Below are 120771 nucleotides of genomic sequence, written 5' to 3'. Positions count from 1 at the left end.
CCCCATGGATTTCAGTAGGCCTCCTCCAAGCATGGTTAGCTCTGAAGGCACCCTTCTTTATGGGATACTTCAGAACCTGAAAGAATCGGGCAGCCCTTTTGCTTCAGTAGAGCTTCGTCTGTGTGCCAGAACAGCACAGAGATTAGTCTCACAGCTGTGGCCTTTCCCTCATGGTATTTATTAGCAAACATTACAAATCCACTTCCCAAATTTTGAGATGCACGCTGTTGGTTGTATGGCACAAGGACAGACCTGTGATTCTTCTCGTAAAACGATGGTCTACATCTGCAAATATTAATACAGAGAGGGTAAGACTTCTATAGTGGGCAGTTTCTTGGCAGACATAATGCTGACATCACAAATAAAGGAAATGCAGATGTAAGTTTTTTATTATATGCTGTTCTTTTTGTTCCCTCTTCAGTTATATTTGTAGTGCCTGGCTTTGTGTTTCTGAGGGGATGAAATCTGCATCAGGTTTGCACAGGTCAGTACATTGCGGTACATTCTTCAAAGTCTGCTGAGGGCTAGAAAGATTTAAAACCTGTACAGTAAACATTTCAGTTTTTATGGCTTGCTCTGGGATTGCATGGAGAATATTTATAACCATTTCCTTTGTGGTTGTCTGGCAAACAATTTCAGAGAAGGCAAATTTTCATTCAGTAGATATATATGTTTTATGTTCTCTGTCCAGGGAACTTGGCAGAGCCATTCAGATGGAAGCAATAAGCCCTACCAGTCGTGTCCTGGACGAGCATGCGAAAAGGAAAAAAGCAGTGAGTTCAAATAACCTTGCTTTTCTGATCATCTAATGCAGGATTCTTCAGTTGGGTGTTGGACTAGAACTCCCATCATCCTCAGGTAGCATGGCTGGGATAGGAGTTTGGAGAAGGGTGATTAAATGCAATATTTTGATAGCATTTGTGCATACTTTGGATCATACAGCAAATTTGACTCTTGAAGATTTTCCCTCTTTCTCAAGGGAAAAAAAATCTGCATTTGAGCCCCATATGCTCTCCAACTCTGAACAGTTTGAAAAGGTAAAAGCATATGAACAAAAGATGCTCTTTGCTACAGCCAGCCCTAGATAGCAGAACATCCTTGAAAACACAGGTATGATCCTCAGTGTGAGGGATACTCAAGAGCTGTGCTCGGTCATCACTTATGCCTGGGAATATAGAAGAATATAATTTCTGCTCACAGAGCATGTGAATGTGTCCTGTTCATAATCTTGAGCAGGATGGAACACCTTTTTTGTAATGTTGCAGATTCTTAAAATTATGATTGCAATATTTTTAAAATATATTTTTTCATACTTTAGTTACTGCGGAAAGAGGGCACACTTTGACAAAGCATGCACAGAAATGCACACTTCTCCCATTCAAGCAAGCCAACCCCCGCTCCCCACAAAAAAAACCTCAGGTGGAAAACAAAAATGAGCTGAGCTATGCTTTGAAGTAATTGCCAGAAAATGTAGGGGACTTGAAAATCACTCGTTCTCTCATGCCAGCTTATGTTTTCATCACATGAGATGCTTTCAAATTGCTTTCAGTTCTGGGCCTATTGCTTAGATTCAAGAAGGCCCTCTGTCAGGGACTTCCAAAGGAAAGTGTTTCACCTGTGCCACATCTGCTCAGGATATATGACCCTTACTAAAAAAAAAAAAAAAGGTAGTTGACTGGCTTCTGCTTTGAATTTTTTGTCAGTGAGATGGTCTTCTTGTTAGGAGGTTGGAGGTACATCCAACCCCAGAGAGCTGGGAATCCCACCAAAGCGGATTGTTTAGCAGTGCAGAGAACTGCAGAGGGAGGAAAGTGGAAAACTCCCATCATGCTAGTTGACTTCAAGCAAGCATCCATGGTTGGATTTAATCCAGTGTGTTTTTGGGGTAAACCTGCACTGATAGAAACACAACTGCCTAACATGTTATGGGGCAAAGAGTCTGAGGAAATCTGTGCTGCCCTGGAATTTTTTCATTATGGGTTATGGAATAAAGGACATGTGTTTAAAAGAAAAATGACAGCTTTCAATGAAACAACACATCTTCAATGCATTCCAGTATAATTTCAAAAGTGCCTTTCCTGTGAAAGACTGCTTTATTTTATTTTATTTTATTTTATTTTATTTTATTTATTTCTATATTTCCCATACACTCAAAACAACTTTCTGGGCAGTTCATAGAGACAAAATTTTGCTCTGTTGAAGTCAAGGGTGGCTTGCTGTTGATTCCATAGGAGCATGATTGTCACAGGAATCTATGAGGATCAGGCTTTGAAAGTGAACTAGGCTCTTATGAATTTGATGGTCTTGCATTTTTTTTAATCCCACTACATTTTTGGGAAACTTATATTTAAATCTTTAGATCCTGCCTTTCCTTGAAAATTCCAGCACTGCTAAGTTAATGTAGGCTGTCTACATAGAAACAATATGATTCATGTAGTACTGATCAGAGGTTTCTGTGACTACAGAACAAAACCTGACAATGGAATTATTTGCTTTACAAATGTGGTCGTGTTTCTCTTCCATAAGCTAGACAATGCTGTTGAGAAGGCAGCCGAAGCGGTTATCAGCAACTGGCGTCAACAGATAAAGGCAAGTTGCTATTCTTTGTTATCACAAAACTGCACAGACATCATCCACTCCAGCCTTCCCCTAGTATCTGGTACCCATTAGGTGTGTTGAGTTACAATTGCCTTCAGCCATGGCCATGCCATCATCTCCACTGTAGCCCAAAACATCTGGAGGATGCCGGATTGAGGAACACTGACCTTTTGAAAGTAAATTCTGCAAAGCCCCATTGATGGCATTTATAAGCAAGCCAGAAGTGCTTAACTAGAACTAGAAATGTCCCTTGATTTTGCAGAAAAGGTACTGGCTGGACTGTAATGCTATTTGTGTATGTATGGAGAGCCAGTGAGCAAGGCTGGGACTCAGGCAACCTGGGTTCTGGTCTCCACTCTGCCATGAACTCTCATCCCAACCTACTTCATAGGGCTGTTGTTGGGAGGAGAATACTGAGAGAAGAATTAAATGAGCCACTTTGGGTTCACTGAAAGCCAAAAGGGAGGTGGGGTGTGTGTGATAATATAAAATAAAATAAAATAAAATAAATGAAGTGAAGTGAAGTGAAGTAAAATAACTAAATAAAATGGATATAGAGAGCTATTGAGTTTAAATACAAATCTGGCTTTTACCCTCATATGGTAGGAAGAGGCAGTTCTATACCTCTTCATATCAAAGGAATAGGATGTTATACATTGTGGAAGGCAGGCACTTGTGTAGCCAACATCATCCAAAATTTGGGTGAGTGTCTTGGAAGCATTTGTGTCAGTCTATAGCAGCCTTCTTGAAACTTCCTCTCAGATGCGTTAGATGAGAACTCCCAGCATCCCCAACTGTTGACCATGCTGGTTGGAACTGATGGGAGTGGAAATCTGAAACATGTGGTGCACAGCAGGCTGGGGGAGGGCCGATCTACAGGCTGGAGCACGGGCAGCTGCCTTTACCAGGACCGCCTGTGCAGCACCTGCCACACACCCGTCAGCATTTCCTGCACAGGCGTTCCAGATTTCCAGGCAAGGAACTTTCCCAGCCCTACCTGGGACTTCTGTCCATTTTCCTATTGGGCTAACAAGGCTATTTACATTTGCTTTCTGGCACAAGGCTGCTCCCTAAGGTCCTGTAAACTGAAAAGGTATTAGCTTTTACCTGGTATTTAGCTGGCATGGGGATCTATGCATTTCATTTCCAACTTAGCTGGTCCCTGAGGTTATTCTGCAATTACTATTTAGGGATTTTAATATATTAAGCAGTAAAAATATTTTAGTAAATAAATACCATTACAACAATACAAATCTATAGAAATGGGGTTTTTCATAATTATTGACTGCACAAGCTCAGCCTTTGCTGAGTTTCTGTAACTTCTTTACTCTGTCTGAATGTCCGTGGAACTCCTTATTGAGATGTTTGTAGAATTTGTAAGCACAAGGGTTACTGCATGTATTCAAGAGTGACTAATAATTTGGGATGCACAGTAATATTTTTTAAAATCCTACACTTTATGTAGCATGCACTTCACTCATTATTCAGAAATACTGAGTTATTTCCCACTCTCAGTGCAGTGACTGTCAAAATCATCCTGACCTTCTTCATTAACAAAAGATGAGCTTGGACAGGGAAAATAATCAAGACATCAACTAATAAATTGTCTGAGAGATCACACCTGTAGCTCACCATGAGAATATTGCCTGCTTCCCCCACAAAAACACATTCCTGTTGATTTCTCTATGTTTGATGATAGGCGAAGAAGAAATTAAAGGAGCTTACTAAAGATCATGAAGCCCTTTTCCGTGAGACAGAAAGCTCCCAACTCTTGACTTCCCCCAAGACCAAAAAGAAGGTAAGTATTCAGATAGGTGTGTGCCTTGAGAGGAGTAAGGTTTGACCCAGAGTGAGCAACATGGGACGCATGGGTGAGCACTAGTGGGCCCTTGGAAATGTTCCTGGCAGCCACTAAGGTGTCCATCCCCTCCCAATTTTAATCTCTTTAGAAACCTTCACAGGCATTCTTATCAAGTTGGGCTCACCTTCAGCCAAAGCAAGAGCCTCCAATGGCAGCTGCAGCCATGTGCTGCTTGGGTGTGCATGCATGGAGACCCAAGGTGTGAGTTGGCTGGCAGAGTGGGAGGGGAGAGAGGAAATGCATTTGCCCTCTGTGGAGCAGGCTTTTGTTGGAGCCACTTTGTGTGCTGGAGCTCAGAATCTGCCTCTGCCTTCTGCTCAGGCTTTTGGGCAAGTCACTTGTCCTTGGTAAGTAGCCACACCAACCATGGCAGCCACCTTGTCGTGACACTCAGAAGAGTTTCTCAAATGGACAGGTGTGCCCAGAGGCACAAAGACGTTGGCCCTCACCTTCTTGTGGACAGGATGTGGAAGAGTCTTTGGCTCCCCAGGCCAGGAATTCCAGCACCCCTAGGCCAGCAGCATTAAGATCTGGGGTGAATACAATCCTCTGCAGTGAGGGTGGGGAACCTTTTTGTAACCGTCATGGGCAACTGCTCCTGGGATGTAGCCTGTCAGGGCTAGATGCTAGGGGCATGTGGCTCTGAAGCCAAGAACTTTAGGAACAGCCCTGACTTCTGCCCCCACCACTATCCCCCCCCGCCCCCGCCAGTGGGCTGCTGGGTTAAGCACAGATGGCTCTTGTCAGAAAAGCTCTTGAAGTTGGACTGAGGGCCGCATGCAGACTGAGGGCCCCAGATTGCTTTAGAAGAGCACCAAATGAAGCACGGAGGAGAAGTCTGTCCATGTCTCCTGACCATGATAACTATGTCCAGCCTTCAGGCTGAGAGGCAGTGGCTCCACTGTGTACCTTCTGCTGAGAGTGAGGCCTGGTTAAGGCCTGTACTGGTTGTGGGCTTCTCTGGGACATCTGTTTGCTCACTGTGGGGAAGCGGGTTGCTGGACTGGGAGGATCTTTAGTCTTATCCAGAAAGGTTCTCCTTGCGTTAATCCCGTGACCTCTGACCTGATACCCAGGAGTACTGGTGCCCGTGCCCCCACAGATACCTTCCTTGGTGCCTGCTAGAGCCTCCTGCCCCTCCCTATTTTTTATTTTAAAAGGTGGGCGGATGGGCAACAGGGAAATAAAGCCACCTGCCTTCTTCATTTCCCTTTCCCAGAATGCTTCTGGGTCCAGAACCTGTAAAATGAGTGTTTTGTGACTGACTACACCCATGGCAGCCATTTTGTGAATGGCCAATCCCTCATGGAACAGCCATTTTGTGATAGCACCTATTGCATTTTTTCAAATTCTTAATGGTCTCACAGACCAAATCAACACAGTAAAGGACCACTGTGTTGATCTCATAAAATGAGAGGCATCAAACTGCTAAGTATTTGGGAGTGGTGGGGAGAGTCCTTCAGCCTTGTACAGCATGCAGTGGTGATCTTCCTCTTCCACACACAACATTGTGTCTGTTGCCATGGCACCAATTGTCAGCTATCCAGAGGTTGACCTGCCCTCTCTAACCGGCTATAGGAGGACAAACTCTCTAGTGAAGTTAGTTACCTCCCCTGGGGAAAGAAAACAACAAACAAACACCCAGTCCTGAATTTATGTGTGTATTTTAGTTGCTCAGAAACCTGGAAAAATCTGCAACAAAACTGGCAAAGGATGATGAAGATTATTATAAGAAGAATTTAGCTGCCCGTGAAACAAGGTTAAAATGGGAAACCACTTTAGAAAACTGCCACCAGGCAAGTCCTTTGGGGTTCTTTTCTTATGATGCAGCAGGATGTGGCCTTATAGAACTTTCTCCAGCATATAAACAGGCCACATTCTGCTTTTCTCTCCATGTTTTATTTGATTTTCAATTCAAGGATGATGAGGTACCTCCTGATTTACAACTCTGTGCTCAAGATGAAAACTCAAGGCCTGAAAAAGCGCTCCAAAATAATAAAAATACCCCACTATTTTGTTTAAAGTATGAACATTCGAGGGAAGGGCCATGGCTTAGTATGGAAGCACATGCTATTCACTGGGGGCCAGTGGTGGGGCATCTGCCTTTGCCCCTTCTCACCACCAATACAGTTCTCTGTGCCAGGGCAGGAGGCGTGTGACCAAGCAGCCTGCCATGGTGGGAAGGAGGGGCAGGTCTCAAGGGCTCATGTCTGCAGGCCACTGGTGGCCTGTGAGCCCTCGGCAGTGCCCAACTCTGCCTACTTAGACACAGACCCTGAGTTCAGCTAGAAGATGGTAAAACTAGTGCCACTGCTGGTTTGAGTAGAAAAACCCCTCCTGAAGCCAACTCAACTTCCCCTGTTTATTCTGCATGGACACAGAGGACAAGTCACCCTTCCCACAACATGTGCCAGAAGTCTTACACACTCATTTCATAATGGAGTCTCTTCTCGTGACACCATCGAGGCCCTTCTCCCAGCCTTGAAATAGCACTGTAGTCCTAGTCAGGAGCTCTCTGGGCTTTCAGACCTTGCCAAACAGGCAGTGGAGGCTTTTGTGGTTCTGGCTCTTTGCAAGGGAGCCACGCAGGCCCACGTGGCTCAAGAACGGACACGGCCACCTCTTCTCCAACATTTGCATCTCAATGCATCAGCATTTGCATTTGCAGGAGTCTCAGTGGTAGGCTCAGGGCCTGTTGCAACCACTGGATTCTTCTGGGAAGCTCCATGGAGAGGGATAAGAATGGTGGAGGAGGGCTAAGAAATTCTCTTTCCCTGATCTGCCCAGCTGATCACCCACCAGGGATGATGGCTATGCCCCCACTTTTCCTCTGCAGAGTTGGCTTTAGCACTCTTCCAGATAGCCTTTGTCACTCTGTTGATCATCTTCCCCACCTCAAGGACCACTACATGATGGGTTTTGTCACACTTTCTAAAACCATCCTGTGTGCCTCCTACTCACTCATCCTTGTTACCTAATGCATCCTCACATCACTCTTCTCATTTGTACTTTGGTTCTCAAGGCATGCTTTACACTCAGTTCTAATTTATTTCATTTATTCACAAATTCACAAAACTCTACGATAAGTCCTTTTGTGCCTTATCACAACCCAATGTTTAAACTACAGCAAATGGGCACTTCCAAATCCTTCGCTGTGTCAAAAGGGCCAGTGTGAGAACTGTCACATTTATTTGTGCAGTGATCATCCATTAGAGGCAGCTATTCAGTGGATGCAGACATGATAATGGGCAATTTATTACTTTCCTTGCCTTCCATGCAGGAAGCCGAATTGGTGTGAAAGTTCCACAGAGGATGACAGCAGTGTTAATGTTCTCATGATTTCTTTAGATTTAATAGCTCGTTCTAGCCTCCAGAAGAGCCTTCCCTATCTGGTGTCATCCAGAATTTTTGAACTGTAACTCCCATCATGCTGGATGACAGGGACTGATGATGGTTGTAGTCCAAAGCTGGAAGGTACCAGGCTAGGGAAAGCTGTGCAGCATTCATTGTTCCTTGTCCTTTCCCAATACTTTCTCTGTGAAGGTTGTGTAATGAAAGATAAAATGCTGGTTTGAACTAATCTCTGCTGGTGGACATCTATTGCAATAAAAACAACAAAATCATCTTGCAATGCCTTAAAAACTGACAAAGGTAATTTGGCATAAACATTGATGGGTCATGAGTGTTTCTACACAAGGCATGAGACATTTATCATGCCTACCCACAGATGTTCATGGGTTCTCTAGTAACCCTCCAGCTTCACTTCTGGCTTTAAGCAGCATTTTCCAGGAATTATTTTAGGGAGGAGAAAATGCAGCATTTCATAGTGAAAATGCTTTTTTCACTTGTGTGTTTGTGCTATTGTGCCATTCCACAGTGCCACCTAGAGGCTGTGTGGAAGGAAAGGAAGCACTCCTGTACTGCTCTGGTCTGAATTGTGTGGCAAAACTAAAAGTAGATACGGCTGGTTTAGAGCTGGTCAACAGCCTTGGTCTATATCCACAAAACTTTTCATTGTTATAAAAATAAGTAAATTGGTTAAAAGTGCTTTTAAGAAGTACCAATAAATTGCCCATAAATTTCCTGCTCAATCATTTTTTTTGAGGCAGAAGTGTAATTAAATGTTGTTACGCATCACTACCTCCACTGAGAACAACTATATTTTTAATTACATGCTTAAATTTACTCCAAGCCTTTCAGCAATCTTCAGTTAAAAGGAACACCTACGTAAAAGAAATGAAGAGAACAATCCACCCAGGGTTAGACACGCCATTCTGATTGGTTTCAAGGGGAGAGAGATAATTGTGTGCTTAATGTGCCTGTCTCAGATGGTTTCAGTCCAGCCTTTTCAATTCATGGGACCTCTTGATTCCTGTGCCATGAGTGGGCTGCTTCCATTTATAGGTCTTTAACACTTCAAAGTGGAGGATAGAAACTGCACAGTGACCTTTTGAGATCAGCCAACACTCCATAAATAGCATTTGTGCACCTGGATGCTGTCCATACCCCAGCCCCCCAAAATCCTAAGTTGATCATCAGGGTGGATGACCTGTGCCTCCAGGACTCAGGGCCCACCGCTGCCCCCAGTCAGCCATTTCTGCAGCTCCCACTGTGTTACCTACCATTGCAGCCACCAAAATTGTGGCACATTTGCAAGAGACAAAGTGCATGGGAGCATGTGCCTTGTCTCCAGGTAGAATCAGGACCCTAGAAATATGAGTCCCCTTGGAAAGAAGGCCCCTGCTCCCCACATACCTTGTTTTCCTGGGAAATTGCTATCATGTTGGCCCCTACTACTGCCACTAGAAATTCAGCAGCAGCACAGATGGGGTGTGGTTTCCAGGGGGCAGTGTGCCCCCCTGAATTGGACATCCCCAATAACACATGATCCATTCTGAGGTCCATGTGGGAAATAATTAATGTGAAGAGATCTTTACTTCTTTGCATCAAGCATCCTTGATTATTTGGCTTTCGAAAGACAAATCAATAGTCTTCGTACCATAGAACAGAGGGACATTTTTCTTTGTAAGCTGAGAAATGCTTGTGGCTGAAGTGTAAACGGGGGGGGGGGGGGCCCATATTGCACTGACTGGAAAGGACTAAGGATGAGTTGTTTTGTCAACCCCAGAAAGCCTTATGAAATGACTCATGGGATAGGGGTGAACCTCCCCCAGAAACTAGTTCTAGAAATATTGGTTGGACATGGCAAGGAAGCAGATTTATGCTAAATTTGAGCACAAGGGGGATGAACCCTCTTTCCGAAATTCCAATGTGGGGGCCAAAGGCCAATGGTGGGTAGGGCTGAAAGCAAAGGGGATGTGGCCAACCTTCCAGAGCTTACCAATGATTTTTAGTGCATACTAATTGCTTTCTCTCACTTAAATAGGGTTTTCTAGAACTTGAAAAGGAAAGACTGCATCTTCTGTGCAACACGTTGAATTGTTACAACCGGCATCTCTCCAATTATGGACAGAGCCTAATTGCTGTAGGTGCATGTCTTTCAGTTCCCCTCAGACATGACTAGGAGCTCTTCCTGTATCTAATCTTGTGTATTCTTGCCCTAGTGCCACACGGAGATTCAAACTGCTGTTGCCAAAGCTGATGCTGATAAGGACGCACAGACACTGGTGGAAGAAATGTCCATGCCTGGCCCAGAGACCAAGCGGGAGTTCTTGCTAACAGATTATTATGTAAGCATGTTGTGAAAGACTCCGCCAGGATGAGTGGTAGTAGAGCCTGCATACTTCAGGAATTGCTGGAGGTGTCATACCTTAATGCATTCCATGGACACTTTCTGCGTGTCCCACCATCAAGAGAGGCTAAGTTGGAGGAAGCTGGGCCATCCTTCTCTCACATAGCGCCCTCTTGTGGAAGTTCAGTCAGGAATGTTGGGAGCTGTAAGACTTTCTTCTTTCTAAACAGATGAAGGATTGTGCCCTTAACTGTATTTTAAAGCTTTGAATTACTGTTAATGTTTTCCCATTTTTAAAAGTTTTTGCATTTTAAAAGGTTTTTAAATTGCTGCATTTTAACTGTATATGGCCCTATTTGAGCTGAAAGATGACCCAGATGTGTACATGAGAGAAACCATGCTATGCAGTGCAGAACTCTGAATGAAAGGCAGGTGATCTCAGCAAGGACAAAGTGCAGTGCTCCGTTTTTCCGCCCAAGGGTAAACCACAACTATCCGCTTATGCCAGGGGTCCTCAAACTTTTTGAATAGGGGCCGGTTGAAAGGTGCCAGGGATGGGCGTGGGCCACCAAGGCAGTGCAGGCAGGGGGCACGGGCCAGTCCAGGGGAGGGGGGCATGCGTGCACAGAGATCCTTTTCTCCCAGTGAGTCCAAAACAATCTCCTTGGGAGCAAGCCAGTGCCTTGGGGCCGGCTTGCTCCCAAGGAGATAATTTTGGATTCGCTCTGAGAAAAGGATCTTCTGGCAAGGTGCCAGCTTGCTCAAAAGGAGATCCTTTTCTCCAAGAGAGTCCAAAATGATCTCCTTGAGAGAAAGCTGGCACCTCGCGAGCAAACCAGCATGCGTGGTGAGCTATGGAGGGCCAGGTCCATGGGCATGGCGGGCCGGATCCAGCCCACAGGCCGTAGTTTGAGGACCCATGGCTTATGCAATAGATACAGCCTCAGTGGATTTATTCGTATCAGAATTAAATGCTCTCTGACTGGTTGACCCTTGCAATGAGAATCAAATTTGCTGCTTCCTGCATCCCTCTGTCCTGTTCTGTCCCTTTGACTTGATTGCTATGCAGGCCATGGGTAAAAGCCTTCCATGTGGAAGCATTCATGCACAAGATTCCCTTTGTACGCAGTTACCATGTGCACTGACCCATTTGGGTGCAACATTTGCTGTCGCTGGGCCAGGTGGGTTGGTGGTTGGCTGGCGGATGTTACATGTAAAGGGACCTGTACGCATGGCAAGTACAGTTAACTGTGAAGGTGCGCACACAGAACACTTATATGCCTAGGGCAGGAGTGTGCAACTGGTAGCCCTCTGAACGGGAGGAGGTTCCCATGATCCCTCACCACTGGCTATGCTATGCTGGCAAGGGCTGATGGGTGTTATAGTCCAAAATATATGGAGGGCCACAAGTTATTCCTCCCTGGCATAGAGCATTGCCTGTCTGGCTCACAACCCGTACAAATCAGGCCAGAGACTTATGAGAATGTGCTGACAGACAGAATCTTGAGATAAAAGAACCTTGAGAGTTGTCTTCTGTATTCATCGACAAATGCTATGAGATTACACAAGATTTGAGTGCTGTTGTTATTTCACGTTCTTTGCTTTTGTTCTCACTAGCTAGAAAAAATATTGCAATAAAGTTTAAATTCATATTGAAGAATGGAAGTTGAAGAGTAGTCTCAAAATGTAAAGCATTTTAATCAATAATTTGGCCACAGAGTAGATCCAAAAAAGAGCTTCCAGTATTTCAAATCCAGTGCACTATTTGCTCCACTAAGGATTGGTGAAAAAATACTGATTGCACATACGGAATTCCTAGATGACAAGCCTGTTTCTTACCATCCCTGGGCTATCTGGGATTGGGTACTGAGAGTCTTACTGATTTTGAATAAATGTCTTTCATGAATCTTTAGCCTCCTATTGTCAGACAAACTCTGTCCCTGTGAATCTGCATCTTCTAAAAGCTGTATTTGCATAACAAGCCTCTGCTAATAAAGCTTGGTGATTCTCTAAGGAAGTCTGAATATTGTTAACTGTAGTAACCCTAACCCTCATATCAAACTGTTTCATATTGATAATAGTAATTTAACATAATGCAATATCGGGTAAATAACTATGTTTGTGCTTTATTCTAGCTGCATGACTTAGGGTCTAGAGACTGAAATCAGCAAATGTAGGCCACAGAATAAATTTATGAGCCTAAAGGTGCAACCTTATGCATGGTTAGACTGAAAAATGACCCACAGCTCCCAGCTTGCCCCAGTCAGCCTGGCCAGTGGATCAGGAATGGGGCTGGGGCTGGTCAATGGGTGCCTGAGGATGATGGGAGTTGCAGCCTACCTCCAGAGGATATGCGTATGGGTAAAGCTGGCCTGACTAATATCAGGCTGTCCCGTTGATGCCAGTTCAGAGGCATCAAGGGAGCAAACAATCCCTGTAGGAACATGGACTGCTGCTGGACCACTTTATAGGAGAAGCCCTGATCGCTACTTCAGAGCAGCCCTCCCTGAAAAATAGCCATCAAGCCAGGGCCTTGGGGGCAATGTGCAGGTGACCTTATGGCCTGCGATCCCAACCACCTTCCCTGTGGATGGCAAAAACCCCATGCATCCACCTCTGCTGTCCGCACTAGCTCATTGCCTGGAAGGCTCCCCCTGCTTTTTGAATTCCTGCAGAAAACCTCAATGGGGCTTCAAGCGTCACCACTGGCTCTTTCCCTTTTGTGCTAAGGGCAGGACTTGATTTGTGGAGGGAGTGCCGGGGCCATCAGGACTTGAGTGTTCCTTGTCTCAGGCACACACTTTTAACAAAGCTCCTTTTCTGATGTGGGGCATTGTTTTCTTTTCCCAATAAATCACATGCCTGTTTCCATCCTATGCAAGGAGGAAGACTCCACAAGCCTGATTGAAAAGGAGAGGAGACAAGCTTCCATCAAGGCCAAAGTGCTCCGCCTGCAAAAGGACCTAGAGAAGGCACTGCAGGACAAAACAGGTGAGCTTGCATGACAGCAGTACTAAGACCAGCATCTTCTAGCCAGCCTTGCTGTCTGAAGAGTTGTAGTCTTTTTGGTCTCTATCCATGCAAAGGATCGTCCCTTAAGTGTTTTAAATAAGTGCTTCCAGATGATACAGAGTCTATAGATTGATGGTTTAACATGGTGTATGGCAGCTGCCCCTCACCTGATCCTCTCCAGGAATGCTGGACTACAACTCCTATGATGGGTGGGGATTGTAGGCACCAGGTTGAGGAAGGGTTGGAATGCAGTACATGAATGTTCGTATAAATAAATATCCTGGGATTTCTTTAAATGGGACAGTATCTCACTAGAGTTAATATCCAGAGATACTTAAAACTACACAAAGAATTAGTAAACATTGTATGTGAGAACCCCACTGTGCAGATTAAGCCGTATTTTTAAAATGCTTCTGCAATGGTTGTGTCTTATTTTTTTCTTTTTAAGCCTTGGAACAGATGCTTAAAGCTTATACAAAGACTCCTCAGTTCTCAGATGCAAAGAATCAGAATGATATCACTGCACAGCTTGAAGAGGTAAAGTTAATATTTGCACTACCTTTATGATGCCTATCTGATTTTGTTTTCTTTAGTTGAAATCCAATTTTAATTAAAATCAATGTAAATTGATATGCCCGGGTCTCCTATAGCCAGTAGCAGATTCACTGAGCAAGTTTGAAAACTTGCCAAATTAGTTCTGTTGGTTCTATTTGAATCTGGATTTCAGGCCCAGAGACAGAGAGAAAACAAGCATCTCAGCACTGGGAGCCTGCTTGTATGTTGCAGGCCTGCCCCTGAGATACACAGGTGAAATCATTGTGCAGCAAAATACTGCTTTACTCATGAGCATTTTTAAAAATTTGTATTACTAAAGACAACTCTGAAAGTGACCCTTCTGCAAGCCAATTACTTCAAGCTGGCCAGCGTGCTAGCAGAAGTTGAACAGAAGCCTAACCCGACACAACCCTGGAATGACTGCATTTCGAAATGGAAAGAAAAGGTAACATTAAAGGTTGTGATGCTGAAGTCTAATGAACCTGGAGTGATGATCCGATCATTCTTGCTGAGGCTGGGGAGGAAGCTCTGGCCTTGGAGGTGAAATCCAGTCTAAAATCGATCCAGTTGCTGAAAGACTTGCAGCTCTTAGGGGCAACCAGTCTCTCAAAGGGCACAGTAAACAGACAGACAAAATCATGCATGCTGGAGTTGCTGGGAGGTTTTGGTGCCAGTTTTCAGATTGTTTGCATCAGTTGTGGACAAATAACTACTCTCCTTGTTAGCTGCCCTTGATGAAAAGGATCTGCAAACTAGCTTCCCCTTTACAAATCATCCCAGGTGTCCTATTAGCAGATACCATTCTAGTACTGTAAGATAAAATGCAAAGCTTAGAAAGCAATGGTGAATTACCCAATATTTATCAACATAATATGTAAAGAATGTCTTTTGATGTTTTCAAAAGTCTTTGAGAATGGTTTCCTTTTCTCCAAAATGGATAGGACTGCGTGCATTATTCTGTGATAACCACTTGCCCAGTTAAAATGAAACACTTGAAGCGAACACTGAGTACCCAGGTGGCCAGTGAAGTAGGAAGCCACGCAAGCCACTTGCCAGGTAACAGTGCAATTCAATTCACAAATACTCCACGTCTTGGTCATCTTGTGTCTCCTTGAGTTTTTCTACACAAGCCTGTCTGTCACTGTATCTGCTTTCAGTTTTGTCACAGAAGTCAGATCCAAGCTCTACTCAAACAGCTTTTACTTTCCTGGTTGTCCAGTAGCTAACCTCTAAGTAGTCCTGTCACATAATAGTATTATCATCCTTACACAAGTGGGAGAAGAGTTCTTTTACTTTCAGACATAGTACAAATTTTCCCCATTCAAAGCGGGGGCGGGGGGAGTACTCAAAAAAACCAGAAGAGAAACTGGAGTAACGAACCTGTGAGTGAGGAATCATGAAGGGGCAGAATACCTTCTGACAAGGTCCCAGTAGAAAATGGAGTACCTAATTAACTGTTTTGAGTTGGTAAGAGGTCTCATAATTTAGGGCTGAGCGTGCTTGCTGACATCCCAGATCTGACCCTGTCCCTCTTTAATTCTCCCCTCCGTTAACCCTCCCTTCACTGCACGTGCACCAGTGCCCCAGCCAGGATGCTTAGTGGCTCTTCATTATAAGCATCACACCACGGTTCTTACTGCCTGATGTAAACAGTGTCACTTTTTTTGTACTTTACAGCAATAGTGAACCATCCAAAGTCAGCAGCTTCTTTGTCTGCAGCCAATGGGGATTCAGAGTATGGAGCCTGCAGAGCTTTGTATGATTACCACACAGAAAGGGAAGATGAGCTTCATTTGAGGAAAGGTAACTGTTCCCCTCCCTTAACATGTCTTGACAGAAGTACTGGCTTGAAATAGAGGGAGGGGTTAAAACCCAGTCTCCCTAGGATCTCATCACAATTAAAAGAAGTTTTAAAATGTGTAACCAAAAGAGCTAAGCTTTTTCCACCATGTTTTCTAGGGCATAGGGCCCATTGAATGCAATGGAACCTACATCATTAAGGTCAGGTGATGTGTTCTGCTCTCAGCTGAACTGACTTCCTCAAGCAGAGGGTGTAATCCAGGGATAAGGGTCATGCTTGGCTGGGAATTAGTGGGATTGTAGCCTAACAGATCCAACCAACACCAGGTTGGGTAAAGCAGGGTCAATGTTTTAAGTATTTCAGTTGGGCCAACCTCACGGCCGCTAAACATGTCTGCCCCATTAAGCTAAAAATGTTTGTTTCAGAATTCTTATGTTCTGCCCATTTACCTGAGAAGTACTTTAAGAATGTAAAAAATAAAACTTATCTCCAGTCCTAAGGCAGGACAGACTTGTGAATTAAGTTCCTAGAAGCTTCTAATTTACATAAGGTTTTGTACACAAATAACTGTGGATTTGGAAAAAACATTTCAAAAAATTAATTTGTGTGATTCTCAAAGGAATAGTGTTTAAAAACCAGCTGTTTGGAATCAGAAAAAAATAAAGCTGTAAATTGGAGAAGTGATATTGATGCAATCACAAGTTATGGCCTATAGCTGCATGCAAATCCTTTATAGCTGATTCTTCACTGGTTGGATCCAAATTTAGTCATACTTGGTTGACTACTGAAATCAGTGGCTTAAAGCTAGCCATAACATCAGCTTCGTTCATTTCTGCAGGTCTTCTCTTAAGTACAGCTAAGTTGGAATCCATTTTGTTTCCTTTGAACGAACCGGGCATTAACTAAAAGAAACTATGCAGAGGGTTTCTAAAATCTACTGCTAGAGACAGTGAACTGATATTGGTGGGGAAAAGGCTGCGAGAAGCCAGCCTTGTGCATGACAGTAGTGCATCTCCAAGGGCCGAACCAGCAGTGAACGTCTGTATTAAGCAAGAGCTTGCTTGTTCAGCTATGAAGCAGGTTTAGGGATTATGGGAGGGTGAGTGAAACACCACCGCTCGCTGCTGTATACTGAATTAAGCTAGTTACCCCCAGCCTGGCTCCAGGGCTGGCTCATCTGCTTTGGTGCTAAGCAGACACTGAACTACATACAAGAGCCCAAGATGCACTCAGAAGCAGTTGCTCTGCTTTAGTCTCCAGCAGGGGAGGGGTTCTTTTGGAGGCCTATCCAGGCAGAGATTTCTCTTCTTGGTCAGAGGTCTGTGTTAAACTCAGAGCTAGGCTGTTAAGGTGCTGGTGTGCCTGGTCAAGGAAGCTGGTGTAACATAGTGTATATTGCCCTCTAGGTGATGTGATTGTAATTCACCGTAAGGAAGAGGACGGATGGTGGTATGGCTCCATAAATGAGAAAAGGGGTATTTTTCCAGCTACATATGTGGAAGAATTCATTCCCCCCACTGCCAAAAGCCTCACTGTGGAAGACGAAACCTCTCTTTAAATTGAACAAGCAAGGTGATTGCAGCTGGAATGGAACAAGTCCAGTTTACAGTGTTGATTGCTTCATGTTGACTATACATTAACACATGTATCTCTGAATGTCTACTCCAGGGGTCTCAAACTCAACTTACCTGGGGGCTGCTGGAAGTAGAGTATGGGTGAGGCTGGGCCGCATCAAGTATTCCACCACCGTGGTGGTGTGGGCCACTCATCCCGCGGCCAGCCCGGGAGCCGCTGGCACTTTGAAGGCCGCAGGGCCCCTTCCCCGTGCCCCACCCGGCCCAACAATTGGCCCGCAGGCCGCAAGTTTGAGACCCCGGTCTACTCTTGCTATACTCCATCCTTAAAACCATACTGACCCTGCCAAGGCTGTATATATGGGGAACTTTGAAAGATTCCACACTTTTCATTTTTGGTGAATTATCACACTACCATGAACATTAAAAGTGAATATCATATCAAATTCTTTGAGACAGTTTTTATTAAGATAGTGACACCAATGCTTAGGCTGCAATCCGACGCAGATGTACCTGAGACATAGTGCCAGTGAACTCAATAGGGATTCCTTTTGATTAGACATTTAATGACTAGTGACCTAATCCACCATGCTGGATAGCACAAATCTTGGCATGTCCTAGGAGGGAAACTGACCTCTTGTTTTTCTTCTTAAAAGGCTTAGCTGAGAAGCAAAACTTACACTACCCATTGAGATACTGGGTTCAACCCAGCCAAATTCTATGTGCAGAAAACTTTAGGAGGAACACTAGGGTAAGAAACCAAGAAGTTTGCATTGCCAGAAGGAACAAGAGCTCAGATCTACCACTGAAACTTTTGCATAGCCTGATCTGACTCATTGGAAGGCAGGGGCGATTGTCAAAGATCGTGCAGCCTGTACCCGCCTACTTCCCCCAGTGCTGTTTCAAAAATCAGACACTTAAAAAACCTCCTAGCTTTTATTCTTCTATTCAGAAAGAAAAAGTAGCAAGAACTGGTATACAGACATTTTACATATATAGCAACACATCATTTAAAAGTCAAAGCAATGAAGGCCTTCCTGACGTTAGCGATAAATGCAGAAAAATTGTTGGTTTCTCTCACTTTTAGCTGCAATTCTTCTATACAGTCCAGGGGAGGAGAACAAGAGATCACTAAAAGAAGCAATGAGACAAGTCAGTTCTACTTTGAAAATAAACATATCCTAACATGGCAACATATATTTATACTTATTTTCAGGCATCCCCATCATAAAAGACTGGTGCAAAGTGTTCTGCATTAGTCACGGAAAACATTATCTTTAGCTTCCTATTTCCTGTGAATATGGCCCTGCCCCTTAAGAAGAGCTGCCACTTGCTTCTTGCAGATTCCAGGACAGCAGCCCTGCAGTTCCAGATATTCTGCAATTGGCACTGGCCCTTTGGGTGCCTGCTAAGATGCTGAAGTGGTTAATTCCAAGACTGCTTGGTCATGTTGTGTTGAAAGACCAGACTAGAATTTAGTTAATAACTAAATTTAGTTCCTTTCTTTAGTTATTAAAGGGACTTTTAATTATTAAAGGAAGGTTGCACAAGCAGCAGAGCGGTTTCTTCAAGCAGAAATAAGACTGGGAAAACAGAATAGGGTGAAAACCCGAAAGAAGCACCCTAGAAGTCAGTTTAAAACAGGTGTTGGAGCTATGTCAACACTTTTTAGCCAAAATCTCTGGCTGGCCATAACGGGTCCCCAGCATTTGAGGTACTGTGTGCCTGTGATTCTGCACACACTACCTCACACTAGTTAGTGGGTGTTTACACGGCACTATAATCATCCAGGGTCTCTCCTGTGCTTTCCAAGCATTTCCCAGGCCTTTTCTAAGGAGAGGAAAATATAGTATTTTCTGGAAATGGCACGATGAACTGCAACAAGATGTTTGTACTTTTGTGATTCCATTCTACAGCAGCAGCACCTTGTGATTGTGTGATGCACTGGTTCAACCTTTTTAGAGTTGGGGACTGGCAAAAATAGGAAAATTATTTTGGGGACCACTGAGGCAGAAATAAAAAGCATTATATACATAATATAGTATTCTGTTTATCAGTTTTTAAATATAGTACCAAAAAATGAAAATTCTCTAAAATAACCAGAAACTGAACAGTAAAAAATGCTAAGAATAAAATATTGAAATTAAATGTAATCAAATACACCTGAACTTTTTAGAGAGCAATATGTAATTCAAATAAGGCTACTGCAAAGGCTGTTGTTGCTTCTGTTCAAGAATACTTGATCAAAAATTTACAACAGCAAAATACAAAATCAATATAAATGCAATACTATGCTAAAGCAAATACAAATTCAAATGCAATATTAACAGCAGAGCAATACAAAATCAAACAAAGTTACTTATTCATAATGTTAAATATGAAATACAATGAACCCCACCCCTTTGAACCCCCATACACACCAGCACAGACTGGCTGAGAAAGCTCAGCACAATCCTGCCTCAGCATTTCCCTTCCCAGCAAAAAACGCAGCAAAAAAAGGGAAAGGCCTGGCCGGCAGGGCCCAGCCCAGAGGGCAGACTGGCCCGGAGCAGTTCTGGGCTGGTTCCCATTGGGCTGCCTCTGCCCTCCCCAGCCTCCTTGGCAGAGGAAGAGGTGGGGAATTGCTGTTTCTCGCAAGCGAGGTGCATCTGTCATGCGCACACACAACATCTGCTCTTCACAGAATGGCAAGAAACGCCGGCAGACCAGCAGTTGGAAACCACTGGTGTAATGAAGCATAGAGAGAGGCAGAGAAAGAATCCCTCCTCCCCCGGATGTGTAACACACACAGAAGAGTGCTTCTTAATCCTGCAAAGAATCCAGATGCAAATACTTGGGTCAAGCAGCAGGTTAAAAGCCTCATGGTGAGAAGCCCAGCTCTTGAGAGGCATTTTAACTTTCTGAAATGAAGAAAAGCATGCAAAAGCTGGGAAACAACGAAAGGGCGGTTAAAGAAAAGGTGGTGTGAGCATCAGCAGAAGCCTGGAAGGCCAGATCCATCTCTGAGCCTGGTTTAAAACCAGAAGGCAGCACAGTAGACAATGGCTGGTGAGACAGCGTTGACTCTGAACCAGTGCCTGGGCAGGGTAATAGACTGGATGAGGGTTAACAAACTGAAGCTTAACCCAGACAAGGCAGAGGCATTATTGGTAGGGGGAGCCTCAGCTGGAGTGGGCCAGGATTCGCCCCATCCTGGACAGGCTTGCAGGCTCTCGAAAAGACAGCGTGTGGACTCTGGGAGTGCTCCTGCATCCAGGGTTGCCCCTGGAGTACAATCTGGCCACAGGACGCATCTGTGACCAGGAGCATCATTTATCAACTCTGGCGGATGTATCAGCTGTGTCCCTATCTGGACAGGCAGGACCTAGCCATAGTAATCTATGCACTAGCAACCTTACATTTGGACTGCTGCAATGCACTTTACATGGGACTGCCCTTGAAAACAGTCTAAAAATTTCAGTTGATACAGAGCAGGGCAGTCCATCTGCTACCTGGGATGCGCTGATATAAACGTATAAGCCCTCTTCTTTATCAGCAGCACTGACTACCAACTGAAGTCCAGTCCTGCTTCAAGGTGCTCACATCGAAAGTCCGAGATGGCTATGGGGCTGGATATCCAAAGGAACGCCTCCTCTCACACACACCTACCCAGACCCTCTGATCATCCAGAGCTCCTTCTGTGAGCCACTGCTAAAGGAAGGCAGCTATGAGAAGGGTCTTCTCAGTTGTGGCGCCCCATCTATGGAACCAGACACTATTCAGTATTCACGTTTGGCACCAGGTCAAAACCTTTTTATTTTCCCGTCATTCTGATTGTTGAACAGATGATTTGATTTTATATTGGTTTTTATTCAGATTATGATAGAATGGTTGCAGTGGATCAATATTCTGTGTTGTGCATTATCATTTCATTTTTTGTTAATTGTGGTTATTATCTTTGAAATTATTATTATGGGTATTGTTGTTATTACTGTGTTTTATGCAGTAAACTTTTCTGAGAGTGTTTGCTATAGAATGGTCTGTAAAAACTTTAAATAAATAAATAAATAAATAAATATACAGATGACCAGGAAGTTTTGAACAAAGGGTCCAGGGAAATGCAGATTGTTAATCCAGTTAAAAACAATAACATGAAACACTGTTTATGCATACCTTCATATGCTCCCTCTTCATTTATGGAAAGGGTAAGTATATATGGCTTGTCAAAATCCTTCTGATCAATACCGTGGAATATAAATTGCAAATGATTTGCTAGATGCAAGAAATGAGAATATATTCAGACACTGGAATATGTCAGATAGAATCTATTTGTATGCTCTTCAGTTCACCACAGAGTTGTAGCCTTATATATACTGTATTTGTCTCAAGTCAATGAAATCACATGATATGGCAATCTCGCTTCCCTCTGTTGAGATATAGCACCAGTTGTTACATAATTTCTTGAATTATACTTCAGAGACAGTGGATTGTCTGCAACTATCTCGCCCAGGGGTTTCTGGCTGATTTCCCTCTGAAACCCCCTAAGGCTGGAGGACTACAGAACCTCACGGGAGGTGATGCAGCAGGCACAAGCCCTTCCACACACAGAGGCCTCCATCGGATCACAGACCTCTCATGAACAGGAAGACTTGTGGAAAGGCTCCGACCAGCGATTTATGCAACATGAGCCAGCAATCCCTCACGCAAAGTTCAGCTATCAGTTTTTAAAAACATTGAATCCTGAATAATCTGTGCCATGTTCTGTCCCTAAAGTTTTACATATTGAATGCCTGGCTTGAAAAATCCTCTTTTCCTCCTTATCCCTGCAAAGCAAGATCAGCACTTGTAACTCTGATAGTAACGATCAGTTAGAGGGTGCACCATTTCCCACCCTTTCCATAAGAGAACTGGAGCTGTTAGACAACAACTGGAGGGCATTTTCTCCTGCAGGAGCCTTTTGTGGTGGGCATTAGGCAAACCTGTATGGCAGCTTCTTTCCACTCAAACTTACTCTTGTGTTAGGACAATATTCAGCAAAAGGCTGACTCCTTCTTACTGGGAGGAACAGTGAATGCATCAGTGCTGCTATAGAAAGCTGACATTAGTCACTCTCTGAAATACAAGACATATGCACAGCAGTCTTACCACTGGTTTTGCGTATTTCTAACCCAAGTCGCTCTTTAAATAGCATTTCGGCCTTACGGAGCCTTCCCTCCATTTCTTCTGTCACTTTGTTTTTAGCTGAGATCAAAACAAAACAAAACCAAAAACATCAAGATTTCTCCCAAACCTTTAAAGCTAAGGATTTTTTAAAGTGTTGGGCAAATTTAACAAACCATCATTAAAAAACCCTATCTGCCACCATAAAGCTTTTGTTTCCTTGATGCGGCTTGTTTATTTAACTCACACTGACCACCTTCTTGATGTGAACCTGATTGTCCTAATGCAACGTTTAGTTTTTCATTAAAAATGTCAAATGACCTTGCTAGCATGAAGAAAATACTACATTCAGAGCACCTGATTGGCTGTGTCCCCATTCTATCTGATTCTCCAATAGAGAGATCAGTAGTGCCACATGAAGGCCTTGTCATCTCCTCCTTCATTTGCTAGAGCAAAGGAGGCCTAGCACTTCCCTGGCAGTGCCAGCAGATGGCATCACTCCTGGTCCAAATGGCTCCTGAACTTGCCAGCACATCACTGACTGCACCTGTTCAAGGCCTCTGCCCTGCTTCATAGGGACTCAAGAGTCCCCGTGACCTACGTCCTTGTGTAATTTACACTGTAGTAAACCTACCGTTTTGTACCCCTAGGACATCATCAAAATATGCCTATAATTTTTTTTTTAAAATACCCCCAAATTTCAGCCTCCTGTCCTTTACCTTTCTATAAACCTTTCTTTCTAAAAACATGCCTGGCATAACAAAATGCTCCCAAATTTACACAGGAATGGTTTTGTGGGGTACCTTTATTGCTCACACAAAGGAATAAAGGTACCTCCTTTTGAAAGCCAACAGTTTGAGCTAAAACCTCCAAAACCCAGAACTAAATGCCATTAAGAGACTTTTTTTTACACAAGTTTAAAATTTGAATGCCAAATTATTATTATGCATTGCAAACATTAATAAGATAGTATTGTATTTGCAGCTGTTCGTGTTATGCATAGCCTCAAGAAAGTTTAGGTCTTAAATTTTATGTACTTACTAAAAGCTATTGTAATGCGGACTGAAACCTCCTGGGGGAAACATTCAACCAGAACAAATGCATTTCATAGGCAGCATTTCCCTTGCCTGAGCCATTCTTTTCTGGGGTAACAAAATGCCCCCAGATGCAATTAATGTAAGGTTTCACTTAATGCAGGATTAACTATTGATACTGCTAGATCAGTATAGAATAGGCAGGCTGCTAATTCACACTTAGTAAATTTAGTATTGATTTCACTACATGAGAATTTCCATATAAGAAACTGGAAAGTATTCTTAACTTGCACAGCACAACCCTACATTTTTGGAATGCATTAACTGTTAGTGCAACTTACTTTCCTTTTTTCTGATTAACTCTTCCTTGAGCTCTTGGATGCTAACCATCAAGTCTTTCTCTTGCTTTTCTCCATCATGAATTCTATCAAGAACTTCTGATAATTTCTCCTGTTTTTCTTCAATGGATTTGTTCTTTTGACAGAGTTCTGCATGGAACAGGGAAAATTGGAGGCTGAATCCAGTGGTATTAGTCCAGTGAAGCAGAATCAGATACAGAGGGGAATTGCCCCTTTCCCCTGCACACCCTCAAAATCTGTTCTGAAGAAACCTCTCCAGAACTAATTTCCAGATGATGCAGAGGGCACTAGGACAAAGGAGAGAAAGAAAATCTTGCTGTGCTAATGGATTTTCACTAATGCAACAACTCTGGATGTTTACCCTTAATGCAAAAGTTATCTACAAATCTGGCTCTCTTCATAAGTGGCACATTCAGAATGTGTCCCTCTCACATGGAGAGAAAGCAATGTAGTGTAATGGCTAGGGTGCTGGACTGGGACCTGGAAAACCCAGGTTCTAGTCCCCATTCAGCTGTGAAGCAACCCAAGTGACCTTGAGCCAGTGGTTAAGAGCATGGGACTGGGACTCAGAGGATCTGGGTTCTAGTCCCTGCTCAGCCATGGAGCCAATGGGGTGACTTTGGGCCAGTCACAGACTCTCAGCCCAACCTACCCCACAGGGTTGTTGTTGTGGGGCTAAGATGGAGGAAGAGAATGATGTTAGCTGCCTTGAGTCCTTTGTAGGAAAAAGGCAGGATATAAATTGAAAAATAAACAAATAAATCTAGACTCAACACTGGATTTATGCTATTTCAACTTAATAGTCATGTTTCTGTTGGCCTCTACCATATGTGAACTGCTTTGAATTATTTGAATTCGATATAAATGATACATATTAAATGGTATCACTAGCACTGAAGATTCATGATTGCAAAAATAAAATACTATGCTTACATTTGTAAAATGATAAAAAAGATAGCCACTAAGTTACTTAGCGACATATCTTCTGGATATCTTATTTACATATTTGGAATCAACATAATGTTGGTGTCATCTTTGGGAGGAAACAGAGCTATGGCCCGCACAGTAGGGAGCGCAAGAGTTACAGTCAGATACACATTTGTTCCATTGCAAGATATTTGTTTAAAGCCCAGTGAAAGTGTGTCCAAACCACATCACAGTCTAGACTGAATATGTGTTTCTACTTTAAAGTGCCTAAGAGCCATGCTGGGTCAACCAAAGTGCCATCTAGTCCAGTGTTCTGTTCACACTGTGACCAACCAACTGCTTATGGAAAGCGTACCAGCAGCATAGGCACGCAAAACCACCTTCCCACCATGTTCTCCAGCAGGAGGTGCACACAGGCATGCTGATACTGGATGAGGCAGGTAGCCTTCTGGAATAGATTACACCATAGATGTGTATAAGGGGAGTACAATCTCGGTGGTTTTATTTTCAGTTTCTTTTCTAATTTTGCCCAACATGGTATTTGCTATCTGTGCAGTGCCTGCAGCCTCAATGCAATGACTCTTACAGTAAGCCCTGCCCTGCCCATCCCATAGAATTATAGCTAGAGATGACTGCTTCCCACTTGTTTTGTATATTCCATTAGGTTCCCATAATCTAGGTATTTTAAAGTCAGGCACTCCAGAACACCCCCCCCCCTTTGGCCCAGAGATGTCTAGTTTTGTGCAGAAACACATATCCCTCCCCAGATGTCTCTGCAAGTGCATCTTCTACTATGGCATTTGGCCTCTTTGACTATCATCTTTCACCCTATGCTCATGCCCTATTTCCTCTCCTTCTACCTTTGGGATATCAGAAACATTTTTATCTTCTTCTTCTAGGAATAAGTCAACTCGAACGAGTTGCTTCTGGGCTTCTGTTGGCCTCCCAGATGCTCGGCCACCTTTTCATGTTTATTGCCATCGGTCTTGTTCCATTTCAGTTCAAGAAGAACCTGTCCCTCTTGTGCAGGCCCAGCTTGCCCCAAGATGTCCCCCAAATGCCTAACAGATCTGAAACCCTCTTCCCTGCACCACTGTCTCATCCATACCTTGAGACTCTTCAGACTTGCCTGTCTGGCTGTGAAACAAGCAACCTTCTACCTAACAACCTAAGTTTGGGTTCCAGGATCTCACATCTACATTTCCTCTTGGCACTGGTACCAACAGGGACCACAACCACTGACTCCACCTCACCCCAAAGCTATCCAGAATGTGTGAGATATCCACAACTTTCATACTAGGTAGGCAATTTACAATGTGGTCCATATTCCCATCACAAATCCAGCTTTCTGTTTTGGCTTATTTTAAAGTATAAAATATAAATCCAACATGGAAGTTTGCATACTTAAAAACCTGTCAATTTGCACAGGCTTAAGAATGCCAGTAGATAATGGCCACTACTGAAAATAGGACACAAGAGCAGGAAAAGAAATGCAGGAGGAGGAATGACAGTGGTGATTTAAATAATCTCTTTGGAAAAAGAACTGCACCTGGGATGGTTTGGCTACCAAACAGAATTAATTTAACTCATAATTAAATCCTCTTCAGAAATTCTACCCAATCAAACCTTTGGATGAAATATTTATGCATTGTAAAGATCAAATGAAAGCTGCAGGGCTGCCTGTGCAGCATTTATCTATGTACTTAGACTTGAAAAGAAACCTAAAGCAAAACTGATCCAAATATTCCACTTTTAGTAGACTAACACCCCAAATAAAAAGTATATTTGAAGAATCCTGCTTTTCTGTATGCTTTGACATCACAAATTAGCTCATGTAAAAGAGTTTTAGGAAAAACAAGAATAGACTCATACTATACCATTTGTGTACTCGTGAATTTTTTTGATTATTTCATCTCCTTCTTTCAGTCTCTTCGACCATTTTTCTGTAATTAAAAAGAAAGTGATCTGCTGCCAACAACCTGGAAATATTTATGCTAGTTTATAACCACATGCAAAGCTGTCAAAAGATATGAAGATTGTTCTCATGAGTTATTCAAACAAGGCAAACCTCACAGAATTTTCTTGACAGCAAGGATGGACAATGTGCAGTCTCTGACTCCCATAATATTTCAGGATTGGCTATGCCAGCTAGGGCTGATGGGAACTGTTGGCCAAAACATTTGGAGGGCCCCAAGTTGCCCCTCCCTGCTTTATACCCAGATGTAGTTCCCTGTGCCCAACTCTGCCCACAAAGAACATGGGACTGAGTTGGGATCCAAAGAGCCTGTCTCCCAACCACCTCTCAGTCATAGCAAGGGGAATGTGGCACACTCCTTTTTCTAGGCTGCATTTTGTATAGAAAACTGTGTTCATTGGTGCAGTTGCCCTGTCTCCCTCTCTCCCAAGGACTGCGAGTGACATTGGCTCAGAAGTCAGAGCTACACAAGTACTTATCCCAGTGAACCTGATATAGGTCACGCATTCCTTAGAGAAGGGAAAGAACCATTCTGGTTGAGAGTCTGCAGTGGAGGAAAGGGCTGGCCCTCCTTTCCATCCCATTCCACAAGACAGCCTGGAACAGACTGCAACAGCAGGAAAGAGTCTGCTGGGGGAAGCAAAGGCTGCAGCCCCCAGGCTGTGCATCCCTAATGCAGTGGGACGTCCCAGATGGCAGCACAATGGCAATAAAAATCTGCAGACAAGTTTACCTGAAAGATTGCTTATGGACTCATACCACAAATCTCTTAGTCCCAGAGTCTGCTCAACAGGCTCATTGCAACAAGTGGCTTGGAACTTAGTCCAAAATTCCTTGATCTCTTTTTCAAGTATTGCCAGTTCATCATCATCTTTGGTCTGGGCCATTTTTCTGAAAAAAGATTAGGGTAGGATCCCACAGAAGTTTTGTGAGCTACATGAAAGTCATACAATGTAACTTAACTGTTTATTAACAAATCACACGTATCCAAGCCATTTAGACTTTACACACCAAACCCTACAGATGTAAGAGCTTTCTGCAGCATTTCCAGTGGTTGAATTCTTTTCCCACTTTAAAACATCATAAAACACACCTTCAGTCCGTGTCTGTATGTATGTGTGTTTGCATGTATTTCAAGAGAATCAGTGAAGGAAGCAAACAATGCCAAATGACCTAAGACAGAAGCAGACAGATGGACAGCTATCCTGATTGTCTACTTCCTTTTCCACATCTTTCTACAGGCGGTAGCAGGATACTTTCAAAATAACTTAAATTTTTTTTCTTCCGCTAAGTCTCCATTTCGCATAGACTATTCAGACTTTTAAAAATAATATTAATAGTTCTGGAAGCACGATGTCAGGCGATTTAGCAGGAATATCGCAAGCTTTTATAAAAGCGTACAGCCCTCATGATGAAAAGAACAGTAAAGCAGAAACGTCATTTTAGGAGTCACCCCGAGATATAAAGACGTTCGAGAAGAGGTGGGTCCTGCCCTCCGAAGCGGGCGAGATGCCGACCTCTGGGAGCCTGCCGAGGGAACCGAGTGGCTCCAGGAGAGCGCCGGACTTTTGCTCCCACTCCTGCCGTGGCGCCTCCAGCAGAACCACCCGCCGCGCGCCCCGGCCACGCGTCCCCGAAACTCACCCGCTCCGTCCCCATTTCCAAACTTCCACCCCTTTCGCGCCCTCGATCAACGGCCTCTCCCCCTTATTGGTCCCGCGCGCGAGAACCAGAGAGTGAACGGAGCTGGCGATTGGTGGGAGGAGGAGGGGGAAGGACCAGCGCTGAGATGCTCTTTCGTTATTGCACGAGAGAGGCGCTGGGTGTGACGGGAGTTGTAGTTCGATCTTTTCTTCTTTTTAAACTCAAGCTAGCCGCCTTTGTGTTGTGAGCAGAATGCGGAGGGGGCGAGAAAAGGCGGAAGATATGATGGGCTTCCCTGGGTCTCATAGGAAGAGCCTGGTGGGTCACAGCAAAGGGACCTCCTGCCACCTCCTGCTTCCCACAGTGACCGGCCAAATGTATCCGCTGTCCTTTTACTATGTTTTTTACGCTTTAGGGTGCAATCCTGTCCATATTTAGACAGAAAAAATGCTACAACCCTCAGCATTCCGCAGCTAGCATAAGGAGTGCTGGGATTTGTATCCAGCACATCTGGAAGTCAAAAGTTTGATTTAATGGGAAAGTGTCCTGCACTTTTTATTGACAGAACTGCCTCTATTATTTTTTTAAAACCGGAACATCATAATTCCAGAGCTGAAACTTTCTGCATCTTCAACCTGCATGTCTGAAGAAAATTTCGCCTGGTAAATTGAGGCCCCATTAGGCAGTCAATAATAGTAACAATACATAAGCATTCACAACGGGAAACTTGCCACCGCTTCTCTAAGCTCCGAGGTAAGGAGGCGCCACGGAGTGGTGATAGAGCCTGTGTTTAGCAGCCAGAAGGGCTCAGGGTTCGAGATCCAGGATCTTCAGGTAAAAAGATGTTCGGGTAGAAGCTGATAAGGTTTTTCTCCGTATCATCCCTTAGAGAGCCACTGCCTCTCAGATTGGAGCCCGCTGCCTGGGAATGCTGGGAGTTGTAGTCCATGGGCAACTGGTGGGAGAGGGCTGCACTAAGGGATGTCTATAGGGACTGTACAGCTGCTAGTTCTGGGTAGACGGGACACAAATATGGTTCAGACCATCATGTGAAGCTTTCTATTGGCCACTACTGCAAAGCAACCTAGTAGTACAGCATCGTGCAACACATAAAAGTCATAGCGAAGGGGCTAAATGAGAGGACTCTTGGGTCTTTTAAAAGCAGTAGTAACAGATACACACTGGGCACCAAATAGAATGATGCAAATCAAACTTCGTTTTTTATAATTCTTAAGATTGAGGCAAAAGTTAGTTGTTTCAAGAAGTGGCGGTATGTTTGGGAGTGATAGGAGTGAGAGGATGATTTGAAGCAAGGGAGTAGAAAGATGTAAAAAGGTAACAAAGAAAATTACTTAACCCAAAGGAGAGGAGGGGCTAAGATCAGATAGCACAAGGTGTGAGAAAAGGCAGGATGGCCAAACACTGACGCAATGATTTCCTGATTGTTTATTGACAAGCTGGGCAGAACAAAATGAGCCTATTGTAGCCCACCGGGGGCAGGGCTGGATTGGGAAGAAGGGCCGGTGTTGGGGCAGCATGGAGTAGGTGGGCAGAAAGAGTAAACTCCTGGTACTCCAGCCAATTAAGGGAAAGGAGGAGGGAGAAGTGGCCGGGAGCAGGGTTCAAAAGGGGGGTGTGAACATATGCTCAGGTGAACAGGAAAATGGGAAGGAAACCATTTTTTTCTGTTCCCCTTGTTGCAATAAAGTTTTAAAAAGAACTCTCTGCATGCTTGGAATATTTTTCTCTTCCTACAGAAAGGAAAGAGCGTTTTTAACAGGTGTGAACCCCAAGAAGGCTCATAGATAACAAATGGGCTATGTTTCTGAGCTTACCTTATTACACATATGTAATGGATCCTGTTTTATAACTGTATAATAAGTTGCATGTTGTAGGCTTATATAATACAATCATTTTCATAATTTTCCATGAAATGTTGAGCACAAATATAAAAGTTAAAGGGAAACAGGGATCCACTTCAGGTTGTGCATACTACTGTGTTTTACCCCTATCTTGCCAACGTATTAGCAGGCTAACTGTTGCTTTTTTAGGGAGGAAAAAACTGGAAACATCAGCTACTCACAGAATATTAAAATGTTAATAACAAGCAGGCGAACATTATTTTAGCTTCTGTTTCGTTTTATTTAGTATAAGCATAAGTGCTTTTCTGGTTTCAGAAACATCTTCGTAGTCACTAAGGCTCAGGGCTGAACCCATGATGAGCCAAGACAAGTCACCTGGCTCAGGTCCTGCACCAATCCAGAGAAACAGTGGATCATGCAGTCCCCCACTCCTCTGCTAATGATGTCCACCACCTGCCACTGCTGAGCCTCGCTGCCATCTACAGAACTGTCTGCCCCACCTTTGGGCCGCCTGCCTGCCTCCATCCAGGAAAAATGGCTGTAGCCTGGGTATGTGTTTCGGCAGGAGGCTGTATCACTAGCTTTTGCTTAGCACTGCTACCATTTTGCCAGGGTGCTGGAAACTGCAGTTATCACAGCAAACCTCCGTCTTGCCTAATTGCCCCAAAGCCTCTCTCCGTGCAAGGTTGAACCTGTAGGCCAGTGGTGAGGAATGTGTGGTTCTCCTGATGGTGTTGGCCTTCAGTTCCCATCAGCCCTTGCCAGCATAGCTAAGGGTAAAGGATCATGTGAGTTGTAGTCCAACATTTAGAAAGCCATACATTCTCCACCCTTGCTGTAGATAAATCCACAGAAACTAGGATTTAATGTAGGTTGTACCAAAAAGGCATCACTGGAGCGAAAGCACAGTGCACTAAATGGGTGTATGGGGGGCAAGATATAATATCTTGGGTTGGCCCCACTGATGTTGCAATCCTTAACCCACTGGGCCATCATTCCCAATGGCAACATAGTGGTAATTACTTCTGAATGGGCATGCTGCACCAAGTTCTAGGCCAGAATGAGATAGTAAGTGAGTCCTTGTGAATAAATAGCAGGCGTACTAATATTAGGCCATGCCTTCTGAAACTGGTTCTTCATTGTGGTCATAGGCTGCATATTTATTTCATGACACTTGCCTTGAGTTTAGGAAGACACACACATCTCCCTTGTACTTTTTAATTGCTATTTGTTGCTTCTTAATGAGTGCTGGATATGGTAAGAAGAACAGAAGTCCTTCATATGCCTGTTGAAAAAATGGTTCTTTGCAACATGCCTTGCTCTTTAGTGCAGTTCTCCTAAGGGTTGCTTTGCATGCTTACTTGGACTTTTGGATCCTATGTATTCTATTTTTACCTGTTGTCTAGCAAACTGCCAACATGTCTTGTTCTAGTTCTGTCTGTGCGGGTGCTGATTAGAGACCATTGGATGCACAATAATGGCTTCCTTGCTGCTCTATTATTCTCCCATTGATGAAAATATATTCACAGTACACAAAAGGGAGCCAACATTATCTGAAGTAGTTTTGCGAGCGATTCTCAGTTCTTTTATTAGGAGCACTGATCTCCAATTTAAAAGACCATCTGTTTTATGTGACAGTGACAGACTGTTGTTCCTTGTCTCCTGGAAGAAAGATTTTTTTAAAAGTTTTGAAAGTTGCACATGAAGTGGTGTCCGTAAAATTCTGCCTAAGTGGGAAAACCCTGGTAAGTATGTCACACAGGCTTTGCAGATAAATCCTCCACTGTCTGGCAAAGAGACCTATACAAGGAGATGCAGTTGAAAATGGTTGCTTTTATTAACAAGACCAACAGTAGAAGCAGGCAGTGGCCCCAGATCAGGAGCGACTCCAGGCCCATTAGGTGCTAAGTTCCAGTGCCGTGTGCATGGTGAGGGTGCAACTGCTTCAAGAGTGCAGAGCCTTGGGCTTGGGAATGAAATCTGACCCTCTGGAGGTCACCAGAAGGACCCACACCCTTCCCCCTAGTCGCCAAATATTTGGTGGTTTCCCAGCTTTTGTATGGTACAAGTACAACCCAGGTTCAGACCTCTTGGCCACATGGTAAGGGAGGGCTTATATCCAACCTCTGTTTGCAAACCAGTGTAAGTTTGTTTATTTTCCTGTTGGTTTGTCTAAACGAAGGCTAGGCAAACTTTTTGGTAGTGCAATAAATTGTCTTGGTTACTACCAAGTATGGTAATGCAATAAATTGTCTTGGTTGCTACCACAAAAAGGCTTCCCTGAGATGTCTGGCAAAGGACAAGTAACCTGCCCAAAAGACTGAGTTCAAGACGGGTCTGTGTTGAGCCTCAGCACATGAAGCAACTCCTTTTCAGAAACCAAACGCTTCATTTCTGAATCATAGCTGTCAGCTGTCAGTAAATAAATTTGATGTTTTAAACAAGTGGGAGAAGCAGGTCATCTGACTGAGCACCTAGAAAGGTATCCAGGAGCACACTGGTGCCTAGGGAAACCTGTTAACTATCCTTGGTCTAAAGCATTTTAACTGTGCACTTCAGCCAAACTGGCTCTCAAAGCAGCTAAAATGAAGTCAGTGAAAACAAGGCAGCCTCTGTCTTACCATCTTAAATGTGATATGAAAAAGATAAAATGTTACAGATCATTTATAATGACCAATTTGGATGAAAACAGTTCAACAAGACGAGGAGTCAAATGAAGCTGGTCTCCCAGTGGTGCTGATGGAGTGAGCCCTATTTCCCCACTCCTCTGCTGCAGCAGATGGAATGGCTGCTAATACAGGGCAAAGAGACAAGAAAGGAATGAAATGAAGTTGGTGTCTCAGTGGAGTTGCCAGAGAGAGCCCTGGGTTTCAGCTCTCCTAGTTGCGGTGAAGTTAGTATGGCAACCTGTAGAGGGAGAGCTTTTCCCTTTTGAGCTTTCTGTTAATATTCTATCTGCATAAGGCTAGTAACAAGAAAGCTAAGGCTCCCATCCTTTACCCACTCACCTGGGAGTAAGCCTTACTGAACTCAGTAAGGCTTTCTTCTGGTTGGACATGCATAGCATTGCACAAAGGCATTTTGACTAATAAGGCTTATATTGATGCTTCCATAAATTACTTTGTAAAGCAAGCATAAAGCTTTCATTAGCTGGATTCTAAAACGTGTGCAACATTGCTTTCATTTTATTTCAGAGTGTAAGCATTGATTACTGGTAGCAATCTAGGATTCTCTGAACTCTGTATGAATCCAGTAGACTGCAGAAGCTTTGTATTTTACAAAGTCCATCTTTCTGTTTAGACTGAAATTCATAATACCTGTGGATAAGAATAACATGACTTTTATGCAGTGCTTTTTTGTAAAAAAAAAAAAAAAAGTGCCAGAACTCACGTCACACACATAAACATAATGGTCGCCTGAAGTCTGAAGAGTCTCAAGGTATGGATGAGACAGTGGTGCAGGGAAGAGGGTTTCAGATCTGTTAGGCATTTGGGGGACATCTTGGGACAAGCTGGGCCTGCACAAGAGGGACAGGTTCTTCTTGAACTGAAATGGAACAAGACCGATGGCAGTAAACATGAAAAGGTGGCTGAGCATCTGGGAGGCCAACAGAAGCCCAGAAGCAACTCGTTCGAGTTGACTTATTCCTAGAAGAAGAAGATAAAAGTGTTTCTGATATCCCAAATATCTGATATCCATGTCCCCTGGATTTCAGTAATTGTGCTGCCTTGAAAGTCAAGTGCTGCAGTTTTTCTCCTATGTATTCTTATTAAAATGTGGTAATTTTGAACAAAACAAATGAACTGAATTTTGAATTTGTGATTATTTTTTATTGAGCATAGGCATAGCCTTCTTCATTTTTCTGGTGTGAATATTATTGACTTCTGAGAGGGAGAAAAAATCCACTGTCGGCTTATTATATCTGAAATGCATGTTATTGCTGCCTTGAACTAGAAAACACAATGTACCGAAGGTCTCCAGTTAATGCCGCTAGGGACATAGTTTGCTTTGCTAGTTTTTCCTTCTCTTCTTGCCTAGTGTTTAGTGTTTGCCTAGCAACGCCTGACCCCAGCCATCACATAATGTTTACTCTGATATTTAGGCATACAGTAATTGTGAACATCTTCTCTTTCTTGCTTTAGTTCAGTGGTTTTTTAAACTGAACGCTGGGGAATCCTGGGATGTGATGCATCAGGTACTTATCTGGACTTGTCAGTGAGGAGATCAGGGATGACAAGCAAGCTTGCCCAGTGCTGCCCGTCTAGACCTGGTGAGGAGCTGGGCAGACTCCAGGCTTGTGGGATGTGCTTTGCTTTTTCCTAGACCCCCTAGTCTAGGAGGGGCCACAGCTCAATAGTAGACCACTCGCTTGGCATGCAGAAGAGCCCAGATGTCTTATCAGCGTGTTCGCACAGGGTGACAGTGAGGTGTAATAGGCCCGACTGCCAACCTATGTGAAATGGATAGGAAATCTAGCACTCTGGGGTTCCCTAGAATTTCCAGCTGTACAACATTACACACGATATAGTGAAATTAGATGGAGACATATTTTTCTCCTTTGCCGTAATGCTAGATTATGAAATCATTTCCCTTTCTTGGAAAATAAGGCTCTTGATGCTGCTAGTCCTGATGGCTAGATGCTGCCTTCAATATCAGAAGCAGTATACCTCTGTGCCAGCTGCTGGGGAACATGAGCGGGATGGCGCTCTTGCACTCATGTCCTACTTGTGGATACCCCACAGGCAGCTGGTTGACCCCTGTGTGAACAGAATCGAGACAGATGCCTGCTCTTATCCAACCTGGCTTTTCTTACGTTCTTCATGGATGCTGTGACCTATGAATAGGCATATGGGGCCCCAAGTAGGGAAAGGGCAAAGAGAGGGGGTGAGAGGGAGATGTGCTAGAGAGTTGTGGAGAGAAGAGAGAGATGGGAATAGAGAGACTGAGTGGGCAAGAGCTGTGACTGACCAAATATGTGCAACTGGGTACACAGTGAGTGTGAATGACTTGCTCATATAAAATTGCTCCTTTTCCTCAGTGTTCTCACGTGCGTATGTGTACTCATGGTTCTGCAAACTGGGAGCAGAGTGGTGTAAGACTAACGCCTTGCTCATTCATGATCTATGACCTTGCTGGGGTTTCTGCCCTCCTGGTACTGTGCCATTACTGGATGCTAAAGTATTTGGAATCACTTGCCTCATTAGGACTGAAATAAGGAAGAGAGAAGCTGAGAGCAGTTGTTAGCATAGTTGAATTTCATAGGAATATTTTAATATCTGCTGGGAACTGGAGTAAGGTTCCTGTACAACTGCCTGCTTTCTCTTTCAAAGTGCTGATATCTGGTCATTATACAGCAGTGGTGGTGAACCTATGGCACATGTGCCACAGCGGGCATGTAGAGACCTTTCTGTTGGAACACGAGTCAAGTCGCCCCAGCATCACCCCATGATTTTGATGGCTGGAATGTGTTTAGAATTCGCAGAAATGAAGAGCAGTACAGAAAAAGCTACTCAAGGAAGGCTTTTTTGAACTCGCCCTCTTTTCAATGGAAATCTCACTCTCTCTTAGGGTTAGGGTTGAGCACCAGCATAGGGTTAGGGTTATTAAAGTGAGGTGTTCTGGCACGATTTTGATGGTTGGAAAGTGTTTAGAATGAGCAGAAATGATGAGCTGTGCAGAAAAAGCCACTCAAGGCTTTTCAAAATCACCCCCTTTTCAATGGAACTTTCACCATATATCAGGGTTAGGGTATGCACCAGGGTAGGGTGAGGGTTAGAAAAATGAGGTGTCCTGGCATAACTTTGATTGTTGGATTGTGTAAAGATGGGCAGAAATGTTGAGCTGTGCAGAAAACGCCACTCAAGGAAGGCTTTTAACAAATCACTCTTTTCAATGGAACTTTCTCCCTATATCAGGTTTAGGGTGTGCACCAGGGTAGGGTTAGGGTTAGAAAAACGTAGTGTCCTGACATGATTTTGATGGTTTGAATGCGTTTGGAATGGGCAGAAATGATGAGGTGTGCAGAAAAAGCTATTCAAGGAACGCTTTTTCAGACTCGTCCTCTTTTCAATGGAATGTTTGCCCTACATTAGGGTTAGGGGTGTGCACCAGGGTAGGGTTAGGGGTAGAAAAACGAGGTGTCCTGGCATCATTTTGTTGGGTGGAATGTGCTTAGAATGGGTCAAAATGATGAGCAGTGCAGAAAAAACTACTCAAGGCGGCTTTTTCGAAACTGCCCTCTTTTCAGTGTAACTTTTGCCCCATATTAGGGTTAGGGTTTGCGCCAGGGTAGGGTTAGGGTTAGAAAAATGCGGTGTCCTGGCATGAATTTGATGGTTGGAATGTGTTTAGAATGGGCAGAAATTATGAGCAATGCTGAAAAAGCTACTCAAGGAAGGTTTTTTCAAAATTGTCCCTTTTAACAGTCTTTTACAATTGCCCCTATAGTAGGGTTAGGGGAGTGCAGCAGGGTCGGGTTAGGGCAGTGTTGGTGAACCTACGGCAAGCCAACGCAGCAGCATGTGCTGCGGCATACCCGCAGATCCGTCTCTGCCGGCACACTAGCCAGGTCACTCCATCATCGTCCCATACAGCTGACAGCTGTATATATTTTAAAATGTTATTTTAATCTTTTTGTTGTAAGCCGCCCCGAGGCTTCGGCGAATGGGGCGGCATAAAAATGTTTTAATAAATAAATAAATAAATAAACAAATAAGAGCGCACATCAGGGCCATGTGCATGCTCGGAAAGGAGCAGGGGCACTGAGCGATGACATCATAAGCCACGACTCGTTGGCCGTGACTCATCCAAGCTTTCGCATGTCCAGTCAGTGCATTGCCAAGGATATATGCTTTTTGTTTGGTCTGGCTGCGAGTTGTTTTTTCTAAACTAAAACCCCAGTTTTCAGGTTTTATTTCAGTGTTGGCTCTTTGTGATAAATAAGTGTGTTTTGGGTTGCAGTTTGGGCACTTGGTCTCTAAAAGGTTCATCATCACTGCTCTAGGGATCAGTAGGATATAGCCTACTGACAGAGCAGTGGTATTGCAACAGTGATATAGATTTTTTTTATAATGGCACTTCAGGATTTAATAATTTATCCTATCCTACCTAGCCAAAGGAATTTATAAATAAGATTGCAGCATAATTCTCAAAACAGAAAGAAATAGCAAATCAGGATTTACCTTATGCAAGCCTACAAAAACCGATTGGGACCATCAGAGGGAACCAGTCAAAAGAAATAAATAGGCTACTTGGATAAAAATTATTGCTTGCTAATGTAAATGAATGCAAATCAGAGAGGAGGGATATGTAGAGCATACACTGGTTTAATTAGTTTTTAATTAGTTGTATTCATGCAGGAACAGATCTTGGGCATGATATGGGCAGAGCTAGGAATTGCTCAGAATGCAGCTGTGACCCAGATCCAGCGAAGAAAAAAGAAATAGATGCCACTTGCCCCACACCCTCCAAATTTTGCAGTTCCAAAGCATTGGTAAAAGTTAAGGAACAAACTTAAGCCATGTGTTCTGAGTATCAGACCAGTGCAGACCATGTACACACTTTTAGTTAGCCAAGCTAAGTGAAGCCTTTGGTATTCCATTTATTCCTCTGTGCAGCAACTCAGCTGCTGTGAGAGGCCACCAAGCTCCTCTGGTAAAAGAGTTGCTTGTCTGCCACTGGGCCAAGCTTAAGGTTAGTCATAGTTGTACAAAGCCCTAAACAACTTGGGAGTGCTGCTCGTACTGCCAGCTGCCCCCTTCAAAAGGCTGTCTGCTGCCTGGACTCATCCAGCAGTCACTTGAAGTGGCAGGTGCCCCTCCCTCTGGGCTCCCCTGTCCCTGGAATTAAGGGGTTTATGAGCTTGGGCACATGTTAGAAGCATTTCTTTTCATGCAGGCTTTTCGACCTGACCAAATATATTGATAGTTACGCTTTTAGAAATGTATATATTAACAGTTATATGCTACTATTTTAAATGTTATTTTACTGTTGTTTTTAATTATGTCTAATATTGTATATATACAGTATTTGGTATATTTCTGTTAAGCAGGATATAATATAATCTGTTAAACACTTACACCAATGTGAGATAGGAGTGCAGTGCTATGTACTCAGTCCCCCTTTGGTTCATATTTGTTTACTCTGCTTTTAACCACGTTTTAATCTATGATTGTTATCTTATTTCTTGCAGCTAGTGCACAGTACAGAACTGTAATAAACAAATCTATTTGGTATTATAATGATGTAAGTTCTGAATATTGCTTGTTTTTATATTTTGATCATTTTCGGCTGTGCTTCAGATCCAGTTTGCATAATCACAGGGTGGTTAATAAGCCATCATGGCTTGTGGACTATCTGGCATGTGCCAGTCGCAGAGATGGGGAATTGCCATGCTTGCCCTTGCCAGCACAGCTTCCCTTGTCACATGAACACAGGCAGGGCGCCTTGTCAACCACATGTGCTGTTCTGTGGTTCTGAAGTGGCTTGTTAACCACAGCAACAAGCTGCCTTTGCTGGGTTCCTGCCCTGTGGGAAGCCACACTGATGAGGAAACCTATGCAAAGCCCTTCCTCTAGCATGTGACCAGTATGCATGGCGGGACAAATTCCCCACCACAATTAGGTGCCTAGGGTGCTTCCAAGCACAGGACTCCTGGTGTTACTGATACGAGGTCTCTTGTAGCAATTCCACTTTTTCTTTAATGGGTTTTCTGTGGTAAGATGCAAGGAGCAGTAGGTCAACTTGAGAAAGCAAAGGATAAGAGTGCCTGGACACCCAGCCAAATTCTGTAAACGCGGCAGGATGAGAATGAGAGCACCATTAAAGGATGTTGTTAGGATTTCTGCCCTGCAAATGGGACTAGCCATCTTTTAAATAAATAAGCAAATTGCTTAGAAAAAACCCTACACGTTCTAGAACAGCCTACTCCAACTTGGGGCCCTTCAGATGTGTTTGACAGTAGCTTGGCTGTGAATGATGGGAGTTGCAGTACAGCACACCTGACAGGCCCCGGGTTGGGAAAGGCTGCCCTGGAAATTTAAGATGATATCCTAAGGAAAGAAACAACATTTGCATCTTTTCAACAACTGCTGAAATGCACCAGGCATTTTTTCAATGAATTACTGCAAACTAAATTGATATGCTTACATAGTGTCACATAGATCTTTTTAGTTGTGGAAAGATGCTTGTGCCACCAGGTGGAGCATATTCAGATGGATTATATGGGATCATTTCTGTGCTGTAGCAGGGAGGAGAAAAGAGGGAGAAACTGCAGTAGATGAGCCACTCTGGATTACATAACACAACCTTCTCAGAACAGGATCATTAGAAAGGCAAATCAGTTTCAGCCAATTAAGAGTGGTAAACACTGTAGGCCTCCTATCTGCTAAAAAGCATCCTCAAACACATTTATCTTTTCTAAAGTAAAGAAGCAATTGGTTTCTGTAGAGGAGGTCCTTTCAGTTCATCCACTGAAACCTCCCATTAGATAGTTTTATACAACTCCATTGAACATACAGTTTGTATAGTCAGTAACTTCACCACCCCACAGTAACTTCATATTTTAATCAGTGCCACATGAGGTTATTTAATTGGAATCTCCACTTTACACTGCAATGTGTATTTTGATTATTTCCTGAAATCCCCCCTTCTTTCATCTTGGCAGGGATGTGGCCTCGTGTATTCTGTGAAGTGCCATCCTCTTTAATAGGCTATATAAATAGTAAATGACTACAGGTAACAAAACAAGCAAACCTTGAGCAATTTCCTCACTCATTATTTGGCACAAAACAGCTGGCCAAAATTGCTAAGATTTCTTATCTATTGATAGCAAGCAAGCTTGCTGGAATACATTCCCAACTGCTGCCTCTTGGCTCTTCCTGCAGTTAAGAGTAGCCATGGTAATAGGGAACTTTTCAGCCATTGAAATCTTAGCCTTGCATCCAAATCTGGATTCCTGGCTTGTCTCTCTTCTGAAAAGCCAGAGCTTGTAGTAGCTTCCAAAGATCTTGAGGAGCCACAAGCCAGGTTCCAGAGGTGGATTTAACTCAGAGCCTTAGGGCTACTAAGCTTCCCGGTTGCCTGTGCCTTTCTGCATAGAGTGGGGAATGAATTCAGCCCAGAGTGGGGGCAACTGGTATTTATGCAAAATGAAATGCTTCAACATTAACATTCTACTGACCAGCTAGATACCAGGTAATCATCACAGAAGGAACATTCCTAATGACACTCAGATAAAACTGACGCAGTCAAACTTTCTTGTGCTGATTTTAGCTCATCAGAATTGGTGGGCAATTGTTGTTAACACCTATGCTAAGCCACCTCATACAATGCTGCTATTTCCCTAACAATGGGTTAGGTCTGGACTTAGTTATACTCCAAGAGTAGACCTATTGAAATCTATGTGACCAAAGACAATCACAATTGGCTTGAGTCCAATTTATTTCAATGGGCCTACACTAGGTATGAGTCTGGGTCCACCCACTGTACACCCAGTTGCATTAATTTGAAAAGTATCTCTGCACTGAGATTTCTTACTCCCCTTTATAATACAAAATAGCACCTTCCCTTTGTCAAACCGCATCAATCTTGTTTTTCTCCCCACACCAGCCACATTGTTGGTGAGAAAAGCAGAAATGTACATGATGGCATCATGTCCTGGGATAGCCTACAGATTCTGGAAAATATCTTCTCATGAACTTCCATTATTAACAGTACCCCTCTGTTAAGCAGTGCCTGCAATTCTAACCTTTCAGTTTATTCATGACCTGCATAATGTCCTGCCTTATTTGGGAACAATAATTTCAAAAACATTTTTAAGCTCTTGTTGCTGTCTATATTCTAACTCTTTATAATCACAGTTTAAAAACAGAGGCTGCACAAAATGATGAACATGGTAATAGACTCCATTTTTAATTTCAAACAAAAATGCAAAGCTTTAATGACTACTGCTGGGAGCAATTATTCAGGTATTTCTCCTGGTTTTTATAACAGCAGCAGAAGCAGCAACAGTTAATCAAGTGTACAAATACTAATGTCCAGTCTTAGGTGAAATGAACTGTGCAAAAAAGTCAAGCAAACATCACCCAACTGTTCATACAGTGGTTGTATAAGACATGTACTTAACAGTACTCCCCTCTGCTCCCAATTTATGGCAGATCAGCACGTCCTTCATTCCCTTCCTTCAATTAAAATGGCAAACAAAACTAAAAAAACCCCTCCTCTTTCCAAAACCAGGCTCATGCGTCTTTGGAAAGAGTCACATGCTTCAGCAATGGACAATATAAAAGGAAAAATCAACCATCGTACAATGCTATTGTGTTCTTAACAACTGTCCTTCCATGGTTTTAATTCTCCTACTTCAGCTAAGAGCAAAGGGAAGGTCTCTTCATTTGAGGGACTCAGTTGAGCTTTTTAACCAGTTGAAATGGATCTTCTCCACAGCAGTGGAGTGCTCATAATCCAGTATTTGCAGAAGGATTATAGGTCTTACCAGAGCTTTCTTAATTTCATGTCACACGTTGGAGATCCTCGGAATATTTTTTCGATTTATTTTCCTCTCTGGTTCCAGATTAGTCGAGTGGTTGGGACTAAAATGATATGGGTAGCAGTGATCAGCGATTGGCTCAATCTTATATTTAAATGGTAAGGAGTTTGGAATTGTTGTAGTTTTTGCTTCTTTGGAAACTTTACAAAGTTGGCTGAGATAAGAGATCCTTCTGTAGCTGAGCTTTTTTGCTTAAATTATTTAACATTTAAGGTTTGAATAGTTGATCATATTTCCCTTTAAAGAGAAATCTGGATACTGCTAAATAATGTATGTGTTTGTATGTTCATTAATGATTGTATTTTCTTTTTTGACAGGATTTTATTTGGACATCGTCCATATTGGTGGGTCCATGAAACAAGGATCTATCCTAACCAGACAAGCCCATGTCTTGAGCAGTTCCCTATAACATGTGAAACAGGGCCAGGTAAGGTATGAGGTCTGGGCTGAAATATTCAACCCACATCTTTTTTCAGCTTAGGAATGACCTCCTCCCCAAGACTGAGTTCATCTTTTGCAGGTAGGCAAAGCCAAATAACATTTTTAGGAGTGGGTTTACATTTAAAAAGGGATAGCATTCCTGCCCTTTTTAAAAAAATAACAAAAACATTACAAGAGGGTCATGGACACTTTAGAAAGTATCTGTAACAGAATGCCCCATGGGCAAGGTGATGCATGCAGGAAGATAGTCCTCTTTTTTTCCAAGATGCCCTGGGGAACAGTGCCGTGGCATGATGTAGTCTTGGTGCCATGGAACATTTTGGGCAGTATTCAGTGCTGCTGGTGCACGAGTAGGACTCTCTGCTGGAGCAACAGGGAGTTCATGCCTCTTGCAGTGACCAGAAACAAACAAAACACTTCTTTCTGGAGCAGGGTAGGTCACTGGAGTTCGCAGAAGGGAGTGCCACTGATTTCTCCCATTCCAGAAATGAGCGTTTCCAGTTTTTTCCAGATTTTCTGTCAGAAGTGCTGCTTCCTGGGGCATGAGTAGTGCAGGGTCCCACTAGCAGAAGAGAAGCAGTGGAAACACAGTGGCAATTTGGGCTGCTCCCCAAATGTCTGTAATTACAAATTTGCTGAGGGCTGATAATCTACTGCATGAAGCAGTGGCAAAGATGTTTTTCCTGTTGAAAAGGAAAGTTCTCTCAACTATGTAGTTTGTAAGAGTAGACTCCCTGTTCAAAAGAAGGTTATTTCACCCATCCCTCAAGAAGGTTGCTCAGATGCCCCTCCGTTCATGTGGGATGAATGATCTTACAAAATTAGAGTGGGGAGAAATATTTAGCTCAGCAATATACTGCCAACTTCCCTGTTTTGAGTTGCAAATAGCCCCCTATCAAACTCTGGAAGAAATATTAGCATGTAAATTAGGGAAGAAACTGCGGGCCAAAGCAGTGAAGATGTAAACACTTCCATCAAGAACTAAGACAATAAGATTAATTTACCTTATAGCCTTCATCTGTAAAATGTAGCGTAGAAAGTATTCTTAGGATGATATTTTGACCCTAGAAATGCCATCCCTATATTCACCGAGTTATATAAGGGATAAATACAGAAACTAATGAACTGAAATGAATTGTACACATTATCATCAGTGTAAGAAGTGGCTATATGAGACACTTTTAGGCTTATGGATCACTGGGTAGCAGATATGTGGTCAGTCATTTCTAAGGACAGACGTTAGGTTATGCAAACTAATCAAACAGTTTAGGACCAGTAATAGCATAAATAGAATTGTATCCATTTCCCTGAAAGAAGGCAACCGAGACTGGTTGCACACAACAGCAAACTGAAGGGTTTCTTAGATCAGGAGCAGACAGAAGATAGATCTCTGGGTGTTTCAGACTTCGGCTCCAGCATTCCTGACCACTGGTCATGCTGACAGGAGCTTCTCAGATCTGAAGCCCAAAATCTAGAGATCTTCCTTCTGGTTAGCCTTAAAGGTGAGCTCTCTGCAAATGGCATGCGCCAGGCAAACAACTGATCATGCGCAAGCCAATTCAGCATCGAGTCACAGGGCCTTGAGAGGGGCCTTGAAGGCGTGCAGGCCAGTGCTGAAGCAAATTAGGTCTGATTTGGTCAGTTTCCTGGATGGGAAAGGCCCCGGGGCATCCTGTCTAGGCTGCAGTGAGCAAGGGAGATAAATGCAGGAAGCATCCAAAGGGGGCAGGGGGGGATTCGGGGGATTCACGTAGGGTTCACCCTGGTGGTTTTCTCTTTATCTTAGACTAGTGATGAAAACTCTGGCTTTGAATTCATGCTTATGGACCCAGTACCTCTGGGGTTGGGACCCCTCCCCCCACTCTTCATGAAGACAGACTAGTTTTCAATGGAGATCCCTCCTCCCCTGGTAAGGTGGGGGCCATCTGGGCATGAATGCTGTTGGCAGTTGTTTCCTATGTGTTTATGGGATGGGTTACTCACTAACTCCTGGTCCCAGTCTGCCGGTTCCCAGCATAACCGATGTATTATCAAGCAATTGGGGAAACTCAATATGGGCAACCTTGTCTCATGACAAAGGCCGAAGCTTAGATGATGTGATTCTTTTGGAAATGTTGCCCCAATCTCATTCTGTTATTTCTCCAGGAAGCCCCTCAGGACATGCGATGGGATCGTCTTGCGTCTGGTACATAATGGTTTCAGCAGCTCTCAGGTACACAGCAAGACAGAAGGATAAATCAGCCATTAATCTCCACAGGTCAGTCTCTTTCCAAAACGTGTGGCTTTTAAGTTCCATTTGCTCTAGAATGCTTTGATCAGTGTATACGGATCAGTGCTGCTGGGCTGCTTAACATATAGTTTGCTTACAAGGCAGACCCCGCTAGCAGATTGTGCCCCCCTTCGGTTCTGATGGGCCCCTCTGGGGAATGCCAGGAACCCGGTGCGGGAGGCTCTTTCCTGCATTTGTGGGAAGACCCCACAGCCTGCCCAAGTGCAACAAAACTGAGGGGGAAGGGGAAGACTGCCTGTACAGAGAACAGAGGCAGAGAGAAAAGGGTAGACCATCAAGAGACTAGGACAAAGGGAGCTTGACAAATAGATGGCTGGTGGGTTGGAGAAATAAGAAAGAGATTCAGAGAAGGAAAATGGAAAGCGATATAAACCTTTGCATCTGGGAATTGCTTTTAACTGCTCTCTCCCATCCTGCATTTCTTTCACAGGCTGACCTGGTCTTTCCTCTGGAGTGTGTTTTGGATTATTCAGATCAGTGTGTGTGTCTCGAGGGTGTTCATAGCAACACATTTCCCACATCAAGTTATCCTTGGAGTAATTGCTGGTAATATGGGTTGCTTTCATTTTCGGTCTTTTGAGCCCATATTTTGTTCTACACTCACTTTGCAGAAAGCAAATGGTTGGGACACAGAGACAAGAGACTTGGCCAAGACACTGAAGTCAGCCGAGGTCAGAAGTAGAGCCTGAGCTTCAAATGCCATATCACATAGGCCTCCCTCCCCAGGCATAACAGAAGGCCCATTTCACAGTAGACAAACTGCTGATGATCAAGGACACACCCACCGACAGGCACAGTACCCACCAACCATACAGGCCAAGCGCACGGGGGGCCTAGCTAAGCTACCCGTGCACACATGCAGCACAAGCACAGGCAAAGCACAGGCAAAAGGCTTCCCTCCTTCCCATTCTCACATTCCCTCAAAATAAAATAGAAAGCAGGAGGGGCCAGGAGCTCGGCAGACACCAGGAGAGCATCCCAGGGGCACTGCATTGGAAACCCCAGAACAAACAGCACCAGGAAAGGGGACCAAAAGCAAGAACTTCCACGGAGTTGAATAAGAGAAGGTCAAGAAAAAAGGTGACACTAGCTCACATATTTGTGGGGTGGGAGGTGTCTTTGTCCCATTGCAAGGAAGGCAATGGACAGGCCATAAACTTTGGAGGGTCGGTAAACTTTGGCCCATGGTACCAAGGAAGTGTTGGATTGGTGAATTCAGAGAGGGTTTTTGTGGGGTTTTCTACATGAAGCTGTTAATCAGCTGCATCTGCTTTTGGTTTTGTCATAGAAATGAGATATGAATGCTTCTCAAAGAGGAATTCCTTTCCTGCTTTTCCACTATATACCTTCTAGCTGGCAGTGTGATGTCCGAGACTACTACAAATGCACAAATGAAAGTGATTTCTTTCAAGTCTGCAATTAAAAGCCACACTTTTCCTGTTCTAAGGAAACTTGCTAAAGAGTCCTGGTTAGAGCCAAAAGCACAATTGGAGGGTCATGATATCATTTAACGAATCCATAAATAGCCATAGGCTAGAAATGATGAGTATAACATAAATGCTTTCTGTGGAAAAAAAACCCTACATCTGAAAAATACCTGAAGCAGAGAAAATTATTTCTAGTGTATCTTCTCGCAACCCTAACCCAAGTCTCCAACACAATGACTTGGCAAGCCTTTTAAGGAGGCAGGAAATATTAAGAGGAAATAGGGTGTGGGTGAATTCTAGTATTGCTGTGAACCTCCATGTCTGGGGGTTTTTAGTGTAAGAGTAACTTCTGCAGGGCATTAATGAGCCATAAGCCCCCTTTTAGCTCTGTATTTCTACAGGCTGGTCCATACGAGATATTTTGTACCATATTTGAGCTGCCCAAATTACCTCCAACCCTACATTTGTGTGGCTTACAACAGGTGAATGCAAGCAATTCCCATGGTCCTGGCCACACTTCTTCCTGCTTTCATGGTCACAAGAATGGCATCACATTTAAAATAATACCAACTCTTTTTCTAGATTTACAGTTAGCTTTTGAAATTGATTTGGCATAAGTAAACATCTCTCTTCTGATTTCTCATTTCTTACTGACAGGCATGCTGGTTGCAGAAGCATTTGAACATACCCCGGCCATTCAAACAGCAAGTTTAAAAACATACATCCAGACAAATGTGTTTCTCTTTGTTTCTGCTCTTGGCTTTTATCTGGTTCTCAAGTTTATCGATATTGATCTTCTGTGGTCTGTTCCAAAGGCAAAGAAATGGTGCGCCAACCCCGAGTGGATCAATATTGACACAACTCCATTTGCTGGACTGGTTAGAAGCTTAGGTGCCCTGTTTGGGCTCGGACTCAGTATTAACTCTGATATGTTCATCATAAGCCATCAAGGTAAACATGGCTATAAGGCCAGTTTCAGGATACTGTGCATCGCCACTTCCTTAGCTACCCTGCAACTTTATAACGTCATCAAGTTGCCCATCCATACTGAATATTTGTTTTACATCTTTTCATTCTGTAAAAGTGCAGCCATACCCTTTACAGTGGTGGCTTTGGTTCCATATTGTATACATTTGCTAATGAAGCCAACAGAAAAGAAGTTTCCGTAGACATTATAGTCAATTTGTCATGGAAGGTTCTAGAACATCTAGGATGCCAAGGATGTTCTGTAGCTGAAGGCTTGAACAGTTATGTTGTTTTTCATTCTGAACAATGGTGAGTACATGTCTGACTTTTTAGAAAATGTAATATGTTTTTTATTTATGTACTAAATAAAATAAAAAGAGACACTTAGGGCAGGATCCAACAATATCAGATGCCAAGCACTAGCGACATAGCACAAGAACTGATTTACCTTAGTGCAAGGTCATCTGCACTAGCACCAGGACACCACTGAAACCTGTCCTTGCATCCTGGACTGATACTCTCAAATCAGAAAAATTGATTGACAAAGCCTTTTAATTCATTCACAAAATACTGAAAAATGAGAATGTTACAAGATTGAAGTTATTGAAGCCAGTTATTGAAGGTTTCACAAATTTCAGTTTGTTGGGGTTGTCTGCATTGCTCATCTGCAATTAAAGGTGCTTTACCCACCCTTTCCTCTTTTCCAACTAAGAAAAAATATATTTTTATTGTATGCATGCATGTGTGTGTAGTTTCTAGTAAATGCAAGTTGCATTCCACACACGTCAGTCCGTGTTTCTGGCTACTTCTAGAGCTGGCATCTCCCTCACAACCTTAAGCAACAGTCCATCCGATGCTCCATGTGCCGGAATACAGGTTCTCTTCTGAGGTCCTCATGTTCCAAATGTTGCTGCTAGTGGCAAAATGCCAGATCTAGGCTTTTGAATAAGCAACATTTTATGGATGATATAGGTGCCAAATTTAAGCTTTCTAGATGTTCCAGCGCTATAAGCTTAGGAGTACACTTCTCCCCACCCAGCTGCATCTACACAACAAGAAATGAGATGGAAATCCTATGCTTGCTCATCTGGGAATGTGCTTCACTGAACACAACTGAACTTACTTTTCATTAGATACTTATAGGATGACAATGTTAATGTGCTTGCAGATTTTTCTAGTTATTGGAGTGCTTTGGTTTATTAAAGTCTCGCATTTCAGCTTTCTGGGTAACCACTTGAGGCTACACATTGACTCCCCTAGTTCACAGGAGATGTGTACAGATGCCCCATTTTCAGATTTTTATCAGGGTAGTTGTAAAGGAAGCATTACAATTTTTCTAAGAATGTAATGCAAAGCTAATTTCTTATTCAGTAACTCCTTATTCAGCAATTACTTTTTTGTTCTCTCATGCTTATCTGTGGGGTACATATGTTTGCACTAATATGTTGCTTGTTTTTTAAAATCCTATATGTATTTCAATACTTTCCCCCGTCTTGAACTGTGCAATCTTAAAATAAAAATAGAAATTGCATTTATACATTAAAAACATCTCTCCCATACATAGTTGAATTTTGAGTTACTTATTTGGCTATTTTAAGTGTCTGCATGCAGCTGACTTGGTATTAGAGGATTACAGCAAGCAACTAACTCCAAAAAGACTAAACAACGTTCTGACTCCAACTCATCTTGAAATAACAGTGCTTTTCCATCTTATTCACTACCTCAACAGCTTTGCAAGAATGCTTGTTATTATTATTCCACATTTGTAAACAGGGAAACTAAAGGATCAAGAAAGTTGATGTGTAAGAGATACGCTTTGGGTCAGTTAGTTCACAGCTGAGTTATAATATATTGTTTCCTTTAATGCTTCTTTGTACTTTGAATTCAGCATCCCTAACTTGATATATCCAAGCTCCTATGAGAAAAGACCTATTGTAGTTCCTATACATAGCAGTGGGTGAACTTACCTCAACAGAAATCAAAGTGGCTTGTTCCATGGGTATTCTGAGAATTGCTGCTGGACTAAACGGCTATTTGTGAACAGAGACTGCATGCAGGCTAGCAGACTTCAAAGAAAAAATAGGTAAGATAAAAGATAGATGCTTGACTCACGCTAATGATATAGGCACTCATAATTTCTCTGGATTTTAATAACAATGTTAGTTGCCCATGTGGACAGTCTGAATGCAAGAAATTGTTGTTGTGGTTGTGGTTGTTATTTCTACACTGCTCATAGCTGAAGCTCTCTGGGCAGTTGATGCCATGAATGGACTATCTAATTTTGAGTTGTAGTTCCAGCACAGCATATACTAGTCTGTATATAGTTGCTACAAAGTTAATAATGTAACCAGATGTTTAGATGTGACAAAAGCATGTATTGCTATGTGCAATCCCAAAGACTACACCTTATACCATTCACATCTTAATATTACAAAGAGTGCTTTGGCTTCCGGAACAAACAGCATGCATGCTAAGCACGATCTATGTACCTTTGAGAAGTATTCCAACACTACAGACTAATGTAAAAAGCACTAAACTAGCAAGTCTTGAAAGATCAGTTTTCATTCTTTTATGCTAATCTGACAGCAAGGCACTGCTCGCTGGGCTGCAGTGCTCTGCACACTTACCTAAGAGTGCGCCTCATTGAACTCAGTCCTTTCCTAACGTGTATCTAAACCCTCAGACTGCATTCATGCAATACAATGCATGGTTGCCATGGCTCCTGCTTTTTTACCATAGCCTACTGGGTGGATGATCAAGCGGTTTCAACATTATTGTAATTTCTATCCTTCCTCTCAGTTCTCCCACTGAACTGTTGCACATATCCCACCAACCCCTGTGCCCCAAATTCAGTCCCAAGGCGCATTGCTCTTTGCTGTGTTGCCTGTCTCTTCCTCATTGGTCTACACATACAGACTGGATGACTGGACTGGTTCCTGCAGTTGCTACTCCTTCCTTCTGTGGTGCTTGAATACCGGGATCATAGACACCACAGCCCTGGGTTCAGACAACACAATAAGCCATGGTGGTATGGAAAAACCATAGAACAGACCGTTGTTTCTTACTGTGGTTCCTAAAGACCAAACTTATGTTGACAAACGATGACTGGGTTCAGAGAATACAAGAGACCAGCAATGGTAAAAACCACTGTGGCTTGTCATGTCTGAACCCAGCCTCTAAGAAGACATAAATAGATTGCTCTGTACAGAACTAAACTGAAGACATGGCTCAGCTTGGTCAGTTCTGGATTTTTCCACCAATGTGCTCAAATGTAATCTATGACTGCTTAGGAGAATTATTATAAAACTGTGCTAGGTACTTTGTACACACAAGACATTTTTCCTTGTCCAGGGAGCATATATCCTATTTCCAGTACTGTATTTACATTAAAATAATTGGACTTAAAACATGTTGAATTGCTGGATTATATTACTGCATGATATGCTATGAGTTTCGATCAAGTAAATCTATATAAATTTATATAGAATTAAGATATATAGAAGACCTTAAGTTTTTGTTTTCTTTTTACCTCATTGTGCACATTATAGCAAGCACTGCCTTGAAAAGGCATTTTCTTCTGTACATACAAGAATGGAGAAAGAATGTATCTTTTAAGCTGGCTTGTGGTGCTTATAAGTACTTCTGCTAAAAAGAATTACCTTCCAAAAATCTGCTGATTAATCAGGACACCTTTTTAAATTGATTATAGGTTTTTAAAGCAATCTAATAAATTAATAGACTAAGGGTACAAACCTATTTCTTGTCACAGACTTTAGATCTGAGCTCTATACAAAGAGCATTGTTTTTCCTGCTTCTTCCCTGGAGAACAGTTGCAGTGTGGTATAGCAGAAAGCCACAAATAAATGAGGAAAAGAGCTCTTTCACTTTCAGATATAATACATTTTCTCTGCTCTAAAAATCCGAGGAAAGTGCTCTTAAAATAAAAGCAGGTGAAACTGAATGATCGCAACGTCCTCTAAAGAACCTTTAAAGAACTGTGAATAAAGAACCACAAGGCCCAGTAAATGCCTCATGTAGAAGAGCCTGGTGGCAGCATGTGGGGCTCCATGCATGTGGATTTGAACCCAACCCGCTCTCAGGTCAGGATCCTGACCAATGCCTGGAGCATCCCTTCCTTGGTGTAAATGTGAAGAATTTTCACAATCTCTCTTCTGTTAGGAGAATTATTAGCCGATGCTTAACAAGCATTGAAAGGTGCTGGAATGTCACCTTGCAAGCTTAATTTGCAATGCATGAAGAGTTCTAACTCAGAGCAGGGGATTCAGGGAATACTTCTATCATGCCAGTTACGGTCTCAATTATTCTTTCTCTGTTCACGGTGCTCTGTGAAATTTGCTAATGGATACACAAGGGAATTCCAGTTTTTCAAATATTTTTTTTTTCTTTTTGACTGCATGGATATTTGTGCAGTGACAAATAATTAATGACCTGGATATTCACCAAAAGATTTTCTCTGCACAAGTCTATATCTAAGTTTTGGAGTTGCCCAATGCTCCTTATTTAAAGGTACTTCACTCCATCAGACTCTGATGAATGGAAGAGAACAAGGCCCGTCTGGTCCAGTGTTCTGTCCATGCAGTGGCCAACCAGCTGTCTCTAGGAAACCCCAAGCAATCTGTGAATGCAGTGGCACTTCTCCAGCCACTGGGGTGCATAGGCATCCTGCCCTGGTACCCCAGGTGGCCTTTAGCCATCAGGGCTAGTAGTCACATAACCTTCTCCACCATTAAATTGCCTGATCCACCTTTGAAGACCATCAGTCCATCCACCAGCCCATCTTGTGGAAGTGAATTCTATAGTTCAGCTATGTCCTGTGTGAAGAAATACTTCTTTTTATAAATGAAAACATTGCAGGTTTTGAATAAAACTTAGGTTTTTCATATACTCTTTCCCTTTCTTCTCTCAGTACAGTTTGGTTTTATAATGTACAATAAAAAGTACTTCCTTTTATCTGTCCTGAATCTCCCATCCATCAATATCATGCATTCATAAACCTTTGTTTAGCACTCATACCCATCAGTCTGAGGCACCATACAGCTCAGCCAGCACTATGACAGATGCCTGGTTAAAACTCCATCCATCTTATGAGCGAGCCCATAACAAAATGCCTTGAATTGCCTGAATCACACAGTGGGGAAAACATGCACTGGAGCCCTCCTGTTTGTAAGCCAGCATTCTTATCCGATGCCATTACTTGCTTAGCAGCTGCACAGCAATATCTGCTGTGTGTGTACCAGGTATGATTATAAGGCAAGCAAGCCCCATACCCCAGTTCACAGGGATGTCATCGTGCGAGAAGCAGGAGGCATTTGAAAGGTCACAGGAGCAGAAGTGTACCAGCTTGAAAGGCAAACGTGTGCCATGTGGTCCTTGCATTGTGTTGGTAGTGGGAGGGAAGGCTACACGCCGTGCTGCCTCAGGACTTTTAAAGCAGTGTTGGTCAATGCTTAGCTCTGTCTGGTGCCCTCCAGTTCCGGCTCCCTTAGCCCCAGACAGCAGAGGCATGCTGAGAGTTGTAGTCCAAACATCTGGAGGCACCAAAGGCTGCCTTAAGTAGAGAAAATGGGGTATTGCCTTTCCTGCTCCATCCAAGAGCATCCCTTGCCAAAACCAAGTCACCCCCATACTCATTGTTACACCTCAAGCAGTTTCCTCCTGCCCCAATTCAAAAATTCATGACTGGCAGGGAGTAAACACCACTGAAGTCTAGGTGAAGTAATTCCGTCATCAGCTAGTAGTTTTATGAGGCAAGGAAATGGGGATCATTATGAAGTCTTTAAAACAATTTCCAAGCTTTATTCTTTGAGAGGAGGAGGGCTAGTGGGGAAGCCACTCAGCCTTTCAAAGGCAACAATATTTTTCATTTTCAACCTCCAGACCCACACAGGAAAAATTTAATGGGAAAAATATGTTTTCAGCAGCTGAAGATCTCTGCAAGTGCACTTGGTCAAGTGGTATATTTTAAAAAATGCTAGACATTGCTTTCCTGTTACTGCCAATCAGCAAATGGAGGACTGCCCGCAAACTTCCTTTTCATAAGGCTGAATTGCCCACACTGAAGCTGACAGGTGACGGTGGGAACAAAGGCTGCCAAATGGGGCATGACGCTCCCACCTGGAAAAATATCATGACTGAGAAGTTAGCATGCACTCAAGTTCAGACCACATGGAAGGCGTGATCAAAAGAAGCCATAATAAAAGCTGCACAAACAGCTCTTCGCTTTAAGCACAGAAGTGGCATGGGAGTGGCTGGATAAAAGCCCCCTGCCATTGCCGCTCCTGTTCGTCACAGCGGCCTGCTTGCTCGCCAGTCTTGTGCTCTGGCCAGGGCAAGTGGTGGTGGTGAGAAGCGGCATCAGTGGAGGCCCTGGCCCGCTTGCTCCCAGCCTGTCAAGCAAGCAAGTGGCAGCCAGGATGGGAAAGAGAGGAGGCGCAACAGCAACTGGTAACCAGGCTGCCTTGTCCAAGAGCTCAGGGAACCCTGAAGCCAGCCCTGGCATGTTGGCTTATTGAGCGACCCGGCCAGCCCTGCGTCATTCCGGTATGATGCACGTGACTCAGCCAGTGCACTGGTTGAGGAGGGGAAGCGTTTGTGTAGAACTTGCCATTGGAAGTTGGGTCCTACTAGGTAGGAATGATGGGACTTGCCATCTGAACGACACTAGACTGGGGAAGACTGCCTTAGCAAATGAAGCTGCTTTGTTAGAACTTGCACAAAACAGGCCAAAGAAGATTGAACAACCCCCCCCCCAGCAATATATATTAAGAAAATGGCTTGCAAGGCCGTCTACATATTATTACACGTATAAGGCAGAATGCCTTGGAACTGTGCGGTACACTAGAACAAAGCTCTTATAGTTTAACTCATCCTCTAACAACTTTCTCATAGGTTCCCTCCCTTCCTGAGGCTGCTTAAAAATAAGTCCCATTAAGTTCCATGGGACTTAGTCCTGGATGTGACTATAAGATTTCAGTCCTAGTTCTTCATATGTCCTCGCCTAAAAACATCATTTAGTGCACAATCCTATGCATGTTTAAGCAGAAGAAACCTTCTAACTTCCAGCTCTCAGTTATACATCCAAATTCTGGCCAGCTTCCTGATGTCAGCAGTAGGTTAGATGTTTTAATTAAACTTCCACAATTCTCAGTACTGCCAGACCTCAATCAGGAATTCTCAAATGCCCGCCTTTGCCAAATCTTTCTGTGTTTGGCACAGATCTACTGGTACACTTCCTGAAAAAAGTGTTTCCCAAATGGATGTTCCTGCAAGTCCTAAACCCTTAAAACCAATCGACAGTCTAGTGGTGGGTGTCACATTTATCCAACACAATATGGCAGTGATGAAAAGGTGCTGCCTTTCTTTCTCTACCAGAGTCCTGTGTGTGCAGAGTGTGGTGCAGCGAAGGATCAGATTAAAACTAGGACTCCCAGGTCCAAATGCCAGCTCAGCTCTGAAGCTCATTGAGCTCCAGTCGCTCCCTCTCATTTAACCTAGGCTGCTTCACAGGGTTTTTGTGAGGATTAAAAAGTGGGGAGTGGATATCCACTGCCTTGAGTTCCTTGGAGGAAAGCTGGAGATGTATAAATATAATAACCCGATAGTCATTTGTGTACAAGAGGCAGCACCTTGAGGAATCACCTTGAGACTTGTCGAAGCACATGGTGCCTCCTTTGTTCTTACAAATGCAGGCTTAAAGAGAAAACTTGTCTGCATGTAGCTGTAGGGGAACTGCTCCTAGATAAGCGAGAACAAGAAGGAACCAGGCCAAGGATGAGTGTTTGAGCTGCATCTGGGAAGGGTCGTCCTTAGATAAGGTATGAATGGAGGGAGGAAAATTCCCAGATGTGTATATTATTGTACTATAAATGACATAAAGATGACAAGAAATGAAGTTCTAAGGACAACTGAAACATTTAAGCTTGACACCCTTGTCATGGTCAGATCAGGAATTGAGCTTGAGAGTGGCCTTTCCCTCTGCAAGGGTGCGGACCCGATTGTATTGGTCCGCCCCCAGAGCCAGATGGATCCTGATGGATTCCTGCAAGCTCTGGAACTTCACAGAACCCTCTGTGAATGATATTAGGAGGGTGAGTACCCGGAGGAGGGCCTTCTCTGCGGTGGCGCCCTACCTACGGAATGCGCTCCCCAGAGAGGTCCGCCTGGCGCCATCGTTATTTGTTTTTCGGGGCCAGTCAAAGACCTTTTTATTTACAACTTATTTTAATTGCTAAGTTATTGAATTAATTAGGATTTTAAAATTAGCTGAGAATGCACCGGGGGTTTTTAAATGTTTTTTCTTTTAAATTATATTATTATTATTATTATTATTATTATTATTATTATTAATGTATGTTTTTATGTATTTTTTGTGAGCCGCCCTGAGGCTTTGTTGCAATGGGGGCAGCATAGAAATGTTTTAAATAAATAAATTTTTAATGAGCAAGTCACAGAGTCAGAGTAGCATAGACTGCAGAATTCCCAAGAAATTCAAATATGAGAGTAGGAATCATCAAAACAAAATGATGATCTTACCATTAAAACTGGCCTCCTTCCCAGAGGATATTTGTAATATCATATTTTTAAAAGTTGAGGGAAGCAAATAGGAAATTACGGGCTAATTAACTTAATGTCTCTTCTGGATAATTGGAAGAAAGTTTTATTGGAGCTAGAATTTTATTTATTTATTTATTGTATTTATATCCCACCTTTTTTCTTTCAAGGAACTCATTGCAACTTACACAATTCTCCTCTTCCTCTCAATCTCGTCCTCACAGCAGCAGCCCTGTGAAGTAGATTGGGCTGAGAGTCTGTGACTGTGAACTCCATGGCCGAGCGGGGACTAGAACCCAGGTCACCTGAGTCCCAGGCCCATGCCTTTAACCACTACACCACATACATTTTCTATTAAATGAAATACTATGATTAAATGTAAAAGACCCATTTCAGTTGGGTTTCAGGCCTGCCTTGTTTGGTCTCTTAAATGGCCTTTTCTAGGAAAAAGATGGGGGAGCATTCCCCACTGGTGGTCCCGTCCTAGACATCTCAGTGGCATTCAGTACCATCGACACTGAGCATCGCATTCTTCTGTGGAAACTGCCTGAAGTGGCAGCCGGGGAGGTTGCTTCCCCGAAGCTCCATTTCTGCTTGGATGGCCACTTCCAGAAGGTGGTGCTGGAGGCCCAGCTGTGGCCTCCCTCAGGGCTGGATTTCATCCTTCATTCTTTTTAACCTCCAGCTGGAACTGCAGGGAGAGGTTGTCTGGAGGGAAGAAACCTGTTTCATCAACAGGCAGATGGCACTCAGTGCTACCTCTCCTTTTCATCAAAGGCAGCTGAGATGGTGACTAGTCTAAATTGGCACTTGGACTAGGGCATAAGCTGGCTGAACCTCAATCCAATAAGCAACAACAGCTATAAAAAGAATAAATAATTGAGACTCAGTCCAATAATAAACTGAGCCTGGATGTTAGTAGGTGGTTCATTTGTCTGGGCAAGTGGCATTCAGCCAGCTCTAGATGGGGTTTCACTTCCTCAGAAGAAGCAGGTTCCTAGTCTGGGGGTGCTCCTCAAGCCAGTTCTAGGTGGCTTCTTTAGTTTTTTGTCAGCACTGGGTGCCATGCCAGCTATGACCCAACTTGCAGAGGGACAGATTGTTTTCCTCGCATGAGTAACCTCCCACCTTGTTTATTGATGGCAGGATCTGAAGCCTGGACACCCCATCCCCACCCCCAGTCAAGCGTATATGTATCAGCCTGCAAGTACCTGCAGGACCAGGACCAGATCTGTAGGTACGTGCAAGGCTTAGAGCCTGTACAATCATGCAGCACATCTGGGAGGCCTGGAGGGCTCTACAGAAGGCTTTCCTGCATTGCTCGGCATAGCCACAGTGGCATTGCTCTTTGTACGTGGCTGCACTGTGGTCCTGATCCTGCGTCTTGCTTTGCCTCCCACTGGCTCACTTGCTCTTGCCCCTGCCCTACCAGCTACCTGATCCTTGTCTTCGCTGACCTTACCTTGCCGGTCTCAGCCCTCTGCTTTTATTTGGACTTTGCCTCTGGCCTTGCTGATATCTGATCCTTGCCTGTTCCTGATTGTGCTGTTGCCTCTGGAGCAGCCAGGCCTTGTTAAGCATCTGATCCTCCCCTGCTTCTGACTCTGCCTTGGTCTCTGGCCATGCCTGACAGTCACTGACCTTTGCCTTTGCTCGTGGTCCTTCTGCATTCTGCTAAGACCGCCATCATCTCTGGTCCTGATTCTCTGACAATAGACATCTGCCACTTGCATCAAGGATCTGACAACTGTACTGTGTTATAGCTGAGGTTATCTTCAAAACTGAGCCAGAAATGTCCATGAATGTGCACTAGAGCAGCCAGGTTGCTCAGTAGGACTAGCTATTTCAAACTTATTTTTCTGGTGTGGCATCAACCACACGGGTTGCCTGTCATTTTCCAGGCCTGATTCAAAGTGGCTTTATAGGCCTAAATGGCTTGGGACTAGTCTACCTGGAGAAGTACCTTCTCTGTCATCTTCCTGCCTTTACTAAGATCATCTTCAGAGCTTCTTCTGGGGTGCTGCTGCTCACAGAGGTGCAGCAGCCCCCCACCCCCAAAGCTCACCGGTTTCTGGAATGCCCTTGGGGAGATCTGTCTGCATTCATCATATTTGTCGAGATGCCAGGACATCTTTAAGGTACCACTGAACCTTATTCTGTTGCCTCATTACTTTTACAGCTGACACTTCCATATTTTTACTTTTTAAATATTTTTAACATGTAACATTGTGTTGATACCTTTGCCACTGTATTATGATTGACTTACTGGTTATTTGGTTGCTTGGTCTTTATGACTGTAAATTGTCCCAAGGGCATTGGCCTGTTGCGAAGTACAGAAGTCTAATAAACAGGATTTGCTGAGGAAGAACAAATACAGCTTTTTCTGCAAGGGAAGTCTTGCTTCACCAAAACTTTAGTACCTTTGAGAGTCAGGGGCTTTCCAACAAGGATTTATTCCATCATGGCGACTTTACTTTTGATTTCTTAACTTCTGTGGCACCAATGTGAACACCCCTGATACAATTACACCCCTGAGCTTCTCTGGTTTACCTTTCTTCCCCATCCAAGTTTCTGGTGTTCTTTTTATTTAGAGAATTTAGAGAAGCACTGGAGCTGCTACATCATGTGAGTATGCAGGGAAATCAGTAAAGCTATGTGTGGGTAGCAAACACCTACCTCTGATCTAGGTCCCGAGTGATTCCCCCACCCCCAGCGCATCTGGTTAACTGGCACTCTGCCAGGCATCCTCCATTATTTGATCTAGGCTTAGCTCTCTCAAAAAAGCAACAAATCTTGACTCTCTCTCCTTGAATAAACCAACTGGTTCCCACCACCATCGGCTTGTGGATATACAAAGTAAGTTGTTAAGATGGTGGGCTTCACCACACATTGACCTCATAAATGGAGGCTATTGCAACAGTGGAGAGACCAGCCATCAGTCTCTGGAATGGATCTTGTTTTACTGAAAAGAGATTCTCATAAAAATTTATTCTCAAAAAATTCCTTCTGGCATTTTCCTACTGGAAGCTTGGTGTGTGTCCCCCACCACCCAATCCTTTTAGCAACAATCTCAGCATATGCTCTATGCGTTAATATCACTAGACTGATCTTTTGATTTTATTTCTATGTGTGGTTGAGGCTATTCATGTTTCACTCCTGTGTTTCTCCTTTTTCCGAAATAAACTCCAGCTTGTGTTTGGATAGTTCCCAGTGCTATTTCTTAAAAGGATTTTCTCATTAAACTCCCCACTATATGAAATACTGCATAGTTGTAAAGCTCCATTTTCTGTTTTCAGAGATGTAGAATTTTGGAAAGGTTAGGAAGGAAAACCCAAAACACCTTTTCCCCGTGAGGCCTGGGCTGAAGGGAGGAGACCCTGGCAATTTGGCTCGGCAGCAGTTCAAGCAGGGGGTGGAAGAGGATATGCCAAGAGGTGCATTCTGGTTGGTGGCAGCTAGCAGAGATTGTCTGACGAACCCACATAATGAAGGGGTGCAGTCTTAACGCTTTTGCAAGAGGAGCCATAGGCTGGTTGTGGCACATGTGCTTTCAGTAGATACAGTTCCAAGTTCAATTCCTGGAAATCTCCTATTAAATCAGGTAGCAGGACTGGGGATGGCCTCCAATAGAGCAGATGCTGCTGGCCAGATAAAGTTGTGATGCCCAGAGTCTGTTTATTTAAAACCAAGTATCCAGAACAGCTGCAGAATGACCTTAGAGAACACATGAACTCTGGCTGGATTACTCCGTTAGTTAATCCTGATGAGCTTCTGCTAGTAAGAGTGTTTCCTGTGGTTTGAAGAAAATAAAATTCTCCTGATGACCAAACACAACTAGGGACAGTTACTTAGGGTTCTATCAGAGAGACATAAGAGAAAACATAAAATAAACCTCTGCCAAGAACGCAGAATATGTAAAAGATATGCCTAGAACCGGTTGTTTTGACACCAGAAGAGTAGGTCAAGATAACCCTGGACAAAAGTATGAGAATGTTTCCTGCTATGATGCTTTTCTACATCTAATCACTGCAGAAAGCTGTGGCAGCTGGTCTTGACTGGAGCTGGGCTCACTCTATTGCTAGTGTACACCTGCAAAAAAGTCTTTTTTCATAAAATTACTTGCTGGTCTCTCTCATGATGAGACAATAAACAAGAGGGACCTCTTTTTTTTGTCCTCAGCAGGTTCTCTGGCAGTTGCAGGACAGCTGTGTAAACCATTGTGCAATTCCTTTCATGCTCGCACATCAAAGACTTGGACGTTGCTTCATTCAGTACAGTAGTTCTGATCGAGCTGTAGCCCCGTTCATGGCCTTTGGTGGTGCTGTGCTCTGTGTATCTCTACATCAAGACAGATCTAGCCAGTGCAATAAGCTGGGCTTCAGTAGGAGGCGCCTGCAAATCCACGTTTCCCATGTTGGCTGCACACAATGTGCCCCTTGCCCAGTGGGTGGGGAATAGAGTCACAGTTTCAGAACTTGCTCCCCACAAAACTGCCTTTGAAGATGCTATATATGGAATAGTCAGGTGCAAAATAGTCTTCTCTCTCAATGTGCCCAGCCTGCTTCCAAAGCTTCCCTCATGCTTGGGACTGGGTCTTTCCACTGTCACAACTAGCACTGAGGCGGGATGCCACATTTCCCCACAACATCAAGTGGAAGCTTCACTTTGAACCCAAGGTTGTGAGCCGGTTGCCTTTCTTCCAAAAGAGAAAAAAAATGCAGTGGTGGGACCAAAGAAATTAGTCATAAGCTGGCTAATAGGAGTTTGCGTTCACTGTACAATACTTGCCCGCAAAGGCACATTGTCCTCTGTGCAACATAAACATGATATATTCATAGCAGTCATACCAGTCCTCAAATATGACAGAAATTGCATCTCAGAGCAAACTTGCAGCTCAACTAATGGGAGCCCCCGTGGTGACCAGCTTGTAGTATGCCCCTTCCTGCACCATCAGTTCCTCATGCGTGCCCTTTTCAATGATTCTTCCTTGTGACATGACCGCGATGGTGTCAGAATTCTGGATGGTGGACAAGCGGTGGGCTATGATGATGCAGGTCCGGCCTTCTCTGGCTTTATCTAGCGCAGCTTGTACGGTCTAAAGTCAAGGGAGGAGACAAGAGTGAAGGACCACAAGCTGCTGCAGAGCACCGCTCAACAGATCCTGTTACCCATCTTTCAAGACGGCCATCATGGTTAATGGACAGAACTGATGTACGAGCAGCTCGTGGGGCAGCGGGTGTGTTTAAAGTGAATGCGTGCACGCGGCTAGGGTTGCGATGATCGTCCCCAGAATCTGTTTGCTGGCCTTCTTCTCAGGCTCAGCCCTTGCTCAGGAAGCAAGCCGAGCTGAGAGGAGGTCTGTCAGGCTGAGCAACGGCAGCCTCCTACTGCAGCACAAGCAACGCCATTAAGTCGCACGCGCGGACGAAGGACATGGCTTGCACAGTGGGCAACCACACAAATGCTGGGGCATCTGGACCCACAGCTGTGAGAAAGCAGGACAGTCCGGGGAGGCTGGCCCTGGGAATCTGCAGATGGATTCCTCACACTTCGCCACACAGTCCTCTTCAAGTGTATTTGTTTAGTTCTCTATGTGCATTCAGAAATCCTGACCTGATGCAGTGAGCTTATGGAGAGGGTAAGAACAGGGATGAGAAAAGAACAGTGTGTGACTCCTTGACTGTTTTTCTGGTGAGTACAGAAATGCTGAGTGGGGCAGACATGGAGAGGCAGAGATCTAGGAATGGAAACGCTTCCATGGGGGGTGATCTACAATGCGGGACACAAACCCCTCTTTAAGCCAGTTCATAACTGGGGCTGGCCTGAACGACCATACAGGGCTCCATCACACCCCAGTACCTAGGAGTGCAAAGAGCTTTCCGATCCCTTGTGGCTGTGTGATCCTCAAGTCCTAAGATTTCTACAGGGAGAGCCTGCTGTGCAGGTGCTTTGAGGCAACTCCTCTCAAAGTTCAGCTGGCCGCTGGTAACACTCTAGTAATGTGTGACCCAGGGAGCAAGAAGCTCATCCCACCAGACAAGGGGAGAGGCAGTTCTGCCTGTGTGCAGCAGGAAGCCAGTCTGTGCTGGAAGTTTATTTGAAGCAGAGGCAGAGAGCTGTCTTTGCCATCAGCTCTGAACTTTAATTAAACAGATTTCTTTCTTCATTCTTTTACTTCATTTTTATTGTACCTCTGAGACTGTTCTAGCTGTGGTGTGGAGGGTGGCTTATTGGATCACTGTTTTACTTTATTTATTAATTGCATTGTTGTGACTTTATCACAGGGGCTTTATAGTAATTATTATAATTTTTATTTGTAGAGAGCCTTTGCACTCATGGATGGGGTAGAAATGTAATAAACAAATAAATAAATAGCAGCCTGTGGCAATACAGGTTCCCCTGGATATGTGACAGAACCTGCTGGGACTGCTTATGTAGTGAACCCTGGTCTTCTGCTCGCTCGCTCGCTCGCTCGCTCTCTCTCTCTCTCTCTCTCTCTGTGATGAGAGAGAGAGAGAGAGAGAGAGAGAGCTCTCAGCCTTGATAGAGGGGTGAATGTGCATACTAATGCTACCTTTGTAGCATGCCTGCTGCTAGACCAGGGGTGCAATACAGTTAGTGACTCGATCACAGTAAAATGGCTTTGGTGCAACAAGCACAAGGCAAAAGTAATGTATGAACGGGACCTGGGAGAACCACACCGTAAGCTGCGCAAAAAACTGCTGAGGTGCAAAACCGTCCAAAATGTGCTCCAGCCAATTGTTTGTTCTGTCACCCTTGGAATGTACCTGAAATACGCCCCTGCCTAGCTGGCAGAATGGATGGCAGTAAGAGATCAGCAGCATTAAAATGTTTGGTAACAGAAACACTGAGGTAGCAGCAGGTGCATCCAAGCGTGGCCAGGGAGACAAGTGGAACCTCTGTGTACATTGTGAGTCAGTGATCAGAAGTGAGCAAAAGTCATGCTTGAACAGCAACACAATGTAGCTGTGCCAGGTACTTTTAGTTTTTTTTTTTGGGGGGGGGAGTTATCCTATTTCTTGACCATGATAAATGCTGATAAGGGAGTTCTGTTTGCAGAGTTTCATCTGTGATGCCTTGTTAGGGGTGTGTGCGGGGTCTAAGAGGAAATGAAAAGCCAGCGGATTTTCTAGGCCTGATGATGGACTCCATCTCATCAACCCTGGATGACACAAGCCAAGTGATCATGCAGACTTCCATTTTTAATACAGCCTGCAATCTATGTTTCTTTTTTTAAAATCCAGGGAAATGTGTGCAAAATTCAGGCTCCTGCTATAGAATTTGTGCAAATTTGTAAGAATGGTGGAGCAAATTTTGTACTAATCTGAAATGGACTATCAGAAAATTCCAAGCAGCCAAGGCGAACTGTGTGCAGTGCAGCAAGAGCAGGGTGTTTGCATACATCTCATGCTAAATGCTACAAGAACAAGCATCAAATGAATTGGGCCTGATTTGCACACACTGTGCTAGAGATTTTAGTTCTTGGCTCCAAATTTGCACAAACATTTTGAACAATTTCCGGGAAGGCAAAAAAAAAAAAAAAAAAAGGCTCCGGCTAGACCTGCTTTTGGCTGTTAGGCCTGAAATGTGTTAAAAGCCCATTGTTAGGTGTTTTAGTTTTGCAAATCCTATCATAGATACATGATAGATACATGCAACCATTTCCTCTTGCTGTAACTATAAGCATGTTAGGTATAGTAACTAGCCCTGGCAGGCCCTAATACAAAATATTTTCATAGTCATGCCAATAAACTTGATCCATGAGATTTACTTTCACTCCTATTTACCTGTTCACTTTCGGTATCCAATGCAGATGTCGCTTCATCTAATAGTAAGATCTTGGGATCTCGGACAATGGCCCGGGCTATAGCAATGCGCTGCTTTTGTCCACGAGAGAGTAGCGATCCTTGGGCCCCAACATTAGTTTCATATTTCTGGAAGACAAACATAACCTGAAATTTAAGTGACTGTTTATCATTGGAATAAGAGGATAGATAATTATGATGCTGTCACTTTGGGAAAATGAAACATGAATCATTAACATATTACTGCTATTCTATTAGTGGAGTGGCATGAACTACAGTTGACTTTATGTAAATTGTCCTTCATTGCATTCTGGGTTTGAGTTTAATTTGGAGTTTGGCTTTGGAATTTAACAGAAAAGGAAATCTGGGTTATTGATATGAGCAGCTCATGTTATTCTTTGGACATGAAAGCTATTTAGAGCTGAATGCTTACAATTAAAATAAAGCTATTAACTAATTCCACTGAATGCTTTAAAAAAGCACAATTAACTCTGAGCATAAAGATCCAAAAGACCATTCTTCCTCCCACGCAGCGTGACCTGTTGAAAAGCACACTGAACCTGGACAGCCATCTGAGTGGGATGGTGCAAACTGGTGTCCTGCAACACCAGGGGGTTGGACACGATGGCCTTCTTGGCCGCTTCCAACTCTTCTGTTCTATGATTCTGTGATTCTATGAGCTGCTCTGGGGCAGGAGCAGGTCTTGCTGGGCCGTGACAGCACTGAGGCTGCTGCCCCAAGTGATCTCCAAGTGATCCTGGGAGAAGCAGCCCTGGGACCCCGCTGACCACGCGCCTGCTGTTGCCCGTGGCTGCACCACTCTGACTCTGCCCTGGCTGCTGCCCTGTGCCCTAGGCCTCCCTCTAAGCAGAGCGTTGGTGGAGACCACACTCTGCAGGGCTGTGCCAGGCACTCAGTCCCGCCTGTGGAAAGGGCCACTAAGGGTGGCTGCCTGCCATGGCTTTCTGTAGTTCTGCCAAGCCCAAGTGCCTCCCTCTAAGTGCCCCTCGCTGGAGGGAGCCACCGGCACAGGGGTGACCGCAGAGACCACCCGTGCTTCCTCAGCATGCTGCGCTCTGGAAAAGAGAGGGGGCACGGAGGCTGTCAGCAGTGCCGACTGGCAGGGTGGCTCCTGTTTCCGGACCCTCGCCCAGGAACAGCACACGGAGGCCACGCATGCTCCCTGTCCCCATGATAGCAGCAGCATGTCCTCCCGCTTCTGTTCTGGGACAACCGCAACGTGGCTGCCGTGAGAGACGTGGCGGGCGCAAAGGAAAAGCCAGCTGCCCAAAAGGCAGAGTGCAGCCCAGGGACAATGGTGGGAAATGGAGGTGGCGCCTGCCAGGGGTTCTTAGGATGCTTCAAAGCAAACCAGCGGCAGCAAAGAAAATGGTTCCTTTTTTAAAAAAAAAGGGGGGGAGTAGGACTCCTTGGAGGATGCCAAGGAAGGCATGTGTTCAGGAGCACAAGGACAGTCAGAACACCATGCTGCCTGTCCCAGTTATAGTCCGACTGCTGCCTAAAGGCAGGGTCATCTTCACCGCAGGGCCTCACAGTTCAGTCCACAAAACCCAAAGCACGACATTCCACAGGCCAAGCACAAGCAAGAACCCACGTGCTAAATGGTGGGGATCTACTATTTGGCGCTTGTGTCAAATCTGGTACCTGCCTCCTGCTGCCAACTCAGAGGCCGGAAAGAAGAGTGGCAGGACCAGCAGTTTTGGAACTGTGCCTTGGCAGCAGGCCCTTGGGGGCTCTGGCCCCCCACCCTGCCATCGCTTCTCCAAACAGTCCTTCAAAAACAGCTAATTATCTCTGGCATTTTTACCCTACCCTTCCTCCAAGAAGCTCTGGAGAGGGCATGTTTTTCCCTTTTCCATAGGATCCTCCCAACAACCTCTTAAGTTAGGTTCAACTGACAAAGGGTGGCCAGCCCCAGGTCACCCAGTAAATGCAACCTTGATCAAGGACACCTGGTAGCAGACACATGGCCACGTAACCAATGTATAGTCGATCTTGGAACAGCCCTGAGAGATTCCGTGGTTCACAGCCCTGTGGACTCTTTGTAGTAACCCTCTTTGTTTACACCCCCACCGTAGTTAAGGCGCTCACATCGGGAAGGGACATGACGAAGTCATGCAGCTGAGCCTTCATGGCTGCCGCTATCACGCTTTCCATAGAAATTTCTCTGGTGTTATCGCCGTATTTAATATTGTCAGCAATACTACAGTCAAAGAGCACAGGCTCCTGAGACACAATTCCAATTTTAGATCTGAGGAACTGCACGTTGACTTTCTTGGTGTCGTGTCCATCGATCAACTGCACATTAAAAACACAAAACACAAAATATTTAGTTGGCCACAAGGGGTTTAAGGGTGGAAGTTTCAGTTTTACAACCTACATTAAGCTGACTGGAACCCCTAAATGCAGAGACTTATAGCTTATGGGATTCTTATTCCCTGCTGAGCTAAAGGTGGTAGAGCAGGAGGAGTGACAGAGAGGATCTTTGCCTTCCCGTCCCTCATTTTGTGCTGTTCTTACTAGATGGGCTTTTTGGACCCTATAGCAAGAATGTCTTTGAGGAGAGGGAAGGAGTCTGGAGGACCCACACCCTCCCACTGGACTGCCCCCATTACCACCTCTTCAAGGCAGCTTTTTAACCTCAGAGAGGCAACCCTGTGATTCTCTCTGCTCTGTCTGTGAAAGGGATCAGATGCCCAACTCCCTCTTCTGACTCTTAGCTTCGAATGGGTTTTCCAAGGTATGGTCCTCGAGATGGTCCTCGAGATGCTTGCTGAGGAACCGTCATATTCCCGACTGGTTTCCCACAATTTAAACAAGAATTTGGTTGGGATGTAATTCCCTTGCTCTTTTGCTTAGATTTAACCCTAAAAAGAGTTCTATAGAACTCACTTGGATAATGAATTTTGAACAAATCACACCTATAACAAATCTTGCAGAATGGAACAATCTTGTTTGAGATCCCAGATGCTCCACTGCATCCCCCCTCATACCCATTTTTCTTCAGTTCTTCCTGAACAATCAATCAGCACTGGGTGCTCACCAAGCATGCTAAGACTTTTGGAGTCCCAGTCTCACCTGACCAGCATTTCTTGTAAACAGTATTTGTTATTTTATTCTTGGGTTCCTCCAAGCTTGCAGATACCTCTCTCTTATGTACTACTTTTAATAAACACAAGAATAATTTGAAGAACAGAGGTTGCATTAATATATACAAGAACTTGGAACAAAGTCAGTGTGACTCCATCCAATCTGTATGTCCCCCTCTTGGTTTTCCATTTCACCCACAGTAGTCAGCCAGCACTCTTTTGCTTTTATTAAAAGAGGGTTTTCCCCTACTTCCCCAGTAGTCTTCTTTTTTCTTTGAAATTTGGAGTTTCCTGTTGAGAGCTCCCTCTTATGTGTGAGTGGGGGTGCCATTTAGCTACCTAAGCAGAAGTCCCTACACTGTACATTCAAACACAGAGGGAATGTTGTTGAATTCAGGCAGTTCGGTAGATTCTATGCTTGTTATCAGCTGAGATTCTTATAAGAGATACTCTTATTACATGAAATCTTCCAAGTTGTTCATTCAAACAGTTTATTCAAATTGTTACCCAAGTGTATTCAGTGGAAACGTGCTTGCCCATATTTGTGATGTCTGTCATGCAACAGTGATTTCGCATGATTCTACTCTTAACTTTTATAAAAACGGGTAGAGCAATATCCAGTGTTAGTCCTTACTAAGACTAACTTTAGACCCACTGAAAGGAGCAGGACCTGTCTCATTCAGTTCAATTGGCCTACTCTAAACAATCACAGTCTTCTATTAATACGAAAGTAACTTTTATTCTGTCATGAATTGCAGACTATGTGGGGGGTGGGGGGAGTGTTTCTATCACAACTGCTGAGGGGGAGGGAAACGTAAAGCTTTAAATGTAAATATTGCCGTCCCAGCTTCCAAGTTGCTACTGTGTGGAGTCTGAGGCTAGCAGTGGCTACTAACCACAATGATTATATACCGCCCTGGGGTTCAGTGGTACGATTGATTCCCCTGTACTGGAGACAAACAGTGGAGGAAGGCTTTTGCCCCTTTGCCAGCTTGTGGGCTCTCCAAGAGGCATCCAGTGGGCCCCTGTGAAAAACAGGCCTGTAATCTGATCCCGCAGGGCTCTTCTTATATCCCTGTGAGTATTACGGGATGAGTCCTTGGGTGCGATCCAGGCACAGACCTTCGTATGACTGTCAGGATGCAAGACTCAGGACCTTTAAGCAGATGACATGCCTTTTGGTGTGTGCTAAGTAGGAGGAGTTGGGTGCAGGATCCTGCTCTTGCATGCTGATCACCCTTACTGACAAAGTCCACTTCTTTCTAAGAGAAGAAAAGGCTGGATCTTACTTTTCATGGTTATTTGAGGGTTTGTGCGGGACTTACAAACCAAGTCATTACAGACAATCCAAGCCTGGAATGCCAAACCTAGTTTTACAATCTCTGTCCTAAAGTCTACAGGAAAACTGTAGACATGTTTAATTTGCATCTGCTTTTTTATGTATGTTACCCTGAGAGTTTGCATATAGAGCAATGCATGCATTTAATTAACTCCTCCTCCTCCTCCCCACTGGTGCTATTTTGCTAAGACAATGGGCAACTTACCACTGTTCCTTCCTCAGGGTCATAAAATCGCTCCAGAAGCTGGACACTGGTGCTTTTTCCACATCCGCTGCTGCCCACAAAGGCAAGGGTCTGGCCAGGCTTCACGGACACTGAGAGGCCATTTAACACTTTGATGTTAGGGCGAGTCGGATATGTGAACTTACAATTCAGAAATTCAATGCTTCCGCTGAAAATATCCTGAGTTTACAAAGATAAAAATGTCCTGGTGGAGTTGAGTTCACAAAACCAGCATTTCCCAGTCCTCCCCTGGAGCAAAGGCATGGATCTCTGTGAAAGATGATTTTTACAAGGGCTCTCCAAAACTATCTCCAAATCATAGCTCCCTCCACACTGGCAGATATATTCTGTGCTTTGACAATAGTTTTAGTGGCATCTTATGTTTTAAAAAATCATAAAGATGTTTCATGTTTTTGTGCTATGGCTTTGGCAAGCATGGGATTTGTGACTTTTTAAAACATTTACTAGAGCCAAATTTTCATGCAGTGACTTTCCCAGGTCTGTTGTGACTGGCCATATCTGCACAAAAGTTATTTTGTGACTGTCACTGATGAAAGACATTTTGTGACAAATACTCAGAATTCCAAAGTCCCCACAGGCCCAAAAACTGTGGGGAGCCCTGCCCCAGAAAACGTCTTTCAAATTCCTTTTCTGAGAGTGACCGCCATCATTATGAACCATCTGGTTGTTGAAGATGCTATCACTGAGGCTTCTGTTTGATACAATCAGGACACAAAGTACAAACAGCAGCCCTCATGCCAGCTGTCCCCCAGCTAGTGCCTGCCAGATGTTTTAGACTCCAAATTCCATCTGCCCCAGCCAGCAAAATCAGTGGTCAGGAATCTTTGGAACTGTAGCCCAAAACATTTGGAAGGCACCAGGTCGGGCGAGCCTGGTGTTGTAACAAACCTCATTGTCCTTAAAGCACCCACTACTGGCTCCAGGTGTTTGAGAACCCTCAGCCAGCAGACCTTCCCTCAGTGAGTCCACCTCTCACTGCCAGGCAGACAGGCAGGAGCCTGGAGGCAGGACATTTCTGCTCCTCTTTCTCTCCAGGACTGTCTGTCATCTGGGCCAGACCAAGAGGCAGATTGCCATGGTGAAAAGCAGCAGCAACTCAGGGGCCCTCTGGTAGGTGTCCAACCCTACCTACCGTGATGCTAGCCTTGGAGGTGCCGGGATAATTTTGTCTGCTTGCACTACAAAACAGGCTAGCAAGTCTACCCCTCCAGAAATTGCTCTTAGCTGCAATCTCATAGCAGGTTACTTGGGAGTAAGCTCCACTGAACCCAGTGAGAAAAACATCAAAGGACTGCACTCTTTTCTTTTTTATTAATTACATTTTTATACTACCATGTAGCCCATGGGGCTCTCTGGGCAGTGCACAATATAAACAAGAATGAAAACATTAAGAGACAATAAAACAGAAAACATGAAATTCAGCAACTCGACAGGCTATAACAAGGGGTTATCCAACTTATAAACACAGTAGCAACTTGGAAACATCAATAAAAAGAGTATTAAAACCAATATTTCATTAACTATTAAAATGTCTGGTAAATAAAAAAGTTTTAACCTGGTACCAAAAGGAGAATAAGAATAGCGCCAGGCAAATTAGTTTCCATTCCAAAACCAGACCTGAAGCCTGACTGAAATGCATCTGGACAATCTGTTTCATCCAAGAGACCCTGGAGCTGCCCGGCCACCACCTGCTCAAGCACCTTGCCCAGGGCGGGGATGTTAGCAACTGGTCCATAATTATTCACATCCACTGGGTGCATGTGAGGCTTTTTTGGGGTGGCACAACCACAGCCTCCCTTAAAGGGGCTGGCATCACTCTTTCTCTCAAGGAGGCACTGACAGCCTCCTGGACCTGGTGCCAATCTCTTCTTCAGATCTTCCAATTAGCCATGATGGGCAAGGGTCGGGCACACAGGTCGTAGGATGGACATGGCCAAGCACCTTGTCCACATCCTCTGGCCACAAAAGCTGGAACTCATTGAACAAAATCACACCAGACAGTGCCCGGGATACCAATTACTGAGTCATTTCTACCCCCTCATTAAATAACATTCAAAAGAAAAAGAAAAAGGAAGTAATCTATTTAACTGTAAAGACTGACTCATTTCTTCGTATTTGCACTATTCCAAAGAAAAGAGAAGTTGCGCAGAAACTACGTTAATATTTGCATTGCCTTACTGTTGATGTATTTACCACCACATTTTCTGCCTTGCAGGTGGTTTTAAAGTGCAAAACCAGCATGTCCTGTCAATGTCATAGCTAGGGAGCTACGAGGTCATAACTGCGTTCATCTGCTTGCATCCTGCCACAGGGCGTGTGTGTTGTGTGTGTATGAGAGAGAGAGCTCTGTGTATGACTGCATACCTGTATATGCACACATGCCTGAGTATAGACACACACACAGCCCAATTTTCCCTTGTGAAGTCCAAGTGAAAAACCATGCTACCAGTGCAGAATAATGGACTCATCCTGAAAGATACATGACCAAATCAGTGCTTTCTTTGCGTGGTTCTGTAGGGCTATGAGAGTAGCCAGGGCCAGTCTCAAGGCCAGTAAATGCTTGGCCCTCACCTACATCCCGGCAGAAGCCTGGCAGCCAGAGCCCCACAAGGGCTGCTGCTCCTCTGCACTGCTGCAACCTGCCTTCCCATTTGGCTCTGGAACGGTGCCCCGGGGGGGGGGGGGGGGGGGGGGGGGGCCCCCCTGCTGGCCCCCCCCCCCCCCTTGGGCCCGGGAGGGGGGCCCCGGGGGGGGGGGGGGAGCGGAGCTGGTGCCACTCTGCTGGCCCACTGGCCCTCTGCTGACCAAGCAGGGAAGCACTGGCAAGGATGAGGCAGGGGCCGGTGGCAACGGGAAGGAGAAGGCAGCCTCACTGGGGAAGGCCCTCAGGAGCTCCCGCTGGTGTTCATCCATGCAGCCGCCTTGCTTCTCCTTTCTCTGGGTTTAGCTTAGCCATTGAACTTGCTAAGGGTGTGATCCTATGCATGTTTAGACAGCAAAATGGCCTACAGCTCCTAGCATGGGCTGAAGGATTGCCTTCTGTCTGGACATGTATAGGATTATTCCCTTAAGATCTCTGTACACAGAGGAGTGCGGAAACAACAGTGTATTAGGAGAGCTTACCAGGGAACTAGAGGGCCACTCTGGAGACAAAAATGCAAAGGGAGAGGCGAGAACTGGACATGTATTAGTAAACACCCATATAATGCCTTTTCTGAGCCACTGAGAGCATGATAAAAAGGTGTGCTGCGTGTACTGTGCATATGGGCAACTTAATTCAGCCCAGTATTAGAACCAGTTTGCTTTGTAATTGCAGATTTGTTCAAGTGAATAGGGTCTGTTTTACAAAACACGCAGGCTGCTCTTATGGGACCAGTACACCTGGTTTGTTCAGGTTTTCCTGTAAGCCTTAGAAATCTCTGCCCACACTATAATCTAGTTTGCATGAGTGTGGAGGAAGGGACTGCTGGAACTTTGATCTTCCCGATGCCACCATGGTGTGATTCCATTCTAATCCTTGTTCTTACCCATTTTTCTCCGATGTCACTGTATACACTGATTTGGGGAATCCGGTCCACTAGCTGGAAAAAGCGTGCTCCAGCTATTTTGGCTTTGGCATAATTAGGTGTGTAAGAGGATGCTCTTCCTAAAGCAGTTCCACTTGTCACAATGGAGGAGATCACTCTAGAAACCAAGAAGAAAAGTTTTAGCTCAGGGGAAACTTAATAGCCCTGCTGACTCAGGCCAAGCAGGGACGGCATGAAGGGCAGGGGTGGTCGGGCATCTGCCAAGCCCCCACAACTGAGCAGGGGCCCAATGGCAGAAGCTCTCTAGAGTAGCTCCACCTCTTCACCATCACAGCCTGCTTCCTCCTCTGCCTCTTGAGGGTACAAAGACGCGGTGGCGGTAAGAAGGAGCAGCTGTTGATGTCCCTGCCTACTTGTTCCTTGTCTTTGTGGGAATAGTTGCAAGAGAAAGGATAGCAATGGCAGCTTGTGGCAGAGGTGGAGAGAAGGTGGACCCAAGGAAGGGGGCGCTCCTGTGACTGACTTGCCCAAGGGCATGCAAGAAGCTGGCACCAGAAGAGAGGACCACTATTTGTTTTGGCAGTCGGCCAGACATGTATTGGAAGCCCATAAATAAGGCATGGACAAAAGAAATCTTCCCCACCTCACTTGGGTTTGATTTGCTTTGTTCTACCATAGCATGGCCACCATCAAGTACTTAAAAGATTAAAAGTACCAGCCCATAGGACATAGCTGTGCATTAGATATAGACATGCTAATTTATATATGTATAGGCAAATTTGCAAACTATTAGTAGGATTTATTTAAATTTCATGGGAGGTCAAGTAGCCAATTGATTTGCCGTTCAAATAGCTCAAATGAAGCAATTGCTTCGGTTAGTTTACTGCCTGACCCAGACCATCATAAACCATGAGGGAAAAGGGTCTCCCCCACACCCAACAGAGGAAAAATAGTGGGGGGGGGATTTTGGCATGTGGGGAGCAGTAACAATCATATATTATGCAATCGTCTTAGAAAATTGCATGCTGCAAGGCAACAATAGGCACCAATGGACACACGGGGCTCCGTGAAACCATTCTGGGGCGCTGGGAGATAGATTCAAGGCCAACCCCCATGGGCCTGGGCCTAGCAAACACTCCTGGTCCCCAGTAAAAGCTATTTAGAAATATACTGGCTTCTGAAATAAATTTATTGATTGACTGACTCATTGATTTGAATCATTATGCCTTTTATCCTTATAAAGGTATCATTTAGGTATCATTTGTCTATAAGATCTTGTGAATTCATGGCTCCTCTGTAAGGAAGAAAAGTGATTGTGTGTGTCCTTACCTGAATACATAGCTGTAGTGAAGACCTTCATTTTCAACTAAAAATCCTCCATACCGATAAGAGGCAGAATTGGCTATAAACACAACGCACTGTGCAAACCCAAAGCAGGCTCCATAAACGTTTGCCTTTTTGATTGATGCTTTGTATGGCATCTCCAGCTGTTTCTCGTATGCTTCTATGAACTTCTTCTCCTTCCCAATTCCAGCTACAGTCCTGATATTTGTAAGGGCTTCATTTGAAATCTGTCCCACCCCCCCACACACAAAAAAGTGAAAAGATTTGTCAGATATCAGTCTGAGAAGTATCTGGTTGCTTTCAGGAGAGCTTATATCTAAACTATACCGGATATATAAAACATATCTGTCTCTATAGTCATTTTAGAACACATGTATCTGAATTTCATACTGCAGCATGAAACAGTTCCAGTTCATGGGACTCAGTTGGATTCACCTGGCGTAAGGCACCGAGGGGAGTCCTGAACTGAGGGCCTTGGTAAGCCATTCATTGGCAAGTTGCCACCAGTACTCCAGTGCCTCAGCAAACCAGGCACACTAACCTCTGGCAGACAGAGGGCACCACTAAGGCTACCAAGCCACCCTGAATATATTTCACTAATCTCACAGTCCAGGAATGGCAACCTAAGCCACCCTTCCCCAGCCTGGTGCCCTCTAGATACTTTGGACTACAACTCCCAGGATTCCCAAACATTGGCCACCTTTGAATTGAATGTCCAAAGCTTCTGGGTGGCACCAAGTCAGAGAAAGCTGCTTCAGGCCAAGGGTGGGCAAATTAGCTCTCCAGATGTTTTAGATTTCAGCACTCAGTATTCCTGGCCATCAGCCATGCTAGCAGAAGTGTTGGGGAGTTTAAGTCCCAAACACCAAGGGGTCTATATTTCGCCTGCCCTGGCTCTTGTCTCCCCGATGAGCCATGCATGGCCTCTGGCCCATGTCTGTTTCTGGTCCTCATCTCCTCCACCATCTTTGACTGTGCCCTCAGCATCTGGTCCTCCTCCGGGAATTTGACTGCCAACCTATCTGTGACCATGTCCTCCTCCCCCGGTTACCTTCTTCTCGCCCTCAGAGTCTCATTGGCTTATCCCAGGGCCAGACCCCCTCACCCCCTCCCTCTGCAGCCAGACAGAGCTTGACCTGGTTTCCTAATCCAGTGAACACTGTTACTCCCTAGATGACTTTTACTCAACTGGGCAAGGCTGCTGTTGCAATTCCTAATGTGGGCTCTTCTGCTGCTCAACCCATGCAAATTGGCAAACACTGGCAAGAGAGGTCAGCAAACAAAAAGCTTGCCCTAGCTTGCTCTATTGCTCTCCATCGCATTCTCAAGTTCTTGGTATCAGCCGTGTGCACACAATGCCTTTGTGTTGTAAGCAACATACTGGAATATTGCTTTTGCATTGTTTGTTCTGGGTGGAGTAGCTCTAGTCTCATATTCAGTTCAATTTACATATGCTTTTGGTCCACAAAGGCACTTGGAGGGGCACGCCATGCTCACCCCTCCTACCATTGTTAAATTTCCCAATTGCTGTTGTTATGGAACTATAAGAAGTGATATTCTTATAGTTTTCTATTGCTTTGGTGAATGTCTAGTTTTACTGGACTTCTCAACTCAACAGTGTCAAACTGGGTTGTCCTTCCTGCTTCTAAGGGAATCCTGGGAACTGTAGTTTTGTGAAGGGACCTGGTCATCTAACTTAATTCTCTTACCATATCTCTTAATATTACTCTGAACCATCTTGCTGGGGTTATAGAAACCTGGAGTAGGTTAGCAGTATAGACAGAGCTACACTTCCCAGTCTGGTGTGAGCAGAACTTGTCTGTTGTGTTGACTAAAGAAAAGAACAAACCAGGTGTGGCAGGTCCTTGAACATTAGAACATGATTTTCTAGATTCTGGTGCAATGTTACATGTGCTTATACAGAAAAAGTCCTGCACCTCCCAGCATTCTCCAGACTGGCTGGCAACTGCTGACAGTTGGACTCAATTCAGTGTGAACATACATAGGATTGCACTCTTACGGTAGAATCGCATGCCTTTCTTCTCAAAATTAGTTCCCACTGAGTGAAATGACTTACATTCCAGTATCTGTATATGGGACTGTAGCCTTAAATGAATTTCTATTCGGATACTAAGCTAGATAAAACTATCTGAAGGAACAATAAGTCTGGCACAGAAGGCAAGAAGTATTGATTTGTTCTTTTCTTTACATCCTCAGTGTATTGAGTAATGGCTGATATTCCTGGCAGTTAGCCAATTGTCTGGTGACAAATATACAGCTTGAGGGCAGCAGCACGCAGATTTATCATGGGCCAAAATTCAGAGGATATCAGCCCTTAATAGTTCAGTTTCTTCCCCAAATAAAGCAGCAGTAGAGTCTGTTCTTCTGTTCTTATGATCAAGCCTGGCCAGTCACCATAAAACCATCCAATATTAATACATAAAATTTAAAATGGTTGTTTTAAAATCATTACCCTCCCAGTGGCTTCCATGGCTTGCTTGTCCTGAGAGGCAAACCCTGTCAGCATCTGAGCCTGCACCATGCCGGATAAAGCCAAGAAAGGCAAGAAGCAGGTGATGACTAAGCTGAGCTTCCAGCTGAAGTAGAAAGCAATGATGACGGCCACTCCGATATTGGCCAGGGAGTTCACAATCATTCCTATCTGGGTTCCGGCTGCCTTAAAATAAAATGAGACAAAAAATGGATCACTAACAAGCTTCTGTACAGTTAAGTGCTAAGGCACCGCTACCTCCAAACTGTTGAAGGATTAAACCTATTTCTCAGGAAAGACCACGGCTCTGGTCTCACCTTTTGTCATATACAGGTCAACACTGTGCAGGGCGAACCCCACAAGTAGCTCCTTACAGTTCAGACTTGAAACTGGAATAGGTCTGCTGCCCACTGACCTTGGAGTCACCAGCCTCCAATGCCTCTTTGCCCGGTTAATTTGCATATATGCAAGTTCATTTTGTTTAGTCAACAACTGGGTTCTTGTTGTGTAATTTGGAGGTGACTGACCAGAGCTCAGGGAAGAGATGATCCTCAACACCTCCAGGTGGCTAGAACACTTTGAAGTGCTATCCAGAGTAAGATCCTATTATTATTATTATTATTATTATTATTATTATTATTATTATTATTATTATTTCAGAGCTTTCTGGGTGGATTATGTTTATTCCCCTCAGCATTTTAAAAGAGCGGTGTGGGGAATAAAGCAAGCCCTCCCCACAGAGGAAACAGGTATCCTCGGCTTCTTCAAGGAGGGCTGGAAAAACACTTGCCTGAAACCCAGTCAGTGTTGGCAGCACTGGGCTGGCTAGATGGACCTATCGTATGATTTCCTCCATTCCTGGGAGTGAGACAAGGGAGAGGGCTGCCCCTTCCCTCCCGTTACTAAAGACTGCTTCCCTCTGGCATGCTTTTGCTAAATAGTAAGGCATATTATCCATGTGTGTTTTGGTTTAAGCCGCTGACACTGCCTCCTTGATGGATTGTTTTATATAGTTTCCATCAAATTTTAATTTTTAAATGCTGCAAGTCCCTCCATCAAGTGCTGTGAAGCAGCAGAAGGAGGGAAACGTTTATTTATTCATTTATTTGAAACATTTGTATGCCACCTATTGTGCCATAGCATCTCTAGGCGGGTCACAATCGAACAATTAAAACCATTAAAAACTAAAACAGCAATTACGCCTGAATCCAATAAATAAACTACATCAATCAAAATCCAAATGAAATCCAAATAGAGGTTTAGTGGCATCAAATATTAAACTGCTTTTATTTTTTTAAAAGATAGGTCTTTGCCTGGTGTTGAAATAGTATAAGGAAGGCACCAGGCGAACCACCTCAGGGAGAGCTTTCCAAATGTGGGGAGCAGCTGCAGAAAAGGCCCTCTTCCTAGCAGCCATCCCTCCCACTTCCCTAAGAGGTGACTCACACAAGAGAGCTCCCTGAATAGATCTCAAAGGTCAGGTCGGCATATATGGGTGTAGGTGCTCCTTAAGGGAACAGGGACCTAAGCTGTTTAGGGCTTTATATGTCAACACAAGCACCTTGAATTGGGCCCAGGCCACAACTGGTAACCAGTGTAGCTCTTTCAATGTAGGTGTTATATAGGCCGCTCTAGGAGCTCCCATTACTGAGTGGCCTGATTCTGCTGGACCGTCTTCAAGGGCAGCCCCACATAGAATGCATTGCAATAATCTATTTTGGATGTCACCAGTGCATGGGTAACTAATTTGTCTGTCCAGGTAGGGATGAAGTTGCTAAATCTGCCACAGCTGGAGGAAACCACCCCTGGAGCCCAAGTTCAGCTGGTATTCCAGGGACACACCTGGGTCCAGAAGCACCTCCGGACTGCGGAGCCTGTCTCTTAGGGGGAGTGCAACCCCATCTAGGATGGCAATGCTGCTCCACCTAGCTGCTTTTCCTTCCACAGAGTCGCTGATCTGTGATAAGCCAATGGCAATAATTGTTTTGTTTCATTTTGATTAAGTTTATACTGGACATACAAACTCCCTTCTGGACTGAGTTGGCATTTCTGATGTGTGAAATTACCTGTATGTGAAATCACTTACCCCCTGAACCTGAGATGCATCAGTGGCTAGTCTTGTAGTCAAGGCACCCGGGCTGTTCCTGTGATCATCAAACCAGCCAATTTCTTGGCCTAGCATAGCCTGGAAACCAATTTTTCTGAGCCGTCTTGTCAGCAGCTCACCAGACTTTGCAAATGTGTATCCCTGCAATGTATTTTTAAAAGAATGTCAATCTAGCCTCAAAGAAGTATGATGAAATTACAAAAGGTGGCAGGGGGAGGGGAGAAAAGCACAGCGCATCCTACTGAAAAGCGCATGCTGTTGTCTTCACCTGCAAGAACTGCGTGCAAAATGACACCAATCCAACAAATACAAAGAGCAGGCAGATGCCGTTGATCTGTGATCTTTGCTCTTCCTCGTCGGGCATAGAAAAGGTCTTGAGAAAGAAAAGAAAATGCTGTTTTCACACCAGAATGTTAAAAAGCACATTGCAATCCTTTTGCACAATATTTGTGTCACATGATTACAGTGATGTGGAAAATCACTTGATTGTATATTCTAGGACTGCCTTCCGCTTCTTGGGGCGCTCCTGATGTGTTGGACTGTGATGGTCCACCGTGGCTGGAAAGGATGGAGAATGCCGCCATCCGATATAGGAGGTGTGTCCAGAAAGCAATGAGAACGAAGTCCCTACGCTCGAGAAGGGCTCTGTGAAGGAAGAAGCTGGCCAAGGCCACTTGGGGTTGGGTGCCAGGTATATGTTAGAACACTGATCAGTTGCATTCCAGCCCTGCCAGAGTTGAGACAGTCTTGTCTGTGACACCCTGTTCAACTGCCTCGTATTAAGAAAAATGCAGGCGAGTTTGGAACAGCGGTACATGATAAAATCGTGTGAAATTGGATAAAAGTGCATCAGAAACTTTGGCAATGGTGAGGAAAGGTTATGGAGAAGCTGCGCTATCATCTGCACAAGTGTACCAATGGCACAAGTTGAGATCAGCTCAACTTGGATCCTCCATCACAACAACACACCGAGTCACAGTGCTTTGGCTGTCGGAGAGTTTTGGACTGAAAAACACCTCACGGAGCTTCCCCATCCACCCTACAGCCCCAGCTTGGCTCCTTGCAACCTTTTCATCTTCCCAAAGATGAAGAATGGTTTGAAAGGACACCATTTTGGTAGTGTGGATAACATTCAAAGAGCCACTACGCAGGCCCTGAACACCATCCCACTTGAAGACTTCCAGGGATGCTATGAAGAATGGGAAAATCATTGGGAGCATTGTGTACACTCATAAGGTACATACTTTGAAGGAGAAAATGTTCAATTGTAAATTTTTTCAATAAAAGAATTTTAAAAATATAATTCTCATTACTTTCTGGACACACCCCTATAGCATCTATAAATGCTACAGATAAATAAAATTACTGAATCAATGGCTTGCTATTCCACTATATCCAATACTTATTTCTTCTTTATTTACTTTTTTAATAAATAAAGTTAGATATCTCAAAGCTGGGCTATAGCATATTCTTGAGTTTGCTAAATCCAAAGATGACAGGGATATTCCCTAAATTAAAAGTTTTGAAACTTACATGAACTTAATATATTAACAGCTTGATCGCATTTTACTTGGTTCCCCAAGTACCTATGTTAAACTACTTTTATCATGGTTAATTAAATTATATAGTAAAGTAGTTATAAAATACCTATTACACAAATAAACTATAGATACAGATGCTTGATTACCTATACTTTTATTATATATATAGGTATAAATTATTAATATATAATACTAATTTATAATATAAATAATATTTGTATTCTCCAGACTGCATAGCAATTTCCATATTTCCCAAGGATGAAGTTTCTCATAACAAACATGACACATTTCTACTGTTGGTGCTGCAACCCTTTCAGTCTCAGCAATGTGGCTCCAAAAATTTCTTGCAAGGGCACAGGAGGAAAGGATAAAATTAATAAGTAAAAAGAATGGTCCCCAACTGAGCTCCTTGCTTTCCTTGTACTGGTCAAGCGAAGGAGGAGCACGAAAGAGCACAACTGTCAAGGACTTGGCGTATCCAGTCCTGCCCTTGCATCTTTGGTAGTGCTACTGCATCCATGGGTCTTGGTGCTAGCAAAGGAGAAACTAGTTCTTCTTAAAGCAGGCTCAGAAATAAGCTGCCCATAATGGATCATATTAAATGCCAATGGCTGTAATGATCATGCTAATTAAAAGGCACAAAGTATGCTTTTGCTTTCTAAAGTATCAAGTACCATTTGGTACCTCTGTTTTGTTGCATTGATAAAAAGTTGTGCCAACCCTTGCCCCAACTGTGTCATCGGCTGGATCATGCAGAGCCACGCTACGTCAACGATGCTGGCAGAAGTGGGTTTCCTGGCCGCTTCCTTCTTACAGCATCTCCCCCAGCCTCTTGAAAATACTACATCAAGTTGGAATTGAAAATACTACATCAGGAGCCTTATGGAATTGGACAAGAAGCAGAAAATATAAGGAAGAAAATCCATTTGCACCTATGTGGCGTTAGACGAATGAGTGGAGGCATTCAATGCATAGGAAAGAAAGCGGGTCATCAGGACTTACACCAAGAATCTGACTGAACAGGATGGCATACAGTGGGTTGACGGCCCCGTTGGCAGCAGCTCCAAAGGATCCCAGCACCATATAGGGCCACTCAGAAGCGTTGTATTTCAGGATCCTCAACACATTCGTGGGTTTTACTTCTTCCTCATCTTCCGGAATCAGCTCCTAGAAGAATTTTAAAAACATGAAGGGAGTGAAAACATTCCTAAATTGGAAAAGCATGCCTTTTCCAAAAGATCCATGTTGTAGTAGCATCGAAAATAATAAGCAGGGTCACGGCTGTCTTCTACTCCTGTTCCCTCCATGCTTCCACTATACGGTTGCAAGAGAGAGTTGCACGCATGCATGGAAAAATGAGTCACTTGTATTCATGTCTGAATCATGCATATACCCACTTTGGAAAGCAGTGCACTCACCCATCTAATCGCCAGTGCTTTTCATAATGTTCAAATTTGCCGTTATATTTATTAGGAAGAACCAATGTGCACAGCTTCATCATAAACCTATGCCATTAGTGCACGGTTAACACATCATGGCCAGTTGCTCAGTAATTTTCCATCCGTTTTAGAAGTGGTCATGAGAGGACAATCACGTCTGGCCACAAGTCTTCTTTTCAAAGGTCCCTCTCTGCACCTCTCATCTTTTTCAGATGCCAGGAGCTTTAAATTTCAGTGCCTAGAAAGCCGTCTTATGTTCAGGGCTGTTCCTACCATTAGGCAGGAGGAGGCAGCTGCCTGAAGCAGGCAATGGTGGAGGATGCAACAAAGGCTTGCACCCCTAAGCAAGCCTGCAGACATCTGGTGCTGTGGAGGATGCCCCATCTCTAGTGCTGAGGAAGGATGCAGCTGCCTTTGCATCCCGTCTGCCAGTGCACACCGAGTGGAGAGGGGCTTCGGCTTTCCTTCGCCTTACAGCAAAATGCCTTGGGGCAGCTCTGCTCATACTGACTCAGACCACTGGTCTGCCTAGTTGAGTCCTGTCCACAGCAGCGGTAGGCAACCTGACAGCTTTCATTTCTTTTGGACTACAAGATCCACAAGCCCCTGCCAACACAGCCAATGGTCAGGACTGATGGGAGCTGCAGTCCAAAACATTGGAGGGTGCCAGGCTGTCTATCCTTTATCTATCCACAGATGAGCAGCGGCATTTCAGGTTTTCAAGAAAGGTTGAACCCTGGAGCTACATAGCATGTACGTATCTTCCCCATGACCTACGGTCTCTCCCCAGATTTGCTGATATAAAACTTATCCAAAGCAAAACTCATCTCACCAATTTCAGACCCACCCCTGCGGCTTCTATTTTCCACTTTCACTAACCAATGTGGCACAAAACCAAGATCCTTTGCATGCAGGATGATTGATATCAGGCCATTGTGTCCACTCAAGTGTTTTGTCTCATGCATTAGACTAAGAAAACTTCTCCTCCAAAAAGCTTCATATTGAATATTTATTCCACGTACATATCATCTGCATCCCTTAGCAACATGCTTGGGCACTGGGGTCGCTGTAAGATGGTCTCCTGGTGGTTCCCACAGCCTGATGCCTGGAATGGAATCCACCAGGAAAAGAACCTGCAGTATGGAGATCCCTTTCCTATGAAATTCCTGGCTTGGGAGGTCAGGCAGGCACCAATATTGTGTTGCTTTCTGCACCTCAGAAGACATCTCCGTTTCAGGAGGCCTTTCTTGTTGACCAGCCATGGTTCTAGCACGTCTTGTATTTGACATATTATTTTATTATCATATTTATTTTAGTTTTTGTTGTTCACTGCTCCAGAATCTGCTTGGATACAGAAACAGTGTAAATAAAATTCCAGTATACCAATTTATAGACTGCATAGCAGAAACTTCAAAAAAGTTTCCTGTTCATTTTGTGGGAAAGTAATTGGTCAGGACCAGAAAAAGAGGAAGAAATGATGTTTGTCTTTTCTGTAATAATGACTATGACTGACCTTTTCAATGGGTGTGCCATCTTTTTCATACTGATTTGTGCTATAGATATGCTGTGAATTAGCTCCTACAAGTGACCCTGGATGCTCAGGTAGTGCACTGGACATCTGAGATCTGGAACGCTGTCGGAGGGAAGCTCTATGGAACAGTAAAGGGAAAAGGTCTAGTCTCTGGAACATCTGTTTGAGAAGCTTGTATCATTACATGCGAAGAGGAAAGAGTCAAATGGCCACCTCTTTGCAGGGTGAGCATTTGTCTGCACTTAATTCTGTCACTGGTTTCTACTTGCTACCATTATTAATATATATACAATAACTATCATTACCTCTGTTTCTGATATCCAGACACGAGTGCCAATATTTAGGCAGCCCTAACAGGAATGTCCACTCAGAATAGGGAGTGGTATCTACAAGCTCAGTAGATCTATCACTAAACTTCAGTATTCAAAATACATGTTTCTTGTTCAGCCCACTTCCAAAGCCTTTGGTAAGAACTGTTGGGTTATACACTCAGGCACTTCAGCTATTCTAGTGACTCATACCCAAAGCAGTGCTATGATCCCCTATTCTCAGTGATAGTTTACCAGGATCAGGTCCCAGGAGGTACCTGTTGAAACTGACTGTAGCACGCTGCTCTTCTCTAGCAGAACGTGCCTGATATTTACGGCAACACTGCATGATGAGATTCCTTTTGCTCTAGTACAGGGATGGGGATTTCTAGCCCATAAACCAAATACGGCCCGCCAGGGTGCCCCGTCCAGTTCTGCCTTTTATCCTGGCAGGGACAGGTTCTTGTCTTGTTACTTACATTCTTGTAAGTGTCAAGGAAAGGGTCAGCAAGAGAATCTGAGTTTTAACAGAGCAAACGTTCAAGAATGCACACAGTCACTCTGACCCATAGATAAGAAGGAAATTAAGAAATGTGCTTGTGATGACCATGAGATGGTTTACAAAAAATGTCAATATCCTTTTTTCCCAAGCAAACAATGCATATGTTCACTGTGTTCCAGAACAAGAAAGTAAATCTCCTTTGTCACCCTAAGTAAGCAAAAGAAGCAAGTCATGTCCGTAGTAAAGCTGTTACTTTACTACGTGCACCAAAGGTGTACACAGTGTGCTACGTTTCACATTATTCTTTGTTACTACCTCTTAATCATAACAACCTCTGGCATGCAAGACAAATAAATCTTCTAATTAGTATTGCTGTGTGGCAAGAACTTACTTTGAAAGGACCTCCAGGTTTGAACCAGAGAGGGAGCTTCAGCCTCTCCTGAGACAAATTTTTTGGAGTCCCATACCATAAAAGGCTGACAGTTATGAGTAGGATTTTTCAGATACTTTTCTTTCTGCATCCTTGCTTTTAAAAGGCACAAAGATATGACTTACCTCAAGCTGTTCTGATAGCTTCCCCTGCTGAAAGATGGCACTGCCTCCAGTTCTGGTTCCAACACTGTAAAATGTAACCATAAAAGTCTGCGATTAGTGGGAAAGGAAATCCTATCTATTATTGTTTGTTAGAGCTATTTATGGTCCATAAAAGAAATCTATTGCTATGACAGAAGGCTTTGTGCAGCAGTTTACTGAACCTTATATCCAAATTTTGATTATTCTGTAGAACAAAAGTGTAACTTTAGCCTAAGTACAGTATTTGCAGAGCAGTTTTAAGGCTCCTGGGAGTGCTTGTCGGAAAGCTGTTGGGCATCGACGTGCCTCCCGGCTGTGCTCCCATGCCTGGCCCAGAGGGAGGCTGTAGCGAGTGCCTGCTGAACATGGGCTGCTCACAGGAACAAGAAGTTATGAAGAGCACTGCTTGGTGTACCTGCAACTGGGTGGCAAAGCACAGGCTCCTAGTGCAGGCTCACCCTCTCAAGATGCCGTGAGAGGAGAGCATTAGAGCAGTCCCAAGGGGTGGCTCCTGGTGGCCATTTTAAACTACAGCTAGTGGGCTGGAGATGTGCGTGGTTCCCCCATATCAAAATATCATTGCAGATGGGAATATAACTGTTTAATGGGTCATGTCAGCTCTGTATGGTACACAGAATGCTTTACATGGAGAAATGTTCAAGTGTGTGATCTTTTCATCCGCACTTGAAAATAGCACTTCCCAGCACAAACTGTGTTATATGACTGGTTCTTTTCTTTCACAGCAAAGAAAAGTCTCTACAGCTTTTCACAGGGACCAGCCATTACGAAATGCAAGAGAAATCGAAGCATTCCTGAAACGACATATGCCCTGTGTCTTCAGAATAATATCCCAGAAAGACCGCACAACCTGGTCTGGAAGCATGTATGAGAGACCTAAGCACTGTGCAGTGGTTGACGTGCCTGATGGGAATGGGAAGATTCAGATTAAAACGCCTACCTAGCTAGCCACCTCGCAGAATGAGCTCCCGGCCAGTCACTACGGCTCAAGCTGGCCTACCACAAAGAGTTCATAAGAAAACTTTGAAAGGACCATAAGAAGTGGGACGGGGAGAACTTGCCACACTGCATTTAGCTCCTTGGAAGACAAGAGAGATGTAAGGATAATGAAGACTCTATCTGCACCAACAAGTCCATTTAAATCATGAGTGTTCATACAAATGTACCACAGCAAGGCAAACTGCCTTGTTCAGTGCATGTGTGCAAAGAACTCTGTCTGAGGGATATCTATGCGTCACTAGCAGCAGAACACTATATTCAAAGTGACTTTGCCTAATGGCAAAAATGATACTGGGCAGATGGACAAATGGTTGGCTTGGAAAAGACCACCATCCTTTGTCCTTATGCACAGGCCTGGAGCCTAATTTCACTGAATCACAGAATCATAGAATAGTAGAGTTGGAAGGGGCCAGAAGGTCATCGGGTCCAGCCCCATTCTCTTGCAGGACACCAATTTACACCATCCTGCAAGCAACTGTCCAGGTGCTTTCTGAATGTCTCTAGTGAGGGAGAGTCTGCAACTCCTCCAGGTAATAGATTCCCTTGTTGTATTGCTCTGACAGTGAAGAAATTCTTCCCGGTGTCTAGTCTAAATCTGATTTCTTTTAGAATCATACAGTGGAAGAGGCCTAGCAGGACATAGGGTCCACCCACCCAGTCAGTGCAAGATTCAAGTCACCCATTCAGATTTCAATCAGGCCTGATCCAGATTAGCCTCCAAGATTAAGCAGGATCAGACACTTTGGGCTACATGGAAGCTAATAAAGTCCATTATTCCATGTCCCACACTCTTGAAAGGATAAGAAGAGAGCTTGTCCTTTCTCTTTGTGACAGCCTTTCTGGTACTTGTATAGTGCTATGTGAAACAAACCAACAAACACAAACTTAGAATGGGATGCTTACCCTGTACTGCTGTTTCAGCGTGCTCCTTGTCTCCCTGGCTTTGCAAAGTCACCAGTGTGAAGTAAACCCCTTTTCGTTCCATCAGCTCCTCATGTTTCCCTCTTTCTACCGCTCTGCCATGCTCAAAACCAATGATGACATCAGCAGTTCTGACTGTAGACAAGCGATGAGCTATGGAGATTACTGTACATCCAAGGCGAGCCTAAAGCGATGGGTGAAAAAGTGAGGAGAATGAATGAAATTCTTGGCTTTGCCCTTTCCATATAGGCTTTTTTTTCCTTTCTTGTTATTACAGGAACTGTCTTTTGACATTCTTCTCTAATTATGTCTCTGGCTTCAGTCCACAGTTCTTCTGGCTCAGGCTGAATTAAGATGAGCGACACAACCATGTTCTTCATGCGGATTTTAAATTCTTCTTGGATATTACTTGAGTTTTTTCTTGGCACTGTGTTTCTGTGGGTGATCTTTTCAGCCTGACTCAGATTTTTGAAACTAGGAGCTGATGGTCGCTGCTGCAGTCTGCTACTGGTCTTTTAGATCTTAGCACTCTTATTTTACAGTTGGTTTCACCTTGGTTTTATGTGCTGTAGTGTTTTTGCTGTGAATTTGGTTTTATCACATGCTATTAAATAAATTTAACAAATGTGCTGACTGTGTCTTTTTATGTTTTTCCTACAGCACTTGGGATATTAAGTGATTAAGAAGTTCAATGATTAATATCAAATAAACAAAAAACTGTATATTGCTTAAAATGCAGGGGGTTTGATTTTCTTTAAAAATAGTCATATTTGTTTCCAAACAAAGGTTTAAATAGCAGCATGGGTACTTCGCCTCTCATGCACTGTCCACTAATTCTCAAATTTGTAGCACTGGTACAGCAACATACAGCCCTCAGTGGCTATTTGGTCCCCAAAAGTGCCATCTGAGTAGAGCAGCACTCGTTTAGTCTTGCTCAGGGTCAGTTCGATGCATATATATTTAGACAGACAAAAGGGACTGCAACACCCAGGATGGCCGACTGGGGCATGTTGGGAGTTACAGGAATTGTTTCCTGTTTAAACATACATAAGATCACATCGTAAAGGTTTTGTCATTTGTCACCCTAAAGCAGCTACATTAATGGTAGGAGGGCAGCTGCTTTCTCCATAACGGCACTTCTCCTTCACTACCTATTTTTTCTCTCCATCTAACAGGGCACTATATGCAGAGGGTCTTTGGGATCCCAATTCCCTGGAGTAGTTCACACAACTTCCTCCCCATTAACTGCACCCCTGCTAAAATAATAGCTATGCGGAAAATGCATGCATGCTTGATGGATAATGGTGGATATGAGCTTCCAAGCAGTAGAATTGCATCCAATCCACTGGTTTCTTTATGGAACTCCAAAGAATTCCAATGTGCAAGTAGTACCCCTTTACTCATCCTATGGATAAAAGCGAAAGGTTTCCCCATGAAATTAAACAGGATTTCAGCCCTGGGGGGTGGGAACTTTTGTGCCTCCAATTCTTTACTGAAGGAGCACTACAACGCAGCAAACCTTGTGAAGTGCCTCTTGCACTACAGCTTCACTTTCATTGTCCAGTGCTGATGTAGCCATGTCCAGTAGCAGGATTTTGGGGTTTCGAACTAAGGCTCGGGCAATAGCGATTCGTTGTTTCTGGCCTCCACTCAGTTGGCCACCACCTTCTCCAACAAGGGTGTCAAATTGCTGAAATAGCAGGAAATAAGGAGAGATGCACCACATGCTGTGTAGGAGATGACACAAAGTAGCCGGCACTTTCTATCCCTCCAGTAATGATATGAAGAGGAAACTCACATTTCCCCCAGTGGAAAGGCACACCTGCCCCCGCAGTAACTTTCACATGTCCCGGTTTGGGGAAATAAGCAAGCATCTCATCTGTTTTGCATGACAGGAGTAGCATGGAAAGAGAAGCATGAGAAGAGTTGTTTGCAGATTCTGTTGCCACTTTCTTACAGTGCACAAAAGACGGACCCTAAGAGATGAGTTGTGTGCATGTATTTATAATACATGCGAACATGCACAAGCAATTTAAATGGTGCTGTTAATTTTTAAGGAGACAAGTTTTCAAAGATTATTTTGCTTTCCTGCTGCAATTCTTGAAATGCATGAGGAACCATAAACTTTGGTGCAGCTGTTTTTTGCCTTTAATGACAGGTTTTAACATCTACAGGGGCTTTTTGAGGAGACTCTTGAGGCCTGGGACATCAGCAGCAATGTATCTTTTACTACCTCCTACCTCAAGCTACTTCAAACAGGGGCCTATTTCAAGCACAAGGGATGGAGCGCAGCCCCTTAACCATCCCATGCAGTCAGCTCTTGAGAAGGAAATGATCTGAAAAGTGCCAGGCCATGCATAGATGGCATACCTCTGGACGGCAACCAATAAGCTGTGATCTCAAAACCTGCTGTCTCCATCGCCTATCCAGGAGCCACAAGTAAAGCTCCCCAGATACTAACGAGTATAGAAAATGGCCAGGTGTTTCTGCTGCTCAGTATGGATCTTTCTGGTCTGCTTCAAATTAATAGGGAGGGACTTTCCTTTGGGGATTGTGAAGGAGTTTTAGAACATTTGATCAGCAGGAGTTTGTCAGAACAGTTTCCACACTGGTGCTTGGTCTATAAGAACTTGCTTTTACCAGGAGAAGAGCAGAGAGGTGCAGCCACCAATTTAAAGTGGGCCAAAATAGATTTCCTCCCAAGAACACAAAATCTACAGATCATCAAGTGGCTTGATGAAGGCAATTAACAGGAGATGATTTGGTCTGGCGTTCTGTTACAGGCATGGCATAGCTGTGCTTTGTTTACCGTACTACTTGGATTCTTGGACACTGTGACCTGGTTTGCACAGGTTGTCCCCCACCAAGGCAGCCGCTCCCACCAGCCAGGGTGTGTGGTGTCCATCTAGTCCAGCATTCTCCTCATGCAGTGGCCAACCAGCTGAACACGGGAAACCCACAAGCAGAACTCGAGTGCAACAGCACCTCCTGGCCATGTTTGCCAGCGATTTGCACTGCCTGACTGGGACTGCAGTGCTGAGGAATCCATCAGACACCTTGGCAGGCCACAAGACAGGGCTGGGGAGCAGTGTTAGACCTTCTGGATAGCAAGTGGGGTTGAGCAAGCCTGCCCGTTTTCCTTTCTGCCTTATTAGAATGTTTTAACTCTCAAGGTCATTCTCTCTTGAATGTGAACTTCGCCAATTTTGGCAAACTATTATTTTTTTTTAAAAGAACAGAAACTTAATTCTCACTCATCTTCACCAGCAGAATCCAACAGGTTATTCCCAGCACTTAGACTGTTTGTACCTGTCTGCCATATAGCTCTTAACAATGAAGCAGCACTTAAATGGGACTGCCAATCATTACTGGTATTAATATTTTTATTATACATCTATGAACCACCTTTTTCTCTCTTGCAAGGAACCCAGGGTGGCTTACAAGGGTCTTCTCCTCTCCATGTTATCCTGTGAGGCAGGCCAGGCTGAGAATCAGCCCAAATCACTCAGTGAGCTTCAAGGTTGAGTGGAATTATCAGGCATTCACACGAATGAATGCGCATGGATTCATACCCTGCCTTTTAAAAGTAAAGTACTGAAAGCACTGGATGGCTCAGTCTGTCAATTTAGGTGTTTCCCATTTTTTAAATCCCAAATGGGATTTTTAAAATTAATTTAATTATTTTTAATTAATTAAATTAATTTTTTAATCGTGCCCCAAATCAGGATAACATTTTGAATTTTGGCAAATCCTTATCAAAATTAAATTGATCCCTCATCTCAAGCTGTGTAGACCTGGTGAAGCCATACCCATTCTTCCAAGCTTTAAATCTTACAGACTGAAGTTCTTACCAGAGGCAGATCCATGATAAAGTTGTAGGCGTTGGCATCTTTGGCTGCCTTAATGATGTCTTCCAAGGTTGCATCTTCCCGACCATAGCGGATGTTCTCTGTAATGGTGGTAGCAAACAGAACTGGCTCCTGTTCAACGATGCCAATCAAAGATCGCAGCCACTGGATATTAAGTGAGCGGATGTCGTGTCCATCTAAAGTAATCTACACAACAACATTAGTTTGTTGGAAGACACTCACAACGCTTTCTTTAGTTACATTTCATGTTCAGTGCATCCAGCTGTGTGCATAATGTCTACAGACAATGGCCTAATTCACAAACAATGCTAAATGATGGCTTGTTGTCCTACCCAGGGTTTGTCTGGCAGATGATCAAACAAGCCATTAGTCGATTTATTTGTTCAGCTGTCCCCCCCCCCCCCCCTTTTGTCTTTGCAGCACTTGAATACTGGCATGTAGAGCAGTTGCTGTTCCATGTTTTTTGTTTTTACTGCTTTTGTCTGCCATGTCTGTAGCCTGGCAACATAAGAACAACCTTCAGTTCTGGGATTGTGGGGAACAACAACTCATAGTTTGGACAACCTACAGTACAAAAACCAATCACAAAAATGGGTTCTCTTTTTGGATTGTTCCATGGTTAAATTAAGACAAAAGTTTGTTATCATGGCCATGTTCAAACATCATGAAACCCAGGTATCGGCAACCTATACCATGGGTTATAGCATTCTGTATCAACCTGACAGTTATTCAGACTCACAGAAGAGGCTTGTGTTAGTTCAGTGGAATTTTTCACTATTTTCTTTGATCCCTCACCCCAACACATATTGTAAATTACTTCTAAAAGTTCCCTCCATTTCAAAAGTAGTCTGCCTTTGGCGCTGCCCTTTGAGAAAAATGAGTCGACAATAATGCTTCCTCAGATTAATAGAACTAGTTTCAGAGTTCTTTAGATTCTGAGTGGTATATTTATATATATATAAACCCAGACTTCCCCATAGAAAGCCTCTACACAGTCTTGAATGAACAGTATTTCATCTCCTATCCAAAACCTAAATGCAAAATATAAAGATCAGTCCCACTGAAATCAGTTGACAGCCTTCTAAGAAAGTGTGCTTACGATTGTTAGGAGATTAAGGTAGTGCCTTACAGATCCAAAGGGTGAGGAGTTACTTTTTCCTAGATATTTTAGTCCAAGTTCAGACTGTGTAATTTTCCATAAGAATTTCATTCACCCATAGAAATCAAATATTAGAATTTAGAGCATCAGAAATGACAAGTATTTCAAAATATATTTATGGTTTGGATCTGCCTCTCCCAAAAGGAAGGGCTCACTCATGGAAAGTCCCTCCACCCAGTTTTTGGGGACCCCTTTGCTCTCATACCACAGCTCACACCATTCAACAGTGGCTCCCAATGTGTAGCATTTTAATGAGGCTAAAAGCAAAGGGAGGCAGCAGAGATTTCTGCATCCATCAGTTGATCCAGTAGAAACCTGGATCCAACCCTCAGAGTGTAAATCTCGTCCAATTCAGTGGTTCCTTCAATTCCTTATTCTGGTTGCAAAGCTATTCCCTTCATACAACAGTGAAAGAGAGAAAGATGGACCATGCACTTTTGATAATGCTAGTGATGTGTATCAACTTCCTAAGGCACATTTCTGCATGTTGGAGTGTATCAGCCTAGAATTCAAAGACATTTTCTATCTTCAATTGGCTGCATGCACATCCCTCAAATCCAAGCCATGACTTGCAATGGGATATCTTATAAATATTTAAGCCAAGTCACGTCTACTTGATACATATACCCATGGACCCATGGAGCATATTTTTTAATGTTTCAATTCTGTTACTTATTTTAACTCTGAACTGTTCACTGCTCCAGAATCAACTCCAATGTGGAGCAGTATGCACATGTAAATAAATAAATACATAAATAAATAAGACAAATAAGAGACAGCTTAATGGCAAATGGGCTGTTTATCTTCTGCGAAGCACAGCTACACCCACTGCAGAACAAGATTATGGTTTGGGATTCTTCAGATTAAAATCAAGTGGCAACTCCCCTATGAACAAATTAAGCAGTGTTCTCACCATGCCTTCCTTAGGGTCATAGAATCGCTGAATAAGCTGCACTGTAGTACTCTTCCCAGCTCCACTAGGGCCTACGAGAGCCGTCGTTTCTCCTGACTTGATAATCATGTTGAGTTTGTCTAAAGTCTAGAAATTAGGAAGAAGACGCCATTTTTGGAAAGCATCTGCCTTGGTGCTTGCAACCACAAACAGAGGCAGGTGCAATGCTCCAGCAGCAGGGAAGTGCACTTACCTTGACGTCAGGTCTGGATGGGTAGTAGAATGTTACATTATGGAATTCAATTTCACCCCGGACTTTATCCAGTTTGTAGCCATCCTCTGACATGCAATCAATGGTAGGTTTCTGGGGTAGAGCCAATGAGTTACATTACTTGTTTTAGCTTTCTGAAGAAAAGTCTTTTTTAATTGCACTCATTGTACAGCACATGCAATCCCCCAGACCCTCCCCTATAGGAAAGCCTCTTTCTCCTTCACCATGCCCAGTGTTAGGCAGGTGGGGAACCTCGAGAAGGGCCCACAGCCCTGTAGGGCCCTTGACTTGCTCCTTCTCATCAACATTATTATGACTACAAACCAGCTTGTTCACCTGCCTTTCTGCTCTGGCCCAGACAAGAAGGAGATGGTGAGAAGAAGGAGCAATAGGTGCTTTTCCTGCTTGCTCACTGGCTCTCCATTTGACAAGCAAGCAAGCAAGCAAGCAGGAGCAATAAGAAAAGGAGAAGGAGCAAGAGCAGCCACTGGCAAAAGTGAAAAGGTAGACTTACAGTGGGAAGAAACCCATTTAGGGCAATTTGCCAAAGAACTATTAAATATGTAGAGCCTGAATTCCATCTGCCCCTTGCACCACTTAGGCTTGCCCCCCAAAATGGTGGTGCGATGCCCCATCTCCTTCTTCTTTCTGATCCCTCATCAAATCCACCTGGTACTGAGGAAATAAAGAGCCATCACATCCAGCAGCTGAAGAGCAGACTGAGCAGGTCACAGCTTTCCAGTACAGTAGTACCTCGGTTCACGAACTTAATTCATTCCACGACTCTGGTCACGAACCGAACTGGTCACAAACCGAGTCAAATTTCCCCATAAGGTTCAATGTAAATAAGGTTAATCCGTTCTGAACCATAACTTTATAAAGGACAGCATATAAAAGTTTTAAATAACTAAATATGTATTTTTTTTAAACCACAAAAATATGAGCCTCGTCCCCGGGCTGCGAGCCAAGCCGGGCCGCCTTGCTGAGCCTGGGGATAGATGGGCCAACGTGGAGCGGGAGTGGGGCCATGGCTCCCGTACCTCCGCTGTGGCCTTTTCAGGGCAAGCAGCCGCCATACTTCTTCCCCCCGTGGCAGGGAGAGGTGGGAGGCACCCCGCTCAGCCACCCATGGCCCTGTCCCTCGTCTCCCCTCACCTCGGCCCACAGAAAGCAGCCTCTACCTCCCTCCTTGCAGCCCTCTCCCAGCCAGGGGAGCCATCCCGCGCCTGCCTCTCCAGCCTCTGGCTTCTGCTCCCGCTCCTGGAGCTGGGCAAGTGCCTGCAAGGAGACCTTCCTCCGGCTCGGAAGTGGGGTGGCGGCGAGGAGCTGGGAAGGCCTCAACTGAGGCTCCCCCTTGTGTTGTGCTCTCCCTTTTGGCAGGTGGCGCACTGTCATCTTGAGCTTCTGCTGCAGCCCGAATTGTTTGCGAACAGAAGTGTTCTTGAACCAAGGTATTACTGTATATTTAAGATGTATGCTATTCCCATTTAAATCAGCATAATTCTGTTTAAATTTGGATTGACATATGTAACAGCATATGCACATTTATAGAAACCAACAACCTCTTTGCCTTACTTTTTGGTGATTTGTAAGTGGCCATCCTAAACTGCCCAGTCTTCACACCTTCCTTTAATCAGGACTAAGTGTATGTTCCTGAAATAACCACATACTGGAGAGCCAGTTTGGCGTGGTGGTTAGGAGCCCAGGACTGGGTCTCAGGCAATCCGGGTTCTACTCCCCGCTCAGCCCTGGAGCCAGCTGGGTGACACTGGATCAATCACAGACTCTCAGTCCAGCCTACCCCACAGGGTTGTTGTTGTGAGGATAAGACTGAGAGCAGGAGGAGGAGAATTATGGAAACCATCTTGAGTACCATGCAAGGAAAAAGGTGGAATTATAAATAATAATATTCTTCCCCACTTTTGCACCATGCTAAGATGTAAAACAGTAGAGCACTTCAGTCTTCCGCAGAGGTCATTGGTTAGAGTTGCTGGAGATGCCAGCCTTTCTATTACCTGAAGCTTTGGGAACCCTGCACATGCTCGTTTCCTTATCTGAGCCTTTGGCTTTACCACCCATCTTATGATCGAGTGCAGCTGCGATGGTGGATCACCTCACTGCCTTCCAGTAGCAATTCCTGAAGATCAGGCTGCTTATAGAGTGGGGACCTAATTGATAAATACCAGGACTTGGTGATGCTTTGAATATTCACAAGGAAACCATTCAGAAGCGTCATTTGGATGAATGTACTCTTTGGAAATGCGCTGGCATGGTGGTGTTTTGCTTTAATTTGCAAGCATTTTTCTCTTTAATCACCATAATAAGTCTCCTTTGCACTGTTGACAGAAGCCTATGCTACTTTTCCTCATATATTTCTTCCCATTAAGCAGGATAGCAGCATGGATGCATGTCGTTACTCACTTTATCTATAGTTTCAAAAATATTTGTTGCAGCCCCTCGGCCTGTTGCAAATGCTTCCAAACAAGGGGAAGCTTGGCCAAGATTTAAGGCACCTACTAGAACGCCGAAGAAAACCTGAAAGGCACAAAGGGAAAAGCAATTATGTTTCTTACATTTATCATTTCTAAAAACTGCTTTGGCATGGAAACTAAATTATAATTAAAAGTGGTGGAAGCCATAAGAATATTTCTGCAGGGCAGACAAATGCTTTGATTCTCTGAAAAACACTAAAGAGGGTACAAAGCCATGATTTCCATATCTGAAGACAACAATGCACTTAATAGTGGAGTGGGTGTTTTTTTATTTTAGAGAGCAACCCTGCTGCTCCACAAACCAAAGGATGGCTCAGAAAACGGCTTCAAAGGTTGGAGAGAGTGCTGAACCCTCGGAAGGGAGATGGGTGGAGATCTGAAGATCTGCCAGGTCTTGACTTTGGCCCTCCCCTTCTTCCCCTAAGGCTTCAAAATGCCAGCCAGTCTCTTTGCAATGCAGATCTTTATTGGCACCTCACAGTCACAAGACAAAACAACTCTAAAAGCCCTCTAGTAAGCGACTATAAGGCTCTTATATAAAAGAGTGTTGAACCCAAACTGGGAGCTTCTCCCCAAAATCCTTCCCTTTCAGTAATTCTGTGGCTCCACTCTCAGGGTGGTGAAGGCCCAGCTGGCGAGAACTACACAAGCCCTCTCTCTAACTGGGTAGTTTGTCTCTCCTGCTGCCTGCCATGGGACCAGGGACCGGGCAGGCAATGGCTCTCCCTCCTCCCCTTCTTGGACCCGAGCACCTCTTCCAAAACATCTCTGCTTTCCTGATTGGCCAAGGAACCTGTGGAAGTTCCATTTCAGTGAAGACTAAGCTTACTCAGTAGCCACAGAATGGGGGCTGCGGGAAGTGGAGTGGGGGGAGGGAGGAAAAACGTGGCAATGAGGGTGGAATGAAGTGTCCTGGAGAAGGGCACGGCTCTCTAGCTGCAAGCCTGAGCAGGTCCATTCCACACTGCACTATCTAGCTTCAAGTCCCAGTTCTTTATGCTGCAAAAACATTGACAGCTGCCTTCCAAGCAAGAGTTGATTTTAAAGGGTTTTTTTCCCCTTTTCTCCTTTATCATGCAACCCCTTAAAGCCTCTTATGCTAAACTCCATCCCAGTGCAGGAAGTCCTGCAACTCTTGGGGCAGCTTTTGGGAGCACAGCATGCTATGGGAGGGTGGGAAGCCCTTTTTCCGTGGGCAGATATTCCATTCAGTTTTTGGTTTCACACGAGTAGCTATAGCAATGTACTCAACATGGGCCCAAGAGCCAGCACCACCACCACCTTCAAGGGAGAGATTTCTTTCTCTAATATGCATGCAAGGATGAATTTCATGGTTTATAAATAGTGACTGTAGGTCAGAACTATGAGTTGGCCAGAAGCAAAAGTGCTCCAGAGAGTTCCACTCAGGCCTCTTTCTAAATGCCTTTTCATGCTCAAAGGCAAATGGGGGGAAGCCATAAAAATCAGTTACCTGTAGAAGCGTACCAGGAGAATACTCCTCCTCCTCAAGGACAAGTTTTGAGCCATACCAGAAGGCTAGCGCATAGCACAGGAAAATGGTGAGCCAGATAAAGCCAGTGAAAAATCCCATTATCATTCCTTTTCTAATTCCCTGGGCTTGGGCATACACTAGATTTTTGTCATATCTGTGAAAAGAATAAAAAGGAATACTCAAAAGGTGCACTTGAGAAAAAAGTAAAATGAAGATGAATAACATTAAGGACAGGTAGTTCCCAAATTACGAATGTCTGAGTTACAAACAACTCAAAACCAACTGACATAAACCCTATTAATTTAAAAATGCAGAAAATTGTCATCACCATAGAGAGAGGGGGGAAGCAAAAGGGAATTTCAGTTTTCTCAGGAACAGAACTCATTCCTAACCTGGGAGCTGCTTGTACAGTTATGAATGAGTTCTGCTCCTGAGAAAACAGAAATTCTTCTTTGCATTGAATTTATATGCAAGTTGGATCACACCTAGGTGGCCCTCCACATGCACAGGGGCCAGAGGCTCAGGACCCCCATGAAAGTGGAAAACCCACACATATCTCTACCTGCTCCCCTGCCCAAGCTCACCAGCACCTCCTCTTTGCAGCAAGAAAATATCAGACAAAAGGCAGATTTTGGAGGCCTCCCTTGCTTCCCTTTTGCTTCCGCTCTCTCTCTCGTGATTACAATTTTCCACAGTAATTTTTTAAAAAATTAATAGGCTCAAGGGCAGTTCATTCGTAAGCATGGGTTGTTCATAACTTGGACGTTTGTAACTCAGGGACTGCCTGTACAGAGTTTGGAGTCAGACTGTTGCGTGAGGTGAGGGTGTGTGCTACGGGTGCAGCCGCTGGAGCTTTTGCATGCAAAAGTTTGCAGATTCAGTCCCTGGGAAGGCTGGGAAAGACTCTGCTCTGAAACCCTCCAGAGCCATTGCCTGTCAGTGGGGAACTGCAGGTATCTACTTCTTTCAGCCGAAGCATCAGACTTAATTCTGGAGATAATGGTTATTACAACACTGGAAAGATAGACTCCTTCCTCCATTAGCACAAGGGACTGAAAAGCCTAACAATACTTTCAACATTTAAATGAGTGTTGTACAGACGCCACTTGAGAATGAGCACACAGATGAATATTTGTGTTGCCTTTGTTAGAGCACCAGTATATTTTTAATTCTTTCTCAAGAAAGTTGTATCTTCTATGGTGTGTGTGTGTATGTGTACACACACCCCTCACTGTGCCTGACCTACATCAGAAGAGAACATCTCTGTGGACCTAACCTAAATCTATGCCATGTAACAAAAGCTCATTTTCAGCTGTTGCAATTTGTTTATACTCATATTCAACACTGGAGCAAAACAAGATATACACTGCCTAGTTCTCTTTCTATAGCTTGATTGTTTAAGCCTCTGAGCCAACCTTGATAATATAAACCAACCTTTCAACCTCTTTTCTTTCTCCTCCAAAAGCAGCCACTGTTCTGATGGATGAGAGTACTTCATCAGCCACGGCTCCAGCTTTTGCGTAAGCCTTTAATTCTAGACCTGTCATCTTTGCCACAGCCTAAAAGAAATCAGCCAGCAGAAGCATTATAGCAGGAAAGGGTTTCTTCCATGCATTTTACACTTAGGACCATCTCCTTGGATATTATTCAATGGTGGTGCAACATTAGCACTGAGGGTATTTCTGTGTTACATTCCTAGGGCCAACCAAGGTGGTTTAGAAAAAAATGAAAACAAAAAAAGCAAAATAGTAAGCAGAATATAGCAACACACTGAAAACCATAACAATGGCTTTAGATGCTGAGTTAAAAAGATGTATCTTGAACTCTTCCTAAACACAGAGGAAGTGGGGACCCCTTGCAAGTCCACAGGAAGCACCTTCCAGAGTCTGGGAGGAACAGATGAGCAAGGCCCTTCCCACACACCTGCATCTCTTCTAGCAAAGGGACCTTCGAAAGGGCCTCTCTTACTCATCCTAGCTGAGCTCATACTAAGACAGTCTCAGATAGCCAAGCCCTCAGCTTTTAGGTCTTTAAAGATTAACACAAGCACCTTAAACTGAGCCAGGAAAACAGCTGACAACCATCACAATCTTTCAGTATTGGAGTGGTATGTTCACAGTACATGTAGCAGTCAGCAACCAAGCCTAGCTGCTTGGTTTTCAACCAGCTGAAGCTTCTGCACCCTGTTGAAGGGTAGCCTCACAGAGATCATATTGCAACAGCCTAACTGTGATGTAACCAAGGCGTGGATAACAGGTACCACCCGATCAGACTGAACCCAGAACATTCACAACTGGTGGACTGTGCATAGTGCAAAGGCACACAAGAGATACTTGTGGGAATGTCACTGTGCTAGCATAGATCAACATCATTAGTGCGAGTGTTGCACCACAATTAAATAGTTAGTCTTTTCTGTTCAGCATGGAATGAATGTATATATTTATAAAGGCATATTGATTCAGTACATTCATTGTTTTGCTCATTTTACCCACTCGAAATCTTACGTAATGAACTGCCAGATCCCATTTCAGGGTGATATATAGTAGCTAGGTATATTTTGGGCAACAATCCCTCTGTCTATCTACTTTTCTCTAGGGCCAATTGTTTATAATGTTGGAAATGTTATACAAACATAAGCAAACTACTTTTTCAATATAAGGGGTTGATCTTATGAGCAATTTAACACATAAAATAATGAGATTGTGCCTTTGAAGAACCATTTTTTCAAGGATCCTTCTAACTTAATGAAGAACTTCTATACAGACGAGGATGAAAGAGACTGTATTAAAAGGTTGCTTTCCACAGAGACAGACTGGAAAGACGACAGCCTGAAACCCTGCCAGTAAGTGACAGGGTTCATACAACCCCCCCATGCATCATGGGTTCTTACCCACAAGGGGCTATCATGTCCCGATAACCAAGATGGTTTCCCACAGGGTGGTTTCTTGTGGGGATAAAGCCACTTGGAAAACCCAAATGTTGTTCAAGGAGAAGCTGTACAGATGATGAATTGCTGTGCTGTCCAAACCCAGGCAACATGGGTTCATGAAGACAGGAAGCAGCTAGCAAGCTGTTTGGCAAGAGTGGCAAAACTCTTGGCCACTCTTGCCAAGCTTTCCATGGCAGTCAGCACTGCCAACCAACCACGAGTGTTGAAACAGCACTTGGAAAAAGCTGGTAAGGGCCTGTGGTTCTTCCACTGTGATCACAAACTGTTTTGAGCTCTCCAGGTTCCCTGCTCCATTTACCCTTCTTCCCTGCAGAGCTGTGAAAGCTGTTTGACAGTCCCCATGTGGACAGCTAGTGAGGGCCCCTTCAAAGTGCCTGTGTGGCACTTTGGAGGGGTTGTGAGTGGCTGGTAAACTTATTTTTAAAGCTGGACACATTGTATATACATGTTCGTTAAAAGTAGCCGCACTCATGAAGCCATAGACATCTAGAGTTCTATGAGAGTGAAAATGTGAAGCCTCAGATGGATCAGTGTCCTGGGGGTGCAGGCCGCTATTGGCTGCCAAAATTCTTGGAAGAAGAAAAAAATCTTGGAAGGGGAAAAAAGTGGAATATCAATATTAATTAATCAATAATAAAATACACCAGGTACCAGCCATGGACACTGACTCAGTGAGGCTCCAAATAGGCTTTCCCCTTGTTTTCTCCTGGCAACTGTTGAAAAGCAAGCTGTCAAGGGAAATCAAAGGCCTTAGCTCATGAAAAAGAGATAGTTATTTACAGCAGCTTCACAGCAAAATCCTCTTTGTTTGATTTTTACCCTGACAGTGGCTGCTCAATAATAATGTGGGTTTCTATGTATGTGTGGATATATTTCCCACACCCTTAAGGTTGCATCCAGTTCTGTCCACCCACAGTGAAACAGCGCCTGTCAGCCATATAAATTCCTGCGCATCCCCCCAAATTTGCTCTGGGAGGCTGGGGTGCCTGGGTGAGAAGGGCAAGGGGATGTACAGGCAGAAATCCACTGGATGTTGCTCTAAAGGCCAGCGACAAACATCCAGCTGGTTTTACCAAGGCTCTTGACTTATCTGTTTGGTTTTGGAACTACAGAGAGCACCGTGGAAAAGCAATGAATAGACGTGAAACAGGTATCTATATATTTTTAAAAGTAGTAAATAGTTCCTCACCAGGCCCATTATGGCAGCTCCAATCCCAATTAGTGGACTGACGGCAATAATAACCAAGCTCAGTTTCCAGCCTCTGACAAATCCTAACAGGAATCCACAAACAAAGGTGGTGAAGCGCTGGATAAAGATTGATGCTTGATCAGCAATAGCATCATTTATTTTATTAATGTCACTGTGGAGAACAAGAAAAGTTGAAGCAGCAAGTAGCTTTTGCCTTCATTACTCCTCCAGATGTTCATTCAATTGGTCGTTCCTTCCTACATCAGAGAAATCTTGGGATGACATCGTGCCTCATTCTGGAATCATCTGCACATTCTCTAAACTAGCTCGTTCCCCTTGTGGATGATGGAGGATACAGTCCATCCCCAGCACTGGAGAAAACTTCACCTACCAGCCCGGTCAGTTGCTGTGCATGGACCAGGAGTGGGCGCCATCTTGCTCTTTGCTGCTGGCAGCACAACAGCTTCAGCCACCATGAAAGTTCTCCCTCCAAAATTCAACCTGCATTGCTCCTCTTGCCCCTGCTCTGCATCTCCTTAATTTATTTATTCTTTATTGTCATTAAAGGTATAAACCATGTCTATAGCCCTCCATGGGCTCTCTGGGCAGTGAATAGTTCCACTATAAAGCCAACCATAAAACAAATAAACCCCATAAAATAATATGATATAGACATCTACATAGATTCAACTAAAGATTGAACAGGCATAGTTGCATAAAATCATCAATTAAAATTCACAAATATACTGTATATAACAGTGGAGCCAAAATACTAGTAATGAAGGCACCAGACAGATTTCTTTGGGGAGCCTATATTAGGCACAGGGCACAACCACTGAAAAGGCCCTCCTTTTGTTTGCCATCCCCCTGACCAATTTGAGGGATGGATGTTTAAGAAGGACCTCTTACCCAGATCCTAGTGAATGGGTACCTATGGGAGCAGGCGGTCCTTCGGCTATCCTGGTCCCAAGCCATTGAGGGATTTATATGTTCAATACAAGCAAACACTTTAAATTGGACCTGGACCTCAACTGGTAGCCAATGCACATGGTATAAAACTGGCGTAATAATATAGCCGATCATATCATATTTCAGCCATGCTCCTTGCCCAGGAGAAAAGGAGGGAGAAGCTTTTGTATGGTGGTTAGTGACAGGAAGGCATGCTCTCAGCAAACACTTTCAGCCTGTGAAAATGGCTGGCCAGGTGGCAGAGCAACCTCAGGCACTTCTGCTCGTCTAGAAGGATATGGAAGTGACACCTCTGCCTCATGCTGCACGTGATTCCACCACCCAGTCCCGCCAAGTGCATGCCCGCTTCTGCCCAGCCTCTCTTGCATGTTTATGTGCTTGCCGTGCAGGGCTGCTCCAAGACATGCTTATTATTTATCGATTTATTTATTGTATTTATATCTCACCTTTTTCCTTTCAAGGAACTCAAAGCAGCTTACCTAATGCTCCTCCTATCTCAAGCTTATCCTCACAACAACAACAACCTTGTGAGGTAGGTTGGGCTGAGCAGCTGTGGCTGGCCCAAAGTGAGCTCCATGGCTGAGTGGGGACTACAACCCGATTTGTCTGAGTCCCAGCCCCACACTTTTAACCACCCCACCACACTAGGACTGCCTGAGCAGCAGCAGCAGCAGCAGCAGCTACAGCTGCTTCCCACCCACCCAAGTACTCACTCCTTCGTGACACCCAAAATTTGCTGCTTAAGGTGTCTGCTTCACTCCACTGAGGAGTAGGCAACTTTGGAGGGTGTGACAGCTATTTTGGTCCCTCTGCCCTCCCAGGATGCATCCTGTGGGTGCCAGAGGGGAAGAAACTATTGGTTTTTGGGAAACCATTGCGAAAGCCTAAAATATCGCTTGTTTTCAAGTGAGATTGGTTCATGTTGGTTTCTGCAGAAATAGCGAACTGCCATGGAAGGCTGAAACGGACCAATCTCACTTGAAAACAAGCAAAATTTGGATGCTTTAGATATCCTTAACTTACTCAACAGTGAGCTGCCCATCTTTTTGCCTGCACTGCAAATTTTGTAAAGGTCATGTGTTGGCCACTGCTGTTCCACCTAACGGTGCACCAGGCCCGCTACTGTGGTCTTCTTGACATCATGCAAACACACATGATGGAGGACAATCCCCGGGGGCAGGAAGCTGAAAGTGCCACTTACTTGTTTGTCATCTGTTGTTCTCAGAATCAGCCTTTGCCTACTGAATTGCCTCCTGCAGGCCTGTGGCTGTTACATGCTGTCCTTTCATCCCTGACTTGTGGTGACCCTATGGATGAGTGGCCTCCAAAGTGGCCTTGAGAGACCTTCCAGGGGCAAATGTTTGAGCAGCCCAGTGGACTTTCTAGAGCCAAACCAGTTCGGCAAGCATAGCCTTGCACAGCCTGCTCACTGGGCTGCAGAGTCTTAAAAATACGCCAGCATGCGGTGGCATCAATGCAGATGCAGATTACTCACTCAGAAATGCGTGTATTGAGCTCCCCCACTGAGGTGCAGTCAAACCAGCCAATTTCCATCCTCATTATTTTCCTGAAATAGGTTTTCCTGATTCGCTGTGTCTGACGAGCAGCTGCTATTACCCATAAGCAAATCTGGAAAGAATGGGGTGGTGGAAGTCATAATGTAAACAAGAAGAACTTGCCATCCACAGCTAAGCATCATAGAAACATTGACTGCTGGCAGTAGAATTTGCACTGATTTTATGCCTTCTGCAACAGTAAGAATGTAACGAGCCATATGGGGTCAGAACAAAGGCCCACCTCATCCAGCATTCTGTTGCCACAGCAACCAGCCAGATGCCCCAGTGGGAAGGCCACAAGCAGGACACGGTGGCAATTGCCCCCTCCTGCTCTTGTTCCTCAGTGACTAACATTCAGAGGACTATCGTGACTCTGATTCTGGAGGTAGCCATCATAACCAGCAGCCCTCAGCTCTGTGCTTCCACAACTTGTCTAACTGCCTTTTTAAGCCATCCAAGTTGGTGGCCATCACTACATCACTGAAGATTCTATTAACTGATTTTTAAATTGGTTTAAGTATCTTCTTTGGTTATATCACCTGGACAGGAGCAGATACATCCAGACTATTACAAACATAAGAACAGCCCTGCTGGATCCAGACCAGTGGCCCGTCTGTTCCAGTATTTTGTTTACCTGTGGCAAGCCAGCTATCCACAAGATCCCACAAGCAAGGCACAAGGGCCACAGCACCCTCCTCTCCAAGTTCTGCAGCAAGTGGAGCGCATATGCATAGTTGCCTCTGCTACTGTAGGTGACATACAGCTGTCAAACTAGCTGTCTCTTCCATGAATGTGTGCAATCCCCTTTAAAGCCATCCAAAGGGATGGGCATCACCTTGTGGATAGCTTCATAGGTCCTAGTATGTGGTGATGGCATATACAATTTATAAGTAAATAAATAGTATTATGTGAGATGGGGAAAATTGTCTCCTCCACACTGCACACCATACATAATTATATACATCTCTATCATATATTTCCTTACTCAGCTTTTTCTAAGCTAAACAATCTCAGCTATTGCAACATTTCCTCACATTGGAATTGCTCCAAACCCTTGATCATTTTAGTTGCCCTTTTCTGCACTTTTCCCAACTGTACAATATTCTTTTTTGGGGTCTGGTTAGGGATACCAGAACTGTACACAGTATTCTGAGTGCAGTTTGTGTAAGGCTAGTATACCTTTAGCAGTTTTATTTTCAGTGCCTTTCCTAACAGTGTCTAATAAGGAGTTTGCTTTTTTCCCAGCAGTGATGACCTGGTCAACATTTTAAGAGCCCTTTCTCAGTCAGTCACCACTAGCTGAGTTACCATCAGCTTATATTTGAAGTTGGGACATCTTGTCCCAACGTGTATTACTTTATACTTACTTACACTGAACCACACTTACTATTTTGAGACCCTTTCTCCCAGTTTGAAGAGATTCCTTTGGAACTCCTCACAATCCCTGTTGTTTTTAGCCTCCCTAAATAGGCCAGTGTCAGCCGCCACTGCTCACTCCTAGTTCCAGATAATTTATGAGTGAGTTGAAAAGCATTGGTCACAGTATAGATCCTTGAGGACCCCACTGTTTATAGCCTTCATTGGGAGAAATTGCCTTTTTTTACTCTTCACTTTCTGTTCTTTAACTAATCACTAATCGTTAAGAGGACCTCCCCTCCTATTCCATGACCGCTAAGTTTGCTTAGGAGCCTTTGGTGAAGGACTCTGTCAAATATTCTTGGAAGTCCTAGTAAACAATGTCAACTGGATTACTCCTGTCCACGTGTTTATTGACACTCTCAGAGGATTCAGAAAGGTTAGTGAGACAGGATTTACCTTTGCAGAGGCCAGGTTGATACTTTTGTAGCAAGGCTTGTCTTCTATATCTTTACTATCTTTAATAATGCTCTTAACTCATTTACCAACAACAGACATTAAACTAACCTGCTTGGAATTTCCTTACCTGGCTGCATCCAACCCCCTTTTAAAAAATGATGTTACACTGGCTATTCTCCAGTCCTCTGTTACAGAGGCTCATCTTAGGGATGTGTTACATATTTTTGTAAAAAGGTCCGCAATTTCATGTTTAAGGCATGAAAGAACTCTAGGATGGATACTATGGTCCTGGTGATTTATTAACTTTATATGTCAATAAGGGTGAGAACATCATGTTCTATCAGCTCTATTTGTCTTAGTTCCTCAAATTCTTTTCTGGAATACATAAGTTCAGGAACAGGCATCTTTCCTGAATCCTCAGCTATGAAAACAGATGAAAAGCATTCATTCAGTTTTTCTACAATCTCCCTATCCTCCTTTAGTACTCCATTAACACTGTTACCATACAATGATCCAACTTTTTTCTAGCTGTTTTTTTGGTTTGGATATATGCAAAGATTTCTTTACCATTGGCCTTATTACCTGCTTATTATCATCTTTATTCAAGCTTGTGATTCTATCTGTTTTCCTCATGTAGGCAAAACTTCTGTTTTCTAAAGAATGTCTTATTTTCTTGATGACCTTCCTTGATACCACTGCTTAACCAAAGCAGCGATCTCTTGAACTTCACGCTAACTTTCCTAACTTGTGGTATGCATGCAAGTTATCTCCAAGCATTTTGATGGGATTTAAGCCTGTTGACTCCTCTTTCAACTTCCTTGTTACCACTTCCTACATTTTAGAGAAGGTTCCTCTTTTGAAATCAAACGTGACTAAACTGCACCCCTTTGCAATCTTCCACTTAAACATATATTAAGTCTGATCACACCATGGCCACTGCTTCCAACTGGTTCAACAGGATTTAGCTTTTGTACTAGTTCCTCGGTAACTCTACCCAGGATTAAATCCAGGATTGCTTACCCTCAGATTGGTTCCATGACCAACTGCTCGAGGGCACAGTCATTTAGGGCATCAAGAAATTTAACCTCTTTGTTAGAACTAGGACATATATTCATTCGGTCACCCTTATTACAATTTATTACACCCTTATTAAAATTACAAAGTTGAGGCCACCCTGACTTCATTTTTCATCTCAAGCATGCAGAGCATTCTGGTCTGGAGGACAACAACATGTACATACAACTAAATATTTGTGGAATTGCCTGGATAGAGTTATCTATAAACACACGCATTTGCACACAACACACTCATAGATGTGATGATGATCTGCCTGAGTTTACACCTCATTTGGTGGAACTTGTGCCAACAGGGAATAACCTTAACCTTGCACTTAAACCATCAGGTCATTTTCTCACTGAATTTCCTCAGTTTTAAAAAGGAAATTTATTACAGTGTTCTGTAAAAGAAAACAAGAACACATGATACAAAATATAAGCAAGTCATTAACTGAGTAGATGTGTACAAATGAACACACACACCCCAGCATGTTCAGAACAGCTTACGTCTGAGTAAGCTTGCACAGGATTCTTGCATTGCTTTTTCTTACTCTTCTTTCTCTTCACCCATCAAAATTATTCCCCCAGCATTAAAGATCACCTCACCCTGATCTCAGCTGATAGATTCCTGCTACTCTCCCCCGGTGTCAGAATGCCAAAAAGAACCATGGAATGTACAGGCAGCCTTCTGGCTTCTGAGGGAAACTCAGCATGCCAGCTATAACTTTGCCAGCCATTGCCATCATGGGGCAGAAATACACAGATAACTTTTACACTACTGCTCAGCTTTTCAGTGAACTAATACAAGGCATACCTCCTTGACAAGCCTGAATGAAAGACATCAAAGGATTCCTCCAGTATTTGAAAGAAATATATATGAAATGCCAACTGCCACTGGAGTAAGAAACACAATTGTGTTAGTGTCCATCACTTTTGGATTTGCTTTATCTGTGGCAATTTGTTTCAGACTGGTTTGAAAAGCTTCACCTGTGTAGAGCTCATTGGCTAGCTTATGAATGTCAGGTTTCAGCTTATGAGTGCCACAGGTGACATTTTTATAAGCAGTAGAACTTTGGCACTTATATTGGTGGGATCTTTCCCACCTCCCGCTTGCCACCACACAGAGACAGAACTGATATGGCATATGGGTCAGTGCTGATCATATAGTATAACAAGAGTGGGAAACATCTTTCAGCCTGAGGCCCTATTTCTAACTTGGAGACATTCTCATGGCCTTGGCCACTTCTGGGCAGGTGGAACCAATGACAATGAGGTGAACTCAGACATGCTTGCATTTGTAGCTTAAAGTTCTTACTGCCATTGACGCAACATTAGGAGAAGCATTTCAGCCTTTTAGAATGGAGAACAAATGCACAAAATCCAGCAAATCACCAGCTGGAGGAAAGGGAGTGAGTGTAGCGGAAGGGGATCTAAAGTAGCCCAGTGATCTGGAATGGGCTCCCACCTGGGCCAGACTGGGCTCTTGAGCCTGAGGTTTCCCACCCCTGGTATACGAGAGCCCTTGAAGTTATTCAGAAAAGGATAACTGAATTCTTTTTTATCACAGGGAAAAACAAAATAAATACTAACATGCATATATCCAAGTAAAAAGACAGAACAGCCAATTCCTGCATAGTAGCTTGCAAAATAGGTCATTGCCTGTTCAATGTCCAGCAACCTATTAAGAAGACAGAAAGAATTAAACAGTATTATGGTAAGTTCTCAAGAGCCAACTGACATGTTCGCTTGCTTCAGCTATGTGCCATGAGGGCTCCTTCCCATGAATTTGGTCTTTATATCAGAGTGCAGAGATTTATGACCTCTGTGAATCAGGCCATCTTGCCTTTAAGTATCTGTGAAATGAATTGTCTGATTTAATATTAGGACAAATTGAATGTTCTGTACAGGGAGCTGGGCCTATTTCCACAGTGTTCTTTTGCTCAGTCAAAGTTTCAGAAAGGACAGAGCAATTCATAGGGATTAAAGTGAAAACATAAAATGGAATTAATGGACAAGGAGGCTCACAAAGAGAGGTCCACCACACTGATATAGCCTAGTCATGGCATTGGCTGATGTTCAAAAGCAGATTCATCCATTCTCAATGACTGTGTCAAAGAGTTCCATTTCAGAGTACCTCCTTGTGAAAAATGCTGATTCATATAAAATATCCATGAAAACTAACGTGAAATCCTATGCACATTTACCTAGAAGTAAGCCCTGCTGCATATAGTGGGACTTCTGTGTAAACATGTATAGAATCCTTTTTAAAATGGAAGAGTTGTTATGCTGCATGTGGTTTTTTTGTCATCACAAGGTGGCAGGATCTGTTTTCAAGTACTTCAGCTTTGGAAATTAGAACAATGGCAGCTCCAACGTTCCTCACAAGTTCAGCCGGAGGAACATATTACCTGTTTCTCAAGTGGTTTAGTTATAATTAACTTTACTTGTATATGGGTTTTTTTCACATATCTGAAAAAGCTGTTTAGGTGAAGGTGAGAATCCACCATATTTAATCCAATTATGTTTGGCCCTCGGACCCACCTACTGCCATTAGCACTTTGCGAATTGCTGCTTCACATTTTGAAGCCAACGGACATCTTGGCTTCAAACTCTTCTGTGACCTGCCTGGGAAAGTGCATAATATAGTTCTGAAGGTCAAAAGTGATACGTTAGCATTATAAACTGAAAACAAAATACCATTGCAAGATAAGAGAGATCTGGGGGTGGTAGGGAACGACTGAAGAATTTCAGTCGCAACACATGCTAGCTAAAGCAGATAGTTGACTAAGCTGACCACTGGTTGACTCCATTAAAACGCGCAGTTAACCATGAGCAACCAGCAGCACCTCAGCGCCCTGCAGAGGGGGCAACGTGCCCCTGCAGGCCAGCGTGCACAGAGCATGGTCATGGGCAGGTATCGCTTACTCCTGAATAGGCTATAATAAAACAGCCCGAAAACCCAATTCCCACTAGCTGTGCTGACTCCAGTGGGACAATGACAAGCAACTGAAGGCAGGGACTCTAGCCCAACCTGAAAGATGAACCAGACTCATTTCCACCTAAGGACGTGGAGGGCTGTGGCCAATGTTATTTAATAACACTCAGAAAATAAGACGTTTTGCTCACTTACCCACAACTTATTGATGTATTACTGTCATTGTGGTGATGGGAACTGTTGATCCACACTATAGTGTTATTTACACATGCTTTGTTTGGGTCGCTGAGCTCTTGCTTTTCGATATCATATTGAATGAATGTGTCTGCCATTATCCCGAAGACAAACAGCATTGCTGGCTGGGCTATTCCATGAAGAACGGCACAGATGCCACCCAAAACCATCAGCAGTTTCTCATATAAAGAAGCAAATCTAAACTGGAAAAACAAGCAAAACATGCATGACCATTGACTCATTGTTCCTTTATCCTTTAACATATATTTTTACACACAGTAGCACTGGAGCTTGGAAATGAATTCAATATTTACAAAATACATAAGTAGAACAAAAGTAGCCTACTGGGTAATACTTGGGGAATGGATGAAGTTTTTGAAATGGGTCTTTCTGTCCTCAATTTATGAGTCACCCCACTGCCCAAGGAAAAATGCTAATATCGATGCTAAAAGATCTTTGGAGGTTTATATGAACAACACAGTGAATTTGCATAAGTGCTCTTAAAGTGGAAATGGGAAAGGGGGAAATAAGGATCTATCTCCTGGTAGATTACTGCATGATTTGGAGTACCAGCACGGGTTTCTGACTCCCAGGTGATTAACGATAGCAACAATGAGAACAAATTTTAAATTTGTTGCTGAAACAAAGTAAGTTTTGGGGTTGAAAGACTGTGAGCCCAGTTCTGGTACAGAAAACAAACTCTGGGGCTAAGCATGTCCTCAGAGATAGCCTGATCCTGAATTCTTACTCAGTTCCCAGCTATTATTTTGCAATATATAGATGCCAGAAATTGTGGCCAAAAGTTGCAAGTCTGCCAAACCCTCATATAAGCAACAGCATCAGATGGAAGAAGTATTAAAAATTAGCAATGGTATTACCAGCTGGAAGAAGCCAACTCGAATTTCACTCTTTTTCTTGTCTGATATCCTTAAAGAAAGAAAAATACACTGCTTTATAAGACTTCACTTTTTGTTTGCTTCAGATATGATAGGATCCCGTTATCAAGTTGGTGCTGATAAGTGATGAACTTCTTCATAGAACCAAATGACTGCCTGAGATTAAAGACAGCACTACCTAATATTACTGCTGCCACATATTAAGCCGTTTAAACCAATCCAGAAGTCAGAACATGTCAAGGATCTTGAGAAGCTCATCATATGTATTTTTGTTCACTTTTGGTAATGTGCTTGAAAGGTTCGGTTTCATTGCATGCCCAAATGCATTTTTCAGAACTTGGCCTGTCTACCAGAACAAATAACCACCAGCCCCTGTTGTCTCACCAAAATTGATTGCTCTGATGATACTACGTTTGCAAATACAACATTAATATGTTATGTCTTTTGTTTGCTCTTCCTAGCAAGCAAGGTGGTGCTTTGGGAACATCTTAAAATGAAAGAACTTTGCTCTTCTATCTTCAGGCTTGGGTGAGCCATATTTTAGTCTCCCGCTGCAGTCTGGGAAGGACCTTAAACTATAGGTGTCCCCATTGCAGAAGGGAAGTGGGTTCTTGGTGCGATGAGGCGAGCTTAATCTGCTGGATTCGTTGGCACTGGCCGAAGGGGGTACAAGCAGTGGTCCAGAATTTCTGACGTTGAACCACACAGGGAACCACACAGCATCAGTGCTTCCATGGAAACCCCAGCTGTGATTGCATTGCATCCTGACTGTGCATATCACGTATCGCCACACCCAGGGCGATCTGCACTGCCCCGATGAAGTGATTATCCTGCACTTGAGCAAAATCTGGGAAGCAGATCTCCTTTTCAGGGTGGTAGAAAATGAGGCACGTGAGGGACATAAGAGGGTCATATTAAAGGGTTGCTGCGGCAAACAGAACCTGTCTTCTTCGGGCACTGGGTCAGCTTTTGGCAGGGGTGCTATCTGTTTGTGATCTACCAGATTTATAGACTATTTGCATTGGTTCCTTTTCAGGAAAAGCCTAAAGAAATGAGTGTGAACCCAGCAATTGTTCCATTAGAAGAGAAGATAGCTTAACTTACTTCTTCTCCTTTGCATTGTCCTTTGAAGCAATACCTTTCGTCGTATAGAAATACCTGTGAAGTGATGACATTCTTCAAGTGAACATTCTTACTGTGTCTAGTTCTGTATATCACCAATGGCAATGATTTTTATCCAACAAAATATATGTATTATCTTAGCGCTTTATTTTGCCTTAGATCTCAATGAGAACATCATTTTTAAAAGAGGCATTAATTTGGGAATATTTTGAAATATAGCTTTGTTTTGAAATTACAGCTTGGTACAAATTTCCCTGAACTTAACTCTTTCTCTACAGATTTCCCCCTGTTCCTTTTCTGCTTTTATACTATTTGATGGTGTAAATAGTTTACAGTCATGCACCCAAATTTGATTGACTGATTGATTGACAGAATGGCTGCCTATTGGGAATGAAAGGGACAGTTGCTCTTGGTGCACATGTCAGGGCCAGGAAGACACAGACTCTTCCAATGGGGAGGATGAGCCCTGGGAAATGGGGCCTCCAGATAACAGAGAAGGAAAAGGCAGGAGAACTTGTCTCAAGGCCTGCCAGGAGGGGGTATGGGACAGGAGCAGGACAAGCCTGGCACAATCCTGGACCTCATGATGCAGCATCGGGAGAGAAGAACTAGTGACCCAGAGGGACAGTGTACAGCTAAGAGGCTTGCCCACCTCCAGAAGGGTCCTTCCAGAGCGGTGCACTCCAGGATTACTCAAAAGGAGAGTTCTTGGAAATAGTTTCTAGTTTGAGTTCAACAAACCCCTCTGTGCATGTCCAAAAACTTTGCTGGCCAAGGCTTGCTGGAGAATAAAGAGCTTTTGCCAACTGTGGATTGCTCATGAAAAGGGGGAAACTTACCTCCCAGCACTGCCAATCTCATACTTTGGGGGAAGCAACCAGACAGAGAAATCTTTCTACATGGAATTGCTTGTTTTTTCATGATGCCTTGTAAGTAGGTGGAACCTGAACTCTGAGAAGGACTAGTTGGAATTGTGCCTTATTACTATTGCCTCATTCTGTTCCAACCAAATGGTTGTTTGCTTTTGTTTTACTCCAGTGTAAGTGCCCAGATTTGTATCAGAACCAGGTGCTCCAAAAGGGTGCCAGTTAAAGTCACCATGCACTGAATTAAATTCAAGAATTTCATATTCATCCCCTTGCAGAGAGGTGGGGGGGGGTCCAACATCGACTCCACTTCCCACTGCCTTGCCATGGTCCAGATCCAAATTGGGCCCAGCATTTTTTTACACTACAGTAAAAAAAACCTACAAGTGTTTCATTTGGCTCTTCGTTAATGTATAATGATTTCAGAGTGTTACCTAACTGATATCAGCTGTATAAAACTATATTTTAAGGAACTGAAGTTCATGGTTGCATTTTATCTATTGCAAATACATTCTGAGGTTTGCAGAAAACAACGAATCTTTGCAAAACACCACAAGGGTACAAAATTAAATATCCTCTAGAACAATTGAATAGGAACACAGCATGCTCTCTTGCGCAGGATGCTGAACGCTTGTTTCAGAGGCATGGGATGAAATGCCCTGGACAAAAGCACGGCTGGCAGAAATCTTAAACTAAGGTATTCTGCACGGCAACCTATTGTTCACGTTCCAACATGTAAAGCCAAATATTTAGCCTGTAAATTACTTACTCTGGTTTGCTGATGCCATTACCTGTTGGGAGAGAAATATATCCTGTAGTTAACAGTCTCTGAGCACACAGGCCTGTCTAAGGAGCAGTGCTGGGTGAAGCATTATTCCCCATCAACCTACTCACAAAACTCCGGGTAAGATCAGAATGGACCAAATATTGGAATGATTCTGATTGACACCTAACTACAAGCAAGGGCACAGATTTTTAAAAAGACTTTTAAAGAAGTTTTATCCTTAGATAGCATTAAGAATAGGCTATGTAAGAGTGAACAACTGTTAACCTATGTTTAGACTGTATGGGAGGTGTGCCAAACCTTGCCTGGGATTTCCGCTGTCACTCACCCACTGTTGTTCAGCAATCACAACAGCGTGGTCACCATCTTTTCACCCCCCACACACATATTCCCTCCAATACTTTGAATGGACCACGGGCATGGGGCAACCCAGGGCTGGGGATCCTCAGGCCCCAGCCCTCCTGTGGCCTTAACTGGGCCCTGCAGGGTTCCCCGGATGGCTACATCCCCCATTTCCAGCCCCAGCTCAGGGACTTCCTGGATTTTGAGCAGCTTTCTTCCCATTCTATAAAGGTAGAAAGGCTGTTCCCAAGGCTTAGTTCCTGGCGATAAGGATCTTAAATGGGCACTTTGGTTTCCTATTTTTGCCTCCAGCCTTTGTGCCTTTAGCCCCACACCCTTTGCCTTCATTCACAACATGAATGCAGCCCTGAAAAGGTATCTGGAGTTAAATTTGCCCCTCAGGGTGAAAGAAGGTTCCCACTCCTGGTCAAGTCCATGTGGAATAAGAACCCCTACTATTGACCACCTCACATATTGTGGGGACAGTGAAGTCCTGCCCAGCGGAGAACCTTAGACGAGTCCTCCTGGATTAGACCAAAGGCCTGGCCATCCTCCTGTTTCCAACAGTAGCCAAACAGATGCCACTGGAGGGCAATAGGACTCACCATAGTTTGCTCCCCAGTAGCCACTGCCCAGGGTCATACTGCCTCTGAACCAGGAAGCTGCATGTGGCCCTCTTGACCAGTAGCCAAGGACAGACTTGGTCCCCCAGGCATGTCTCAAAGCTTGATGAACACATGGGAGTGTCCATACATTCATTACTCAAAATAATGGATCCTAACTCTCCACACACAAGAGTTCCTTCCACTTGCAGAAGGAACTGCAATCCAGCAGAGGTTTCTACTGGAAGACAAGAGGTCATTTCCACCCATTTTTGCTCCTCTGGTGGCCACTGCCCACACTCCTTCAAGAAGCTGTACAAGGGGCTACACTGGGGATAGGGAATTGGCCAGAACTGCCTCATCCATTCTTTCCCTGGCTCCATTATCAGCATCCTGTGGAAGGGAGGCTGCCAATAGTGGAGTATTAGTCAGCATCTAGGCCAGTGAATTCATTGTGCTGCCTCATGAACATAAACACAAGGCATAAACATCATGTGGATAACTAGCTACGACCAAATACAATTCATTCACTATAATGTTAGTTCGGCTTGAGATAGTGGAAAGACCTTCCAAAGCCATACGCCTCAAACGATGTAAACAAATGTTCACTGAAGTGATTTAGTGGTAGGTGTATTAAGTCAAGAAATGTCTAAAATGTAATATGTCTTACAGGATTCTTCTGACTCGAAGGCATGGTTGTCTTCTCCGATTTTCTTAATACTGCACAAAGTAACGGGTTCAGGCATGGCCTGCTTCCGTTCGTTTCTGCAAAAATTCAAAACATTAGGAGCCCTTGCGTCTTTTCAAAGCACATGAGAATGTCATCAATGCTGTATGACTTCAACGAGTCTAATGGATTTCCCTGTAAAACTCAGTGAGCCTGTGACCTTTAGCTCCATTGTATGTTTTCCTTGAGCATATCTAAATCCCAACTTTTAGACTCCCAAGTTCCAGCAAGGGTTATGAGCAGAAGGAGGTTTCCTCCTAACAGGCCTCTAATGTGTTTTGATTCTGGTTGCATTACTAGAGGGGAGCAGCATGTGTTCTGCCGGTCACGTGCCTCCGCCATGGCTGCCACACTGCTGGACTGCATAGCAGGAAGACAAAACGATGGCACTTTGCTGGCAAATTTCAGTGGCAAGCCACCGCCGATTGCAAAACAGCCAAATCTAGCTTGAAAACTTAAGTCCATTGCTTCATGTCTTGCACTGTGGGATGGTTGTGAAGAGATCCTTGCCCTCTTCTGTGTGACAGCTTTCCATGTATTTGACTAGTGCTACCATATCTCCCCTCAGTCTTCTCCAGGCTAAACATGCCCAGATCTTTCCATTGCTCCTCACCAGGCTTCTTCCAATTCCCCAATCATCTTGGTTGTCCTCTTCTAAACTTTTCCCCATTTGTCTGCATCTTTTTTCAAGTACAGAGCACAGAACTCGACACAGTACCCAACTAATACCAAATAGAGAGGAACCAGTACTCCTATTAACGCAGTCCAATATAGCTTTTGCTCATTTTGCAGCCAGATCACATTGCCAATTTTGCATTCAACATGTCCTTCTTGAAAGACTTGTTCTTGCTGGCTTCTAGTAATGACTCCTTTGCCTTCATGGTGCTTGGAACAAACCACTTTTTTGGCCACCTCTGCTGAATTCAGGAGCAGAACAGCAGTAGGAGTGTAGCCCATGCAAGGAGTCCCTGGGGTGGCAGGAGGCAAATAGCCCCTGGATATCCTAAAGTTGCCCTGACCAGATTAGAATGTTCCAGGGATTTAAGTTACAAGGAATCAATGCATGTTGAAGAAGATCATTGAACTTGCAGACAGGAGTGCTGCTACAGTGCTAGCACAATCTAAGTTTCCCTTCATTTTCTGACATATGTAATTCATGGAAGCATAGCAGTGGTTTATAGTGTTATAATGTGGGTACCATAGGAAAAGGGATAAAGGTTTTCTTGCCCCCTTTCCTGGGCCATCCCAATGTAAACAATCGCGCCTTTCTGCAGTTTCAAGCAATTTCCCAATAGTCAAATTCTCCTGCTGCTCATTACTAGCTTCCATTTTTCCTGCTTTAGGAGACCTCTTTGGCCAAGAACACAGGACATGGAAGGAAAAAAAATACTATAATCATTCTGCCTAGGCTGCACCTCACTCCCTCAATCTTCTAGAGGTGCACTTGATTGATTTTAAGAGTCTCTAAAAGCAACAACAATTACCTTATTGTGAAGATTCAATTGTAGAAATGGCTGGGAAGTATTTTAATTTCTGCAAGAGGCAGACCCAAAGGATGCCAGTCTGTAAAAACAGATTAGTCTTTAGCTCATGTCTGCCAAAGATAATGAATACATAGAAAATAATAGCGAGGAATGTGGGGTAGATAATGGACAATGCTGCAGTGCAGAAAGGTTGTCTCTGCTCCTACCCAAGTCAGACATGTACACGGGCATGATAAAATAAATTTTTTTAAAGCAGGCGATCCAGTCATGTAAGTTCCTGCATCAAATGAAGTTTGGCCTTAATATTCCATAAAAAGGGTATATGAGTGATTTATTTAATGAATGCAGCAAATTCATTTTGAGCCAGCAGTTTTTGAAGCAGCATTTCCAGTTCTTACATAGAATAATTAGCAAAACTCCTACACCACAGAGCTTCATAAAGTAGATGGGTCAGATAGCATGCTCCCCACCCAAGTTAAGAGGCTTCACTGAACAAGCTCTTTTGGCCCTCAATAGCAGCAACAGTATGAGACTCTGGCCACAAGCTGGTTTTAAACATTCTCTGCATTTTTTAAATTTGCTGTGGTATAGATGATGACAACATTGTTTCCTCATCTGAAAATAGCTCATCCAAAAACCAAATAATAAAACTTAACTTACCAGTGGAAGTTTTAAAAAGGAAGAAACAGAGAAATGACTTCCAAAGACCCAGTTAAGTGAAATTAGCCAATAGTTCATTCATCCGTTTTAAAAATCACCAGTTTTCAGCATAGTAACCCATATATCAGGATTTGAGCTCTTGTTGTCATGCGATATTTACATTTGCAGGTGAGTAACCGTGTGGTCAGAGTTCATTGATATACCCTGTAGAATTTTTAACTTGCCTAAAAGCTGAAGAACTAGAGCCAATATTCAGTTTTGGTGAAATGTCATTCTCAACAAACAGTAAATGGATTCACACACATTCTACAGTTTCATAATATTTATTATAGATTTAAAATGAAGTGATCTGGGAAAGTTTCAGCCTCTTTCATTGTCAGTATGTAGTTTAGGAACAAAACTTACTTTGGAAATTATCATGCTAGTTCAGTTTTTTAAAGTTAATTTTAGTATTTTTTAAACCTTTCCACTCTTTTCCAGATTTGTACATAGCTTCCACTCCTGCCCTGTTCACATGGCAGTTGAACGAGCCAGGAAGTTTTTCATACAGAAATACTCTTTGAGCTGCCTTAATTTGAAAATATTATTTAAAGCTGTCTAGAAAAGTCATTTAGGGCATATTCCTTGGCAAGTTTACACAGCAAAGAGGCCTGCAACTCCCAACACCCCCGAGTCAGTATAGCAGGCTGGGGCATTCTGGGAGCCATAGGCCCTTTTCCATCTAAACTCCCATAAGATTACACTTGATGCAGTGGCATTGTGAGAGTCCCCTTAGTCACACTTTGAAGGAGGATCCAGCTTTGCTTTGTCAACAGGCAGTGGTTCTTTACGGACGTTTAGAAACATTAAGCATGCCAATGGATGAAAAAAAAAGTGTATTTAGGAGATTTAGTAGAAATAGGCTAAATAGAGCAAGAAAGCAATGCAATGCAGCCAACAGCAGCAAAAAGAATGCCAGGAACAAAATTATAACTCTGCTGCTCTGAGGTTATTAGGAGTCTCTAGCAATCAGCCTGGTTTGTATGCAGCACTCTCACAATTAGTTTGTGTCCAGACCCTGCCCTAAAAATCTGTCTTAGAGGTCTAGAGAGGAAACTGTACACCTAGCAGGCTACCTCATCTCCTCCACCCATCTCAAACATGTTCACGCACATCTGTAAGCCCAAAGAATACTGATAGCCAGCAACCAGCAGTCCAGCCAGCCTGATAACAGCGCCAGGCAGAAATACTTTGCAGCTATCACACAGGCATCTGGTATAGGCAAGGCACCACTACAGTCCTGCAGAAAAATGAAAATTCTCCAACAGATTAGCACACACAATTTATTATGATTGTCATTTATTAGACTTCTATCCCACCCCATTAGCTGTAAGGCTCCCTGGGTGGGTTGCAATTTACTATGTAAAAACACACTCACCTGCACTAAGAAGAATCAAACTGGTACAAGAGACACACAGAAAGTTCCTCTTGTAGGAGTTTGTAAACTGTATGGAAAGGCCGAGAAGGGTTGCCTCCTTCTTTGAATGCTTAATTGCAATCACGGGTGATAGAGATAGAACACTTGTGTGCCATTGCTAATAGGATCTTCAAAGGGCAGCCAGAAGATCTTCAAAGGGCAGGCATGCCATCTTCCATTGACATGAACGATGTTATTAGTGGCTTGGTTTATGACCTAACCATCCAATGTATTTCCTTCTTCAAGCTGAATGGAGATTTAATCTTTAGAGTACACCTCTAAGGAAGTTCTTTCTGTAGAAGTTTCTGGTACAGCTTTGTCTTGAGTCTCAACTTCTTCCAAACAGCAGAACGTCAGATCATTTAGGACTTAAATCTGCATGCTCTATTATGCTTGAATCTATTTGAAAATGTCAATTTTCATCTCACAATTTTATTTTCAGGATTGTGGTAATTCCTTGGCATATCAGAGCTCTGCACTTGTAGTGGAATCTAAGACCTCATTTCAGTTTTATAGCATTCTGATGTGCCAATATTTTCATACGTGTTTACAACATTTTTATTTGGCAAAATACAGGAATTGGTGTCTGTCTTGATGAATTTTTAATTCAAATATTCATATATTTCACTGTATATCTAACAAGTAGATTTTCTTGATGACCTTACTTTTGTTGATGATCTTATTACATGTTTTTTATTATTTGTGGATACTCTTTTTGAAGAGTGTAGCATCTAGATCATAAGAGTAGATGGTGCCAACACTGTGAATCTAGACACATGAAACTGGTCATGCATAGTAAAGAGATCCTAGGAGTGTGCACTTCAGGGTTATTTAACTGGAATTACTGGTTTTATTGAGTTTTAAGCCTGCAATATCATCTTCAGTCACTAGGTGGTAGACTTCTGTATCCAGCCCATAACTTTGCAGTAAATACATTTTGAAGCCAGAGAAGAGTAGTCTGAGGGACAGAATGATACCATTTCCACCTCCTGTTGCAGGGCACCAGGGAACACAGTGGGCAGAATTTCTACCAGGGGGCTGTAGAGGTGCCCCATGGCAGGGGCTATGCCTAGGGGTGCTAGAAAGCATGGATTCACTCAGATGGGGCAGGTGCAAACAGCTGTGTAAGTTGCCTGAAGGTATCACTGTATCAGACTAAGAGCTGTTCCAAGCTATGTAGAGCTAGCCCCATTCACCAGAAAATCTATATAAAACATATTTTTTACCATTCCTGAATAGAATTTAAAAAGACCCATAACACTAGTTACTTATATATTATATATTGCTACACAGTGATATGTGACAAAACATACTACCATTATTATACTGCTTTTCCTAATCATGCATAGACTTCAACAAGAGCTTTCCAAATATCCACACATTTATTATCCATTTATCCACACATTTATCCACACATTCCAAATATCCACACATTTATTATCCAATGATAATAAAAATTTATTATTCGGTTTGTGAATTAAACCGAAAGGCCATCTATTCAAAGACTGAAAGTCCATTGTGTTATTACAGGTGGCCATTTATCTTCCTATATTGTAATATTAGTCTTTTCATTGTCAACAGAAAATCTAATTATATTGACCTAGCATTAAATTCCAAGAAATGTGTGTCCTCAAGTATTAACAAACTCTCAGTCTCAAGATGTATCCAGATTATCATGTCTTTCCAAAAGGAACTGCCATTGGCCATTGCCAAAAGAGTAGCATTAGCAGCTGGTCAATGACTGAATTGATTGATTGATTGATTGATAGCATTAGCAACAGTACAACCCCACCACTTGGCTGATTTAATTCAAGCCCTTATGAAAGAGACATGGTGGTATTCAGTATACCCATAACATTAGTTTTTGCTGAACCAAGTGGTAGTCTAAGATTTATTACCCCATGTGAAATAGGCAATAACAAAGCTTTCAATTGACTGGGAGAAATGGGGTTTTCCAGTTTATTTTTTAAATTCTTGGTTGAGACCCTGTGCATCATATTTATTCATGATTTATAGTTATTCAAACACATGAATTGCAAGCTGATGTAGCTGTTCAGCCTCAGTCAATACTTCCAATAACACAAGTGGCTCTAAGGCTGTAAAAGCATAGGAACCTATCCTGGATACTACAAATGTTTCAGTTTCCTTTACTGTCATATAGTCATAGCTGACAATTTAGATTTAGCATGTAAAGCAGAATATCACAAAAAAAAAAAAAATCATCAGGACCACCAAGCTGATGCAAAGTAAAAATCAACTGTCCATCCTAGGTCCACCAAAAATTTTCTTGCCAGTTGTAAAATCCAGATTTCCACATAAAGTTAATTTTATGTATGAAAATACATCAGACTGCAGCTGATATGAAAATATATGCCACATCTCTCTAGCTGCCAAAAGTGAAAGAGGCAAGATATCTGTTTTGGGAAGTCAAGAGCCTAATGCAGTCCAATTAGGAAGAATATTCAGAAATGAAGACACCAAAACTGACTAGGAGGAGCACTCTAATATAAGTAAAAAAAAGACCAAAAGCTAGTGCAAGGTAACAAATAGGTTCTTTGGTATAAGGAAAGGCTGGGAAATCCAAAACCACCTTATTTAATAATCAAAAGTTGCATCCTTTTGTGACCGTGCTAAGCGGCCCTTGATTCAGTAAAGAGGAGATTATCAGGTTTCCAAGGAAAGCTCCTTTCAAAGAGAGACTGAATGCCCGATCTGGTTTTTAAGCACTATCACACTTTTGTGTGCTGAACCCCATAAGGATATTTGGGGTTCATAAGGATATTTGTGCTGAACCCCATAAAATGTTATACAACTAAACTTTAAGTTTCTGGAAACAGTTGCCAGGTATAAATAAAGGAATACCATGTTAAGCATAAACAACCTGAGGCATTACATTCATGTTAAGTGCAGTTACCCTACTCCATTACTTACATGAGTCCATCTGTCAGTTTCCCTTGAGGTCTCATTAATCAACTTAATTTGATCATTTGTGATATATTTCTTGAGACAAGAATTCCTAAGCAAGTAATTAATGCAGCATGAAGTCTAAATTGTCAATTAGTTAATACTCTATGAGGTATATCATCTCCAACGGACATGAGCTCTGACATTGCCCAGTTAATAGAATAACCTGATAAATGTCTGAAATCATTAATTGTCTGCATCAAAGCTGGAACAAATGCCTGGAGTTCCAAAACAAACAACAGTAGAAGAACACCAGCATAAAGAATAAGTTTGTATTCAAATATGCTATGTACAAATCCATGAATAATAGGATTTTGTTGAATCCATCTGTCAGGGATACTAAACATTAATCAAATATTAATAGGAAAAGAGGACATTCCTGTCTAGTACTTCTCTCAACATAAAAGACTTAAATAGGACACCATTCTGGCTCTAGGGGTTTCATAAAAAATATGAAATTTCTGAAATTCAGGAATAAAACTGAAATTTCTCTGTGTGGCAAAGATAAATTTCCAATACCTTTATGGAAGGTCTTCTCTACATCCAAAGAGGACATGACAATAGTGCCAGTTCTATCCTTATTTAATGTAATCCGTCCACAACCAATCTAAGATGATGATGATGATGATGATGATGATGATTATAACATTTCTATGCCGTCCCTTGCCGAAACCTCGGGGCGGCTTACAACATGATAAACTACATTGAAATACAATAGTACATAATAAATTACCATTAAATATAAAAATACAAAAAATACATTGATTTACAAATACAAAATTAAAATGATCAGTATAAAATAAAAATATAGGAGGAGAAAGAGAAGGAAGAAGAAGTTGCCCAGGCCAGATCATATGTTTAAACATCATTTCAATTGTTAAAACATATGATCTGGCC

At 43.6% G+C, this 120771-nt stretch overlaps 4 protein-coding genes across 5 annotated transcripts in view; 2 read left to right on the top strand and 2 right to left on the bottom strand.

Annotated features, from left to right (window-relative positions):
- NOSTRIN (nitric oxide synthase trafficking) overlaps positions 1 to 17077 on the top strand; it is a 17440-nt gene extending 363 nt beyond the window's left edge. Inside the window, exons 2-14 of the mRNA XM_044418310.1 lie at positions 422 to 484; positions 692 to 773; positions 2527 to 2589; positions 4298 to 4396; positions 6130 to 6255; positions 9846 to 9944; positions 10024 to 10149; positions 13034 to 13142; positions 13612 to 13700; positions 14038 to 14163; positions 14660 to 14774; positions 15396 to 15521; positions 16926 to 17077. Of these exons, the coding sequence (XP_044274245.1) occupies positions 422 to 484; positions 692 to 773; positions 2527 to 2589; positions 4298 to 4396; positions 6130 to 6255; positions 9846 to 9944; positions 10024 to 10149; positions 13034 to 13142; positions 13612 to 13700; positions 14038 to 14163; positions 14660 to 14774; positions 15396 to 15521; positions 16926 to 17077 (1375 nt within the window). The remainder of the gene's footprint in view (positions 1 to 421; positions 485 to 691; positions 774 to 2526; positions 2590 to 4297; positions 4397 to 6129; positions 6256 to 9845; positions 9945 to 10023; positions 10150 to 13033; positions 13143 to 13611; positions 13701 to 14037; positions 14164 to 14659; positions 14775 to 15395; positions 15522 to 16925) is intronic.
- Positions 17078 to 18013: 936 nt separating this feature from the next.
- Positions 18014 to 28272, bottom strand: SPC25 (SPC25 component of NDC80 kinetochore complex). The gene is made up of 7 exons (XM_044418212.1): positions 28172 to 28272; positions 27261 to 27418; positions 26430 to 26495; positions 23608 to 23754; positions 22218 to 22313; positions 21246 to 21344; positions 18014 to 18224 (listed from the first exon to the last, which is right to left on the bottom strand). Exons 2-7 carry the CDS (start codon positions 27412 to 27414, stop codon positions 18100 to 18102), a joined length of 687 nt encoding a protein of 228 aa, XP_044274147.1. The 5' UTR covers positions 27415 to 27418; positions 28172 to 28272; the 3' UTR covers positions 18014 to 18099.
- Positions 28273 to 41458: 13186 nt separating this feature from the next.
- Positions 41459 to 46905, top strand: G6PC2 (glucose-6-phosphatase catalytic subunit 2). The gene is made up of 5 exons (XM_044418300.1): positions 41459 to 41676; positions 41896 to 42005; positions 44165 to 44276; positions 44740 to 44855; positions 46394 to 46905. Exons 1-5 carry the CDS (start codon positions 41459 to 41461, stop codon positions 46903 to 46905), a joined length of 1068 nt encoding a protein of 355 aa, XP_044274235.1.
- A 10841-nt stretch (positions 46906 to 57746) lies between these two features.
- Positions 57747 to 114920, bottom strand: ABCB11 (ATP binding cassette subfamily B member 11). Of its 2 annotated transcripts, XM_044418383.1 has the most exons (29): positions 114795 to 114920; positions 113254 to 113348; positions 111625 to 111646; positions 109972 to 110025; positions 108850 to 108898; positions 107933 to 108174; positions 106393 to 106480; positions 101872 to 102005; positions 99408 to 99579; positions 96703 to 96827; positions 95248 to 95422; positions 93706 to 93819; positions 91267 to 91377; positions 91035 to 91160; positions 88945 to 89148; positions 86613 to 86783; positions 85076 to 85277; positions 83138 to 83201; positions 81755 to 81890; positions 79805 to 79969; positions 77530 to 77634; positions 77241 to 77402; positions 75137 to 75340; positions 72649 to 72890; positions 71320 to 71476; positions 67754 to 67951; positions 65212 to 65418; positions 63082 to 63228; positions 57747 to 60368 (listed from the first exon to the last, which is right to left on the bottom strand). In XM_044418383.1, the coding sequence occupies exons 2-29, from the start codon at positions 113327 to 113329 to the stop codon at positions 60168 to 60170; spliced, it is 4053 nt and encodes a 1350-aa protein (XP_044274318.1). In that variant the 5' UTR covers positions 113330 to 113348; positions 114795 to 114920; the 3' UTR covers positions 57747 to 60167. The 2 variants fall into 2 exon arrangements, with proteins under 2 accessions (XP_044274318.1, XP_044274319.1); XM_044418384.1 differs by lacking the exons at positions 106393 to 106480; positions 107933 to 108174; positions 108850 to 108898; ... (2 more) ...; positions 113254 to 113348; positions 114795 to 114920 and having other exon boundaries at positions 99408 to 99490; positions 101872 to 101885.
- Between the last annotated feature and the right edge of the window lie 5851 nt (positions 114921 to 120771).

Source organism: Varanus komodoensis, unplaced genomic scaffold, assembly GCF_004798865.1.
Source record: "Varanus komodoensis strain SLA01 unplaced genomic scaffold, ASM479886v1 scaffold9, whole genome shotgun sequence".
NCBI classification, from domain to species: Eukaryota; Metazoa; Chordata; class Lepidosauria; order Squamata; family Varanidae; genus Varanus; species Varanus komodoensis.
This window is presented reverse-complemented; position numbering and strand designations above follow the sequence as displayed.

What these genes read in the sequence shown, in the direction of transcription:
- SPC25 (XM_044418212.1), bottom strand. Translation starts at nt 27,414, where the DNA reads ATGGCCCAGACCAAAGATGATGATGAACTGGCAATACTTGAAAAAGAG. An exon ending in GTTAATCAGAAAAAAGGAAA is followed by an intron (nt 22,314 to 23,607) that starts GTAAGTTGCACT and finishes TTTTGATCTCAG; the next exon opens with CTAAAAACAAAGTGACAGAA. An exon ending in TGAAGAGGGAGCATATGAAG is followed by an intron (nt 18,225 to 21,245) that starts GTATGCATAAAC and finishes TGCTTCTTTTAG; the next exon opens with TGATCTCTTGTTCTCCTCCC.
- G6PC2 (XM_044418300.1), top strand. Translation starts at nt 41,459, where the DNA reads ATGGATCTTCTCCACAGCAGTGGAGTGCTCATAATCCAGTATTTGCAG. An exon ending in CTCAATCTTATATTTAAATG is followed by an intron (nt 41,677 to 41,895) that starts GTAAGGAGTTTG and finishes CTTTTTTGACAG; the next exon opens with GATTTTATTTGGACATCGTC. An exon ending in TCAGCCATTAATCTCCACAG is followed by an intron (nt 44,277 to 44,739) that starts GTCAGTCTCTTT and finishes TTTCTTTCACAG; the next exon opens with GCTGACCTGGTCTTTCCTCT.
- ABCB11 (XM_044418383.1), bottom strand. Translation starts at nt 113,329, where the DNA reads ATGCCTGAACCCGTTACTTTGTGCAGTATTAAGAAAATCGGAGAAGAC. An exon ending in TTATCATGGATCTGCCTCTG is followed by an intron (nt 86,784 to 88,944) that starts GTAAGAACTTCA and finishes CTGCTATTTCAG; the next exon opens with CAATTTGACACCCTTGTTGG. An exon ending in CACTACAGCTATGTATTCAG is followed by an intron (nt 71,477 to 72,648) that starts GTAAGGACACAC and finishes CTTGGTTTCTAG; the next exon opens with AGTGATCTCCTCCATTGTGA.